The sequence below is a fragment of the Hylobates moloch genome, unplaced genomic scaffold (genome assembly GCF_009828535.3).
Source record: "Hylobates moloch isolate HMO894 unplaced genomic scaffold, HMol_V3 SCAFFOLD_4, whole genome shotgun sequence".
NCBI lineage: Eukaryota > Metazoa > Chordata > Mammalia > Primates > Hylobatidae > Hylobates > Hylobates moloch.
Window position 1 is genome coordinate 65,624,178 of NW_026652279.1, and position 143,217 is coordinate 65,767,394.

Here is a 143,217-nt window from a genome sequence, read left to right on the forward strand (position 1 = left end):
TCTTGGTGGATATGCTTTTTGAAGTTCTGCTGGATTCAGTATGCCAGTATTTTATTGAGGATGTTTGCATCAATGTTCATCAGTGATATTGGTCTAAAATACTCTTTTTTTGTTGTGTCTCTGCCAGGCTTTGGTATCAGGATGATTCTGGGCTCATAAAATAAGTTAGGGAGGATTCTCTCTTGTTCTATTGATTGGAATCATTTCAGAAGGAATGGTACCAGCTCCTCCTTCTACCTCTGGTAGAATTTGGCTGTGAATCCATCTGGTCCTGGACTTTTTTTGGTTGGTAAGCTATTAATTATTGCCTCAATTTCAGAGCCTGTTATTGGTCTATTCAGAGATTCGACTTCTTCCTGGTTTAGTCTTGGGAGGGTGTGTGTGTCCAGGAATTTATCCATTTCTTCTAGATTTTCTAGTTTATTTGCGTAGAGGTGTTTATAGTATTCTCTGATGGTAGTTTGTATTTCTATGGTATCAGTGGTGATATCTCTTTTATCATTTTTTATTGTGACTATTTGATTCTTCTCTCTTTTCTTATTTATTAGTCTTGCTAGTGGTCTATCAATTTTGTTGATCTCTTCAAAAAATCAGCTCCTGGATTCATTGATTTTTTTGAACGGTTTTTGTGTCTCTATTTTCTTCAGTTCTGCTCTGATCTTAGTTATTTCTTGCCTTCTGCTAGCTTTTCAATATGTTTGCTCTTGCTTCTCTAGTTCTTTCAATTGTGGTGTTAGGGTTTCAATTTTAGATCTTCCCTGCTTTCTCTTGTGTGCATTTAGTGCTTTAAATTTCCCTCTACATACTGCTTTAAATGTGTCCCAGAGATTCTAGTATGTTGTGTCTTTGTTCTTGTTGGTTTCAAAGAACATCTTTATCTCTGCCTTCATTTTGTTACGTACCCAGTAGTCATTCAGGAGCAGGTTGTTAAGTTTCCTTAGAGTTGAGTGGTTTTGAGTGAGTTTCTTAATCCTGAGTTCTAGTTTGATTGCACTGTCGTCTGAGAAACAGTTTGTTGTAATTTCTGTTCTTTTACATTTGCTGAGGAGTGCTTTACTTCCAACTATGTGGTCAATTTTGGAATAAGTGTGATGTGGTCCTGAGAAGAATGTATATTCTGTTGATTTGGGGTGGAGAGTTCTGTAGATGTCAATTAGGTCTGCTTGGTGCAGAGCTGAGTGCAATTCCTGGATATCCTTGTTAACCTTCTGTGTCATTGATCTGTAAAATGTTGACAGTGGGGTCTTAAAGTCTCCCATTATTATTGTGTGGGAGCCTAAGTCTCTTTGTAGATCTCTAAGGACTTGCTTTTGAAGCTGGGTGCTCCTGTGTTGGGTGCATATATATTTAGGATAGTTAGCTCTTCTTGTTGAATTGATCCATTTACCATTATATAATGGCATTCTTTGTCTCTTTTGATCTTTGTTGGTTTAAAGTCTGTTTTATCAGAGACTAGGATTGCAATCTCTGCCTTTTTTTCTTTTCCATTTGCTTGGTAGCTCTTCCTCCATTCCTTTATTTTGAGCCTATGTGTGTCTCTGCACATGAGATGGATTTCCTGAATACAGCACACTGATGGGTCTTGACTTTTTATCAAATTTGCCAGTCGTTTGTGGGCATTTTTGCAGCAGTGCCCCACACCTGGTACCAATTTACTGTATTAGTCCATTCTCATGCTGCTCATAAAGGCATACCTGAGACTGGGTAATTTATACAGGAAAGAGGTTTAATGAACTCACAGTTCCACCTGGCTGGGGAGGCCTCACAATCATGGCTGAAAATGAAGGAAGAGCAAAGAGACATCTTACATGGTGACAGGCAAGAGAGCATGTGCAGGAGAATTCCCCTTTATGAAACCATCAGATTTCATGAGACTTATTCACTGTCTTGAGAACAGCACAGGAAAAACCCACCCCCACGATTCAATTGCCTCCCACTTGGTCCCTCCCAAGACATTTGGGGATTATTACAATCCAAGGTGAGATTTGGGTGGGACACAAAACCAAACCATCTCAGTTAGTATCTATTAAAGCTAAACATGTGTATAAGATATGACCCAGTCATTCACTTCTATAGAAATGCATGTACATCACACATCCTCACCAAGGTATATTCGCAGTCATGTTGATAGAATGTTTTATATATTAGACCAAAACTGGAAACTACTTAAATACCTATCTACGGTACAATGAATAAATAAATTTTTGCATATTTACAAATGCATACTGTATAGTGAAAAAGGAAATGTGAAAAAGGAAAACAAATTTTTCTTTCTTCTTTGGTATGAGTAAACTTCCCTCTGGAACCCCTCCCCACTCTGTGTGGTTGTACCATGCTCTGCAAGTTTTATGAGTGCATAGATTCCTATTTTCTGTAACTGGTGGTTGTAAGTTTCTGTTTTTTATGTGAGTAGCACAGTGAAGGTCATGAGACATGCCTCAGAAGGCCTACATTGCAGCCATCTGGGCACATAGCAAAGGATATAAGATAAGCTTGCGAAAGGCTCTTAATCAAGCTAAGATAACAGCCATCTGGGCCGCATAGCAAGAGCCACATGAAAGCCTGAGTTACAAACCTGCCACAGTTTGATTAACTGCCTTTGTTCTGCTTCTGTACAACTTGCTTTCATGCAACTATGCTTCGTGCCACTGTAAGCTTGTTTCAAACTAGCCAACTCTTTTTCAGAAGTATGTATAAAAGTCGAGCCCTGTCTTTGTTCAGGGCCCAGCCTTTGGATGTTAATCTGCTGGGCCTGAGTGCACTCAATAAAATCCTTCGGTTCTACCTATTAGTCTCTCCAGTCACCTGATTCCTGCAAGAATAGCAGTGAATATTAATAAACTACAATTACACACAATATGGATGTCTCACATAAACATAGTTTTGAATATTGAAATTGAACATTGGGTATACTTTGAAATTTACAACTAGAATGGAGTATAATGGGAGAATCTGGAGGTCTGGTAGAGTTCTATTTTTGGTCTGGGTGTAGAGTACATGGTAGTTGTTGAATTTAAAATCTCTATACTATTCTTTAAAAAGAAGTTTTTTATATACATATGGGGAGAAAAGGAACAGCTCAAAAATAATTGTTGGTATAACTATTAGCACATAAAGATGGCCTGACTGAAATATATTAAATCAGATATATTTCAGCATTGCACCACCAAAAGTCTTACTAAATTTAATAAAAATACTGTGATTCTTTAAGACTTAAAATGAAATATGGACACCCATCTACCATGAGCATGAAGCAAACTGAGAAGTCTGAGAAATCTTTCTCTCTTCCAATGACATTTTCAGATGAGGACACCGAAATTAATGATAAAAGATGCACCACCAAGATGGCAGCACAAGAGCCATGGAAGAAAGAAGATTGGGGAGCTTCTCTCAGGGAGCAGAATATGGCCTCATCAAAGACCATTCTTAATCTTCTAAGCAGGAAACTTTTCATTGTCAACAAAGGCCTTAGAAGAATTTTAAAATCACTATGGATGAGTCAATGTTGTGCATTCTTACTTTTCTTATTTTCAAAAAGAATTATTTGCAGTCTTTGATTCTTACAGTGGTATACCTGCTAGGGAGTAAGTGTATTTAGCAAGTAAATGTGAATATTTGCATATTGGGGGACATTTGGTAGATTGCATTATTGTTTTAAATTATTTATAGACAATCTTTGTTCAAGCATAAACATACTTTATTGATGCATGTAATGTAATATTTTATGAAAATTGCTTTGACCAATGAAATGGAAGTAGAAATTAATTACGACACATTTTAAGTTAACTTTTAAACTATTTCTTCAGTTCAACAATGTTTTATTTTTTTGTTTGTGCCATGAGTGTAGAATATCCTCAATATTATCTGCTTCTTCACCTTGGGCCCTAAAATTACATAAAATGGGAAACAGAGCCTCAACCAGCCCACAAACAATATTAAACAGTATTGAGAAATACATTTTGGTTTTGTTTATTTCCATAAAGTCATTTAAAGAAGGCCGAATACTAGAGGAACTTAAAAAAAATTGCATAATAAGTTGAGTCCTCTGTCCAAAGTATACAAAATATGCAGTCATAAAGTAACCATTTTATCAGTTTAACTTTTCCAAAAATCACTTTTATTTGTAGTCTAAGGATTTCATCAGAATAGCAGATTTTTGTGTTTGTGATGAAAAAACTATTCTGAAATTCCTACAGAATTCATGTAGAGCCAAAAAGACCCCCAATAGCTAAGGCAATCCTAAGCAAAATTAAAGTCAGAAGTATCACATTACCTGACTTCAAGCTATACAATAAGGCTAGTGTAACCAAAACAGTATGATACTGGTGCAAAAACAGACACACAGAACAATGGAACAGAATAGAGAGCCCCAAAATAAAACCACACACCAGCAAACAATTGATCTTTGACAAAGGTGACAAAAATAAACAGTAGGGAAAGGATACCCTATTCAATAAATGGTGCTGGAGAAGCTGGGTTGCCCCGTGCAGACGAATGAAACTGGACCTCTACATCACACCATACACAAAAATTAACTCAAGATGGATTAAGGACTTAACTGAATAGACCTCAAACTATAAAAATCCTGGAAGACAACCTAGGAAATACCCCTCTCAACAATGGCCTACGCAAGTAACTTATGACTAAGTCCTCAAAAGCAAATACAAAAAAAAATTGACAATGGAGACCTAATTAAACTAAAGATCTTCTGCATAGCAAAAGAAACTATCAAGAGTAAACAACCTACAGAATGGGAGAACATTTTTGCAAACTATGCATCCAACAAGGACTAATATCCATAATCTATAGGGAACTTAAATCACCAATCAAATAATAAATAACCCCATTTGAAATGGGAAAAGGACATGAATAGACACTTCTCAAAAGAAGAGATGCAAGCAGCCAACAAACTTATGAAAAAATAACCAGATAAATGTAAGTCAAAACCACAATAAGGTACTATGTCACACCAGTCAGAATGGCTATTAGTAAAAAGTCAAAACATAACAGACATTAGCAAGGTTGCAGAGAAAATGGAGCACTTATACACTGTCGGTGGGAATGCAAATTAGTTTAGCACCTGTGCAAAGCAATCTGGAGATTTATCAAATTACTAAAAATACAGTCATCATTTGAGCCAGCAATCCCATTATTGGGTACATATTAAAAGGAAAGTAAATTATTCCACCAAAAAGACAACGACACTTACATGTTTATCACAGCACTATTCGCAATAGTAAAGACATGGCATTAACACAGATGCCAATCAATGTTGGATTGGATAAAGAAAATGTGGTACGTATGCACTATGGAATACTATGCACCCATAAAAAGGATGTAATCATTTCCTTTTCAGCAACATGAATACAGCTGGAAGCCATTATCTGAAGTGAATTAATGCAGAAACAGAAAACCAAATGCTGCATGTTCTCCTTTATAAATGGAGCTAAACATTGGGTACACACAGACACAAAGATAGGAACAATAAACTCTTGGAATCCCGAAAGAGGGGAGGCACAGGCGCAAGGGTTGAAAACCTATCTATTCCTATCTATCAGGCATTATGTTTACTTCTTGGACTATGGGATCATTAGAAGCCCAAACTTCAGTATCACACACATACCCATGTTACAACCCTGCATGTGTACCACATGAATCTAAAATAAAACTTTTTTTTTTTAAAGAAGTAAAAAAAATTCTGAAGAACGGTAAGCCCAGACTGCTAATAAGGACTCCTAGTATGTCTCCTCGCTTGATGAGTAGCACACCTGCAACTTCTTAATGCTTGGCTTTTTTCATTTTGGCTTTTAATTTTTTTTTTTTTTTAAACACAAATAACACGCAACAGTCAAGGGAATTATTGTCAGAACAAAAATGCATTGCTACTCACTATCTGAGTAAACAGTGAATAAAACCAGAGAAAGTAAAATTCTATGAATTGGAACATATTTTTAGTGCAGAACTGGCACACTGAACAAGACTGTCACTTATGTTTCTATTCATTATGTAGAAAAATGTGTTTCATTCTTTTATGTTTTCAATAAGATTTTTATTTTAGTCAGAACTGGGGATTTAAAATCAGAATAATTAAATTCTTTGCTAATAATTAGGTTTATTGTTTTTAAGTTTTTTCGTTTGAAAATTGCCTTACAGGTTTATTCCAAGAATAATCAGAGCCACTGTTTCTCAACTGTCAACATGACAAACCAAAACTCTATGATGTGTTTTATCTCTATAAAATCTTGTAAACAATTTGAGATAATTAAGTTTCCTTTACTGTTCTCTGAGAATAAAGCAATGCACAGAAAAATTTTACAGCATACTTTCTTAAACTAGGGCATCTTAAGAAACACCAGATTTTTTTTACAAAACAACAATAAATTGAAATCTATATACAATTGATGCACAACTTTCTCAGGCTTCTTTAAAATCCAGACACACAGGTACATACATACACACATGTGCACCCATGTGCACGCACACACTCACAAACACACAAAGTTAGAACTAAGAAGATGTCCTCTTGTATGTAATAGAACCTTTGTATTAAATGGGGCAGGAAATAAGTATTATACTCACAGGGATTGACCACAACTAATTTGGAACACTTAGTATTTAATAGTGCATGTGTAGGACCCATTTAGGAAATCATAGAGGGAGAGGGGCTCAAACGTTCATACTGCTCTTACAACAAGGCCATATTGTAAATTCTGTTTGGAGAATCAATCTTTTTTCTTTGGAAAAAGTATTTTTCAATTTTTTTCTCAAAGACATTTTTATAAAAGAACTATTTTCTTGCTTTTTAAAAATGTAATATTGATAGGTGCAGCAAACCATCATGGCACATGTATACCTAAATAACAAACCTGCATATTCTGCACATGTATCCCAGAACTTAAAGTAAAATAAAAAAAAAATTTTTAAAAAGATGGACAAAAGACTACAACACTGTTTACACATTTTCTCACCACATTCTTTTGGATTGACTTCCTTCTTAATAAGAAAAAAATACAAAAGGAATTCAGAATATCATGTAGTAACAAAGGAATGACAAATGTATATATTATTTGGTAGATACTTATCGATGACCCTTATAGAGTCAAACACTATTTCTCAGACTAGCTCTAGACAGAAAATTAGTAACCATATGTATACTTCATATAGATTTTTAAAAACCATACATGACTTTTATTTAGTGTTTCCATGCATTCAACACCGTAGAGGTAAGATCACCTTACAAATATATTTAAGATCTGTTTTGTCTATGTGTGTTTTTAAAATGTGCTCTCTTTCTAGAGAAATTATAATTGCTCAAAACGTTCTAAATTTTCTATTGAATTTGCAATTTTCAGAACTCAACTGTTGATAAAAGGAAATATTTCTAATACACAGATGAGACTACACTGATTCTAAGCCATTGTTTTCACACTTATGCAAGAGGTGTACCTGTAAAAAAAGTATGAACTTAGACTAGAATATGCTCAGAAGCAGAAACACTAGAGTAGCATTTAAGAAAATATATAGACAATAGGGAAAAGTGTACATTAATGTGGTCTCCCTCAAAACTGGCAAAACAAAACAGTATTTAGTTGTCTTCAATATTAATGACCAGAAGGCTCTACCTAGTCAATATTTGAGTTCCATCAAGAAAACTGAGTTTAAATTGCCAAATATTTTCAGATACTTATTGTTTATAAATAAATAATGACTCATCAAATACAAGTTAGAATCTAAAACTTTTTTTAAGGTATTTTGTATTATACTTTAAGTTCTGGGAAACATGTGCAGAACGTGCAAGTTTGTTACATAGGTATACATGTGCCATGGTGGTTTGCTGCACCCATCAACCCCTCATCTACATTAGGTATTTCTCCTAATGCTATCCCTCTCGTTTCCCCTAACCCCCAACACGCCCCTGTGTGTGATGTTCCCCTCCCTGTGCCCATCTGTTCTCATTGCTCAACTCCCACTTATGAGTGAGAACATGTGGTGTTTGGTTTTCTGTTTCTGTGTTAGTTTGCTGAGAATGATGGTTTCCAGCTTCATCCATGTCCCTCCAACATGAACTCATCTTTTTTATGGCAGCATGGTATTCCATCGTGTATATATGCCACATTTTCTTTATCCAGGCTATCATTGATGGGCATTTGGGTTGGTTCCAAGTCTTTGCTATTGTGAATAGTGCTGCAATAAACATATGTGTGCATATGTCTTTATAGTAGAATGATTTATAATCCTTTGGGTATATATCTAGTTATGGGATTGCTTGGTCAAATGGTATTTCTGGTTCTAGATCCTTAAGGAATCTCCACACTTCCACAATGGTTGAAGTAATTTACACTCCCACCAACAGTGTACAAGTGTTCCTTTTTCTCCACATCTTCTCCAGCATCGGTTGTTTCCTGACTTTTAAATGATTGCCATTCTAACTGGCATGAGATGGTATCTCACTGTGGTTTTGATTTACACTTCTCTAATGACCAGTGATGATGAGCTTTTTTTCATATGTTTGTTGGCTGCAAAAATGTCTTCTTTTGAGAAGTTTCTGTTCATATCCTTCACCCACTTTTTGATGGGGTTGTTTGTTTTCTTCTTGTAAATTTGTTTAATTTCTTTGTAGATTCTGAATATTAGCCCTTTGTCAAATGGATAGATTTCAAAAATTTTCTCCCATTCTGTAGGTTGCCTGTTCACTCTGATGATAGTTTCTTTTGCTGTGTAGAAGCTCTTTAGTTTAATTAGATGCCATTTGTCAATTTTGGCTTTTGTTGCCATTGCATTTGGCGTTTTAATCATGAAGTCTTTGCCCATGCCCATGTACTGAATGGTATTGCCTAGGTTTTCCTCTATGGCTTTTATGGTTTTAGGTCTTACGTTTAAATCTTTCATCCATCTTGAGTTAATTTTCATGAGAGGTGTAAGGAAGGGGTCCAGTTTCAGTGTTCTACATATGGCTAGCCTGTTTTCCCACCCATTTATTAAATCCTTTAATAAATCCCTTTAAATTCAATGGAGAATCCTTTCCCCATTTCTTGTTTTTGTCAGGTTTGTGAAAGATCAGATGGTTGTAGGTGTGTAGTCTTATTTCTGAGGCCACTGTTCTGTTCCATTGGTCTATATATCTGTTTTGGTACCAGTACCATGCTGTTTGGTTACTGTAGCCTTGTAGTATGTTTTAAAGTCAGGTAACCTTTAAATAAAACAAAGTAAAGTCAAGTTACAACATGATCTACAAAGGACTATTAAATATAAATTTATCTCCAACTTTTTTAATAATATAGGTAACTGAGAGGAAGAGAAATTCAATGATGTTATGTCAAATTTATGTTTAGTGTAAAATACATGGCCAATAATAATATTTTGCTATTTCCTGTCTTGGACTTACTCCATAAAATCTGATTAACCAAGAAGCAATTCCATAAGCTAAATAAGAACATTTTCATAAAGCGTTTTTAGAAATTAATTAAAACATTGTGATATGTACTATTATGCATATATAAATACCATATTGGAAGCCATACATACAGCCAGGTTAGAAATAATTCATTATTATCCCACTATTATTAGATAGGAAAGCACACAAATGCTATTATGAATGTTCTGTAGCTTATGCCCCTCTTTGTATGTCAAAGAACATAGAATTACTTAAAAGTTTTAGTTATTTTTTACAAAATGTTTTACAGAAGAAAATAAGTTAAAAGTATTTACTATATTTTAATCATAATCTTCACTGCCACGTTATGAAAGTTTTTAAAATTTCCAAAATTTTTTATGACCATATAATTTGTTTCACACCTATAAATGAAGCTGACTTTTAAAAATTAATTAATTATTATTTTTTTTTAGACATTCTTGCTCTGTCACCCAAGTTGGAGTGCTATGGTACTATCTCAGCTCACTGCAACCCTCACCTCTCTGGTTCAAGTGATTCTTGTGACTCAGCCACCCTGTAGCTTACCAGCTACAGTAATACAGGGATGCAACACTATGCCCCACTAATTTTTAGTAGAGATATGGTTTCACCATGTTGGCCAGGTTGGTCTTGAACACCCGACCTCAAGCAATCTGCCTGCCTTGGCCTCCCAAAGTGCTGGGATTACAAGTGTGAGCCACAACCCTCAGCTGCTAAATGTTACTTTTACTGATTTAAAATTTTACTAATAGCTAAATATAATATAGAACAATATAATTTTCTTAAACCTAAGATTCCATTTTTCTTTGTAGGACAGAAATATGTTTTATTTAAAATATGAACTTTTTTGAGCTTTTTGCTTCAGATTACAGTGAAGGTAGTTAAAATCAATTTCATATAAACATTCTCATAACACAAGATTAACCGGTTCATACAAAATAAGTATCAACTGAAGATCCTTTTGGTTTTAATTAAAAAATTGAAATAACTCTTAGATAAAACTTTCAAGTTGAGTTCAATACTTTTAATGTTTCTTTGCAATATCTCCTTTAAAAGAGTCAAAATTTTACAGGAAGTAATTCAATCATCTGACAACTTAGAATTTTCTCATTTTTATATTAGTTTTTGAGTATGACATATTTAAAGTGAGATAGAAACAAGACTTCAGAAATTCATAATACATTGTCTCTTCCTATCCCTTTATCAGCTAAGTAGTGCTGTATGTTTATTCAGGGGATTTCTCCACATCTCAACTTTTCAAAATAAAGATTCTTGCTTCCTAGAATTAAGAGACCAAGTCTACCTTCATTGCAAGAAAAAGAATTCAGAAGAAGAGGAAATTATTCGCGGCTAAGGTTAGGGATAGAATTTGGGATTTTGATAAAGAAGAGCTGCAAAGGAATTGGTACTTTAAAGGGAGTTAATTTTAAATATTACTCCACTGTATAAATTATATATTTTTAATGTTCTCAGAGAAATATAAGATTTGAATAATTTTATTACCTCTTGAAAACTGTGTTCAATCCATTTTACCACTCTGAGACCATATGAATTTTAGGGTTTATAAGTACTATTTAATACATATTTCCATGGCATTTGATATATTATGTATTATTAAATTGAAAATATGTTTATTTGTAGATTAATTAAAAAATTTTCATCACACTTTCCTTTTTCTATTTTTACTTTTATGCCGTTAGTTAATTAAAGAGTAGGTCCTCATTGAATGTCTTATTGTGTACTAATTAGATGAAAGAAACAGGTCCTTAAACTCTATGGAGATGTGTGATGATTTTTGAACAATGAAAGCATGGAAGTAGAAGGAAAAAAAGAGAAAGAAACAGGTCTTTATGGGAGCTATCTATATTTTAAAGCAACAAGTGAGATAAGTACACTTCTGTTTTAAAGGTTGATTCTTTGAATATATTTTCAACTTTTAGTATTGTAAGTTTCATAAACTTGAGACTTTACCAATACTTTTTCTGGTTTAGTAATTGAGAAATCCACCTTTGCTATAGGAGTCTAAAATTAAGAGACTTTTTAATTTTTTTTTTTTTTTTTTGAGATGGACTCTCACTCTGTTGCCCAGGCTGGAGTGCAGTGGCACCATCTCCGCTCACTGCAAGCTCTGCCTCCCGGGTTTACTTACAGCCATTCTCCTGCCTCAGCCTCCCGAGTAGCTGGGACTACAGGTGCCCGCCACCATGCCCAGCTAAATTTTTGTATTTTTAGTGGAGACGGGGTTTCACCGTGTTAGCCAGGATGGTCTCGATCTCCTGACCTCGTGATCCACCCGCCTCGGCATCCCAAAGTGCTGGGATTACAGGTGTGAGCCACCGCGCCCAGCCATTTTAAATTTATAAATTATATTTTTGTAAGAAGCTATAGACAATCACAGAATCTCATAAAATCATTTTAGAAGAACTGTCATTTGTCCTTAAAACTCATTTTGTTGGAGACAATTTTCAAAAAGTGTACTGAGACAGACAATTTTAAAAAAGAACTTTATTGGTAGCAAGCATGTTATTGTTCTAGTGACATCCACATGAGGTGAGTGATCTGGGTTATTAAATTGGTAATGTTATCTGTACTTTACTTATGATTTTTAGGATCAAGTTAAATTTTGTAGGGTGAGACAGAGAAATTAAATGAACTGGCCGGAGTTTAATTTCTCTTCATTATCAGGGACATCCTAGGAATGAAAGAAGATAGATGATCAGATCAAGCTCCTTGTAAGCATAATGATAATGGGCTAGTGTATAGAATATATTTGTTAAAAGAAGATTCCTTATATAAGAAATGTTTTGATATGATAGTCTTGGTATATAATTACTTTTTATGAACAAACCGAGAATATATGGAACCCTAAGAAATATTAGGCAACATATGAAACTACTGGAACCTGGAGATATTTCATACCCTAAAACTCTTGTGTGTTGTAATCTGCCCACTTGTTTTAGAAACCTAGTATTCTTGTCTAAAATGTGAATCTGATGTGGGAAAGAAGATGCTAGCAGCTGTGCTCAGGATGCCTGTCATCTCTTCACTTTGTGTTTCTTCATTTTTTATATTCTTGAATTTATTATAAATACTTGATACTGATTTGTGTGAGTCTGTTTTACCAATCTTATTCAGTGTTTAGCTCATTAGGAAAAATCTTGAACCTAAAAATATATAAAACATTAATAGTATATTTGCTTTCCAAATATTCTTCCATTTTATTTTACTTTATTTTATTTTAGAGATAGGGTCTCACTCTGTCACCCAGGCTAAAGTACAGTGGTGAGATCATAGCTTACTGCAGCCTCGATTTCCCAGGCTCAGGTGATTCTCCCACCTCAGGCTCCCAAGTAGCTGGGACTATAGGTGTGTACCACCATGACTCACTAATTTTTAAATTTTTTGTGGAGATGGGGTTTTGCCATGTTTCCCAGGCTGGCCTGGAACTCCTGGACTCATTAAGTCCACTCACTTCGGCCTCCCGAAGTGCTGGGATTAATGCGTGGAGCACGACACCTGGCCTATTTTTCCATTTTGAGGCACCAAAAGCCTATTTTTTATTTTCCAAAACATAAAATTACCTGTGAAAATATTACTGAATATTTTTAAAAGGTCATTTTGAAAATTCAAAAATGAACTAGAAAATGTGTCACAATATCTGTGCTTTATTTTCAGCATCACTGTTTTTAGATTTTTTTTTCTAAGCTCATTTTCTTGACAAGTAGGGACTTAAGATAATAAAAATAATTATTTTAGAAGATAGAATAAGCACCGGAATTTGTACTTTAAAAACTCATAGCATCAACCTTGATTAAAGTGATCAATTTCTATTTTCTAATGAAAAATATACTGAGAATTTTCCAATTTGCAAAGAAGCATGAGGTGACACTGGAACAAGAGTAATAACTGTGGGCCAGGTGTGGTGGTCACGCCTGTAATCCCAGCAGTTTGGGAGGCCAAGGTGGGTGGATCATGAGGTCAAGAGATCCAGACCATCCTGGCTAACATGGTGAAACCCCGTCTATACTAAAAATACAAAAAATTAGCTGGGCGTGGTGGTGCACGCCTGTATTCCCAGCTACTCAGGAGGCTGAGGCAGGAGAATCACTTGAACCTGGGAGGCAGAGATTGCAGTGAGCCAAGATTGCACCACTGCATGGTCCTAGAGATACCAAAAATTAGAATGACAGAAAAAAAAAAAAAAGATAAGAAAGCCAGTGGAGGAAAAACATATTTGACTCAAAGTGAGAAATTAGAATGTTTATAATATCTGGAGATTCATCAGCCCAACTTACCCATGTAGCAACAGACTAAGGCCTAGACTACCTTAGGACTGGGATCCAGAAGTCCACAAACAGGCAACATAAATGTAGAAGTTTGACACTATTGCTGGGGATATTTTTAGTATGCCCACAGTGTTCTCGTGTACAGGAATCTCTAACACATTATATAATAGAGACATAAAATTGAAAAGTAGATCTCAAATAGGGAGTGTCCCACAGAAATGGATAATCCAGACAGATAACATTTGGACGGTCATAAAGGTACTGTTTTCAGTGTCTGTTCATGGTAAATATCGAACCCAATTATCAATCTTAGGGTTATTAGAGGACTCTAGGTGTCAGAAAACAACCTTTGATTTCCATAATACATCAAGAAAAAAGAGAATTAAATAAGTTATTGAAATTGGAATTGGCTATGAAGGAGAAATCTTTTTAAAAAAAACACAACAGGTATGACTTCAGCATAAACACAGGACAATTTATGCTCAATCCTGTGTTGACTGAGAGTACTGATATTTGAACCTGGGACATGCAGAACAATACAAAATGTTTGCACTTAGCTCTACATGCCAACAAATCCATGATTTGAAGATAAATGATATGCATCCTCCAAGATATATCTTCCATATTTTAAATCATCTCTATCTTTCCAAATTGTGTTATAGGCTATTATTTCATTCTGTTATGACATGCTATTTCCTTTATTGTCTATTTTTGGAAATAAGTCAATTATCTATAAAATTATGGCACCTACAAAAGTAAAACCAGCACTTTAGACATGGCTGCCAAGTGAGTTCAGTAGCAGAAGTGTCCTATTTCTCAACAGAATAATGCCATATCTACTCCCCTAAACTACAGTTCTGTGTCTTTGACTTCAAATATGCCTGTCTCTTTAACTTTGATGAGAATGTTAATGGTTTTTCTAATAAGTATGCTTTTAAACATAAGGCACGTTTCAACCTGTTTGCCCTTCACCGACTTCAATTTTTAATCTTTTAAAATTCTGCCCAGTATTAGATCAATTAAATGTCATGATGGACTAATAAGTGACATTTATCAAGACTCATCATATTTAATTATAATTCTATAAAAATTACTTAGTATTAGCATCTTATTTAATGAAGTCTTAGATTGTCTTTATCAGAATTTCTAATACATGCATACAGCAGGGTATCTAGACAGCATACATGGTTGCCTTCCTACAGATAATCATCAGTAGAAATCACTATGGATGAATCAGTGAAAAAGGAAGACGCTATACAGTTTCTGAACTGCGGATTTAATACTTTAAAATCTGGATTAAAATCTTGCCTTCATTATAGGACACAGAGGAACTTGCACATTCCCTATTCGACTTGTCCCAGTGATTCTTATTAGAGGCCTCTGCTGCCACTTGGAAGCTACAACTATTACTCAAGTGGAGATTTCTAAACTTTGCTAAAATCATGGTACCTGTTCATCTAAATGTAGCTTTTCAATCCACTGTTGCAAAATATATGTTTCTCTTTCACTCTGATCTATGCATGTTCCTCTGATCTCCAAATCAAAATTTTAATCACATATTTTTATCAATGAAATGTAGTGTTAATGAATGGGAAACTTTAGTCCCAAATTATGGGCTAGATCAAAAGTGACATCTCTTTTAGTCATTAATTTGGTTAGGAGATATGAAATATTGCAGAGTTTTGAACTGATTAGGTACATTTACATTGAGTTGCATTGTGTACTGTTATAGTTCTGATACTATTCTTAGATACCCAAAACAGTTACTATGCATGTTAATGATAGTTATATTGATTGGACAGAGCTTTTGAAGTCATAAGCCTAGAATTTTACTACTGGCTTTACATTTGTGACCTTACTTATGTCAGTTTCTTAAATGGAAAGTGGTAGTGATACTTGTTTTTGTAGAGTTGAAATATTAGTGGACGATATACTTGTAAAACAGAAGTAAAATCAAGCATTATTTTACATTTTCCTATAGACTACTTTATAACATCCCTGCATAAGCTGTTAAGATAGCTTATGAAAAAGAGGCTGCTTTATAAGATTTTTTTCTTCTGTTAGATAAAGTTAAGTTTTCTTTCCTGTTTTTTGAAAGATGAGAGAATTAGAAAAAGTTCATTGTCTTACAAAGGCATGACGATTAAAAAAATCACATTCAAGGATATTTCATTGTGCATATTTTCAGTGAAATATAGACAATAGTTTATTTCTTATTATGTTTGTAAGTATAATAGCATACTAGAAAAAAATTGTTCTCTCATCAGATAAAGTTCTATGAACTATTATTCAACAATGTAGCATCTAATTTTGAGTATTATAGATTAATATTGAACATTTAAGATACTATATGTTCATAGCTTTAAAATTAGCTGCTGCTCAAAATTATAAGTATGAATAGTAAAATAAAAGTAAAGAATGCATTAAGATAGACTAGTACATTTTTTGTTTTTTTTTTAGATATTTTATATTTGTGGTACTTCTGAACTCTCTGTAAAATTGTCACCTTAATAAAATTTAGAGGTTTACTGCTTGGGAACATTTTTGTCTCTCACCTTTTGGTTGCTTTTCACAGCACCTCAGTAGAGAAGGTTGGTAAGGTATTATTGTAATTTTTGAGCAAAATGTAGAATCTAAATCCAGACAAACCAAAAAACATAATGCATAAACTGCAAATATGTATCTTGAATTCAGTTTGAATTTAAAGTTGGGGAAATTTAAATTAAATCTACTAATGACCAAATTAGACTGAGAGCAAAATCTGAAAAAATAACTGCTAACAACTAGAATGATGTTGATAATAGAAGTATCTCTGAGAAATTGCTATAGGTCAATAAGAATATCTGTATATCTATCTACGCATAATGCTAATGAGGGGGGAACTATTATTGTTTTCATTCAATAAGTGTATTAATCCATTCTCATGCTGCTATAAAGAACTGCCCAAGACTGGGTAATTTATAAAGGAGAGACGTTTAATTGACTCACAATTCTGCAGGGTTGGGGAGGCCTCAGGAAACTTACAATCATGGCAGAATGGGAAGCAAACATGTCCTTATTCACATTTCAGCAGGAAGGAGAAGAATGGAGTACCCAGCAAAGGGGAAAGTCCCTTATAAAACTATCAGATCTTGTGAGAACTAACTCACTATCATGAGAACAGGATGGGGGATACCCTTCCCATGATTCAATTATCTCCACTTGATCCCTTCCACAACCATGGGGATTATGGGAACTACAATTCAAGATGAGATTTTAGTGGGGACACAGCCAAACCATATCAATAAAAAAATTGTTGTTTAGAAGATTTAAGTAATTTGCTGAGGAACTAAGGTTCAAGTTAGTACTGGCTAACTATAGAGCCAGAGAATAACTATTAAAGCCAAGGATAAAAGTAGCTTCATTTTAACTTCAATTTTCAATGTCAATAGTTTCAATTAAATAATTCATTTAAATGCATCCTAAAAAACACTAATACTCTTGTCCAGGCACAGTGGCTCATGCCTGTACTCCCAGGCTTTTGAGAAGCCGAGGCAGGTGGATCATGAGGTCAGGAGTTTGAGACCAGCCTGGACAATATGGTGAAACCTGTCTCTCCTAAAAATACAAAAATTAGCCAGGTGCAGTTGTGCATGCCTGTAGTCCCAGCTACTAGGGAGGCTGAGGCAGGAGAATTGCTTGAACCTGGGAGGTGGAGGTTGCAGTGATCCAGGATTGTACCACTGCACTCCAGTCTGGGCAACAGAGTGAGACTCTTTCCAAAAAAAACCAAAAAACAAAAAGAAACACTAATACTCTTTAAGTATAATACATATGATATTAAAATATATACTTCTTTGCATTGTTTATGTTCTTATTTACTTACAATGTCAGAATCTTGATTAATTTCATTAATACTTTTAGAAATATGGCAAGAATACAAAAATACAAACATAGTATGTCATAATCATAGTCCCTGAATAAAAACATGTATTTGGAAAATTGTTATATAATAAAAGTACAATAAAATGCCAAGCACATTATTACAAGACAAAGTCACCATAGACATTTAGAACTAATCATGTATCCTCCATAATCTGAGACAAGCTTAAGAAAAATGATAAAACTTTCATTTAAGATGACCTTTATTATTATACAAAATTGAAATTCAAAAAAAATCATGAAGAGATGTTGGATTTTATTGGAAACTTTTTCTGTCTATTGAGATGATCAAAGGATTTTTGCTTTTAATTCTCTTTATATGTCAAGTCACATTTATTGATTTGAATATGTTGAAACAGCCTTGCATCCCAAGGATAATGCCTACTTAATTGTGGTGTGTTAACTTTTTGATGTGCTGCTGGATTTAGTATGCTGATATTTTATTGAGGATTTTTGTGTCTAAGTTCATCAGGGATATTGGCCTGTAATTTTATTTTGTGTGTGTGTGTTTTTGCCAGGTTTTGCTATCAGGCTTATGCTGACTTTACAGAATGAGTTAGGAAGGAGCTCTTCCTGGCATAGAAGGAATATACCTCAAAATAATAACAGCCATCTATGACAAACTCAAAGCCAACATTATACTGATGGCAGTGGCAGCCACCACAAAGAAAAGCAGGCTGCAGCAGGAAAGGCACAGCCAGGGCTGTGTGCTCCTGGAAGCCAGTGGGAGCCAGGGCAGGCAGAGCTCCCCCTGCACCACACACTTCTGACTTGGCAGGGTGGGAGCCCTGCCCTCCTGGGCACAGCTGAAGCCATCTAGGCAGCTGCGGACCCGGGCATCCTTGTGCTCTCAGGAACCTGGGAAGCCCCCCTACCCCACACAAGCTTGGAAGTGCCTATCCCCACTGCCTGGCCTCTCCCAACTACTGGCTTCTGCTCTGGTGCAGAGCAAAGTTGTGGCTAAGCCTAGGTGTTGTGGCAACCCAACCAGGTGTGCATGTGCTCAGGATGGGGTGGTGCTGACATGCCAGCACCCTGACGCCTCAGCTCCCTCCAACTTTGGGCACTGACGAGCATGGGAGGGAGGCCCAATGAGGGGCTAAGGGTGGCTCAGCGCAGGACTGCATGTACCTCTTTGCACAAGTAGGGTGGGTACCTTGAATGAGACATAGATGGTGGCAGGAGGCAGACAGGGTCCTGAGTGAAAAGGGGCAAGCTCCCATTGAAGCCCCACCTTCAAGCCAGGGAAGGCCTGAAGCCTAGGCTCTCAGTTCTGGGAGGAATCCACTGCCCAGAGGGAGTACTTACAGTGCTTTTTCTGGGCCCATCCATGGTCACCCATGGACCAATCAGCATGCATTTTCTCACTTCTGAAGCCCATAAAAACCCCAGTCTCAGACAGACTCACAGAGACACGAGGATAACCTGCCTGCCAGGCCTCCTATCTGCTGAGGGCTGCACTCTCTCGGGATGACCTGCCTGTGGAAAGGAGCTACCGACTTTGGGTCTCCTGAGAGCTGTACTGTGGCTCAGTAAACCACCTCTTTGCTTTGTTCACCCTCTAGTTGTCCGCATACCTCATTCTTCCTGGATATGGTACGAGAATTCAGGCACCACCAATTGGTGGGACTGAAAGAGCTGTAACACAAAAAGGCCTGAAACACCCCCCCGCACACACACACACTCACCATGTTGCAGGCAACAAGAGAAAAGAGCTGCAACCCTTCCAGGATCTCAGACCTAGGGACTTCCAGAGGCAAGGCTGTGACAACTGCTTTGGGGCTCTACAGTTTCTGGTGTCTTCAAGCTTCCAGGAACCAATGCTTTCTGCTCATCCAGATGCAGGTGCCCACAGTGAAAGCTGCTTGCAGTGCATCTGATCCAGCCACAGGCTTCCACAGAGCCAGTGCCTGTGCCAGCACCTGAATTTGCCTGCTTCTCTACAGCAGCTGGCATGCCTGGTTGTGTACAGTGGCCAGATCCCACACTCACTCATTCATGCACCCCTTGACACTCTTTGAGTGGCTCACCCTTGGCAGGCATGGGATCTGAACTGGTAGCACGAGCCAAGTGAAGCCTGCCAGGGTGAGTGGGAGGCATGAGCCCAGCAGGCCCAAGTAAAAACTTAAAAGAGAGTTACCATTTGACCGAGCAATTTCATTACTGGTTGTATACCCAAGGGAAGAGAAATTATCCTACAAAAAGACACATGTACTTGTATGTTTATCACTGCACTATTTACAGTAGCAAAGACATAAAATCAACCCAGGTGCCTATCAATGATGAACAGGATAAAGAAAAGGTAGTATACATACACCACACAATACTATGCAGCCATAAAAACAAATGAAATCATCTCCTTTGCAGCAGCATAGATACAGTTAGAGGCTATAAATCCTAGGCAAACTCATAAATGAACAAAAAACCAAATACTGCATATTCTCACTTATAAGTGGGAGGTAAACATTGAGCACACATGGATATAAACATGGGAACAATGGACATTTCAGATTACTAGAGGGAGAAGGATGGGAGCAGGGCTTGCAATGAAAAACTACCTATAGTGTCCCATTCTCACTACCTATGTGATGAGGTCTGTACCTCAAACATCAGCATCATGCAATATTCCCATGTAACAAATCTGCACATATACCCCTTTTATCTAATATAAAAGTTGAAATTTTAAAATGTATGATATTGTAGAAGTGTGGTATGCTTTCCAAGGGCTCTGTTCTGTTCCATTGGTCTATATCTCTGTTTTGGTAGTAGTATCATGCTGTTTTGCTTACTGTAGCCTTGTAGTATAGTTTGAAGTCAGGTATCACGATGCCTCCAGCTTTGTTCTTTTGGCTTAGGATTGTCTTGACAATTCAGGCTCTTTTTTGGTTCCATATGAACTTTAAAGTAGTTTTTCCAATTCTGTGAAGAAAGTCATTGGTAGCTTGATGGGGATGGCACTGAATCTATAAATCACCTTGGGCAGTATGGCCATTTTCACAATATTGATTCTTCCTATCCATGAGCATGGAATGTTCTTCCATTTGTTTGTAACCTCTTTTATTTCATTGAGCAGTGGTTTGTAGTTCTCCTTGAAGAAGTCCTTCACATCCTGTGTAAGTTGGATTCCTAGGTATTTTATTCTCTTTGAAGCAATTGTGAATGGGAGTTCACTCATGATTTGGCTCTCTGTTTGTCTGTTATTGGTGTATAAGAATGCTTGTGATTTTTGCACATTGATTTTGTATCCTGAGACTTTGCTGAAGTTGTTTATCAGCATAAGGAGATTTTGGGCTGAGACGATGGAGTTTTCTAAATATACAATCAAGTCATCTGCATACCGAGATGATTTGACTTCCTCTTTTCCTAGTTGAATACTTTTTATTTGTTTCTCCTGCCTGATTGCCCTGGCCAGCACTTCCAACACTATGTTGAATAGGAGTGGTGAGAGAGGGCATCCCTGTCTTGTGCCAGTTTTCAAAGGGAATGCTTCCAGTTTTTGCCCATTCAGTATGATATTGGCTGTGGGTTTGTCTTAAATAGCTCTTATTATTTTGAGATACATCCCATCAATACCTAATTTATTGAGCATTTTTAGCATGAAGAGCTGTTGAATTTTGTCAAAGACCTTTTCTGCATCTATTGAGATGATCATGTGGTTTTTGTCTTTGGTTCTGTTTATATGTTGGATTATGTTTATTGATCTGTGTGTGTTGAACCAGCCTTGCATCCCAGGGATGAAGCCCACATGATCATGGTGGATAAGCTTTTTGATGTGCTGCTGGATTTGGTTTGCCATTTCAACCATCTGATCTTTGACAAACCTGACAAAAACAAGAAATGGGGAAAGGATTCCCTATTTGATAAATAGTGCCAGGAAAAATGGCTAGCCATATGTAGAAAGCTGAAACTGGATCCCTTCCTTACACCTTATACAAAAATTAATTCAAGATGGATTAAAAACTTAAATGTTAGACCTAAAACCATAAAAACCCTAGAAGAAAACCTAGGCAATACCATTCAGGACATAGGCATGGGCAAGGACTTCATGTCTAAAACACCAAAAGCAATGGCAACAAAAGCCAAAATTGACAAATGGGATCTAATTAAACTAAAGAGCTTCTGCACAGCAAAAAGAAACTGCCATCAGAGTGAACATTCAACCTACAAAATGGGAGAAAATTTTTGCAATCTACTCATCTGACAAAGTGCTAATATCCAGAATCTACAAAGAACTCAAACAAATTTACAAGAAAAAAAACAAACAACCCCATCAACAAGTGGGCAAAGGATATGAACAGATACTTCTCAAAAGAAGACATTTATGCAGCCACCAGACACATGAAAAAATGCTCATCATCACTGGCCATCAGAGAAATGCAAATCAAAACCACAATGAGATACCATCTCAAACCAGTTAGAATGGCCATCATTAAAAAGTCAGGAAACAACAGGTGCTGGAGAGGATGTGGAGAAATAGGAACACTTTTACACTGTTGGTGGGACTGTAAACTAGTTCAACCATTGTGGAATACAGTGTGGTGATTCCTCAAGGATCTAGAACTAGAAATACCATTTGACCCAGCCATCCCATTACTGGGTATATATCCAAAGGATTATAAATTATGTTGCTATAAAGACGTATGCACATGTATGTTTATTGTGGCACTATTCACAATAGCAAAGACTTGGAACCAACCCAAATGTCCATCAATGATAGACTGGATTAAGAAAATGTGGCACATATACACCATGGAGTACTATGCAGCCATAAAAAAGGATGAGTTCATGTCCTTTGTAGGGACATGGATGAAGCTGGAAACCATCATTCTCAGCAAACTATTGCAAGGACAAAAAACCAAACACTGCATGTTCTCACTCATAGGTGGGAATTGAACAATTAGAACACATGGACACAGGAAGGGGAACATCACACACTGGGGTCTGTTGTGGGATGGGGGAAGTGGGGAGGGATAGCATTAGAAGATATACCTAATGTAAATGATGAGATAATGGGTGCAGCACACCAACATGGCACATGTATACATGTGTAACAAACCTGTAAAAATGTTGTGCACATGTACCCTAGAACTTAAAATATAATAAGAAATATTAAAAAAATTAAAAAAAAAGGTATTTATATAATTTCCAATCAGAAAATAATATCACATCACAGAACTTTTTTTTGTTTTACTTGGTTTAAAATTAAGTTCCCAAATCAAGCATATCTCTTATGTTTCTTTTTTCTTTCAGTGAGACATAAATTGCATAATTTTGAAACTCTCAAGTAAGATGTACTTAGGTTGGCCTGATTTTTAGTGAATACAAAGAAGAGCTCAAGAACCTGTAATTCTTTTGCTCCAGGAGTATAAGCAGCTCAGCTTAGTTTGAAAAACAAACAGTCTTTACAGATATGTAACTACATTTATCATATGCAAAAATTTTTGGTAGGACTGAAGTAGTTTATGTGCATTCTAAGGGAGTAAGAGGGCATAAATTATTTCACAATCTTAATTTACTTAAATCCTGGGAGCTTCTGAAATTAACTATGTATTGTTTCAGATTTTCAAAAGCCCTAATATTTATTATTTTTGTGTTCTTTGATTATATTTTTCAACTATTTACCAATAAAATGAATCCACATAATTATATTTATTTGGGGAAATGCATAGGCTTAGTCAATTCTCATTTCTCTTTAATGTGTCATGAAAGATATTATTTTTATAAAACAATGTGATTATTTAAAAATTTTATTTTACAATCATTAGTTGAAAAAAATATAGCTCTGTATTTTTTACTATGTATATGACCCCGAATCCTGTTTCATGGCGTCTCCTAAACATTATATTGTAAATCAGGGAAAAAAACCCTTACCAGATATATCAAACTTATACATTTAGAAAATACAAACTTTACTTCATACTTAAAACAAATTGTTAAAAATTTTCTCAATTTCAGGTAATCTTTCCAGGGGCACCATTTTAATGGAAGAGCACTGTGAACATAATTAATTTCACTGATTTTTAGTTTGTGCATATAGTCAACTGACCAAATGTCAAATTTCAAAGGATATTGTTCCATGTATTTTTCAAGTCTTTAGTGTTTTAAGTTTGAAATTAGATACCTAAACCTGTGCTAAGCTGCCAGTTTAGTTTGGTTGACATTAGTTGAGAGTGGACACATGTCACCTCTCCAAAACTCAAAGGGGCATTGTTTACTTGAAATGCATGACTTCCTCTCCTCAGGGTCCTATATTGTTCTTAGTTTGCCAGTGTCACTTACCTCTGTTGATTTTTGAGTAGAATGTGTATTCTGCATGTGGTATATGCGATGTTCTGTACATGTCTGTTAGTTCCTTTTGCTCTAGAATGTAGATTAAATTCCATGTTTCTATATTGATTTTCTGTCTGGATGTTTTGTCCACTGCTGAAAAATGGAATATTGAAGTCCCTCACTATTATTGTATTTCAATTTACCTCTCCCTTCAGATCTATTAATACATGCTTTACATATTTAGATACACTTATGTGAGGTGTGTATATTTACAATTACATCCTTTTTCTAAATTGACTCCTTTGTTATTATAACAAATAATTCTCATATGGATCAGTGCCACCAATAGGGAAACTATTCCCATAGCAGGACAGAGACTTTGCTACAGTAGATACTATCCTAGGTTTAAGGCAGAAAAAAGGCACAGACACAAGATAATTAAGATATGACTTATGATTTTGAGGGGACTCTCCCGTGATTATCTTCCCACAGAAATATCAATTTAAACAACTATCCACACCCTAAATTACCTTCATAAGCATTCAGAAAACCAAAAGCTGTTATTATAACAGCTTTTGACTTCAAGTTTATGTAAGTATAGCTATTACTGCTCCCTTTTGTTTTCCATTAGCATGAAGTCGCTTGTTCCATCCCTTCACTTTTAGTCTATATGTATCTTTACAGGTTAAGTGAATCTCTTGTGAGCAGCAAATAGTTTGCAGCTAATTTTTTATCCATTCAGCCACTGTTTTTTGATTGGATAATTTATCCCATTTACATTCAAAGTAATTATTGATAGACAAGGACTTATAACTGTTATTTTGTTAACGTTTTCTAGTTGTTTTATACATTATTTATTTACTTGTTTTTCTTACTGTCTTCCTTGTGGCTAGGTGATTTTTCCTTAGTGATATGTTTCAATTCTTCCTTCTTTTCTTTGTTGTGTATCTATCATAGGTTTTTGCCTTGTGGATAAAATGAGGCTTACAAAAAATGTCCTTGTTATAACAAGTTGTTAAACTGATAACAATTTAATTTTGATCACATAAAAAATGACACTTTTACTTCCCTCTCACCATCATGTTGAATTTATTATTATTATTATTATACTTTAAGTTTTAGGGTACATGTGCACAATGTGCAGGTTTGTTACATATGTATCCATGTGCCATGTTGGTGTGCTGCACCCCATTAACTCGTCATTTAGCATTAGGTATATCTCCTAATGCTATCCCTTCCCCCCTCCCCCCACCCCACAACAGTCCCCGGAATGTGATGTCCCCCTTTCTGTGTCCCTGTGTTCTCATTGTTCAATTCTCACCTATGAGTGAGACATGTTGAATTTTTGATGTCACAATTTGTATCTTTTTACATTGCATATCCCTTAACAAATTATTGTAGCAATTTTTGAATAGTTTTGTATTTAACCTTCAGGTTAAAGTTATAAGTGATTTATATAACAGCATTATAGTGTTAAAGTATTCTGAATTTAACTGTGTACTTACTTTTACCAGTGAGTTTTATACTTTCAGATTTTTTTGGTATGCATTAGCATGTTTTTCTTTCAGCTTGAAGAACTCCTTTCAGCATTTCTTGTAAGACAGGTAATGTTCCCACCTGAGCTTATTTCCCTGGGAAAATCTTTTTTTTTTCTTTGTCTTTTATTTCTGAAGGACAGATTTGCAGAGTATAATATTATTGGTTGTCATATGCTTTTTATTTTTCTTCAGCAAATATCACTTTCCCCTATCCTCTAAGATTTCTGCTGAGAAGTCTGCTGCTAGTCACATTTGAATTCCCTTATATGTTATTTGCATCTTATTTTCTTGCTGCTTTCAGGATCCTCTCTTTGTCTCTGATTTTTAACAGTTTTATTATAAAACATCTTGGCATAGTATTATTTGAATTTAATCTGATTAAAAACATCTAACCTTCCTGTGCATGGATATGTATATCTTTCTCTAAGTTTGAAAAGTTTTCTGCTCCTATTTATTTTAATAAGCTTTTATATCTTTATCTTTGTCTTCCACTTCTTTAACTGCTATTACTCAAACATTTGCTCTTTTGATGCTATACCATTAATTCCATAATCTTTCTTCATTCCTTTTTATTCTCTTCCTTTTTTTCCCTCTGAAGGTATATTTTAAAATCCCCTTTTTGGATTGACAGATTTTTCTGCTCAGTCCATGTTGCTGTTGTTGATGCATTCTGTTGCATTTCTCATTTTGTTCATTGTATTTCTCAGCTCTGATTTCTGTTTCATTTTTTAGAATTATTATTTCAATCTCTCTATTAAATTTTTTGTTCTGTTAGTGTACTGGTTTTCTCATTTTATTGAATTATTTCTCTATATTTTATTGAAGTTCACCAAGCTTCCTTAAAACTTATTTTGAATTATTTGTCAGTCAATTCATAGGTCTCCACTTTTTTGGAGATAGACACTGTCACCTTATTTTGTCCATTTGGTGATGTCATGTTTATCTGATTATTCTTGATCCTTGTGATTATATGCAGATGTCTACACACATAGTGAAGTAGGTGCTATTCCAGTCTTCACAGACAGGCTTTGTCTGGGAAAGCCCTGGAGCAGGTATGGCACTAAGAAGTGCCAGAAGTGTGGGGCAGCTGTGTATGGCCTGATGCTGCAAGAAGCCTGGTATCCATTACAGCAGCCATGCCACTAGGGTGGGCCAGAAACCTGGGGCAGATGCAGCTAATAGAGCACTTGTGCCAGAAGCCTAGGGCTGAGAGCTGCCTACCACTGAGGGTTCTCTGGAGCCCAGGACCACTGAAATCAGCCCACCAGGAATGCAGCCTGGATATTGAGACTATCATACAAGAGTGAAGCCTTGAGCTGTGTGGTTCTGTCTGGTACTGGGGCAGTCTAGAGGTTTTGTCCATAGATACTGTCCTGAAATATGTGGGCATAGGGATCTTTGCAATACTGGATTTTACTGTGTTGATCCAGTGTTGGGTCTAAGGCAAAGTATTGTGTTCATTTCCCTCTTTCCCTCAAGTGGAAGATATTACTCACCAGTTTGTACTGAATGTGCTTGAGGAAGAGGTAATGCAGGTAATATAAGTCTGTCTTTCCTACTCCTTTCAATGTATCTTTTTTTATTACTGTGCTGCAACTAGGTTTTGTGATCTCTCACTTGGTTTTCTGAATGCTTATGAAGGTAATTTAGGGTGTGGATAGTTGTTCAAATTGATATTTCTGTGGGAAGATAATCACGGGAGAGTCCCCTCAAAATCATAAGTCATATCTTAATTATCTTGTGTCTGTGCCTTTTTTCTGCCTTAAACCTAGGATAGTATCTACTGTAGCAAAGTCTCTGTCCTGCTATGGGAATAGTTTCCCTATTGGTGGCACTGATCCATATGAGAATTATGTAAAAGTACAGGGAAATGTGAACAGATGTATCCTATTATCATGACTGAATGTAGAGCCTGCTTTTTATATCTCTTTTTCAACACCAACTATTAGTACTACCAAATTCTAAAACCTAGACTTTGTAACACTTGAGCTTCTGTCTTCACTTTCTAAGTGGAGACATCATGCCTGCCCTCAAGTTCTGGCATTTCTTTGCTTTCTCCAGCTAATGTCTAACGTGTTAATGATTTTAATAATTTTACAATTTAATTTTAAAATGTTAGCATTCAGCATGCCAAGCTTAAATCAATGTTTTATGTGTCTCAAAAAGTCTTGTTTCCTTCTCAATATCCAGATGTATTTTTAAATCCTGACTTCACACAAATTGGATTAATTAAATTAGGGCATGGAACATACAACCCCCAATACGGCAGGTTCACTTAAAAACATACATAAAATATAAAAAGTATATTTTTGTGCTTTTTAAAAAGTATATTTTTATACTTTATAAAAATATAATACTTTTTATGTTTTAAATGTAATAAATTTATGTGTATTATAAATAACAAAGATATATAGTTTTATGTGGTCATCGAAGGGAAATTGCCAAGATTGTAGAATTGACTTGTATTTTGGCCTTTCCCTCCTACATACTGTGAGATTTGAACTGTCATTTTACTATTCTGAAATTCAATATCTTCTGTAATATGGATAAGTAACCTTGCATAAATTATTTTATAAAAATAATTCACGTTTCAAATAAATTAATGAATAGAAAATTCTATGGAAAAATGTAAATTATTAACCAACATTAAATTTTAAGATGAGCAATGGTTCTCTAGTACATTCGGCTTAATTACTATTAATGAAATTTTATTTCATGTCTATAAGATATAAAATGAGTATAATACGGCCAGGCGCGGTGGCTCACGCTTGTAATCCCAGCACTTTGGGAGGCCGAGGCAGGCGAATCACGAGGTCAGGAGATCGTGACCACGGTGAAACCCCGTCTCTACTAAAAATATAAAAAAAAAAATTAGCCAGGCGTGGTGGCGGGTGCCTGTAGTCCCAGCTACTCGGAGAGGCTGAGGCAGGAGAACGGCGTGAACCCGGGAGGCGGAGCTTGCAGTGAGCCGAGATTGCGCCACTGCACTCCAGCCTGGGCGACAGAGCGAGACTCCGTCTCAAAATAAAATCATAAATAAAAAACTATGACCATAGGCCTTGATTAGATTGTGTCTTTTCTAGACAAAGTATTCTAATTCTAACTCTCCACAAATTACAACTCTTTTGTTCTGAACAATGGTATCTAAAATAAAGTCCTCTCAACCCAAGACTCTAAGTTATGGCATAAATGAAAATGTTTTGAACCACGAGTCATGTTTAGAAAAAAAAACACAGTTTTAAAAAATTAAGCAACAACTATATTGATGTGATATGTGGTAAAAAATTGATTATGCCTTCCCACCCCCCAAATCCCCAAAAGGTTTTGCAGTCGTTGCATTTACTGCAGATCAATTCTATTTAACTAGATGGCTAGGTGTCTAGCTACCTATTATCTTACACGTTGATAATTTACACTTTACTCAGTAGAAGTCGGACAAATCCGCTGTGTTTGTGGCTGAGCCTTGCACAGCTGGTGTAACAGAAGATTAAGTTAACCCAACACTAAACTGAATGATTGATGGCCAAGGTTTTCAAATAGCAAAGTGCAGTTTTGTTACATAATTACCAGAATTATATGCAGCACTATATCTATTCCTGACTATAAATTGAAGGGTTGTTCTGTCTGAGTTATGAAAGAAATTATCAACTAATTTGTGGAAACAACATCTGTTGTGAATGGGCAAAAAGCTCTGGTAAGAAAAGAATTTTTTTCCTTCTGTTTTGTAGCTATTTATAAAACCAGGACAAAATAAAAGTTTTTTCTTAGAGTACTTTACAAAAATATTTATGTCTGCACTTCTATATTACATAAAAACACAATGGTACATTTTTGTTATGGCCCCAAAAGAAGGAATAAAGTAAAATATTAACTTTCCTATAAATGCTTTTCCTTTTAACTTGATATACAATAAACCATTAATTTTATTACATTTTGCATGTGATGCAGTCCATTTTTATCTTTTCTAAAATACTCCAGTTCTTAGAACACAAGAAAAATATTACAGATATTTGATCATTTCTTCACAAGAAGGATAATAAATAAATTATTACCCTAAAAACCCATATGCTATTTCTAAATCAGTTCCTTTGAAATCACATTTCCCCTTTCTGAACTACTCCTGCAAATTCTAACAATCCTGCAAGCCTCACTTTAAATAAGATTTCTTCCTGGGATTGGGTGAATTGAGATTGGTGTAAAACGTAAGAGACAGGAGATGGAGGTCTTGGCCAAATTAAGGAATGCGCGTTTTATCTAGAAGTCTTCATATTATCTTATACGCTGTTCAGGCAAAATAACAGATGGCTATGGGTCTCTTGACTGTCCGTTGGCAGTATTTAATTGGTAGGAAATTTTCACAGATGTCTCTGAAATTACTCTTAATCTAGTGATACCTTCCTCTTTATCATAATTAAAACAAGTCTATAGGTGTGGGAATTTGGTTTTCAATCTATATTCTATGTATAAACTATAATCCCAATTAAAATACAGTAATATTGAACATGATGGTTAATGTTACACACCATCTTGGCTAGGCTGTGGACACTCAAGTAGCTGATCGAATGCTATTCTAGATGTCATTGTAATACCTTTTAGAGAAGACCATTTAAATCAATAGACTTTTAGTTAAGCAATAGACTTTTAGTTAAGCAGGTTTCATTCCATAATGTGTGAAGCACTGTCTAATTAATTGAAGACTTTAAGAGAAAAAAAGCCAGTTTTCTAGATGAAGAGAGGATTCTGCCTTCTGATTGATTTTGGTTTCAAAATTCAAGATCACACTTCCCTGGGTCTCCAGCCTGCCAGCATGCTCTTCAAATTTAAGACTTGCCAGTCAATTAAGCCAATTGCTTAAAATCAATCTCTTTCTCTGTCTCTTTGTCTCTGTCTCTCTGTTTCCCTGTCTGTGTGTCAAACATCCTATTAGTTCTAATTCTCTGACTAATATATTGGGCAAATATTTAATTTCTAGCATTTATAAGATTCTGAACTGAGATAAAATTATATGCAGAGTGCAAAAACCAAAAGTGTGTATTTTTTCTATTTTTTCGTTACTATTAATGGCTCAATATTTTTGGACATTGAGATGATCTACCAATTTTATTCTAATCTTCACATTTATACTTATGGAATGTGTATGTATGTGTGTGGGTTTTATATATATAATTCCATGTAATTTATTTGTGTATCCAGTGACATACTCAATGTACCAGTTTAACACAAGAATCCTTTTTTCTTGCCCTTTTACTATCACATTCTCCTCCTTTTGCAACTACTGATATGCTCTTCATTTATAAAAACATAATACAAAATATTATACGAATGTAATCATAGGGTATATAACACTTGGGATTAGCATTTTTCACTGAGAATAATTATTTGGAGATTGATTTAGATGGTTGCATGTATCAATAGTTTGGACCTTTTTATTGATAAGTAGTATTCTATAATATGTTGTACCATAGTTTATCTGTGTGCTGCATACCATAGTGGAGTCATTCATCTGTTGAAGGACACTTAGGTTGTTTCCAGTGTTTGACTGTCCTGAATAAAGCTAGTGTGAATATTCATGTACAGGTTTCACGTCTCTGTAATAAATGCCCAACAGTGTAACTGTTGGGTTACATGATAACTACATGTTTAGTTTTGCAAAATATCACAAGATTATTCCCAAGAGTGATTATGTAATTTTTCATTGCCACCATCAATACATAATTAATTTATCTACATCCTTACCATCGTTTTGTGGCAGCACTATTTTATGTTTTAGCCTTTCTGATACATGTTTAGTAATATTTCATTGTAGTTTTAATTTGCATTTTGCTGAAGGCTAATGATGTTGAAAATCTTTTTATTTTCTTATTTGCCATCCATCTATCTTCTTTATTGAAATGTTTCTTCATATCTTTTACTCTGTTTTTTAACTTTTCAGTTTCAAGAGTTCTTTATGTTTTAGTTACTAGTTCTTTTTAAATATATGGTTTGAAAATATTTTTTCCCATCTTTGCCTTTTTCATTGACATTGCATGGTCTTTTATGGAGAAATGTTTTAAATTGTGTCTATTTATCTATCTAGGCTCTTATGGATTGTGATTTTGTTTTGCAGTCCAAGAACTTCGCCGGGCACCGTGGCTCATACCTGTAATCCCAGGTATTACTTTGGGAAGCCGAGGCGGGTAGATCATTTGAGGTCAGGAGTTCAAGACTAGCCTGGCCAAAATAGTGAAACCCCGTCTGTAATAAAAATACAAAAATTAGCCAGGTGTAGTGGTGCATGCCTGTAATCTCAGCTATTTGGGAGACTGAGGCAGAAGAATCACTTGAACCTAGGTGGCCGATGTTGCAGTGAGCCAAGATCGCGCCACTGCACTCCAGTCTTGGTGACAGAGTGAGATCCTGTCTCAAAAAAAAAAAAAAAAGAACTACAGTCTTGGCCTAAACAGATGACATCCTCCTAGGTTTAAAAAAAATATATCTTTTTATTTAAATCTATGATCTATATAGATATACATATACCCCTCTTTATATATATATATATATATATATATATAGGTATGTGTCCATATATGTATATGTTATACATAACAATTGATTATATATTGACGATGGCAATGAAAGAATATATAGAGCCACTCTGAGGAATGATTTTGAGATATTTAGTAAAACTAAACATATATATATATATATATGTGTATCTCCCAAAATGCTGGGATTACAGGCATGAGCCACAGTGCCTACTCAAAGTCTTTGATTTCCTTCACACCTTCTAAAATTTTCAAGATGCGGATCCTGTAGTTGTTTTATTTTGTTAAATATATACTCAAGTAATTTATTTTTAAATATTTGTTTGTGAATATTATTTTATTTTATTTTATTTTTTGAGACAGAGTCTTGCTCTGTTGCCCAGACTGGAGTGCAATGGTGCAATCTCGGCTCACTGCAAGCTCCACCTCCGGGGTTCACTCCATTCTCCTGCCTCAGCCTCCCAAGTAGCTGGGACTATAGGCTCCCACCACCACTCCCGGCTAATGTTTTGTATTTTTAGTAGAGACGGGGTTTCACCGTGTTAGCCAGGATGGTCTTGATCTCCTGACCTCGTGATCCACCCGCCTCGGCATCCCAAAGCCCTGGGATTACAGGCGTGAGTCACCACGCCCGGCCTGTTTGTGAATATTATTGTATTTTTTTCAGTGTCCACATAATCATTGCATGTGGAAATAGAATTTATGTTTTTTGTTGAATTTGCAGTCTGTGACTATGATAAACTTGTTAGTCCCAGGAAAACTTTTTCTTTTAAAATTCCTGGCTTTTTCTACATAAACAATCATGTCATCTAAAAATACTATAATTTTCTTTCTTCCTTTCTGAAATGTACATCTTTTATTTCCTTTACTTTCCTATTGCACTACCTAGATTTCCAGTACAATGTAGAACAAGAATTGTGAAATAGACATGCCATGAATATCTTTTCCTTAATCTTAGGGAGAAAATATTCTGTCTTTCACCAAAATAACCAGGCAATGTTAACTATAGACTTTTTATAGCTGTTCATTATTAAGTTGAAGAAGTTTAAAATTTTCCCTAGGCTTCTGATAGTTTTTTTTTCTTAATAATGAATGATTGTCAAATTTTGTTACATGTACTTTTGTGTTAATTTACATATAATAATTTTTCTTCTTTAGCTTGTTTATATGATAAATACATAAATATATGATTTATTTATATGATAAATAAAGCAATTGAATTTTGAATGTTCAGCTAACCTGGCACACCTGGAATAAATAACATTGGTCATGGTATATAGTTATTTTTATATTGTTGCATATTTATTAGAAATAGTTGATATTTTATTTAGAATTTTGCATCTAAGTTCATGATAATTTTAGTTTGTCTATTTCCTTTTTTGTACACTCTGTATGATTTTGACATCTGGAATATACTGGTTGCATAAAATGAGGTGGGAAGTTCTTCCTCATCTCTGATTTCTTGGAAATAATTGTAGACAATTTGTGTAATTCTTCTTTATATGTTTAGTAGAATTCTTGAGTGACACCATCTGAATCTGATTATTTTTCTTGGAAGCTTTCTAATATAAATTTAATTCCTTTTAATGGTTATTGGACTATTCACATTATCTATAAAATATGTTGAATCTCAGTTATTTGTGGCTGATATGGTTTAAAATTTGTCCCCACCCAAATCTCATTTAAAATTGTAAACCCCAATGCTAGAGATGGGGCCCAGCGGGAGGTGATTAGATCATAAGAAAAGATTTCCCCCTTGCTGTTCTCATGATACTGAGTGAGTTCTCATGATATCTGGCTGTTTAAAAGTGTGTAGCGCCACTCCATTTGCTCTCTTCTTCCTGCTCCAGCCATGTAGGCTGTGCCTACTTCCTCTTTGCCTTCTACCATGATTGTAAATTTCCTGAGGTCTCCCCAGCCATGTTTCCTGTACAGACTGAGGAACTGAGAGTTAACTAAACCTATTTTCTTTATGGCCCAGTCTCAGGTAGTTCTTTATAGCCATGTGAGAATGGCCAAATATAGAAAATTGGTACCTAGGAATAGAGCATTGCTATAAAGATACCTCACATTTGGAAGCAGCTTTGGAAGTGGGTAATGGGCAGAGGTTAGAACAGTTTGAAAGGCTCAGAAAAAAAACAGGAAGATGAGAGAAATTTTGCAACTTCCTAGAGACTTGTAAAATTGTTGTGACCAAAATGCTGCTAGTGATATGGACAATAAAGTTCAGGCTGAGGTGGTCTCAGATGGAGATGAGGAACTTATTGGGAACTAGAATAAAGGTGTCTCTTGTTGTGTTTTAGCAAAGAGACTGGTGGCATTGTGCCCTTACCCTAGAGATCTGTGGAACTTTGAACTTGAGAGAAATGACTTAAGGTATCTGGTGGAAGAGATTTCTAAGCAGCAAAGCATTCAAGAGGCTTATTCTGAAAGTGTTCGGTTATAAGTGTTCACAAAGAGATGGTTTGACATTTGAACTAATGTTTAAAAGGGAAACAGAGCATAAAGTGTTGGAAAATTTGCAGTCTGGCCATGATCCCAGCTACTCGGGAGGCTGAGGCAGGAGAATCACTTGAAGCCAGTAGGTGGAGGTTGTGGTGAGCCAAGATCGTGCCATTGCACTCCAGCCTGGACAGCAAGAGCAAAACTCCACCTCAAAAAAAAAAAAAAAAAAAAGAAAAAGAAAGAAAACCCATTTTCTGGGGAGGAATTCAAGCCAGCTGCAGATATTTGCGTAAGTAAAGAGGGCCTGAATGTTAATAGCTAAGACAATGGAGAAAATGCCTTGAAGACATTTCAGGGACCTTCACAGCAGCCCCTCCCATCACAGGCCTTGAGGCCTAGAAGGGAAGAATGGTTTTGTAGGCCAGGCCAGCCAGGGACCCTGCTGCCCTCCTCAACCTGAGGATATTACTCCCTGCATCCCAGCTGCTCCAGCTTCAGCCATGGCAAAAAGGTCCCAGATATGTCTCATTCCAGTGCTCCAATGGGTCTAGCTGTAAGCCTTGAGAGCTTTTATGTGGGTGCACAGAGGACAAGAGGACAAGAGTTGAGGCTTGGGAACCACTGACTCGATTTCAGATGATGTATGGAAAAGCCTGGATGTCCAGGCAGAAGTCTGCTGCAGGGGCCAGGTCTTCACTGTGTACCTCTACTAGGGTAGTGCAGAGGGGAAATGTGGGGTTGAAGCCCACACACAGAGTCTTCACTGGACCACTGCCTAGAGGAGCTGTGAGAAGAGGGCCACTATCCTCCAGACCCCAAAATAGTAGACCCACTAACAGCATGCTAGAAAAACCTCTGCGCTAAAACCCAGTCCATAAAAGCAGCTATGGAGCCTGTACCCTGCAGAGCCACAGAGGAGGATATGCCAAAGGCCTTGGGAGCACACCCTTTGCATCAGTGCAGACTGGATGTGAGACATGAAGTCAAAGGAGATGGTTTTGGAGCTTGGAGATTGAATGACTGCCCTGCTGGGTTTTGGACTCACATAGGGCCTATAACCACTTTGTTTTGGTTTACTTCTCCCTTTTGTAACAGGTGTATTTACCCAATGCCTGTACCTGCATTGTATCCTGGAAGTAACTAACTTGTTTTTGGTTTTACAGGCTCATAGACAGAAGGGACTTGACTTGTATCAGATGAAACTTTGAACTGTGGACTTTCAAGTTCATGTTGAAGTGAGTTAAGACTTGGGGGACTGTTGAGAAAGGATGGTTGTATTTTACACTGTGAAAAGGAGATGAGATTTGGGAGGGGCCAGGGCAGAATGGTATGATTTGGATTTGTGTCCCTGCTTAAATCTCCTGTCAAATTGTAACACCCAATGTTGGAAGAGGGGCCAGGTGGGAGGTGATTCGATCATGGGGGTGAATTTCCCCCTTGCTGTTCTCATGATCGTGAGTGAGTAATCATGAGATTTGGTTGTTTAAGTTTGTGTAGCACCTCCCTGTTTGCTCTTCTGCCTGTTCAAGTCAGGTAGGACATGCATTCTTCCACTTCACCTTCTGCTATGATTGTACGTTTCCTGAGGTCTCCCAGCCATGCTTCTGTACAGCCTGAGGAGCTGTGAGTCAATTAAACCTTCTTTTCTTTATTAATTATCCAGTCTCAGGTAGTTCATTATAACAATATGAGAATGGATTAACACAGTGGCTTTCAAGAAATTGATTCATTTCTCCTAAGATGTTGAATCATAAACCATTTCTTATAGTATTCCATTATTTTTATTGACTTCAGAATTTGTCACAGTATTTCCTATTTTAATCTATATATGGATGATTTGTATCTTCTCTCTTTTTCTTTTCAACAGTGTTTCCAGAAGTTTATCAATTTCATTTATTTATTTTTAATAACTAGCTTTATTTTTAGTGATTTTCTTCATTTTCCTATTTTAATTATGTTGATATCTGCTTTTATGTTTGCTATTAATACCCTTTTACTTTTTTGCTTTATTTTTTTCTAGTTTATTGAGATTGCAACTTAACCTACTGATTTGAGGCCCTTTCATGTTTCTAATATAAGCATTTATTGCTATACATTTTCAACACTGTTTTTGCTGCATTCCACATATTATGATGTGCTGAATATCATAAGATACATAATTGCATGTATTCATATTTCTTTTCATTAGTTTTTTTTCCTGATAATCTAAGTTTTCTTTTTATCATGTCATTTTTGTTTGAAGAACCACCTTTAGCCAGTTTTTCAGGGTAAGTCTGTTAGCGACAAATTCTTTTATATTTTCTTTATCTAAGAGTGTTTTTATTTCAACTTCATCCCGAAAATATTACTTTACTAGATAAGAATTCTAGCTTGAAAGTTTTTTCTTTTCTTCTGGCTTCATCGGATTCAAATTAAAAATCCTTTGTTATAAAATTGGTGTCCCCTGTAGTTAATGAATGATTTCTCTCCTGCTTTGGGCATTTTTTATGTCTTCTGTTTTCAGAATTTTGAATTGTGATGTGTCTTGGCATAGAATTCTTCGAATTGTTCCTGTTTGACATTTGCTTAGTTTCTTAAAAATCTCTTCTGTATTTTACCAAATTTGGAAATTATTGGTCATTTTCTTCAAACACTCTTTCAGCCCAATGCTTTTTCATTTCTCTTTCTGAGATCTTTGTGATAAAATGTAGGATCTTTGTTAGGTCTTCACACGTGCTTGAGTCTCTTCATTTTTTGTAAATCTGTTTTCTCTGTTATTAGATCGGGTAAACTCTATTGATTTTTCCTCATCTTTGCTAATTTCATTGTCTGTCATTCTGTGTCTACTATTAAGTCCATGAGGCATGTTTCTTTTTAAATTTCTGTTATTATATTTTTGAAGTTCTATAACTTACTTTTGTTTCTTATTGATCAAAACTTCTATTTATTTGCTAAGGTCTTACACGGTTGGTGGTGAGGTAAGGCTTCTCAGGTGTTTCTGAGGGACTCCAGTTCCATCCTAGAAAGGAATGAACCTACTTAGGATGACTTCCATTGTTAAGTTTTGGATCAGAAAATGTCAGGCCTGGATTGCCTTCTTCCATTGAGTACAGGGACAAAAACAAAATCAAACCAAACCAAACAAACAAAAAACCCCTTGCTTTTATGTTATTCCTCAAGTTCTGGGGTCTCACTTCAGTTTGCATCCCTCTTTCTACCACCTAGAGTTCTCGTTTGGTTTTCTTTTGCATTATTTCTAGGATTTACACTTATTGGGTGAGAAAAAGAAACAAGTCTATGCCATTGTCCAGATTAGAAGTGCTCAAAAATGTTTTAAATTAAAAATTTTATATTTACTTTTGAGAATATCATACTAAAACACACTTTTGATTTTAAATTGTTTACCTTCCATAAATTAAAATTGAAAACAAATAAGCTGGGACCAATTTGTCAAAACATTACAGAAAAAAAATTAGAAAAAATTATTGGAGGAATAACAAGACTTAAATAGAGATATATCATGGGCATGGATACATGACTAAATTTAATGTAGATGTAAATTGTCCCTAAATTAATCTACAAATTAAGGGTGATTTTTAATAAAATTTCTATATAATTTCTACAGGGTTTTTTAAATAAAATATATGCTGACTTTAAAATTCAGAAAGAAGTGTAAGGGTTAAGGACAGCCAGGGGAATATAGAGAATAGAAAGGAAGAAAGAAAATTAGAAAGTAGATGATAAGAAAAAGAAGAATAAAAATATGAAAAAGAAGGGAAGTAGAAACTAAGAAGAAGGAAATACGGCAGAGGATATAAGTATAGGAAGTAAAGACATAATTTTAAAATTTTGTATTGGTACAAGGTACATCATTTGTGAAAAACTGAGAATTTAAAGTGCTATGTTTGTTATATTTCAGATGTTATTACAGCATATTAAGAAAATAATAGCCTACTAAATTAATGTTGCTGGAAAAATTAAATATTTTAAAAATTTATTTAATTATTATGTATTAAACACTTATTTTATGGAAAACATGAATAGTGAGACAAACATATATAACCAACAAAAGTTTCTTTTCAGTATATGTATATGAAAGTCTTATAAATTAATTTTAAAAAGACGAAAGACACTAAAGACCACTGGGCCAAAGACATAAATAGGCACATCTCAAAAGACAGTTTCCAAACAGACAATTAGTATATATATAAAGATGTACTCAACAGGAAAATACAAGCAAAAAAACAATGGTTTATAATTCACATTCTAACTGAAATTTTACATTCCTTTTTTTGGGTGATTTAAGTAATGTACATAAATGTATAAGGGCAATATTCATGCCTTTGTACTGGCATATAATTCTATACTTACTTTCAAACCCAAAGATTTTATATATACTAGGTGTCTAATTTTTATCAAATGTCTGAATTAATATGATTCATAGTGTTCACTAAGTATATATATTTGTTGAACAAATACAATGCTAGTTAACTTTATTACTATTATATGTACATGACAAATTAATAATTCCCAATAATCCTTTTATAACATCATATCAAGAAAAAAACAAAGGAAACCTTCAAATAGTATGTATGCACAATATTTCTGTACTCATTTATATTTAAAAACTAACTTCCATAGGGCAAATATTTGAAAATTTTTACCATGATTTTGCATTCCTCCATTAAGCTACATTTATTTGCATATCACAGATGACTTCGAGATTAGTTATTATTTAAAATATGACTTATATATTCAGGTACTGTGGAGACAAGCTACTTAAAATATGCACACACACGTAAACACACACATGTATAAATAGAGTTAGTGATTTTAAATGATTAGATAAAAATCAATTTGCTCAGTTATCTTTTGCTAACAACAGTATAAACAGAACAACTGCATTAAGTAATAGTTGACTTGTAGAAGTTAAACAAAATTTCTGATTAAGTAAGATGTTGGGCTCTATGGTTTCTAAGCTATTTTACAAGCTACGTAATTCATAATCCTATAATAATAATTGTGGAAAAAAAGATTAAAACATCTTCATATACACACTAAGATCTCCTTACCTGGAGCAGAAGCCACTGAAGCTACAACTGGTAGAAACACTTAAATGATAACTATAAATTGCTGGAGGGTAAGGATGGAACAGCTTTAGAGTAAGGAATTCCTGAGATCACAGTCTTGGGGAGCCCCCATACTTTCATGGGCTTTCTCTCCTGAAACCATATCAGGTTACAATGTTGGAGATCAAAGAAAGATCCCCTATAGGCTATGGCCGGCACAGGGGGAAAGTAACCAATGTAAAATACACATAGAGTCTTCTACATAAAAAAGCCTACTCTCCAGGTTAAAGCACCTTGACAGAGGACAATTGTGAAACTTACTCATAACTGAGGAAGGACATTCTTCCCCCTTCCAGTCACCTTCAAACTTTCTGTCTCATCTGGTGGGGTTGGCAATGATCAACAAGTGTGGGGCTGCAAGGATATAGATTGAGAATGCTTTAGTCAGAAAAAGAAGCAGGCAGAGGGAAGAAATCTACATGAATAAAGATACATTTGTGAATGTCACAGCCCTGGCACACAGACCCACTGTAAGACTGAGATTTAATAGACTTCGTTGGCAGATTATAGAATGCTCCTGTGCTACAACTTATCACCACACAATGTGACTAGTTACATTACGGATAATAACAAATGGATTTCAGCTGAAAGAACTGCAAGACACAAATTCTCTCTGAGTTTATTAGGTAGTATTTTATTATTTATATGTTTTATATATTCTTAATTCTCCCTAGTTTTCTTATTTAAATATGTTAGAACACAGATGGTTATTTACAGCAAGATAACGTATAAAAAGTTCAAGAAAATTAATGCTGGTGCTGAAGGAGGGAACAATCTAATGTCAGGGTTGAATATTTTTAAAGGTTATAATAATCTCCAGGCAAAGAATCAGGATGTTCAGTTTATTACCACCAACATCATCATCATTATGATCAGTAGTACGATTTTCACACACTGAGTGTCTGCCATTATGTATATTATATATTACATGTCATAAGTTATCTATTCTTTATTTCTAAACACATCATATTATCCCTATTGTGACAAGTTTTAAGTTATTAATCTCTCAGCTTCCAACCTTCACCCTTCTATACTCTGCTCTGTGATGCTGCATAGAGTTTTGCAGCTAAATTCTGGATAAACTACTACAATATCAAATGGCTGGATATCTTTCTTTCTAATATTAATCTATGTTCCCTGTCTTTGTAATCATCAGTGTAGTAGTGTATGATGAAGATAACATCAGTTTTAGAGTGTTTCATACTTGTTTGCTGCAAACCATGTTTTGTTTTTCCAGATGGCTCCTTGTTAGTATCTGAAAATAGGGGATCCTCAAGGAAGACTGGAAAGCTACAGAAGAAAAAAGTTTCCATTCCCTTTCCGCTTTGTATGCATTTTCTGTGGGCTTTCTGACTTCATTCTTTGGAGTATCACTCCACCAATGCTTATTCATCCTTCACAGCAGTTCTTTTCTGTGGTGGGAGATGATCCAATTGCAGGTTTTACAACTCTCACAGACACTTATATCCAAGATGTTAGCACTAGCCATTGTGCTTCTTCTTCTAAGGTCTATGTCCCAAGCCAACGAGGCCCCTCAGAGTTGAGATACCTCATGGAAAAAGTAATACCTTCTCCTTGAAGGACAGAGTTTGAGCTCCATAAGGTACCGCTCTTCATTCCTAAATTTTCCACCCTCTTACCAACTTTCTTCAGATCTAGGAGGGTACCTACTCCCTGCATTTGCCACCTCTGTAATACCTTAAGGTTATCTTCTTATCTTTGAAGTCATCTAGTTAATAATTTTATCTAATTGACACATTTTAAAATACTGATTTCTGTCTTTTAGAAGAATTGGTATGGTTTCTTTTATTCTTTACTGAACGCTAAGTGATACACCCATCATCCCAGAGCTTTTTCTCACAACTAGAGACCAGAGTGGAGAATTAGACTTAGATCTGACTCACGCTAATTCAGATGTCCTTTCAACCAAATGTTACTATGCTGATTATTGCAAGGACAGAGGACCGGGACTAATGATGTTCGCAAGAAAAGGCAACCAGCCATTTGACATTGTAATCAAAATGCTATCCATAGATAGACACCAGAATCTTAACTGCCAAACTGGTTCAACAGAAAATAAGAAAAATGAAGAAAAAGAACATGAGAAGTAGATCAACAAAATAGGCTCATGTTAGAATCCCAATTATAAGAATTGTCCTGCTTATGAATCAGTTAATATCCAGCGATTGTTTTTGAAGCTTTGGTGTACAAGTGAAATAAAATCATGTGCTCTAAAATGTGGCATTACAGCGGATTAAACACCTGCCATTTAAATCAATATAATTGTGAAAACCTAGAATTGGAACTGTGAGTGCTAACTGCAAAGGAGGCAGAATCCCAAAGCTGGATTTTTTTTTATTAATAGACGTATTTTTTTTAGGGAGATGGGAAACTCTGAAAATCTAAATAGTAAGTTAAAAATAGCTTATATAAACCAAACCTCTTGTATTCTTAGTTTATTATATCTTTGAGTCAATTCTTATATGTAAAAAATAACAGCCCCATCCCACGGAAAAATAGTTAAATTTAAAAACATCCTTTCATATAATGCACACAGGCAGCATGTTTGGTTAGAATAACTTAATTTAATCAATGTCATTTGCCAGTGTTTTATATAGGCAAGAGAATAAGCAAGCAGCCAATATGAGATGCTGCATCCTTTCACACTGAGAAGAGCTGGACAGCTAATTAAAAAAATGAGAGGTCTTTTGAGGGTCTGTGACCAGTCACAGCCTTACCATTTTATCATGGAGGCAAATCTCCTAATTAGTACTTGTTGAATGAAATTGTTTCGTCTCATTTCTTTACAGACTCTGCTTTGCCGATGGCAAGTTTTATTCATGACATACACTGGAACATGCTTATTTAACTGCTCTTAGCGGTCTATTAGTTTCTCCAATGTTAGAAATTGAATCTATTTTATTTTATTTTATTTTATTTTTTATTGTTTTTGAGACAGAGTCTCACTCTGTTGCCCAGGCTGCAGTGCAGTGGCATGATCTTGGCTCACTGCAAGCTCCACCTCCTGGGTTCACGACATTCTCCTGCCTTAGCCTCCCGAGTAGCTGGGACTACAGGCACCCGCCACCACACCGGGCTAATTTTTTTGTATTTTTAGTAGAGATGGGGTTTCACCATGTTAGCCAGGATGGTCTCGATCTCCTGACCTCGTGATCCACCCGCCTCGGCCTCCCAAAGTGCTGGGATTACAGGCGTGAGCCACAGCGCCCGGCCTAAGTCTATTTTATTTTTGAATGAACTACTGCTTAGCATAAAAATTGGCACATAGATTCCATTCACATTAGTTGAAATGTTGCCTTGTTTTCTTTCTTTGCACTACTACTGAGCAAAAAGGAAGCTGCAAGGTAACATAATTTACTAAACTATTTAATTCTAAAGAATAAAAAGTATATTCTAAAGAAAATATTATGTTACATAGTACCTGGCCTACAATCCATTCTCAGATCATTTTGGCTGACTGACAAGGCAAATCCTTGCCCAAGAATACAGTCATTTGACATGTTAATCATTAGCGTATATACCAAAATGATGTTCACATTCGAGCATATCTTTCCATGTGTAATTCTTCATATTTACATTTGAAAGTATCCCTCTGCCTCAAATTAATTATATAAATTCACAATAATCACAGTTTAGAATTTGAGTTAAAATATTAGTAATTTGTGGCTATTACTCAAAAGAGAAAACATAACGAGCGTTGGTGAGGATGTGAAGAAAAGGGGAGCCACAGCACGGTTTTGGTGAAAATGTAAATTATCGTAGCCATTATAAAAAACAGTAGAGAAGTTTCAAAAAAAAAAAAAAAAACAGAACTACATATGGTTCAGACATCTCATTACTGGGTATATGTTGAAAGGAAATGAAATCAGTATGTTGAAGAAATGCCTGAAGTCCCATATTTATTGTTACACTATTCACAGTAGTCAACACATGAAATTAACCTGTGTTCATCCAATGAACGAATAAAGAAACTGTGATATATAAACATTAAAGTACTATTCAGCCATTAAAAAATGGAATTTTGTCATTTGCAACAACATAGATGAAACTGGAGGACATAGAGTTAAGTGGAATAAGCCAGACATGGAATGACCAGTGCCACGTGTTCTCATTCATATGCGAAATCTAAAAAAATTACTCTCGTAGAAGTAATAAATAGAACAGTAACTACCAAAGACTAGGGAAGGGCAGGTAGAGGAGATGCAAAAGGATGGTTAATGGGTACAAAGTTACAATTAAAAAGAAAGGATGAGTGTTCATTATTAGTGCATAGTAGGGTGATTATAGTAAAAATAGGTATTTTATGTCTCAAACAGGTAAAAGAGTAGACTTTGTATGTTTCTACAAAAAAGAAATGATAAATGTTTTAAGTTATAGATGTGTGAGTTTTAACATTTGATTATTAGAAGATATATATATGTATCCATGTATCAAATTGTAACCCATAAATATGTATAATTATAATGTCAATTAATAAAATAAATGTATCTGCTCTGTTCATTCATTTTCATGCTGTATTTCTATAAAAATGGGATCAGCTATACATTTTATTTTTGCAATTGGATTTTTTAGCTTAAAACTTAACTATTTTCCAGATTAATCACCATAGAACAAAATCATTTTGGAATATTAAGCATCTTTTAATTGTATTTTTCTCTTTGATATAAAACTTACTTCAGTAAACCTACTAGAAACTGCAACTTACTATTAGGACTACATTTCTTTGATAAAATCATAGAATTAAAATTTCTAGGTCAAAGTGTTTTAAAATTTAATAGATACTACCAAACTTCATAACGATTATCAATTTACTTTTTTATATATTTCTATAATATATTTTATATATATAGTTGTATATGCCAGGATGCTCCTATCTTTTCAGATTTTGGGAATGGTGATTTGTTCTATGACCTCGGTTCTTGAATGGATCCAGAAACAGTGAAATTTTTCTTCTAAGAACAGGAAATTGTAAGCTCTTTACATGTTAAAGCTGAAACTAGAAATGAGCCCATTTATTTATAAGGTGAAAATAAAAATAGTTAATGTCAGGAAGGTAACTGTAATAAGGCAGTAAACCATAGAAGCAAAAAGGAATTGTATTTAATTGGTCACTTACCATGCGGACAGATTTCACTAATGATTTATCTGCTGTGTGTTTCATTCTGTTTACTGGCAAAATTAAAAATGCAAACTAGTTAATATCCAGAGTTCAGTGTTCTTTAAAGTGTCATTTTTATGTCCTTAGAAATCTGAAGGAGATTAAATGGAGAGTATTATAAATAATCATATATAAATATACATATATTTTCTAAATTGTGCTTAATACTCATTACTGGAGGGTTTTATTATTAATCTTGATTTAAAATATTTGTTTCCCACTTGATTTATTGACTCAGGAAATGTAATTAAAACATTCAGAAGTGTGTTTAACATACTACATTGTCAGCTCATAAGTCCATTCCTTTATCTTGACATTTATCTTTTTGTGTATGTTTTAAAATAACTTTCTATGTTTGAAAATCTCGTGTTTAAAGTAAGCTCAATGTAAGCAAATAATATTTTAGAGAATTCTGTAAATATGGTGGTTCCAATCACACCTACTATCTATTGTCTTTTACTAACAGATTAAAAGTAATTAGTGAAGTGTTATTTTCTTAAATAGCTAAACATTAAGCATTTAGCTCTAATTGTATCTTTTATGCAATAAGCATATAATGAATTTCTTTTCAAGGACAAGGCTTAGTGAAAATGAAAATTCAATTTCATAAATGTAATTAAAAATTAAAATTAAGCTCAATTCAAATTTGTTTTTTAAAATATAGTGTCATATAAAACAAGTAATTATATTTGATATAGAAACTATCTTCAGAATTACTCTGGATTTGTTATGATGTAATAGGTATCAGGTATAGCTTAATATCAAAGGTTTACTTCTGCAATTCTAACATTCCTTGTCTTTCATTCCCAACATTACATAGTTATTAGAAACAAGGGATTTTTGATAATGAAACACTTACATAAAAATTATGTGTTAAAATTTCTTTATTTTTACTTTGTCTTATTTTTTTGATTTATTATATTTTTTCTAGACCTAATTAGTTCTATAGAATGGAATTTTCTGCTTCTCCATTGTGTTACTGAAGAAAGGATCCATTGTTATGTTTAGCCTTAGTAATTTATACTGTTTTCCTCTTGGGTAAGTTTATAAGTGAGTACAAATATTTTGTGGGCTTCTTTTCTTAGGGAAAGGAAGTTGATTCCCTGCTTCATGATTCCGCTGAGCCTGGGTTGTCTTCCCTAGTAATATGGCACATAGACACGGAAAGAAATAAATCTTAGGGCCTTTCAGTCCAATAAGTGACCACTAAATTATTTAATCAGGCTATTAATGTATTCTTAGAATTTTTGAGTGATGGTGTCTGCCACATGTGATTAAGAGACTATTATATTTTGTTTAAACTACTTTAAATATCATTTAGTTTGTTTACACATATAAGACATAGGCCATTATTTTTGTGTTTATTTTGTTTTATCACTATCCCAACTCTGGAAAATGCTAGCTGCTTTGTTACAGAGACCATGGTCAAACTTTGAGTCTCTTTTGGGGCCAATTACTTTTACACTGTTTATAAACCTATTGAATTTAATCAACAAATTTGTGAAACCATGAATCATCAGAAAACTGGGTGAGTCAGACTGAAATTCTATTTTCAGTAGAAGAATGAGTTTCAGATGATTTCATTCTAGAGAAATGTAGAAGTATCCTGAATTTGTGGTGTCTCATGAAAACTTATACTAGAACAATTCTTTCTGATAAGCTATGTGAGGCACACTGTTGAAATTCAGGAGGGTTATGCAAGATCTACTCTGAACATGATGAGATTAATTTCAAAATCTATGCTGTGATTACCCTATATATAATCTAACAACGATATGTTGTAAAGCAAAGCTTTTTACTTTTGCAGTGCTAGATGTCAAAATGCTTACCCATATTTTATGGCTTCTCTTAGAATAAGAAATCCAGATATAAAAAATATTTTAGATATTTAGATGATGGCATTTGATATGAAGGTAAAGTACTCATTACAATATTAACTTTAAAAATGTAATCATCTCAACAAAATTTTAAAATTATATGTTTTATCTTTTCCTAGTTCAAACATGTAAAGTTAATTTTATGCCTGCTTTGACTATGGGGGTTCTAAATTTAACATGTCTTTTTCTCTTCCTAGAAATTAAGCACAAAATAACAAACCCAAACAAAATTTAAGTGGAATAAAATAAAACACCCAGACAAAATAAAAGTATAAACCAAAATATCAAGAAAATGTGGTGGTAGAATAAGGAACATGAATTCAGTAAATAAATGCAGTTATAAGTGAATTCAGTAAAGTTACAGGATACAAAATCTTGTAGCATACAGAACTCTATATTATTTTATTCACTAACAAGGACCTATGCAAAAAAAAAAAAAAAAGAAATCAAGAAACTAATCATGTTTATCATAGCTACAAAAAAGAATACATACGAATAAATTTAATGATGGAGGTGACAGATCTGTATGCTGAAAACTATAAAACATTTATGAAAAAAATTTAAAAAGACACAAATAAATGCAAACATGTTCATGAACTGGCAGAATAAATATTACTAAAGTATCAATACTGCCCAAAGTGATCTAAGATTCAGGGCAATCCCTATCAAAATTTCAATGACATTTTTCACAGAAGTGGTTAAAAACAATTCTCAAATTTATGAGACTCCAAAAGATCCTGAAATAACCAAAGCAATCTGTAGCAAAAAGAATAAAGCTGGATGTATTACACTATCATAATCGAAACAGCATGGCACTGGCATTAAAACAGACACAGAAAAATGGGACAGAATAGAGAGTCCAAAAATACACCCACATACTAAAGGTCAATTGACTAGGGACAAAGGTTCCAAAACACACAATGGGAAAAGGACACTCTCATCAATAAAAGGTGTTGGGAAAACTGCATAGCCACAAGTAAGAGAATGAAATTAGACCCTTACCTCATACTATACACACAAAAAAACTCAAAATCGGTTAAAGACTTATACATAAAACCTGAAAATGTAAAACTACGACGGAAAACAAAGGAGAAAATTTTCATAACATTGATCTGGGCAATGATTTTTTTTTTAATATGACTCTACAAGCAATGACAACAACAGCAAAAATAAATAAGCAGGATTACATCAAACTACAAAGATTCTGCACTACCAGGGAAACAATCAACAGCATGAAGAAACAACCTAAAAAATGGGAGAAACTATTTGCAAACCATATGTATGATGAAGGGTTAATATCCATAATGTATAAGAAACTCAAATAACTCTAAATTAAGAAAATAAAAACCCAATTGAAAAATTGGCAAAGGACCTGAGTAAACATTTTTCCAAAGAAGGCATACAAATGGCCAACGGACATATATATATATATATATTTTTTTTTTGAGACAGAGTCTTGCTCTGTCACCCAGGCTGGAGTGCAGTGGCACGATCTGGGTTCACTGCAAGCTCCACCTCCTGGGTTAACGCCATTCTCCTGCCTCAGCCTCCTGAGTAACTGGGACTACAGGTGCCCGCCACCATACCCGGCTATTTTTTTTTGTATTTTTAGTAGAGACGGGGTTTCACCATGTTAGCCAGGATGGTCTTGATCTCCTGACCTCGTGATCCACCCACTTGGGCTTCCCAACGGACATATATTTTTTAAATGCTCAACATCACCAATCATAGGGAAATGCAAATTAAAACTATAATGAAGTATCACCTCACATCTGTTAAAATGGCTATTATAAAAAGACAAAGAATAAGAAGTTTTGATGAGCACGTGGAAAAAAGGGAATCCTGATACACTGTTGGTTGGATGTAAATTACTACAACCATTACAGAAAACATTATGGAGGTTCCTCAAAACTAAAAATAGAATTATTATATGATCCAGTAATCCCTTCTGGGTATATATACAAAGGGAATGAAGTCAGTATGTCAAAGAGATACCAGCACCTTCATTTCCATTTCAGCATTATTCATGATAATAAAGACATGTAATCAAGCTATGTCTAGCAGCAGATGGATTTATAAAGAAAAAGTGATATATACATATATATGCACAATGTGATATATACATATATATGCACAATGTGATATATACATATATATGCACAATGGAATTATATTCAGCCTTACCAAAGAAAAAGATTCTGTCATTTGCATCAGAATGGATGAACCAGGAAGATGTTAAGTAAAACAGCCAGGCACAGAAAGAAAAGTAAAACATAAGTTTACTTATATGTGGCATCAAAAAGTACAACTCACAGAAGCAGAGTAGAATCATGGTTATCAGAGACTAAGGGGTAGGAGGTTTGAGGAAATGATGGTCAAAGAATACAAAATTTTAGTTAGATTAAAGGAATAAGTTCAACCAGTCAGAATGGCTATTATTAAAAACTCAAAAAAAAAAATAACAGATGCTGGCAAGGATGCAGAGAGAAGGGAACGCTTATATACTTTTGGTGAAAATGTGAATTAATTCAGCCACTATGGGAAGCTGTTTGGAGATTTCACAGAGAACTAAAACAAAACTACCATTCAACCCAACAATTTCGTTGTATTTATTATGGAAAATAAATTGTTCTACAAGAAGAAGCATGCACTTATATGTTCATCACTGCACTATTCACAATACTAAAGACCTGAAATCAATTTATGTGCCCATCTACATTGGATTGGATTAAAAATAGTGATACATATACATCACAGAATATATGCAGCCTTAAAAAAGAATAAAATCATGTCCTTTGCAGCAACATGGATGAAGGTGGAGGTTATTATCCTAAGTGGATGAATACAGAAACGGAAAACTGAATACTGCAAGTTTTCACTTAAAAGTGGGAGATAAACATTGAGTACACAGTGATATAAAGATGGGAACAGTAGTCACTGGGGACTATTAAATGAAGGAGGGAGAGAGGTAGACGTTGGCTGAAAAACTACCTACTGAGTACTGTGTTAGTCCGTTTTTATGCTGCTGATAAAGACATACTCGAGACTGGGCAATTTACAAAAGAAAGAGGTTTAACGGACTTACAGTACCACATGGCTGGGGAGCCCTCATAATCATGGCAGAAGGCAAGGAGGAGCAAGTCATCTCTTACATGGATGGCACCAGGCAAAGAGCAAGCTTGTGCAGGGAAACTCCCATTTTTAAAACCATCAGATCTTGTGAGAATCATTCACTATCATGAGAACAGCATGGGAAAGACCCTCCCTCATAATTCAATCACCTCCCATTGGGTTCCTTCCATGACATGTGGGAATTGTGGGAGTTACAATTCAAGATGAGATTTGGGTGGGGACAAGCCAAACCGTATCAGCTACTTTGCTCACTACCTGGGTGATGGGATTATCTGTACCCCAATACTCAGCATCACACAATGTACTTATGTAATAAACCTGCACTTATACCCCTGAATTTAGGATAAAAGTTGCAATTGTTTAATATATACATTCAATAATATTAAAGTCTACTGTACTTCTACATATTCTGTTTAAATCCCAAATTTTCTTTCACGATTTGACAGGATCTTTGGTTTTTACTTATAATTATTCATAAAACATAATTTAATACTTACCTAATTACAGAAACATCTTTTCATTTGAAAACCTTTGAAACTGTACAGTAGCATTAGAAAGTAGCTTCATTTTTTTTTATTTCAATAGAGAAAAATATTCAGCATTTGTTAGAAATATAAGTTTCAAATATATTTTTTGTGCAGCTATGTATTCAATAGCATGTTTTCAGTTCTGTCTGTTTGGATATGTAATGTAAATCTATAGGTTTTAGACACATATGTGTAACACATACTTTTGTTGATGTGATATAGGCCAGTATTCTCAATCATATTTTCTACATGTATTTGTTAATTCTGTTTTCACGAGTATACATTTTTAGATAACCAAAGTCTCCAAATAGTCTATTTGTAGTTGTTTTAAGTTGCTCAATGGTTGCTTAATAAATTTGGAAAATTTTTTTGGCTCTAACAAAACAAATAAAATGTAATTTTTACTAAAATTGTTCATAATAAAATGAAATAGGTGAAAATAATGAAATCAGTAGACTCTGTTTTAACATCTTGCATTATTTTATAATATTTAGTTAAAAATATTATTTTTACATAGTAAATATAGGATAAGAGAACAAGAGGTAGTATCTACCACAATTTCTGACACTAATTTTTTAATAGTAAATAAATAGCGTTTTTGTTTGGGGAGAGGGTTTGTCAGCATTTGATTATTAATATATACATACATTTAAGAGTGTCATTTGATCATTGAACTGAAAGACACTACTTGAAACTCTGAAAAATAATTCCCTAAAGCTTCTTAAAATACTATCTTCAAAGTAGAGATATGGAGTTAATTTCACTTTCTAATATGCCTGTAAGTTAAAAGCCATGAGTACTGTGTGCAAATTACCATAAATCAAAGTTGGCTACAACACATTTTAAAGTATAAACTGACATAGTAAATAGCTTTTTTTAAAACTCTATATTCAATGTTATATCTAAGGATTTGAAAATAAGAGTAAATATCTCAGTGAAGAAATTCCTCTTTGATATAAACCTGAAGTTACTTCTTTTCCCTTCACTGCACTGAGACCTTATCTCCTGGGAAGCTCATTCTAAAACTAGAGTCACAATTCCTGTCAACCCTTCGTAATAACTAAGTAGGATCAAACATCTTGGGGAACTATAATCCATTATTTCAATGATTATGAACAGTTTTATTGTCAAGAGAATAGCAGGAAAGTGTTTGCTGATTTTTTTTTTTTTTTTTTAGTATAACAAATTCACTAAGTTACTGTAAGCTTTGGTAGAAAAGAACAAAGTGATATCCTAAATGTATCAGCTGTTAATGTTTTCTAATTCAATCAGAAGACTATTCTGTTAGTTACTAATAGCATTTTTGAAAATATATTTTAATATTAATTTATGCTATGTAAAATTTTAAAATCATAAAAATTACCTCTATAAAGCTTAAGTACCAAATCTTTATGTATTACATCATATTTACTAAATTTTTGAATGCTGTTAAGATAACTTCATGATTTCATCCATGCCATGTAGCTTGGAGGTTTCACGGCAATAGCTACATCATTTGAAATTCATAAAGAAGTTTCACTTAGATTATTCTTTATTTGTTATGTATGATAGCTATTATTAAATCTAAAATGGGAAGATATTTCCTTCTTTTTAAAATTTCAGGTTGACTAAGATTTTCAAAAAGTTTGCAAGTACACTGTTGCCAGAATGTAAATAAGCTGTCAGGCTCAAATAGCTTTTTGGAAAATTTAATTGTTATAACATTTATGGATGATAGTTTGGTCCTATATATCAACATATATATGCATAAATAATTTATACAAGAAATTACCCATTCAGGACTTCATCCTACAAGTGCACTTGCCCATAGGCCAAAATAACTGTGTATAAGAGTATTTATTAAGGCCCTGCTTATGATAGCAAGATTGGAAACACTGCAAATATGCATCAGTTTTAGATACTTAAATGGGTTATACTGTAGTCATACAATGGAATGCTTATGCAGCAATTTTACAGTGAATTTGACATATTTTTATGGGGAAGAAACTCTCCTCAAAGTATATTAAATATTATAAATTTAGGACAGTAAATATAGGCCAGATAGAGAATAAAATAATATGCAGAATAGGAATTTATATATAGAAAGAATTCCTATTATGTGGGTTTTCTAGCAACTATTATTTTCTATTGAGGTGAATGAGGCAGCATAGGAAGGGGATATGCTTTGCAGTCACACCTGATAAGTTAAGTGAAATGTTTCTTCTGTAAGAAAGGTTGGCTGGTGTCCTTCTTTGTAAGATAGGAATAATACTTCATTGAATTTTTAAAATCCAATATGCACATAAAGTTATGAGCACACATGAGGCATTTATATATTAAACTCACCTATATATATATTTACATATAAAATGTGGGTGTATGCATACATATTCTATAAATACCAAAAATATATGCAAAATATTAAGTTTATCATAAATTAATGTAGTTAATATACATGACACTAAAGTAATTGAAAAACAAGGGCATGAAAATATATGGTCAATACACATTTTAATATTCTATAAAACATGTATCATAAGATGATTTTTAGTATAAAAAATTAGCAAATCATCATATTCATCCCTGCTGACACAATTTACTTTTTAAGGAAAATAATCACATGAAATATATCTCTATGAGGCAGTGCATGCATATGTACCATGAAGCAAGCATTAAAAAAATGCCTGGGAATAAGAAAAAGACAATTTTATAAATCTAAAAAAATTGTTATTTGTATAGTCACTTCATGATTCCTTTTTAAAATTTTTCTGTCACAAAAATTTTAATACAAGTATCTTTTCTAATATTTCTAATATATTTACATATATCTATAGATGCCTATCTATCTATATATGATATTTTTTTTCTGATAATTGAATCTCAAATTGCTTAAACAAACCAATAAGGACAGTTTGCTATAATTTAAATTTTTTCCATCTTCACAATCTCTAAATGGGCCTGAACATGCAAATGCCTTATATAAGTTTTAGTTTTAGTTCCAGGGATGTGTGTGTGTGTGTGTATGTGTGTGTGTGTGACAGAGACAGAGAGAGAGACAAAGAGAAACATAGAGACAGGGATTGAAATGACACTCTGGGCTCATAAAGACGAGAATGAAGAAATCAGGATAACCTATGCTAAGTGCCAAGTAAAGATTTAAACTGAAATTCATCCTGTACTAGTAACGGGTGATCCTTCTTTCATGATCCCCAAGAAAATGGGAGAGATGTGGGCTCCATTAGCAGATGGAATATCAATAGAATTTCTTTTAAGGGTCAATATACTTTAGTTAATCTATAGATGAATGCTGTTATTTTTCTATAGTGAATGATTTGAAAAAGAAAAAAATTCCTTTTTTTGCCTGATTATTCTCTTCTGACATCACCCAAATAACCAGAAATGCTCAAAAGAACTACTTGTTGGCATTTAATATCTCTTAAAATGATACTTCTATGGTAAATAGCAGAAGGGATATTTGTGTCATAATATTAATATAAAATTATTTTGAGGTGACACCCACTTTACAAATGAAAAAAGTTGTGCAAAATTGACCAAAAACATTATTTTTACCCATTTTATGAATTAGGGTTTTAGAATACAAAAAAAACCCATAGTGATAAAAATTAAAATAAAAAATGACGGCTCTTAAAATAATTTATTTCACGAGAATATACATATTTAGCATTTCTGCCATACAAAGCATTTTTGGTGATATTTTTCCACCCAAGTTATTTGTATAAAAAAGAATGAGGTTCGTTACATTAAGAGCACTGCAGTGACAAATTGGGAAAAACTGCCTGCTATATTAGCACATTTTTATTAATGTTATCTAACTTGAGAATTTGATTAGCATCACTAGAGAAATTAAATTTGGATGAACATTAACAAAGCAAGGGAAGAGTAGGAGAAAATTAAAAAAATAAAAACCACTTCACAATTGAACTTAAATTTCTGGGATCAATTTCAAGGTTACCTTAAATAATACATTTAGTGTCCACTTTTCTAAGCTAACATGTCAGAAGAATTATTAGCTAATTCATGTTTAATAATAGTATTTTAAAACTCTGATATTATATATTAATTTGTACAGTATATACGGCAGTAACATTGTAATTAATACAAAAGTTAGTGAGGCTAAAAGTAATAAATACATGTCTGTAAAAACAGTATGGATTTTTAAAAAATTCTTGTGATTCAAGAACTATTATTGGTCAAAATATTTTATTTAGGCTTCCTCTGACTTATTTGCACTATAATATTTATATTATTCATGAATGAATATTAACAAAATAAAGTATTTATGTCAGCAACACATTCATATTTAACTTTAATTGAAAGTATTTTTACTTCCCCAGGTTTTAGTGTCATTATTTTTCATAAATATAAATTTCTTTTAAATTATTGAATTTATATATTTATTTTCATTATCCAATTCACATTTTTTTGGGAAAACCTTTTGAATCATTTTAGAATATTTGGAAAGAAAATTGTGTCTGAAAGAACAAAACAAAATAAATACATTAAAAACTACGTAAACAAAACAAAGGAACTATTTCATCCTATTGAACAACTTCAATCTGTTTTTGGAGCACAGAATTTCAACAATTTTACAATACTTAGCATATTTACTATTGTAAAATTTTATTCCTGTGCTAAAATTTCAGCAGTTATAGCTACTCTGATATTTCTCCCTGATCTTTCCTTAGCTTTTCAACTACATTATTGAAAATTTATTAAATACCCATGATTTCCAGCATTACGTTGCTTATTTTTGAAACAGTGAAAACTGTACAATAGCAAAACCTGCTTTTTCCTATTGTACATTTATGGTCTTGTTTATTAAAAGTGTCCTCTTCGTAGAAACCCAAATAAAACTAAGGGGCTCTCAAGCAAGATGCTTTTAAGTCAGACTGTCTTGGTCTATCAATTTCTTTAGTGAGTATTACGTAAAACGGAATTTCAAAACCATTAAGTGTAGTCAAATTTTGAAGAATTCTTAATTGAGATTCATGGCATATATAAAAAAGTTCATGAATTTCAGTACTGACAGATTTGTTATATTATTTTAAATATTGCTTATCAGGTGATCAGGTGCTAATGACCTATGATGGTTATGATCATTTTCATGCTGAAGAAAAAACACACAATGGATAATTCATAGTGAAATATTCATCATGAGATAAAACCATATTTCTTTTGAAAAATCAGTAAAATTAGAAGGCAAAATTTTTAAAAAATAATATTCTATTTTAAAGGCTTACATTATGGAGTATAAATGAAATCATTCTTGTAATATAAAGTGGATCTATAATCAACAAGTGTTATTTATAAAGTAAATAATTTACATTATGGAGTATAAATGAAATCATTCTTGTAATATAAAGTGGATCTATAATCAACAAGTGTTACTTATTTATCAAGTAAATAATTACAGATATACCTTTATTTTTCACTTCTTTGTTTTAATTAAAGCATCCTTTAGGTAATGCTATGAGAAGAGATATCTTACCTTCTTGACATAAGTACTATTTCAAAGAATCTTTGAGTATGGCATTGTTTCTTAAGATTTACAAGGATTGACAGTGTAAAACATTTTAACATCATGGTACAAAAATCCCTTACTTGAGGCCATCTCAGATGGACTTTCCCTGTTCTGAACTTTTTTTTTTTTCATCTAACTGAAACTGAAAGAAGAGCGTGGGTTGGTAGCCTCTGGGAAGTATTACATAATTTTACTACCAGTCTCAGGTCATGATTCAGTACCAATAGCAGGTCATTTCTTCAGAAAATCATTTGGACGGGGAGTTCCCTAGCAACAAAGGCCATAGCAACACCAAAGAAGACATCAGTAAGGTGAGCCTTCTCAGGGAACTTTGATTGATATTACAGAATCTGTATTGCCTGTGGGAATAAGACTCCTAACAGTGGCTATGACCTTTATCATCTTCTTTCTTGATTTTTCTTTGAGTCATTACAGATGCTTTTCCACGGAGAGGAAACCTATGTCAGTAGGATATTGAGATGAGATGTTTGCCCTGAGATATAGAAAACAGAAAAAAAAATGTACAGCAAAATGCAGAAATAAGGCTTTGTTAGTTCTTATAAGCAAAGGGCTTGATTTGGGAATATATACATACTTGCTTCCCAGGGACTTTCTGAATTTTCTGTTTGTTGGTTTTAAAACAAGAAAATAAACTAGGTAATACATTCACATTGGTAACTACCAATTAGTTATTAATAACAATCATTTGATTAAGTTTAATTTAAAAATAATTGATTTTGAATAGCTTATAAGAGAAAAATACAAACATTACTTGAGAGATGAGTTGACTAAGTTAATTCCCAAACTCATTTTACAGTAAATATGTGGCATTTCAACATATATTTTCACACTTTCCTTTTTGCTTTAGATTAAGAACAAAGCCATAAATATTCTCCATGATTGCAAATTTGCCAGGCTTTGGGTCTGCAATTCTTATATGGGAAATTAGTTAACTTTTCTCAATTATGCCACCCCTTTTAGATAAACATTTAAATACAATTCAGATCCACATTCTTTTTCAATTGAAAGCAGCATTCTCAGTTTCTTTTGTAAACTATGGAACGAATATAGCTATTTGTAGTAGAAACTTCTTGGTGACCAATTTAATAGAGTTTCAACTATTTTCCTCACCGTTTCTGCACTATTGTGGTTGAAAATCTAACTAATTGCTTCCCCATGCTCCCTATGCATTGCACTTCTGACCACTAAAATGTAACCAGAGGTAGAGTAGATGCTTCTGGTAAAAATTTATGTTTTTCTTGATAAAAGAGAATGGTTACTACTGGCACAAACACCACCACACTGCCTTTTTACCCTCTGCTATCGTTCTTTTTGTTTTTTTGAGACAGTCTCGCTCTGTCGCCCAGGCTGGAGTGCCGAGACGCCATCTCTGCTCACTGCAAGCTCCGCCTCCCGGGTTCACGCCATTTTCCTGCCTCAGCGTCTCCGAGTAACTGGGACCACAGGCGCCCGCCACCACGCCTGGCTAATTTTTTGTATTTTTACTAGAGACGGGGTTTCACCGTGGTCTGGGTCTGCTGACCTCGTGATCCGCTCGCCTCCGCCTCGCAAAGTGCTGGGATTCCAAGCGTGAGCCATCGCGGCCGGCCAATCTTCTTGCATGAAGGTGCAGCAAGGGTCTTGAGTCCCTGAGGCAAAGACATAGGCGCTGCGTAATGCTGGCAGTGCTGAGAAGCTAACTCAGTATCAACAGTAATTTCTTCTTAACAAGGGAAACAATGTGCAATTTAAGTTTCTCAATACTTGATGTTCCTCACTTGAAGGCTAAGTTTGCTTTACCAATTCAACATAACTATTTGGTTTATAAAGAATTATTGTCTTATTTTTTCCTGAATATTCGTTTATTCTTCTTGCATAAATGGTCATTTGAGAAAAGAATTTTAGTTTCCTTTGTTTTTTCTAAAGAGCCATGTACAGGATTAGACGTTTGGCAAATGTAGTAAATAGCTTCATATTAGTTACTCTGTGGCAGGGTTTCTTCATCTCAGCATTATTAACATTTGTTGGTGGAGAAGTCTTTATTAAGATGGGGTAGAGGAGCTGTCCTGTGCACTGTAGAATCTTCTTAGGAGCGTTCTTGGTATTTACTCGCCATGTACCAGTAGCATTCCCCTCCCAGTTGTAACAATCGCAATGTCTCCAGACACTGCCAGATATCCTCTGGGGGCAAAATTAGTCATGTTGAGAACCACTATTCTAAAGCATTTAAGTGAGACAAATTTAAAGTGTGGAAATTCACCGTCGTGTTTTTAATATTTACTTGTGTTTTACATACTGTCTGTATAGGAGTTGCAGTGCATATATTTCATTTTTATTTATGAAAATGCTTTTCAAGAAATGACATCAAGTAAACTTTAAATAAAACTTGCGAAGATTGATATTGGAAATACTGTAGAGTAAGACTTTGTTTATGTAATGTGAAAATCACAGGTTAAGTTAGTTAAAAGGAAACAGTGAAAAAACATAACAAATAGTTGTTTAGCATTACATAACATTCAGAGGTCACAAACTTATAAACTCCAAAGGCGTTGATGACCTAACAGGAAAAGGAAGTCTATGAAGCAACTTTAGAATTTCCAAAATGAGAAATTAGCTGTGGTCGGTTGTGTTAAAGGTGAATATAAACACTTTCTTACAGCTGCAGGCATTTAAATTCGAAGAGCTGTAAACATTTGACAAGTAAAAGAAAGGATAGGTTTAGGTATATCAGCTGCTGTTTTGCAACCCCTAAATAATTTTGTCTACAGGGGAACAAATCATTTCATGTTCCACCACTAGATGCATCAGCATAAAACGTCAACCTTCCATATTGTCTTTGAGTTGGCTCACCTGCACGTTCAATATATTTAAATTGTGTTTTAAACTTGGTACCAGGACAAGGACTTTTTTTTAGATACTCGGCTGTGTTTTGGTCAGAGACAGGCAAAAATTCTTAAACCAACCCCACTATTATTCTATTCCACTTCAAAGAAAATTAAGATACTTATCTGGCAGATGATTTAAAGTAGCTGATAGAGATGATTGCTTGAGGCCAGAAGTTTGAGACCAGCCTGGGAAACAAGGATAATGAGACCCTTTCTCTAAAAATAACTTGAAAAATAGCTGAGCATGGTGGTGTGGGCCTGTAATCCTAGCTACTCAGGAGGTGGAGGTGGGAAAATTGCCCTAGCTCAGAATTTGAAGCTGCAGTGAGGTATGGTGATGCCACTGCACGCCAGCCTCAGTGACAGAGCAAGACCCTGTTTCTAAAAACAAATAAATAAAGTGGCTGTTGGTTATTCATTTTTTCTTCTAACATTTAAAAATTATCCATTATCTCTTTGGAACCTGTAACTACATCAGATTCTGAGGTTACAAAGGATAATGATAAATATTTTTGGCCTTAAGGCTCCCATTATCAAGTAAAAATGATCAATAGAGAGAACTGTATTATGTGATATTATATGATAATAGGGAAATATTCCTAAAAATGATAAGAATTGGGTAAAAACTAGCTCATTCGTTCATTAATTTTTGTTTATTTGTTCAAATGCACATAGCGTTGTTAGTTGTAAGAAGCTCATTCAGAGGTCAGACAAAAAATATACAAAATGATTTGGAGATAAATTCTGAAATAAAACCATTTTGAAAATCAGCAAGATTTTGTGAAAAATAAAGTCCTTTTAATAAATCACTTAACCAAATAATATTAACCATAAACACCTCAAATTGAACAATATAAACATATTTCAATTGTATTATTATGCAAAGTCATGGTTTTAACACAACTAAAATTAATATAACTCAGTGATGTGGTTAGCTTCCTTGTCTATCTTCATCCATTATCGGGGAAACTTATGAAGATAAGTTAATGACTTTAACATTAAATTAAATTAATGATATTAATAATTAATATTAAATTAATTAAATTCTATTAAAATTTGACTTCAAACAGGAATAGGCAAATATGAAACTGCACAGGACAGAAGTGCGTTTTATACATTTAAGCTTCTATTTTACTATTAACCCCTTAAATTGAATGTTTATTTTTGCAAATCAGCCAGATTGGCTCCTCTGCTATGGACTTTTAAGATCCTTACTGTTGAAAGATCATCGGAGTCACAGCTTTTCTTTCCTTATATTTTTCTAAATTAGTATAGCTTCTGTTGACTCCAAGAAAATAAGTAGTGTCCCCGTAAACTTTTGATGCCATAATTGCAGACACTCTTGGTGCCCACTGGAATTCACTATTCCAGTGCCTGCCTGTATTTGGGGGATATATATCCCAGCTTTTTCCTTTTTTAGGTAGAATAATGTTGAAGCATCTTACACATGTCTGCCAAATGTTCACATTAAGGTAAAGCTTCAGTTTCATACAGTGGTGATCTGTTAATAACATATCCTTCATTGGCTTTGTTCCCTTCCCTGGCACCTTCCCAAAGTCTGTTTAGTGCTTCCTGAAGTCTCCATTCACATAAATTATTTGATTCAGGAATTTGATATAAGTAAAGATATTTTATTATTCTGTAAGAAAGTATGAGCATTTCATTAAACCTACATTCTATTTTTCTACATGAGAATCATAGCTTATAAATTATGATTTATAAAGTGATTCTGAGTGATGATTACTTATAAATCTTGCATTCTGAGATGGGAATAATGTAATAATAATAATAGTAAAATATCCAGCTAACATGAGCACAAAGCAACACACTAAAGTGTTGTAAGTGGTAAACAATAATTTAAGCATTCATAAAAGAAGAAGAAACTTCTGAATGGAGTGTCCAGAAAATCAGGGAAAATATTAATTCATTACTTTATTCAACATTTGTTTAATATTTCATATGAGTCAGGCACAAAGGAGGTGGAAATAAAAAGATGATATATAATGAAGTCATTTTCCTCTTTTATGTGTGTCACAAACTGGCAACTTTGTTTTAGGATGCACATGCATATATTTAAATATATTTTTATGATTCATTTAACAGAAATCACTCATTTGACAAGTTAAAGAGAAAGGGACAGGGCAGAGCAGAGACACAGGAATAAGAAAGGGACCATTGTCCCTTTATATTTTATCAAGTAACTTTATAATTTATCAAGATAAGAAATTCAGCAGCTCATTTTTGAACTACAGCCAAAGCACTAAGATAACTTTTTAACTTATAAGTCAAAAGACCTGCTAGCATTTTCAAAGTCATGGGACTGCAGAGAAGATAAATTTGTTGCTGTTTGTTTGTTTTTTTTTCAAAATAAAGAGTAATATGGATCTTAAGATATTTTACCATCACTAATCACATAAACCTGCAAAAACTAAAGGTAAGGAAAAGAACCTTCTCTAGTGAATTTCACAGCAGGATTGGCTAATTTATATCTCCTCTAACAAAGTTAAAATTTGAAAGAAAAGGAGGTAGCTGAATACAAAGCAAAGCTGAGATCAGTAGTTAGGAAAACACCAGTGTGGTAAGTGAATCCTATAATTTTCAGTGATTTAATTAAACATGAATACAATCCCTTTTAGAATAAGTTGTATGAACCAGGTCAAATTATTTGAAACCTGAAAGTTCAGGTTTCAAATAATTAATTAATCTTAGATGTATTTCATGAAGACTGGCAACAGTATTTCTGGATCCCCAAAGTTCTCAGACCTATCAAAATGGAACACATTAAATCAGAACTATTAAATCTTTTAGTGACATTTAATTTCTCTTCATGATTTGGGCAGTTCTTATTTTACACCTCTGAACAGATACCATCAAATGTAGTAATTCCAGCTATTCTTTTGTTTTAAACTTTGGCTTATTTATTTTTAAAATGCTAATAACGGGATCATTCAAAGTTGTTTTCTTGGATATTAGATATCCTTTAAAATTAGATAAAGTTCTCAGCCAAAAATAGTAATAATAATGATTATTATTATAACAATGCATATTTGCTAGGATTTAATACCTCCAAAGTACTCCATGACATAATTAGAAACTGTACACTTTATGATATTTCAGTAGAACATTTCTTGGTATAATTTAAGATATTACAATTTTTAAAAGTTTTCCATCTTTTACACTGACTTCCTCTCTAATTTTCTTATTTTCTTTGGTAGTTCCTGTTTATTTATTCATAGATATCATCTAGTCAGAATGTGTATCTCATAATAAAAAGAAATTACATGCAGTAGGGAATATGAAAGCACCTAAAATATTCATAACATCCTTCGGTTGCTTTGCAATATTCTTAAATGTCGTATGTTTTTAGATTTTAGGTATTGTGACATATGTTAACACAATGAGATATCTAAAATGGTGTGTTTTTCCATAATGATGCCATCACATAAACTCCAAAAAGGGCAAAGTGGATTAGAGGTGCAACAATGAGTGCTGTGTATTAAAATTCATCAAAAATTATTTGCTTTAAACCAATTTTAATAGAGAAGTCAACTCTCAGAAGACTTCTGAGGCTTTTGCATTTAAATGTCAAGTCAGGCTGCTAACTGCAACTTCGAGTGGGCATTTGGGAATGTAAATGAACAAATCAAGTGAGTAAACACTTAGCCTCAGCATTGACTGATAATGAATATAACCAAAAAAAAAAAGTAAGAGAAGGGAACCCTGCATAGCTTTTGTCTTTAATGGCATGATTGAGTGACAGGATTGCACATTGTCACGATAACACGAATGCTGCCCTGTAGTCATTGACCTCAATCCAAACACACCATAATGAACCGCATTTTCAGAGAAGTTGTTGATTATACCATTAGTTATTTTCAAGGCTTGTTAGTTCAAACACTGTTGATTGCCTTTAGATGGGCTGCTTGGGTTCCTAACAGTATACTTAAAAAGAATTTTTTTTACTAGATAGGCATTCTTTATTAAGGTGAAAAATCCATTCAGGTTTTACTTCTCTAATCAGGATCAGTCAATATTCCTTAAAACTGAGAGAGTAAAATGATATTACAGTACTGCATGTTTCAAGTTGTATTATGGGGTGTATGTGTGTGTGTGTATAGAGGGAGAGAGAGAGAGAGAGGAAATATGTCCAATTAAATCTATAATTTATACCACAACTTTGGCTCTAAGAAATATTGTGTGTTTGAGAAACGTATTTTAATATAGTGTGAAAACATGATATCAATAGTTGAAGTTTTTATTTTAGAGTTTTTTTGTTTTGAGAATTTTTACACCTACAAAAATATTAAACACTTGCATATCCTTCTCACAGATTCACAAATTATTAACAATTTACCAGATTTTTCTACATTTTGTCTCTATCCACATATTATTTATTCTTCTTGCTGAAAAATTTGAGAGTAAGTTTCATACTTTATTATACTTCACTGTTAAATTCTTTAGAATGCATTCCTCCATTACCCTACTACTATGATCATTCCCAAGAAATGTACCACTATAAATATATATATAATTGTTCACTATATAGTAAAAAAAGTATGTATTTATACATACACACGTATATTTATTTATTTTAATTTTTAAGTTCCACGGTACGGTACACGTGCAGCATGTGTAGGTTTGTTACATGGTAAACGTGTGCCATGGATATTTTTCTTTTTTAATGTTATTTATGACAATGACAATATTTTAGAGTCTGGGACAATTACCTTATTGGTGATATACGTAACCTTCTTTTTTTGTTTTGGCATTAGAGTCAGGATACACATAGACACATAGACACACAGACACACACACATACACACACACACACGTTTTTTAAAAAAATACCTTATACAAAGTGTGGATTTTCCATTGCATCACATCAGAGGGGACATGAATATCAGAAAGTTCCTAGTATTGGCATGCTAATTTTGATCACTTTTTTAAGGTGATATCCACTGATCTGTCAATTTGAAGCTATCATTTTACTCTTATAATTAATATGTGATTTATAGATGGCGATATTATTGAGTCATTTTATCTAAGTTTTCACATTTATGTGCACAGAGCTGCTTAAACTAAACTTTTTATTCCATTTGTAAATTTTCATCGTTAAAAAGTATTAACATTATGAGTTTTCCTCAGACCACTCCCTTAAATGCTTCTAATAAATTCTGAAATGTAGTTTTTGATTTTCATTTTTTGTTAGAAATTCTGCAATTTCAGTTGATATTTACATTTCTTCTAGGAGTAACTTAGTAAAGATATCACAAATTTCAAAGAGAAAGATTGTTTTTCTTTTGTTACTAATACAGAGTTTATGGCCTTGTGATCAGATAATGTTATTTTTAATGTTTATAGTTGTAAAACTTGCTTAGGATTTTCTTAGGTGACAGAATGTATATTGAGTTTTCAGGACTGATTCAGATGAAATTGATTGAAATACAAGAAATGAAAGTATTTAAAATAAGATGAGGAGAAAATGAGCAAGATGATGTATATACACATGAAAGATTTACCATTTTCCCTCCAGGAAGAGGGATGCTTATGGAGATGGTATTATAGGGTTATAAGAATATGACCGTCTCCTGGTTATGAAGTTCTTTTGGAGTTTTGACAAAAGGTTTTTATCTGTTATCATGGCATTGTTTGTCTATAACATATGGAAAACACATATTTACAATTTATGTGACAAAATTTTGTCCTCACCTTGTATAAGCCCATATCTAGAACAGGAGGAGTGACCTAACCAAAGAATATGGTTAATGTCTCTGTTACGCCAGAATATGTAGATGCCAGATTTTTGTCATGTAAATGTCATAATACTAAGTTCATACCTAAATATTGAATTGATGGTATTGACCACATTTTTCTGTAGTTCTCAAACACTTTGACTTGAATGCATTTGATTGTTTTTGTAGTGAAAAACAGAATAGTTGAAAAACGATTTCAGAGACTGAAAGAAAAGCAGGGGATAATAATATACATTTTAATCAATATAATACATTCTTAGCAACCAGGTATTTTGGTAATCTATTTCTGAAATGGTAAGCTTCACTATGGCATTGTCAAATAATCTGGCCTCTCAAATCTGAATATATGACAGTTTAAAAAAATAACAATTTTTGATAAAGTCATTGATATTAAAAATGAGCAACAATAGAGTTTTTGGTGTCATGTGGCCATTCAAGTTAATTATTCATGAAAAATGTTCTTTGCCAAGTGATATAAATGATTCAAGCCATGTGGCTGCCCAGGAAACTTTAGTATATCTGACTAGCCAATTTTCATGAAAAGCACATGTTTAATTATTAGTTTTACTGATTTTGTAAATTCAGTTTAAATAATAACAGTGTCTCGTGCTTATAATATTTTCTTCAAATCTACATAGGTTATTGCTTCTGAGAAATCAAATGGCACTGTACCATCTGTAATGCAAATATAGTAGCATGACCATACTAACAAATTAAAATAAATTGCATATTAATAAATTAATTTAAATATAAACATAATTCATTTAAAAGTTTATAAATTGATAACTGTTTATTCAGGATCTTTACTTGCATTTAACAGATTTCAGGGAGTTTTCCAAGAGACACATGTTTCTACTATCCAACAATTATTAATGGGTTGAAATTAGAATGCTGTTTAATGATAAAAAATTAAAATCATACTGTATCTTTATATATAATATACTGATTTAATAATAATATAAACAAAGTCTTCAAATTTACCATTACTGGTAACACCACATTATTAGTCACAGAAAGATAATTTAAATATGATCAATATAAATTATTCAAGAAAAAAGTACAATGGGAAAGACCAGCTCCTCCTTTGGAGCTGGGTAGATAAATCCCTCACTTTAGCATTTCCCAGATGATATCCCAGGCTCCATAAGTCTGAAATCAATTTTACAACATGGCAATATTCTTGACAACACAATTGTTTGGGGAATACCCTTACTGAAACTTTGGTCACAGTTATTCAATATGGTTCATCTCTGCCAGTGAATCTTGACCTTTCTGGGGAAATTCCTTTTAATTATTTCCCCAAAGCCATGAGATTACAAGTGTAAGGATGAGAGTTATATTCTTCTAAGTAAGAAGAGAGTGAAAGGACCTGTGGGTGGTAGTCTGCTTAATCTACCAACTAATTGCATAGAGGATTTTAGATAAAGTGAGACGTTTATGTAACCAATAACTTAGAGATTTGTATGGATGATTTGAACATTGGGAGATCAGTTTATGTTGGGGAACTTTACATGAAGTAAAAAAGACAGTAGGAAATACAAAGTATTATTAACACTCTTCAGTTGTGGAGGGTAAAAAGGAGCTTTAAAATTCAAGTATATGTAACAATATATATGTAACTGTTTAACACATACATAAAAACAAGAGAAAATACAGGATGTGATGTTCTGATGTCAGCTTGGTCTCTGCCTGGGCAACGTCATAATAACTCTGTGTTCTATGTGCAAGTAGGGATTACATTATAAAATTTTCAATATTAAAATATGAGTGTATAAGACCATGTTTGCTGGCATGTATTAGGTCTTCAGCAAATAGCAGCTTTGGTTACTAAAATACTAGTTTGATTAACACATTCACCCTTCAGCCCACAGACTTTCATTCATTCATCAAGAGAGACCTTCCAACTGTCACATACTCATTAGGCATTGGAGATGCAGCAGTGTATAAGACAGGTTACCCCTGCTCTACGAATTTAGAATTAACAAAAGAGGGACATTTTAAAAAATACTAACACAAAATCGTATGTCTACAACTAAAAAAAGTCTTATGAGAAAACTCTGAGGGAAGAGAGGGATCAACTTGGAAAAGTCTTCAGAATCTCCAAGACCAAATTCATTTCATTTGAACTTAATTGTTAATTAAGATATTTTCTTGTTGTTAAAATCTCTGAGCCTTGATAAATACATTTTTGTAAGTCATTTTTAGATTAGCTATGCCCCCAGTAATATATATGATATTCAAGAACAGGTTTTATACAATGCATACTGTATTGGGGGTGTTATTTTAAAAATTGACTGTTTCTGTTAGCTGTTTATGATCCCAAGACTGGATAGATAAATCTTTATGAAAACATCTTGATTTTTGTTTCTGTCCCTGTTTTGGTATGCAGTCGGTAGTCGTATCATTGGTAATGAGTTTACATGGCTAAGTTCTTTGAGGAAAGCTTTTAGACAAAAATAAATAAATAAATAAATAAATAAATAAATAAATAAATAAATAAATAAAAGATTTCACTTGATCTACATAATAAAGTGAAAAAAAACATTGTGTTTCCAATACAGGCTAACTAGAGAAGAGGAGTTGAAGGACTAGAATTTGAAGAAATGGACAATAAGGGAGCTAACACTTTATGGAGGTGAAAAGGAGAAATTCTGGGGGTGCGTTGTGGTGAGAGATGAGCAGTCAATTTTGAAAAGCGTTGACATCTGCTTTACAGCCCAAAGATATTTCAGATTATGTGTGGTATTTATCCCTAAGTCTCACCAAACCTTCTATTAAGACTATGATGATGTTCTGTGGCTCTTGTTCAGGTTAATAAAAAGGAAACAGTATGCCACTCAGGGTAGAGTACGGGTTAGACCACAACCATAAGAGATGAAATAGTGACCAAGGATCAAACTAGTAGAGGTGGGATTGTGGTGAGCAAAGTGACTAGAGCAATGTAACTCCCTTCTACCCACCTTCAAAGTCCCAGGAACATTATGAAGTGAAGAAATGAGAATGGGTTCTCAAATCATTTATTAATATATTAGAGGTAAAGATAGCCTATGGAAGATTTGAGCACATGGAGATGTTTGGGATATAAGTGACTTTACAAGCATTTACTTGTGCTAAAAATAATTTTTAATATGAAAATATTTATTGAACGAGCATTGTATCATATAAGTCATCATGTGAGATACATATTTGTGTTAAGGACCAAAACAAACTGCATTGTCCAATGAGGCAGAAGTATTCTCTCTTTCTCTCTCTCTCTCACACACACACACACATTCACACACACATACACAACACAGATTTTCTCAAAAAAAAACTTGTAAAATTAAGAAAACATGAGAAGATTTCCTTTTGACTTTTTAATAGGCTTTAGTTTTTAGAGCAATTTTAATTTTATGGTAATATGGAACAAAAGGTGTAGAGATTTCCCGTATAACCCCTAGCCCCCATATGCACAGCCTCCCCACTTATCAACATTTCTCAGTAGAGTGCAACATTTGTTACAATGTATATTATTATCACCCTACAATGATATATTATTATCACCCAGAGTCCATAGTTTACAGTAGGGTTTTCACCTGTGCATTTTATAAGCTTGGATAAATGTATGATAACATGTATTCACCATTACAGTTTTATACAGAGTAGTTTCACCACTCTATAAATTCTGTGCTTTGTCTATTCATCCCTCCCTCCCAACAGTCCCTAGCAACCACTGAACTCTTTATTGTTGCCATAGTTTTGCCTTTTCCAGAATGTTATACAGTTGAAATCAAACAGTATGTAGCCTTTTCAAATTAGCTTCGTTTACTCAGTAATATGCACATATGTTTTCTTCATGTCTTTACATGGTTTCATACTGATAAAGTAGTTAAGAAGAAATTACTTAGGCAGATAGTAAGGGCGTGGGAGACCTCGGTAAGGCTGTTCTTTTTAATAAGATTATTTTTCTTTCTAAGAAAGAGCAGCCTGTAAAATCGACCTGCAGACATAGATACCAGCAGTTGTGCCAATCATGTTCAAGATGGTGGCTCCATCTTCCCTTCTCTTTGTCAGCCATGTTTACAGTAAGAAGTAAACAAGATGGTGCCAATCAACTCTAATGTCCATTGGCATTATAAGGTTAGGTTGGGGTGACCAGCCTTCTGCAGGCACTATGTAGATGCCATAAATAATCATGAGCCCTATGTAAATCAGACACCACCTCTTCAAACTGGAGTATAAAACTTGGCACATTCATGCCAGCTGGTCCTTTATTCTGCTCGGAGACCCTCTTTTGGGCTTTCTCAACGTGAGAAAGTTTTTCCCTCTCTTTTCTTCTTTTTCTACTAAACTTGCCACTCCAAAACCTACTCCTCATGTGTGTCTGTGTCCTGAATTTCTTCTCAATCAAGACCAACAGCCAGGGTATATACCCCAGACAATGGAGCCATTTCAATAGCTCACTTTCTTTTAGTGCTGATTAATATACCATCATCGTCTAGATATAACTACAGTATAGTCATCCATCCATTATTAAAGAATATCTGGTTATTCTTTGATGTCTTTTTATAAATAAATTATACATACCATTTGTACATTTTCATGGTGTGCACGTGATATTTTGTTACATGCAAAGAATGTATAATGATCACATCAGAGTATTCAGGGTATTTATCACATCAAGTACTTATCATTTCTATGTTTTGGGAACATTTCAACTCCTATCTTCTAATTATTTTGAAATATAGTTCATTGTTAAATTCACTCTACTCTGCTATTGAACATTAGAACTTACCTTTTCTATTTAACTGTAGGTTTGTGTCCATTAACCAACTTCTCTTGTTCCCCCTTTACCTCCACACTCCCATCTCAGTTTCTAGTAACTATCATTCCATACCGTACTTTCATGAGATCAACATTTATTAGCTCCTGCATATGAGTAAGAGCATGCCATATTTGTCTTTCTGTGTCTAGGATATTTCACTTAATGTAATAATCTCTAGTTCCATCCATGTTGCTTCACATGAGCTTAAATAACCGAAGCCATCATGAGCAAAAAGAACAAAGCTGGAGACAGACATCATATTGCCTCACTTCAAAATACATTACAAAGCCAGCATAACCAAAATAGCATGCCACTGGTATAAAAACAGACACATAGACCCATGAAACAAAATAGAAAACTGAGAAATAAATCCGCATATTTACAAGCAAATGATTTTCAACAAAGGCTCTGAAAATATGCATTGGGAAAAGGACACCTTCTCCAATAAATAGTGGTGAGAAAAACTGCGTATTGATATGGAGAAGAATGAATCTAGACCCCTTATCTCTCACCACGTACAAAAATCACTTCCAAATAGATTAAAGACCTAAAGATAAGACCCAAAACTATAAAACTAGTAGAAGAAACCGTAGGAGAAATAGTATAGGATATTGGTCCGGACAAAGATTTTATGACTAAGATCTCAAGGCACAGACAACGAAAACAAAAATAGACAAATAGAACTATATAAAATGAAAAGCTTCTATGTAGTAAAGAAAACTATCAACAGAGTGAAGAGACAACCAATTGAATGGTGGAAAATATCTGCAAAGTATTCCTCTGACAAGGGACAAATATCCAGTATATACAAGAAACTCAACAGAAGACAAAAACATAAACAAAAACCCCTAATAATCCCATTTAAAAGTTTTATAAGTGAGCAAAGAACACGAATAGACATTTCCCAAAAGAGAATATACAAGTAGCCAACAGATATATGAAAAATGGTCAACATCACCAATCATCAGAAAAATTAAAATCAAAACCACAACAAGACACCATCTTCCCCAGTTAGAATGGCTATTATTAAAAAGAAAAAAACATTTCTGTTAAGAAACAACTTCAAGAATAATTTTAATATTTTATTTTCAAACTGAAAGTCAGATATTTTTCAGCCTCAAAGAGTGTGTTTATGTAAAATTTTAAAAGTGCTGGCTGGGCGCGGTGGCTCACGACAGTAATCCCAACACTTTGGGAGGCCGAGACGGGCAGATCACAAGGTCAGGAAATGGAGACTATTCTGGCTAACATGGTGAAATCCCGTCTCCACTAACGTATCAAAGAAACTGGGAAAAGGGATTAACCCTTTTCTTGTTTTGAAACAAAAAGCTCAGCTCACTGCCAGTACCTTGTTGATTGATTGATTGATTTGAGACAGTCTCGCTCTGTCGCCCAGGCTGGAGTGCAGTGGCGCGATCTCAGCTCACTGCAAGCTCTGCCTCCTGGGTTCATGCCGTTCTCCTGCCTCAGCTTCCAGAGTAGCTGGGACTACAGGCTCCCGCCACCACGCCCAACTAACTTTTTTTTGTTTTTTTTAGTGGAGCTTTTATGATCTGGGAGGGATCCTGGTTAGCTATAGCATATGACAATCCTGTGAGTATGTCTTCACATGCAAATGAATGAATCAAGAGTTCATACCTTCCAACCTCCTCGTATATTGAGATCTTACACTCTCAATCATATTCCCTTGCCCTAATTTCTCCCCTACTGGATTCCATGTCAGATGACTAGGAACAGTCCCTCTACTTGAAAACCTGCTGAATTTATTTGAAGTAACCAACTGTAAGCGTGCTTAGACGGCTTACTCTGCCTCAGCTATTTCTTCCCACAGGAAAATATAATAAAGGCAATCTCACATCTCCCCACTCTCTCTCTGCCTGGGACTAACCTCAGTGTTCCGTTGTGTGGCCCTGGATGGTGTGATGTGGCATGATGCCCTCTTTATGGAAACTATGAATAATAAACTTGTCAGTGGCAATTATCTCCTGCTCTGTTTACATCACCATACCTGAATAATAATAAATTCTGCATTTTAAAACGAACCTAATTTATGTAGATTAATAAAGAAAAAAAAACCATCTAACTACATCATTTAATTATTTCAGACCGGCCAGGCGTGGTGGCTCACGCTTGTAATCCCAGCACTTTGGGAGGCCGAGGCGGGCGGATCATGAGGTCAGGAGATTGAGACGACGACGGTGAAACTCCATCTCTACTAAAAATACAAAAAATTAGCCGGGCGTGGTGGCGGGCGCCTGTAGTCCCAGCTACTCGGAGAGGCTGAGGCAGGAGAATGGCGTGAACCCGGGAGGCGGAGCTTGCAGTGAGCCGAGATCGCGCCACTGCACTGCAGCCTGGGTGACAGAGCGAGACTCTGTCTCCAAAAAAAAAAAGAAAGAAACATTATTTCAGACCAATCAACTGATCCTCATTGCTCTTAGAAGCAATACAAAAGAGCATATATAAATAAGGTGTAAAATTATACACTGGGTATCAGTTAAAAGAAAGATAGCTGAGAAATGGAAAATAAAGGGCAATTTCTTTCATTTGAATCAAAGTGACACCTTAGCATGATTTTTTAAATAACAGTCATTTTTGTCTAATAAGCATTTCGGTGAAAAGTATAAAAAATGCGCAAGTGTTGGTCTATATGGGTTTAGAGGTTGAATGTGAAAGATTTATTTCTCATGTTAATTACAGCATAGACTGGAGGCGTGCTATGGGGAAATGCTGATGCAGAAATTTGATTCTGGATGCTGAGGAGAGCAAGATATTTAGAAAACGGGAACAGTTAATTAAAATTAAAACTATTATTTGAACAAAGGCACTATGACATGAAGAAGTAAGGCTACTAACAATGAATGCTTAAAAATATCTTAGGTTAAAATTATTTTTTGTTATGAAGCAAAATTATTGCTAAAATGTTTATATTATGCATTTGTCATTTTTAAAACTTTTTTAGTGAATGAATTAATATTGAATTAATGACCAATAGTAAGTGAAGTTCTAAATAAAGATATAACATAGACAGTTTTTAAGATCAAGATCATCAGAATCAGAGAAAAAGAATTCTTATTCAATTCATCCATTTATGATGCCTAAAAATATTGCTAATTCATGACTAAGAATGCCTAAGTTGCGGCAGAATTACTGATTTTCTTTCAAATGTAGTTTTAATGAGATATGAAATGTTTCCTTCAAAACTATCTTTCCATAAAGATTATTGTGAAAATAAAGAAATTTCTGTGGGTGAAATATTTTAAATACTCCAATATTGCCATAGAGATTTATCTAAAAATAAAGAGAATTGTCTCTGTTTCATAGCAATGCATGCATTGTATATCTTGGTTGCCTATTATTTTTTGAAGAATTCTCAAATAACACTAAAGGAAGCAAACGAAATCATTAATATTGGTCTTAAGTATTAAATTAATGCATTATTCAAAAGCTAACTCTGATCACATTAGTGAGAGTGCACTTCAACATTTACTCTTGGCACTCTTAAAAAAAAAAAACAACAAAAAAACTGGGGACATAAAATTTTCCATCATAAGAATCTATAGAAATCACATGAACTATAGAGTTTAAATGCAGTAATATGTCCTGAAGTTTCTCACTATTAATCCCACCTCTCAAAATTTATTAATTAATTTTGAGAGAGTTATTTTGACACGAGAAGTCTTCTTCCAATCAAAGATTTTTCTCAATCGAAGGGTTCGTGGTCTCACAGGCTTCAAGGAGTGAAGCCGTGGACCGCAGCGGTGAGTGTTACAACTCGATTAGAGAAACATGCAGACCCAAAGAGTGTACCCAGCAAAATTTACTTAAGTGAAAGCAAAAGTAACGCAAAAGCAAAAGTAAAGCTTCCACGCGGTAGAAGGGGACCCAGAAGAGTTGCCGTTTCTGGCTTGGGTGTCTTACGCTTATATCCTCTTATGGCTCCTCCCCTTTTCCTTTTTCTGCCCTACAGGATTAGCTTATTTTCTATTTGCTTGTGGTTTGGCGGGCCTGATTGGTTAAAAACATCAGACTGCAGCTAGAGCTTAAACTCCCTATATGATTGGTTGAAGTTTCAATCCCTTGGCTTGCAGCTACTACTCATTTTGGCTTAGGGGAAAGTCCCCTTAGGGAAGTCCCTATTAACCCAGGAAGTCCAGCCAACTTAGCCACTTAGTCCCTCAATTTAGCCTATTTTAATTTTCTCCTCTTCTAAATAAAGATCATAGAGGTATCTTTCTCCTAAGTTTCTTGTTAAGTTTAAAGGGAAAATAAAATGTAAAATACCAAATAGCTAATTCTGTTTGAGCTCTGTATTAGACTGTTTTGTCATTGCTATAGAAAAAATACCTGCTCTGGCAGCAGCTTCTGGGGAGACATTAGGAAGCTTACAATAATGGCAGAAGGCAAAGTGGAAGCAGGCACTTCACAAGGCAAAAGCAGGAGAAAGAAAGAGACTCGGAGGTGTCATTCTCTTTTAAATGACTAGATCTTGTGAGAATTCACTCACTATTGCAAGGACAGAACAAAGGGGATGGTGCTAAACAATTCAAAATAAATCTGTCCCTATGATCCGATCACCTCCCTCCAGGACCCACCTCTAACATTGAGGAATACATTTCAACATTAGATTTGGGTGGGGACAAATATCCAAACTATATCATTTTTCCCCTGGATCCCCAACCTCATGTTCTTTTTACATTGCAAAAAACAATCATACCTTCCCAATAGTCCTCCAAAGTCTTAACTCATTCAAGCATTAACTCAAAAGTCCAAAGTTCAAAGTTTCTTCTAAGACAAGGCACGTCCTTTCCACTTTTGAGCCTGTACAATCAAACACAAGTTAATTCCACCCAGATACAATGGGGATACTGCCATTGGGTAAACATTTCCATTCTAGAAGGGAGAAATTCACCAAAAGAAACAGGCTACATGCCCCATGCAAGTTTGAAACCAAACAAGGCAGTCATTAAATCTTAAGGCTCCAAAAGAGTCTCATTTGACTCCATATCTTGAATCCAGGTCAAACTGGTGCAAGGAGGGGGATCCCAAAGCCTTGGGCAGCTTTGCCCCTGTGGCATTTCAAGCTGAGGTTGTAAGCTTTTAAGTTGCTGGTGGCTCTGCCATTCTGGGGTCTAGAGGACAGTGGTCCCCTTCTCACAGCTCTACTAGGCAATGCCCCAGTGGGGACTCTCTATGGAGGCTCCAATCCATTTTGCCTTTACACTGCCCTAGTAGAGGTTCTCTTTGGGGGCTGCACTGCTGTAAGAGGCTCTCTCTGGGCACCCAGGCTTTTCAGTAGATCTTCTGCAATCTAGGAGGCTCCCAAGACTCAACTCTTGCACTGTGTGCACCTGTAGACTTAACATCACATGGAAGCCACCAATACCTATGGCTTGCACCCTCTAGAGCTGTGGCCCAATCTGTACCTAGCTGCTTTTGAGTCAAGGCTGAAACCAGAGCAGCCAGGATATAGGGTGCAGTGTTCCAAGGCTGTGCAGGGCAGTGAAGCCCTGAGACTGGCCCCAAATCATTCTTCTTTATTAGGCTTTGGATATGTGATAGAAGAGGCTACGAAAAGTTCTCTGAAATTTCTTTGAGTCCTTTTTCCCATTGTCTTGGCTCTCTGCCCTTGTCTCCTTTTTTCGTTATGCAAATTTTTCTAGCAAGTGGTTGCTCAGCAAATTGCTTGAATTCTTCTCCTGAAAATGGGCTTTTCTTTTCTATCACATGACCAGGTTGCAAATTTTCCAACCTTTTATATCCCACTTCCCCTTTAAATATAAGTTCTGACTTTAGGTCATTTCTTTGCTCACATATCTAAGCATAGGCTGTGAGAAGCAGTTTTGCTAAATCTTGAACACTTCGCTGCTTAGAAGTTTATTCTGCCAGATACCATAGGTGATCACTCTCAAGTTCAAACTTCCACATATCCCTAGGGCATGAACAGAATGTTACCAAGTTCTTTGCTAAGGCATACAAGAGCTGTATTCTAGTTCCCAACAAGCTCTTCATTTTCATCTGAGACCTCCTCAGCCTGGACTTCACTGTCCATTTTACTATCAGCATTTGGGTTACAACAATGTAACCAGTCTCTAAATAGTTCCTAACTTCCCTTTGCTTCCTGCCTTCTTCCAAGTCCTCCAAACTTTTCCAACCTCTGTCTGTAATATGGTTTGGCTCTGTGTCCCCACTCAAGTCTCATGTCAAATCATAATCACCAGTGTCAGGGGAGGGACCTGGCGGGAGGCAATTGGATCATGGAGGCAGATTTTCCCCATGTTTTTCTGATGATAGTGAGTTCTCTTGAGATCTGATGGTTTAAAAATGTGGCACTTCCACCCTCACTCACCCTCACTCTCTCTTTCTCTGCCACGTAACATGTACCTTGCTTCTCCTTTGCCTTCTGCCATGATTATAAGTCTCCTGAGACCTCCCCAACCATGTGGAACTGTGGGTCATTAAACCTCTTTTCTTTATAAATTATCCAGTCTCAGTTAGCTTTTTATAGCAGTGTGAAAATAAAGTAATACAGCCTGTTATTCGGTTCCAAAGTTGCCTCCACATTTTCAGTTATCTTTTTAACAATACCCAACTCCCGGTACCAATTTTCTGTATTAGGCTTTTCTTACATTTCTGCTATAAAGTAATATCTGAGACCGGGCAATTTATAAAGAAAGGAGGTTTATTTGGCTCAAGACTCTGCAGGATTTACAGGAAGCATAGCTTCAGCATCAGATTCTGGGGTAGCCTCAGGAAGCTTACAATCATGGTGGAAAGCAAAGAGGGAGCTGGCATATCACATAGCAAAAGCAGATGCAAAAGATAGAGTCAGAGGGGAGGTACCACACACTCTTTAATGACTAGATCTCTTGAGAATTTATTCACTATCACGGAATAACACCAAGAGGATGGTGCTAAACCATTCATGAAAATTCTGCCCCCATGATCTAGTCACCTCCCACCAGGCCCCACCTCTAACATTGGGAATTACCTTCAACATGAGATTAAGGTCCCCCTGTGCCACCATGTTTCTTATTTAAAATGAGAGTATGCCAAAACCAGGTAGTAAAAGGAATCCTAGCTGAAGTCAGTCTAACAGTAGGTACAAAGGGTTCCCACAGAATTATACAGTATTTATTTCTCTAGTCTCTGAGTAGCTATTGTATAAGGATAATTTAGCTGCTAATATAAACATCACATTGCTTTGCTAACCTATGGAAGAAAAGTCATAATAGCTGGAAAGTCAAGTGTATTCTCTACCCCTTGCAAATTGCAAATCAGAAGCAATATGGTATCTCAGGTGGAAGGGTGGAGATAAGTGATGCTATCCATGAGACTTAAATCATGTAGAATTGGTTGTCTCAATCTTACCGTCATTTAATTCATCATTCTGGCTCCAAATAAAGACAGATGGATACTGGCAAATTATGGTGGTCTAGAATCAAATTAATAAAGAGATATTACCAAATGTAATTGTTGACTGGATTTGGTGACTTACCAAAATAGAGCAATTCAAAGATGCTGTACCAGGAAATGCAAGTCAAAACCACAATGAGATACAACCTCATACCTGTTAGGAAGGTTATTATAAAAGAGAGGGAGAGAGAAAGAGAGAGGGGGGATCACGAGAGGGAGACACAGAGAGGGAGAGTGCAAGAAGGAGAGAGAGAAGGGCACAGAGAAGTGTTGGCAAATACGTAGAAAAATTGGAAGACTTGTATACTGCTGATGAAATGAGAAATAGTGCAGACACTATGGAAAACAATATGGAACCTTCTCAAAAGGTAAAAATGAGACTATCATATGATCCAGCAATCTAAATTCTAAGTATTTATCCCAAAGAATTAAAATCAGGGGTCTTCGTCTTCTTCCTGTAAGTCATCAGTACAACACAGTACAAACATTGATTTTCACTGTCCTTATATATCATTTTCTCTGTACGTTCCAAACCCGTACATTATCAAAGGTGCCAGTGTTTTTTCCTCTGCTTTAGGAATGGGTCTTTCATACTGATAAGGCAATTAGTGACCCATACCCCCAAAATTGATTTACCCCCTGCTTTTCAGACCATTCCTAGACAACTATTAGACCATTATTGGACAACTCAAACATATGACTGTTTAACTTGTCTATTATTCAATGCTGAGATGTAATTAGGAGTTCAAAATCATTATTGGGGAAGAATATGAAGCAAATCACGATTGTGTAGGGGAGCAATCTTGCTTCATTGTAGATATGACAAAAATCTCTAACAACTAATGCAGAGCTCTAGAGAAAATGTTGCCTGTTTAGAGGAGTCCTTCACTGGGGCTTGCTTAGTTATGGCTAATTGGCTATTGTCAGTGAGAAGAGTGAGCCATCGACTATTTTTTTTTTAATTTTTAGTTTTTGTGGGTGCAGGATGGGTGTATGTATTTATAGAGTAAATGAGATATTTTGATACAGGCAAGTACTACATAATAATTACATCATGGAAAATGAGGTATTCATCCTCTTAAGCATTTACCCATTGTGTTACAAACAATCCAATTACACTCTTTTAGTTATTGTAAATGTGCGATTTGGTTATTTTGATTGTAGTCACTCTGTTGTGCTAGCAAATACTAGGTCTTATTAATCGTTTCTAATTTTTTTTAATCCATTAACCATCCCCAACCCCTCACCCCCAGCCTCTGGTAACCATTCCTCTGCTCTCTGTGTCCGTAAGTTTAATCGTTTTGATTTTTAGCTCCCTCAAATAAGTGAGAACATGTGACGTTAGTCTTTCTGTGCCTGGCTTATTTTACTTAATGTAATGACCTCCAGTTCCATCCATGTTGTTGCAAATGACAAGATATATGCTTTTTTTGACAGCTAAATAGTACTCCATTGGGTGTAAGTATAGCACTCCATTGGGTGTAAGTATAGCTTTTTAAAATCCATTCATCTGCTGATGGACACTTAGGATGCTTCCAAATCTTCGCTATTATGAACAGTGCTACGACAAACATGGAAGTGCAGATATCTCTTTAGTACAATTTCCTTTCTTTGGAGTATATACGTAGCAGTGGGATGGCTGGATCATATGGTAGTTCAATTTTTAGTTTTCAGAGGAACCTGCAAACCATTCTCTATAGTGGTTTTACTAGTGTACATTCTCACTAACAGTGTATGAATATTCCCTTTCTACACATTGTCTCTAGTATTTGTTATTGCCTGTCTTTTGGATATAAGCCATTTTAACTGGGGTGAGATATCACATTGTAGTTTTGATTTGCATTTCTCTGATGATCAATGATGTCAAGCACTATTTCACATGCTGTTTATCACCCGTATGTCTCCTTTTTGAGAAGTATCTATTCAAATATTTTGCTCACCTTTTAATCAAGTTATTAAATATTTTTCTATAAAGTTATTTGAGCCCCTTATATATTCTTGCATTAACCCCTTGTCAGATAAGTAACTTGCAAATATTTTCTCACATTCTGGGGGTTGTCTCTCTCTTTACTTTATTGATTGTTTCCTTTGCTGTGAAAGAGTTTTTTTTTTTTTTTTTTTTTTTTCCTGAGACAGTTTCACTCCATCACCCAGGCTGGAATTCAGTGATGCAATCTAGGCATTCTTGTGCCTCAGCCTCTGAAGTAGCTGGAGTTACAGGTGTGTGCCTGGTAAATTTTTGTATTTTTAGTAGAGACAGAGTTTTGCCACGTTGGCTAGGCTGATCTCAAACTCTTGACCTCATATGATCCACCTATCTTAGCCTCCCAAAGTGCTGGGATTAAAAATGTGAGCACTGTGCCTGGCCATGTGAAGAAACTTTTTAACTTGATGTGATCCTATTTCTCCATTTTTTTTTTTTTTTTTTTGGACTGCCTGTGCTCGTTGGGTACTACCCAAAAAAATTTGCCCAGAACAATGTGCAGAGTACCTCCAAAGTTTTCTGGTAGTAGTTTCATGGTGTGAGGTCTTAAATTTAAGTCTTTAATCCATTTTGATTTGATTTTTCTATATGGTAAGAGATAGGGGTCTAGTTTTATTCTTCTGCATGTGGATATACAGTTTTCCCAGCACCACTTATTGAAGACTTTCCTTTACCCAGCGTGTGTTCTTGGCTCCTGTGGCAAAAATGAGTTCACACTAGGTGTGTGTATTTTTTTCTGTGTTCTCTATTCTGTTCCATTGGTCTTTGTGTTTGTTTTTATGCCACTACCATGCTGTTTTGGTTACTGTAGCTCTGTAGTCTAATTTGAAGTCAGATAATGTAACTGCTGGTGGGCATGTAAATCAATATGACCTAATATTTTCCATATGGAAAATAGTATGGAGATTTCTTGAAGAGCTAAAAGTAGATCTGTTAGTTCTAGCAATCCCATTACTTGCTATCTACCCAAAAGAAAATAAATCATTATATTAAAAAGACATCTGCATACGTATGTTCATCACAGAGCAATTCACAATTGCCAAGATATGGAATATATCTAAGTGCCCATCAACTGATGTGTGGATAAAGAAAATGTGGTATATATACACCATAGAATAATACTCAGCCACAAAAATTAATAAAATAATATAATTTACAGCCATTTTATAGAACTGCAGGCCACTATCTAAGTGAATAATTCAAGAATGGAAAACCAAATGCTACATGATCTCACTTGTAAGTAGGAGCTAAGCTATGGGTACACAAAGGCATACAGAGTGATATAACGGACATTGGAGTGGGAGGTTGGGATGGGAGTGAGGGCTAAAAAACTACCTATTGTGGAACAATGTGTACACCACTGTGGTAATGGCTATACTAATAGACTTCCCAGTGGGATATATTTTATCCCACTATACAATTCATCCATGTAACCAAAAACTGCTTGAACCCCTAAAGCTATTGAAAAATAAAAAATAGCTGATATGTGACAAAAAAAGTTTTTAGACATTTCTTTGAAAATTTGACCTTGAGCATCCAGCATGTTATAATTAAATAACTTTAATAAAGTAGTAATTCTTATTCTTGTACTAAGTAATACCATTTGGAAGGCATTAAGAAATTAATACAATAAAATGGTGCATGAAATTATATTTGGCTTTACAAAGTTCACATTTAAATTTATGGAGATGGTGGGAGGGCAGAAAAATTTGCATACACAGATAAGAAAAGTCACCAATAATGGTTTATAGTCAAGATGGGACCTAAAGGAGAGAGAAGATCATATTTGGTATTTATTCTTGGAAATAGAATTAGAATAACAAAAAAGGAAGCCCAAGAGGATGAGACAATTGAGAGTTACTCATGTGACACTCCACAAATTTGCCTTCCAAACTGAGTAACAGTGAACTATAATTATACAAGTTAAAATTATGAAATATTCTTCAACTCCAGTCTAACCTTAACATAAAAATGTAGTAATTTACAAAAGCTTGACTATTTTACACATTAATATTTTCACCACACCCTTAAATCAAATAATAGTGTTGTTTGAACCATTACTATTATCTACTTGATTTCCTTTTTTTTGTTTCTCTCTGTCTCAAAATATCATTCACCCTGTCACGTTTTTTTCTTTTTTCACTCTTGTAGCCCAGGCTGGAGTGCAAGGGCTTGATCTCAGCTCACTGCAGCCTCCGCCTCTCGGATTCAAGCTACTCTCCTGCCTCAGCCTCCTGAGTAGCTGGGTTTATGGGTGCCTGCCACCATGCCTAGCTAATTTTTTGTATTTTGAGTGGAGACAGGGTTTTGCCATGTAGGCCAGGCTGGTGTCCAACTCCTGCCTTCAAGTGATTCACCTGCCTCGGTCTCCTAAGGTTCTGGGATTACAGGCGTGAGCAACCGCGCCCTGGCTCCCTGTCACTTTTAATCATCTTCCTAAAACACAGTAAAAAGCCTCATAAGTAACTAAGTGCCAAATATTACTTTTCCTCTGAAGTTTTTCTAATCTAATAATAGTGTGTTGAATAATTTTGTAAAATGATTAATTTTAATTCATACCAGATTCCCATAGTTATTTTTCTAAAAGGTATATTTGGCAATGTGATTCTGTATGCAGAATCCATTAATACTTCCTTATAGCCAACAGTCTGGATCCTATATAAACATCCAGCTCAGTCTTCATACTTCTCCAGTACTCACCTCACATTGCTTTCATCTTAGTTGGTTTCCTGAAGCATTTTATCTTGTTTCAGAACTTCATGTTATTACACTTTCTATTTCCAGTGTTTTCTTATTTCAGAGAGACATACAACTCTCTCTGTTTAAATTTCTGTTAAATTTTATTACTCCGTGAAACTGTATTGTTTCCTTTAGAGCAGTATGCTATTTTTTCTTTAGTACCACTCAAGAGTTTTGAATATGCTTCTTATTACTTATTATGTAACTTAACTTGATATAATTCTCTCCCCATAAAGTATCCAAACTCTTAGAAAATGACTTTATATTTCTAATCATTTTGCTTCAAACCTGTGGCAAAATTAATGCCTCATGATTCATGTTAAAGAAATGTTAAATAATTCATATAAACAGCTAATTTGGTAAGCCACATATTAAACCCTTCTATGTAGAATTGTTTATTTTATTCTAGAGTTTTTATTCTGTTTACCCTGATAAGAAGTCATCCTTCCACCATTTTGTCTGGTTAATTCTGTTTGTCCTTCAGGGCTTGGACAAAGTTGCTCAGCCACTTTGATGCTTTTGCTTAAAACAAAGTGTGATTTGAGATGCCTAGCTCTCATAACACGCATGTATATCTTCATCAGAATTGTAACATAGAACTATGTCATTCTTTATTCCTACTGTAAGATTTTGTGGGATATGGGATTTTGTCTTATTCATGTTTATGTCTCCAAGGTCAAGCTTTGCACCTATTACATAGTAAGAGCTCTGCATATTCATTATATGGATGAAATCCATATACCTATAATGTGCCTTCCCCATAGTTCCATGTGTAAAAATGTATCTGAGATAAACACTTGTTTAGATGACCTTCTTTGACTCCTTAAATAACACTAATCTCTAGCTTCTCAGTACATTTTATATAGGTACAGGGGTAGATTCTATATTTGTGGGGCCTAGAGGTTATATAATTGAGAAGTCAACTTAAATAATACAAACATAAAACTACCTAAAAATACTGAAAAGGGTAATGAAAGTATGAAACCACGAGAGTTTCATGGGAAATTTCATCTTTCTGACATAAGTGATAAAAAGTTCTAGATTTTTTTCCATTTTGATACTTAAATGTCACCATAACAGTTCCTTTGTTTTTCTTTTCCTGAAAGTAAGGTTTACAAAAATCTTCTCTGTTCTCTATTATTAGTAATAAGTGTGCTGAACATTTTTTTTCAAGTGGTCTCTTTTTCTAACCTGCAGTTCCAAAGAGTCCATCAATAGATATAATAGATGTTTCCTTATCAAATAAGCATATTGTATCAGTAGGTATCTCCAACCTCAGCTATCCCTCATGCCACAAATATTTTCTTCCTATGACCCATAGGCTCATTAAGAATAGACACAAAGTTGACTTTTGTGTTCCTAACTATCATTATGGCATACAACTTCATGACTCTTCATCTTTATCACCCAAACTGCCTCCTATCAAATGAACACACGCTACCATTTTTTGTAGTTGACTTGTTTTAGTTTGTATCTCCATCAAACACGGAACCCCTTTTTTGTAACATTGACTTTGATGCCATTTCTGACATTCATAGCTGGTCCTACCAATTTTGAGAATTAACGTATTAGAGAAACCTGAGAGCTGCCTGGTGGGAAATATATTCTCAATCTCATGCATGTAAATCTACTTACCAAGATCCAGTTTAATAGGTATCCCTAATATCCTAAGCATTGTGCTAGGCCTTATGGATTAAAAGAAGCTTAAAGAACTGCCTAAACCATAAAGGAGTTCTCACAGTAGAAGAAATATTTATGCAAAATAATTTCAATAAACTGTTATAAATGTATGTGTAAAAGGTTTCAGAGAATGTAGTGATAGCAAAAAAAAAGTGATATATAACATAATGTGAGAATACTGGAAATGTTCAAAGGAAGGCTAAATAATTCATATTTAAATTGAGTTCAGTAAGTCCATGCCCTTTAATGCATGTGAATATATTTAGACAAAAAAAAAGGAAACATCTAACAGCATGACTTGTTAGGAAGCTATATAGAACTCATAATTGCTGGTCTATAGGAAGTGAAAGATTAGTGGTGGAAATGAACCTGAGCAGGGAGGTAATGACAAAACTGCCTGGGCCTACTATGCATGATAAGGAGTTTGGACTTCATAAATGGAAGAGGATACTAAATAACAAAACATATGTTTTATTGCCTAAATTGTGTTAAACAGTATGCTACCCACTTAATAATTTCATTACATTTAATCTTTTTTTTAACTTTTATTTTAAGTTTATGGGCACATGTACAGGTTTGTTATATTGGTAAACTTGTGTCACGAGGGTTTGTTTTACAGATTATCGCATCACTCAGGTCTTAAGCCTAGTATCCATTAGTTATTTTTCCTGATTCTCTCCCTCTTTCCCCCTTCCACCTTCAGCCAGGCCCCAATATCTGTTGCTGCCCTTTGTTTCTGTGTGTTCTCATCATTTCGCTCCCACTTGTAAGTGAAAACATGCAGTATTGGGCTTTCTGTTGCTACATTAATTTGCTAAGGATAATGGCCTCCAGCTCCAACCATGTCCCTGAAAAGGACTTGATCTCATTTTTTTTTTGTTCCTACGTAGTATTCCATGGTACATATGTACCACATTTCTTATCCATTCTACCATTAATGAGCATTTATTGATTCCATCTTTGTTATTGTGAATAGCTCTGTAATGAACATACATGTGCATGCATATACCTTTATGATTGAACAGTTTACAAAGGTCAACTCAAGATGAATTAAATACTTAAACGTAAAACCAAAAACTATGAAAACCCTGGAAGACAACCTAGGCAATACCATTCTGGACGTAGGAATGGGCAAAGATTCCACGACAAAGATGCCAAAAGCAATTGCAACCGAAGAAAAAAATTGACAAATGATAGCTAATTAAACTGAAAAGCTTCTGCACAGCCAAAGAAACTATGAATAAACAACCTAAAGAATGGTAGAAAAATTTTGGAAACTATTCATCTGAGAAAGGTCTAATATCCAGCAGTTAAAAGAAACTGAAAAACAAATTTAATAGAATAAAACAAACAGCCCCATTAAAAAGTGGAAAAGGACTTGAACAGGCACTCTTCAACAGAAGATATATATGCATCCACCAAGCATATGAAATAAAAGCTCAACATTTAATCTTTACAAAGATCATGCAAGGTAAATATCTCCATTTGGAGATTTGTTCAAAAAAGAATGTTTAGGGGAAAAAAAGCTTGAAACTACTAAATGCAGACAAAATAATTTAATCTAATTCTGATTGTTTTAGAGGTCTTCTTACCTCCAAATTAAGAACTTTAAACTAGCATACTGTTCAGGTACTGATATAAATATATTTGTGTTATATACATTGATCTGGCTATATGGAAAAAGAAAAGAACTTGAGATATTTCAAGCAAGAGATGCTGATCATGTGAACCAACGCTGGACAGCATATAGGGCAATGAGAAGACACTGATATTTAATGATACACAATCTATAAGAATTGCTAGAATGGAACTATTTACAAATTTCAATGGAAATATACGAAAAAGAAAAGCAGAACAATACTCCAAAGCCATTGGAAGGTGAGGACAGCAAAGAAAAAGATGATCCAGCTAAACATAAGAGACAGGAACAGAGCCAGGAAATCTCATAGAAAATCTCCGTAATTTTTCAAACTATGGATAACAATGGAAGATCTGTGAAATCACAAAATTATCTTGAAATGAAACTTCTAAATTTTTAGGGAACCAGATTTTATATAAAAGCGAGCTACCAAAAATAATCAAGATCAAGTTCCATACAACATTTTTTTTGTTGTTATTGTTGCCCAGGCTGGAGTGCAGTGGCGCCATCTCGGCTCACTGCAACCTCCACCTCCCGGGTTCACACCGTTCTCCTGCCTCAGCCTCCCAAGTAGCTGAGACTACAGGCACCCACCACCACGCCCAGCTAATTTTTTGTATTTTTAGTAGAGACGGGGTTTCACCATGTTAGCCAGGATTGTCTCCATCTCCTGACCTCGTGACCTGCCCGCCTCAGGCTCCCAAAGTGCTGGGATTACAGACGTAAGCCACCGCACCCGGCCCATACAGCATTTTTATTAGGAAACAGAATAACAGAGTTGCAAGATAAACAATAGCAGAATGGCATTTCCACAGACAATAAAAACAAACTTAACAGTGAGATAAGCATACAAAAGCGATCAGATTATGAAACTATAATCTACTATTCAAATGAGCTGAAAAAACAAATTGTATGAAAAAATACCATAATTAGAAAACTCAGAAATTAGATTACAGATCTTTGGAAAATAAAAGAACAAAATAAAGTGAGATTTAAAGATTAAACTGCAACTAACACAAGACTGTTTATATGCAACAGATAATTTCATATCAGAAATGGAAGAAAAAGCAGGAACATTTTTTAAATTTTCAAAATATAAGAGAAAACAAAAGGATTTAAGTAAAATGAACAATGAAGATTATTAAAGAATATGCAACATTTCAACCTAAAGAAACACTGAAGATGAAAATATTAGGGAACAGAATAAATACTAAAAACTATATTTGAAGCAAATTTTCCAGGATTTAAAAGATATGAAATTACTTATTAAAGTAGCTCATAATATTCTTGAAAAGAATGGCTAATAACATATATTATCATAAAATTATTGATATTTAATCACAAAGAAAATAAAGTTTCTTGGGAATCTAGACCAGGAGTTGCCAAACTTTCTTCATGCAGGGCCAGATAGTGAATATTTTAGGCAGTCTGCCTAAACAGACAGTGAGCTGGATTCCAGTTGGGACCATTGTTTGTCAATTCAGATCTTGTTACCCAGCAGTTAGCAAAATACCTGATAGGTAGTTTTTTTTTTTTTTTTTTTTTTTTTTTTTTTAACCAAACACCTCCTCCTCTCTCCAGTAATTCACAGTGTCTATTCTCAAAATGATAAAGTGCATAGACAGTCTGTTATTATCAATACAGAATAAACAGAGAATATTGCTTTCCTTAGGTCTTTAGAAATCTACTAGAGGCCGGGCGCGGTGGCTCACGCTTGTAATCCCAGCACTTTGGGAGGCCGAGGTAGGCGGATCACGGGGTCAGGAGATCGAGACCACAGTGAAACCCCATCTCTACTAAAAATACAAAAAAAAAAAAAAAAAATTAGCCGGGCGTGGTGGCAGGCGCCTGTAGTCCCAGCTACTCGGAGAGGCTGAGGCAGGAGAATGGCGTGAACCTGGGAGGCGGAGCTTGCAGTGAGCCGAGATTGCGCCACTGCACTCCAGCCTGGGCGACAGAGCCAGACTCCATCTCAAAAAAAAAAAAAAAATCTACTAGAGGATGTGCTTCCCAAAACCGAAGTGACTAGAGACCTAAGGAACACTGATAACTCTTAAAGATACAGTCATTTGCAAACTGAAGCAAAGTAGGAGATAGATAGACATATAAAGAGAGAATATGTAAGTGCTGTATGCTCTGACAATGTGGTTTTGCTGGTTTTGCTGTTGTTGTTTGTTTTTTGAGACGGAGCCTTGCACTATCTACCGGGCTGGAGTGCAGTGGCGCGATCTCGGCTCACTGCAACCTCCGCCTCCCGGGTTCAGGCGATTCTCCTGCCTCAGTCTCCCAAATAGCTGGGATTACAGGTGCCCGCCACCAGGCCCGGCTAATTTTTTGTATTTTTAGTAAAGACGGGGTTTCACTATGTTGGCCAGTCTGGTCTAAAACTCCTGACCTGGAGATTGGCCCACCTCCGCCTCCCAAAGTGCTGGGATTACAGGCGTGAGCCACCGCCCCCAGCCATGGTTTTGCTGTTTCATAATAGTGATTATTCTCTATAAACATAATCCATAAAAATAAAAATATGAATATATATATAAACTAAATATAAATAAATATTAGAAGCATCTTTATGAACCAAGATACACACACACACACACACACACACACACACACACACACACACACACATATGGACCTGGACCTGTGCAGGTGGTGATAGTCATGAAGAGCTTCTTTGATGAGGAGCGGAATGTAGAGCAGGTGAGTCTATTCTTAGCATGCTGCTGCCACGATGCATGCCAGTCTTCAAAGCTTAGATTAGGCTGAAAGGTCAGCATGATCAATAATGTGAGAAAAATGTGGGTCTTTCTGTTGTTCTCTTCAAATCACAATAATAATTGTTATGGGCAAAATACACTATATTCCTATGAGGCTAAATAAAGCAGACAAGAGGCTACCATCATGGATGCAGTTAAAAAATTATTTTCAATGACCATTACCTTTATGGAACCTCTGTGGTATTTATTGACATAAAACAAACAAAACACAAAAGGTGCCAGAAATTTAATGTAGCAGTAGTTGAAGAGAATATAGACCATTTCACACCTGAGGAAGAAGTAAGTCTGCTGGAGAATGGAAAAGTTCAAAACACTAGTGTGCTCAGTATTCCTCATGGTTGGCAGAAAGGCTGGTCATTTGAACGCATTTGAAGAAAGGAGCCCGGAAACTCAGAAGGTATATATTGTAAAATGCTGATAAAAACCAATAAGTCTTACCAAATGGCATAGCAAGTGGTTTTTTTTTTAGCCAAAATCTATGAAGCAATATGCTAGTCTATCTGTGTATACATTGTGTGAAGACCAAAGGTCTGTGATCTGGGTATTTTTCTTACTCCTTTTTCATTATTACTTTAGAGACTAGGTCTTGTTATATTTCTCAGATTGGTCTCAAACTGCTGGGTTCAAGCAATCCTCCCACCTCAGCCTCTGGAGTAGCTGGAACTACGGGTGTGTGCCACCATGCCTTACTGAACTGGATAATTTGAAGTACCAGAGGATGTAGTAATCGATGGTTCTATACATTCAAAAGTGTAATGTTCTATTCTCAGTTATAAGAAGAGAATGAAAAAAATTCTATTAATGTAATAATAAAATATGTATATTTGATTGAAAAACATTGTTGACATGCACAGTGTATGGAATATCATTATGTCATAAGTAATGACATCTAGTTAATTGTGATTATTTTAAAAGAGTAAGGTTCCAATTAAATCAGAAAAAAATCTTGCTGGAGATGAAAAAGCATCCAGATCATATAAGAGATTTCTGTCTGAAAGAAACATTCAAAAGCAAGTGTTTAGTGAATAATTTATGAATAATGAAAAAGCTGACACTGAAATCTCAAAAAATCTTCCTTTTCTCTTGAAGAATAGGGTAAAGATTCTTAAGAGTAGTGTCTCTGTCACCCCTGCTGTTGAAAAAATCTCCATGATCTTCTTTGAGGAAAAGGACCTTCACCTAACTCAATGTGGTCTACAGTGCCTGCAAAAACTTTAATTCCAGCTTGTTTTTTTTTTCATCATTTAAATCTTGAATGGGAACACACACGGAAATGAACATAATTGTGACTTGACACTTTTAATTTTAATTGGAATGCTAGATGAAAAACTAATCAAGGAAATCCAGGCAGCTTCTCCCATTTCTGAAGAACTATCTAGAGATGTTTGGAACCACAGTTGCTTTTGATCTGTGCCATTTTGAGGCTTCTTTGATGAATGATGTCAAATGTCTTTTTTGTTTCACTTCCTTTGAAGAACCATGCCATTATTCATCAAAGCCCAATTCAACCCTGATATTTTATTCCAATATATGTGCCAAGAAGAGATCTGGATGTTGGATAAGTGCCTCCCTTTATTCTAAGTGTGGGAGGGGATTTAAAATATCTTGAAAAAGAGCTCCGCAACTTTTCTACATTTGGGGAAGCCTCAGCAATGAAAAATTACCAGTAATTTTTTTGTTATATATCCTAAAACATTCACTTTCATAGCATTAATGCAACTGACTGTAAGGTGCAATTTTATTCGTAATTTAAGAAAAATGCCAAGGAGTGACAGAGTTATTTCGTAAGAACTCTCCTCCCATTCATGTGGGGGTACTCCATTTGTTTGGAAAAAAACATATATCTTTGATATAAGCCATGATAGTACATCTTTAGTAACAATTTTCATGATGATGCTTTTGGCTCAACCCATAGACTAATCCAGCGATAAAAGTTACAGCTATCATGTTTCTGTCTTCTGCTTTTAATGAGACTCATACGTCCAGAAATGCTATCTCTGAAATATTCATTGGGTCTTAGGAAACATTTGGAAATATTTCATTGAGGAACAGCAGTCTTGCTGTCCTCTTTTATTTACCTCATCTGATGTTACTGTTAGAGTATCTCACCTTTCAATAATTATGGTCAGATGTGTCATGTTTCTCATTTCCTCTGAGTTCAATAGCCATGTTTTACCATGGATTGGTCTCTACGTTTTATAGTCTTGGAACCTGGAAAACCATATCAGTTAGCTTTTTGTGACATTCAAGAAAAGTATTTATTCTAATCTATTCTCAAACTACAAATAGGCTTTTCCCTCTCCCCTTACCCAATCGTGGATGAAGCAAGCTCACTTGGATGGAATTGCTTGCTCTCTTCCTTCTCATCCAAGAAACCTTCTGAAATTTCATTTCTTCATTGTGGTGGAACAGCTCCAATTTCCTGGATATTATGTAAGTACATAGGTGAATACCTGTTTGTCATCACTACCCTAATAGAGTTTTTCTTACAGGTACCTGCTGATGCATAAAGCCTGAATAAATATCAAGCCCTTTGAAGAATTTCATTTTTATAAAAAATTGCGTATACTTCCAGATTTTAAATATATTTTACTTTGATTAGTCATACTGTCGTTTGTTTTCAACTTACTTTTCCTTTTCCCCCCCAAATTGTGCATTTTTGAGCCAAATAAACTATAAAGTTTGGAAAACAAAAGTAAATTTTTTGGTTACAATGCAGAATACCTTTTAAACAGTAGATGTCTGTATTTACTGTAGCATCTAAAAATATCTTTTAGTTTTATTTTCAGTTAATTTACCAATTATGGAGATTAAATTGTTCACATTGTCATAAAAAGTGTAATTTTTTTTTCTAATTCATAAATTAAAAAGTTATGCCAGATAAGAAAAAGGAGGAGGAGAAAGAGGAAATAATATTGAGTAACAGGATTTTTACAAAAACTATCCAAATATTGATATCAGTCTTTCCTACTTTATATTTCAATTTTGATTTCTCATAATTACCTTAAAGAAGCTCCTGTATGTTATCAGATTTATTTTTTCAATCCCTGTGAAAGCAAGAAATTACTTTGCGTCTAGATTCCCTGGACATACGAAATATATGAACACAGCAAATGTCTTAGAATATAAATTATTTAAGAATGAATATTCATGGTTAATTTTTATTTTAAATCTTTAAGTATTTAATGTTTTATTTAATATATTGCTTTAGATGTGGAATTTTGTTCAAAATGTAACTTCGTAAAACTATTATAAGAAAGTTTATGCAATGAATGTTTAATTCCCACATTTTCTTAAATTTATCTGAAATAATATTTCTTCAAATATTTCATCAAAAAATCATTTGTAACAAATTGAATCTCATAAACCCTATAGCACTTATAATCTGATAAATCTATAGCACTTATAGAATTCTTATATTTAATTCTGGAGATAATAGATAAAACTTCTTGTGATTCACAGAATACTGTAAAATATAGACTCTCAACTTTTTTTAATTTATTTTTTCTTTTTGTCCTGTTTCAGTAAATAGCCTTTTCTTCTTATAGAGTAAGTATAAGTTTGTATTATATTGAAATATTTTATTGCAATTTTACATACAAATCAAGGGTCACTAAATTAAAAGTCCAAGAGCCTATGGGAATAAATATTTTTATTTATTTTTATTTACAGAGGTAAATTTTTTTTTTTTTTTTTTTTTTTTTTTTTTTTGAGATGGAGCTTCGCTCTGTCCCCCAGGCTGGAGTGCAGTGGTGCAATCTCGGCTCACTGCAAGCTCTGCCTCCTGGGTTCCGGCCATTCTCTTGCCACAGCCTCCCAAGTAGCTGGGACTACACGCGCCCGCCACCACGCTGGGTTAATTTTTTTTTTTTTTTGTATTTTTAGTAGAGACGGGTTTTCACCGTGTTAGCCAGGATGGTCTTGATTTCTTGACTTCATGATCCACCTGCCTCGGCCTCCCACAGTGCTGGGATTACAGGTGTGAGCCACTGTGCCCGGCCTTACAGAGGTAAATTTTTGTAATTTGCTAAATTAGTTCCTTCCTTGGAAACTTTTTTGCAGTATGAGAAAAAGAAAAAAAAAAAGAAAACCAAACGAAAAAAAAAAAAGAAAACCAAACAAAAAAAACCCTGTTTGGTTTGATGACTTCTTATGAAGGCAGAAGAGGTAGAGACAGAATTTCTTGTGGTATATTTTTGGAAAACACTTCACTTTAACATTTTTCAGATCCCCAGCTAGTAACATATTCTTCTTTTTCGTAAAGTGTATGGTGACATTTTAGATGATTGATGATCTGCAGGCCTTTACCTCTCCATTTGAGCCGCACAGAATGACTGTGATATTGTACTGGAGAAAAAAGACTTGGTATTACCCACTCATCACGCTTTTATTTTAAGACAACTTGGCACAACAATTATATACATTGTGTATTATCTCATGCATATAAATTACCTATAAATTAGGAAGTTTTTTATGATTGATTTTAAAACTTAGAAACATAAGTTGTTTTAATTTATTGGCTTCAACGTTTGGAATTCTTAGACTCAAACATAGCAAGATTTTCTACTGAAATTAAACTGTAAGTTAAGAATATAATTATGAACTTTACCTTAGAGGCAAAAGATTATTTCTGATAAATATGGATATTTTGAAAAAGTTATTTTTTCTTCATAAAATTTATAAACTTTTAGTAAATAAATATCTGAATGTTCTCAGAATTGGAACATATACCTTCAATAAAGTATCTGTCACTTTGTTACTGCATATCACTTCAATATAATTTAAGGTCACTTAGTTTTGATAGCTTAGAGCAAAGATTGATAACCCTTAATCTTTATTAAGCTGTTTTATTGAAGGCCATCAAGATTTAATTTTTAAAAATCTTACCACTTGGTAGATAAATGGCTTATGAGTCCCATTCTTTTCTAACTTTTCTAATTAATCTGAATGTCATTTGAGAGGGCAGGGAATAGAAGAGTTGGGAAAAAAAAGTCTTGCAGGCTAACCCTTACAAATATGATTTTTATCAATGTCAACTCTCAGATAATGCCATCTGTGCTAATCCCTAACCCTCTCTACTGTAGTGCTTTAACTTGTCTTTCACTTTGATTTATCAGACAGCTGACCCTAGCCTGTCAGCTTTAGTTCAGAGGAACTCTCACAAAAGATAGTCCTCTGATCTGACAAATTGATTGGCTACAAGGAAGTTTAACTGGAAAGGAATTTCCCTGGCAAGTGATAAAGTCCTCTTTTTATTCCCAGCTTACAGCTTTGGGTATGTGGATAGAATTTATAAAAAGTCCAGCAGAAGATAAAAAGCATTATGAGTAATTTGGAAAGCTAAATATAGGGGATGCAATAAAAGGCCCACAGGTTTCTGTTTAATGATAGGTCTGAGGGTTTCAGCAACTATATTTTATTTAAGAGCTTTAAGTAGAGGCTAATTGAAAATGTTCATCCTAATTAGAAAACAAATATTAAAATTCTCTTAGTGTTTCCCGGCTGGCTTCAACTGGAGCATAATGATTAGGTGTGAGGATAATGAATTACAATCTATAGAAAAGCTATTAATCAGATTAAGAAACAGGTTGACACAATATCCTTTCTCTGATGAAGCTGATGAGTAACTTCTGCCTATGACACTTTGATTCTCGTCACATAATCTTACTATTCTCAATCAATACTCTAGTACATTTTTATCCAAAAGGTGTATGGCATTTATAGTTGAATTTCCCTCAGGTTTTAAGAAGAAAAATGGAGTTTAAATTTAAAAAAAATTGAAAAAGTGTTAAAAAGCCAATTTCAAATCTAAAAGATCCATTCTCTAAACTATTTCGCTATTTTAATTATACCAAGCTGCAAAAATTAGGGCTCGCCCTTCCTTCCTTCCTTCCTTCCTTCCTTCCTTCCTTCCTTCTTCTCCTCCTCTTCCCTCTTTCCTCCCTCCTCTTTTCTCTTTCTTTTTTGATATTACAGGCGTGAGCCACCACTCTCGGCCATATTATTGATATTTCCTTCCTGCCTTCCTTCTACTTTATCTATTTTCCCCTTATCCATTGTACCCTTTCATTTTTTTTTCTGTATTTTCAATCCATGAAAGATATGTGCTAAATGAACATCAGCCTATATAACTTATTCTTAGGGATATTTACGATGACTCATCTCCTTCTCATGATGTATTCCTAAAACAGACCAAAATCAAGGATAGAGAAATTGATTTCATGTTTTGATGGAAAGAGCTTACATCACTGATTCAACACTGGGAGGCAATAGAATATATATCTTCAGTCCTCATTTATGCCAGGAATGGAGATGTGGAGCCCAGAGGAAACAATGAAACATCCTGACATGAAACAATTAAAAATTATCCATGATGATAATATCAAAATTGAGAGTCCAGCTGTGCAGCAGCAAGGATTACACCAAAGCAGTGCTAACCCTACTCCCAGTAAAATCCTGTGGCCATCTTAATAGCCATTCTAGGAATGACATGACTTTGTAGGTTTCCTCAGTACCTACCCTGTTTTTATTCTAACTTGATCCTCTCACTTTCCATTATTGCTTTTAATGGAAAATTGAATTGAATCACCCATTTTTTAAAAGTGTCTATTAACCACTATAAAAGCACAGGCATCAAAAGCACAGACTAGACACCAGTATTAAAGGTAAATTTTTAAACATCTTTGGTATCCAACTGATGATTACAAGAACTGGCATTTTTGCATACTTTAAAATAATGTTTGCATTTTATAAGCTACACATTTTTGTTTCAATCTGCTTTTAGTACTATGATGTATCATGTTGAATCATTCAGTCATGCTGGTTTTGATCCACATGGTTTTCAAGCCAGTTGAGTTATTTTAAGCACAGCCTGAAAGAAGAATTTTCTCTTTAATCTAAACCATTTGCTTCACATAATGTCAGTGTATACATGACAGAACTAGCAGAGATTTTGCCAAGTATGCTACGATATACAATAAACAAAAGGCAAAGTACAAAATTATTCCGTTTTTCAGTTAAAATTATTCCACCTTAGAAAGTGTTTTGAAGTAATAATTCCTGAAAAAATTTTAACTATAGTTGCATATAATAATTTCACACAGGTTTAATATTTGCTTGTAATGCTACAAATAGAAGAGTATTTAAACAGAAATGGCATTTATTTCTGTAGTTCTTGATGATCTCTCCGGTACACAAAATAATATATCCTGTTCTCTAACAATTATGAAACTAATTTTTCATAATACTGTTATTAAATTCATACATTTTTTTTCCTCTATCTAAAATCAGTCTTGGGCTATTTAATGTCACTCATTTCACATTTCACTGGAGGGGAAAACACAAATAGTTCTGCTATCCTGTTTTACCTATGAAATATTTCCTAATAAGCGTTGCCATGTCAAATATAAGTGGATTGGCTTTAGAAGATTAGTCAAACTGTTCTACTATTTACCTGTGAAAATTGAGGTCATGAGTTCACATAATGAAATGAATTCCCTTACACAGTATTTCTGCTAGTTGCTAAGTCATAGCTAAATGGATCCTTTTAGAAACAAAAGAGCATGTTCTTGACTCAACACATTTATATGGTTTAAATGTGTCCCTCAAAGCTCAGGTGTTAGAAATGTATGCCCAATGCATGTTTAAGGGATGATTAGGTCATGAGAGTTCTCCCCTCATGAATGGATTAATACCATTATTGCAAGTGCAATTTAGGTATTGTGAGAGTGGACTCCTGATAAAAAGCATAAGTTCAGCCCCTTTTGTCTCTCTCTTTCTTGCCCTCTCTCACACTCTCACCTTCCACCATAGGATAAAGCAGCAAGAAGGCCTCAACAGATGCTAGTAGTGTGACATTAGACTGCCGAGCCTCCAGAATTGTGAGAAATAATTTTTTCTATAAATTACCCAGTCTATGGTATTCTGTTTTAGCAACACAAAATGGACCAAAGCAGAAAATTAGTACCAGAAGTGGGTTTATTGCTACAACAAATACCCAAAAAATGTGGAAGTACCTTTGGAACTGGGTATTGGGTACAGACTGAAAGAATTTGGATGAGCAGCCTTAAAAAACTTAAATTGCTGCGAATTGAGTGTTAACAGCATTTCTGGTGAGGGCCCAGAAGAAAAGAGCTGCAGGGAAACTGAAATTTCCTAGAGGTTACTTAAATGGTTGAAATGAGAATGTTGGTAGAAATACGGACACTAAAGGCCAGTCTGATGAGGTCTCAAATGAAATTGAGAAACAAGATACTGGAAGCTAGAGTAGAGGCCACTCTTGTTACACAGTTGCAAAGAACTTGTCGGAATTGTGTTTCTGACTTAGGGCCTTATGCAAGGCAGAACTTAAGAGTGATGAGCTAAATTATCTTGTAGAAGAAGAAATATCTAAGCAGCAAAGGGTAGAAGGTGCTACATGGCTTCTTTAGGCCATTTACCGTAAAAGGAGAGAACAGAGGAATGATCTAAAGATGGAATTTATAATTAAAAGGGAAGCAGAAAGTAAAAGTTTTGAAAATATTTAGGCTAGTCATGTAAAGAATGAAAAGGCATGTTTAGGAGAGGAAACCAAGGGTGTGGCCAAGTGACTGCCCTTTGCTAAAGAGATTACGATTGGATAGAAGGGAGCCAGGTAATATCCATCAGGACAATGAGGTAAAACTCTCAAGACATTTCAGAGATATTAGGCTGCCCCTTCCATGGCCGGTCCAGAGCAGAACCTTGAAGACAGTTTTCAGAGAGGAGCCTGTGGGGCCTCAGTATTCACCATCCTGTGCTGCTTCAAACATCGGCTCACTGCAACGTGCTGGAGCACTTCTCAGCCCCCGCCAAGACCCATAGCTCAGTGGGCCTAGTTGCAGCTTGGCTTACCACGTTGGAGGGCACAAACAGTAAGCCTTGGCAGCATCCATATGGTGCTGACTCTGTGGACACACAGAGTGCACAAGCTGTAGGGCTGTGGTGGCCTCCACCTGGATTTCAAAGGATGTATTGGACAGCCTTGGGGCCCAGGCAGGGCAGAAACTTGATGCAGGATCAGAGCCACCACAGACAGCCCTCACTAGGGCAATGCCCAGCAGAACTGTGGTGTCTGGGATATTAAATAAACTCTAGAACTGTAGAGTTATCAGCATAAAACTCCAGCCTGGGAGAGTTGCAAGCTGTTGAGATTCCAACCTGGGAGAGTTGTGGTGTAGCCTATATCCAACAAAGACATCCAAGTGTGGCTGCCTGAGACTTTGAAGGGCCACCCCCAGTCCAGCATGTCCGGCTATATGTCCAGGAGGAGGAACATGGAGTCAAGAAATATTATTCTGGAATTTTACAATTTAATGTTGTGCGCATTGTTGGGTTTCGTACTTACTTGGGACCTGTTACTCCTTTCTTCTGAATTATTTCTCCTTTTTGGAATAGGAATGTCTATCCTATGCTTGCTACACCGTTGTATTTTGGGAGTAGATAATTTGCTTTGATTTCACAGGCTCACCTCTGGAGGAAAATTTGCCTCAGGATGAATTGTGCTTTGAGCCTCACTCATATCTGATTTAGATCAGACTCTGGACTTGGACTTTTTTGAGTTAATGCTTTAATAAATTAAGAATTTGGGGGTATTGGACTGGAATGAATGTATTTTGCATGTGAGAAGGACATAAATTTTCAGGGCCAAGGGTGGAATGCTGTGGTTTGAATATGTCCCTGAAAGTTTATGTGGTGGAAACTTAATCTACAGTGCAAGAATGTTAACAGGTGAGACCTTTTAAGAAGTAATTTAGTCATGAGGGCTCTGCCGTTATGAATGTAACAATGCCATTGTTGTGGCAATGTGGTCTTGATTTTTAAAAATGAGTTTGGTTCCCCTTTTGTCTGTTTCTCTCCTTCTTTTACCCTCTTAACGTCTTAACATGGGATGATGCAGCATAAAGATTCTTGCCAGATCCTGGCACCTGGATACTGGGCTGCCTATCTTTTAGAACCATAAGCAATAAATTTCCTTTCTTAATAAATTACCCAGTCTGTGGTATTCTGTTCAGAAATGCCACAAAAAGTGTTCACAGAACAAACTCATTAACCCAGGTATTTTGTGGACTCCTAATAGCATTGCCTTAAAATGTATAAATTTATATAAAAATAGACCCATAATAATACTTTGCTAAACATTTTGTTATCTGTTATCTATAGGTCAGAAAGTGTTTTATATTTAGTCTTCTCTGAATATTTGTAACATGGAGAAATGAATGCAATTATTATTCTTTACAAATGGAAAAACTTGAAGTTGGTTTTCAGATGTTTAGTAATTTTTAAGGTTATTTTTGACAGATGACTTTTAGAAGAGCAGCAACTAAACTAAGAGTAAATATCACTTAAATGTCAATTAGTGACAGATAATTAACCAGATGCTCCATGGGGAAAGCACATACAAATTACAATAATTTTTATAGGTTGCCCAACATACTTTAGAGATAAAACTTCAATGAATTATATATGTTCTCAAAATTCTGTTAGGGTAACAAAATGAAATGGAAAGATATTAAAAATGTATTGAAAATTCTTAGTGCAAGTTTTCTTAAAATATAACTGATAACTTTAAATTTGTAATTAACTTACTGACATGTACAAAAATTATTGTTAGTTGTGCTTGAACATTATGGCTATGATGCTTTTGTATGTTCTGGTATCTCATGGAAACAGTCTAATTAATTAATTTATTTTACTTATTCTGATAGATCTTGCTTTCTAGTAAAATGTTACCAAATAGTTGATATTGGCTTTTTGAAATCATATTGTTAGGTACCTGCCTCCTATAAAAAGCAAATAGAAACCTCTTCTATTCTTAAAAGTCTTCATGATATGAGAATCATATATTACTCTTCTAAATAATAGATAACGTATTTCTGAAGAATTTTGTCTTTAATTAAATTACATAAAGACGGGACTTACTACATCTAATGTGATATCTCAGTCACAAGTTAAACGTCACATAAATTATTTCTTAATAAATTAAGCAGCTTTAAATCTTCTGTCATCACAATTCAAGGAGACTTACCTTCTAAGAAAAGCACACATTCAATCTGAAGTCATTGCGTGACTAGTTCTCCCTTGGGTGATGCAATGCCCAACGAAATGTTAAATACACTAACGTGTCATGGTAACAAGTAGGACTAGAAAAAAAAATCATAGTTAAAAGGCAGTAACAGTGTTGTAAAGATCAACATCTTTAGGTTTCTCAAAGGTAAAGGACTTGCTGTCATAATCAATAATAACTGTGAGCACATATGGCTCCACTAAAATGGCATCAATAGGAATAAAATTAACACAGCAACAACAGTAAAAGAAATAAAATTGGCCTTTTCACCAATTATACAAAGTCCACAGATTCTGCATAAATAATCACAAGCAATTTTTCGGCATACTCTTACTACAGAATACATCACTCAGCTATGACCTTTTAATGAAATTGAGATAAAATTGCAAAGCAGACATTTAACTTATTTCAAAGACAGAACTGCATTTTCTTTAAGAAAAAAATAAAACTCCTATTCAGTATTGTTGTAAAGTCATTTTGCCCTTAGCATTTACCAAGTTATGCTATATTTTGAAATATTAATACATTGGGAAGGCAGTAGACTATAGTAGACTGCTTTCGTGTAATTTTCAGTCCCACCACTTACTAGCTGTGTGAGCTTGGACAAAGGAAGGGAGTGTTCTAACCTTCATGTCCTCATTTGCCAAATGAGGATAATAATGGTATGACTCTGGTAGAACATGGGTGAAGACTGAATGGAATTTGGTAGCATAATACCAGGAAATGATAAAAATTTATAAAGAGTGTCTGTCATAAAGGGCTTATTTTATGTGGAAAAACATGTATGTATTACATAAGCACAAACTTTCTTCTTTAGCTCATTATTTTTGCTTTTATTTTGTGTATTTCCTTCTGGCCACTCTGCTTCCCTGTTTCCCCAGGCAGTATAGAATAACAGTGGAATCCACCATAATCTCTTATTGACACATATATGTAGAGTTTTATGTTCATGTACACCCATATATACATTACGTTTTTAAGTTTTACAAAAACAAACTGTTATTTGCAATATGCTATTTTTTCAAAGATAATTTCTGTAAATTATTCCAAGTCCTCTGAGGTAGCTCTTATATCTTTTTTAATGACTGCATAATATTTTCTAGAATATACATAATTAGTCCTTTATTGAAGGCTGAGCATTCGCTTGGTTTTAAGGTGATTTCCCTATTACAAAATCATATGCTAAAATGTTTAAATGTCAGTAAGTTATGGCTTTATTTTTATGGGTTATAATATCAGGTTTGGAATTTCTGTGTTGAAATGCACATGCTTATTTGAGTTTAGAGACTGTACTAGAATACAAGTTCTGCAAAGAGCTTTGTTGCCATCCAATAATATGTCCCAAGTATCTAGAAGAGTGCGTAGAATTTTTTATTGTTCAACAATGTGTCCAAAATGCCTAGATGCGTGACTACAATTTATTAAGCTCAATTTGTATTTCTTGAATAAATGAACAAAAGGATATAATACTTTATATTTTTAAGACCAATGTGTCATTTTCTCTACATCCCAATCACCAGTAGATTCTGTAACTAAATATTCTGTAATTAAATATTTTAATTTTTTAATGAATCTGAAAGGAAGAGAACCTACCTTATTGTATGTAATTTAGATTTTCATAATGTATTTTATCATCTCATTTCTTTGATAATTTGGGTTGTTCTTTTGTGAGTTATCAATTAAAATCCTATCTGTTGTTTTATTTTTTCTCAGTTTGTAAGAGATCTCTGTATTACTACAGAAATTGACTCTTTAATCTTTCTTCTGCTTTATAAATATATTTCAGATCGATCATATATTTACTTTGTTTATCATATATTTTCTTTGCTATTCTTTGCTAAGTAAATGTTTTGTTAATATTATAAATTCGGAAGCACACTGAGTGGAAATGTTACATATAGAGTTCATATTTTTCTACAGGATGTTTTATTATTTTAATATTAAGTCTTTTGTCTATTTGTTTTATAAGATATAAAATGATATAAACTTCTTTATTTTCTTACAGATAAATAGCTGCTTATATAAAATACTCTTTAGTAACTAATCTTGACTTTTCTCATAGAAGGTAACTACTTTAGTCATAGCTGTAGTCTGATAAATATAAACTGGGATCTAAGTACAAACTCTTTATTTGGTTCCATGGATTTTTTTTTTCTATATCTGTACCAATATGACATTCATTAAATTAGTATGGCATTATAGATTTTTCTGATACCAGGAAATCTCATCACCCATTATTATTTATCTTTACAAAAGGTTCCTTATCTATCTAGTATTCATTTATTCATATGAAATTTAAGATAATTTCATCCTACTTCATGTTTCACTTCCCAAGCAATCCTATGCTGGCATCCTAGTAATAATTACATTACATTTTTACAGCTCCTGGAACATAAGGAATATTCTACAATGAATGTATTTACATTTTTTCCTAAACTTAAGAATTTTTCAGCGGTGAACATTTCTATTAGCTAACTAACTTAAACCACTAAACCCTTATAAAAAATCCATACTTATCTAAGTGCTCTTTAAATTATTTACCTTAGAAATTTAACTCCAGGCCTGGCTCAGTAGCTCACGCCTGTAATCGTAGCACTTTGGGAGGCCAAGGCAGGTAGATCATGAGGCCAAGAGATCGAAATAATCCTGGCCAACATGGTGAAACCATATCCCTGCTAAAAATACAAAAATTAGCTGGGCTTGGTGGTGTGAGCCTGTAGTCACAGCTACTCGGGAGGCTGAGGCAGGAGAATTGCTTGAACCCAGGAGGCAGAGGTTGCAGTGAGCTGAGATCACGCCATTGCACTCCAGCCTGGCGACCGAGCGAGACTCTGTCTCAAAAGAAAAACAAAAAAAAAGAAAGAAATGTAACTCCAGCCTCTGATGAAAAGTGTAAGTTCTTACTAGAATAAAATTAACAATTTCAATTAGTTTTCTTCACTGGATTCAACATCTCTAGCTAGCAATATAAGTATACATCTTTAACTAATTTAATCGGCCATTGTTAAATATTAATATACTTAAATCTTTATGCAACTCTTATTTGCTCCTCACAATAAAATGACTTTTGTGTGTGTGTTATATCTTTGGTTTTGATTTTCTGGATTTTCTTAAGCAAATAGATTTGTCAGCTTCATTTTATTGGCTGAAAAACTACTTGAACAGATTGTACACAAAGTTAAGAGTTCTATGGAAATAATTTATATTTTAATTGTATAATTTAATACAATAACAAATAAAGGTTGAGAAGAAGATGTAGCATGATCTTGTACTATTCTTTTAATTTTATTCTAAATTTACATTTTTGGAATTAATAGTTTCCAGTTGAACTATAGTTAAATTATCATCTAAAATTTTATTTTTACACATTGAAATTTTTAAGAGCCAATGGACCTACAACCCACATAAATGTAAACCTATTAATTGATCTAGCTATCTATCTATACTTTCGCTTTTGAAGACACTCAATAATGGTGGTAACATAGAATTAGAATTAATAAAGAAATATTAGCCTGCTCTGTCTCAAATGGTCTCTTTTCATATTATTAGCTTTGTTTCAAATATACTGCATTTACTAGTTTACGTATCTTCTCCTTTTTTGGTATTTCTTTAGATACCCTCTGCTACAATTGCACATAAAAAGAAATAAAAGATGTCAGCAGAATAAAAACACACAGTAAAGTTCATGTGTTCAAAAGTGAGTGGTATCATCACTGGAAACACATAAGATTCATAGACTACAAAGATGTTACTGTTGTCACTAAAACAATGTGGTTTTATCTATCTAAACTCATTTCCTTAACTCTCAAAATATCTAGCTGTGCTTTATTTTACTCACCCATAGTTTGATAGTAAAACCCCAGAATTGAATAGACATTACTGAGACTTCCAGGATTGTGATTTGTTTTTTTAATTCATTATTTGTTATCTAAGCATTTATTGAAAATAAGCAGCGTGCTTCTTTTGGAAATATAATGGTGATCAAATCATAGAAAACCATAAAGCATGAAATCTAGAGGATTAAGCAGAAAAATGTATTTAATGGAACAAGTAATCATTGTTACCATCCCATATGGAAGAGAAACCACATCTGGGGCGGTGATCAGGAACCTCCCTACAGGGAAATAAGAAGTAGAACAAGTTTAGGTATTGATCAGGAATGTTGAAGGATGGGAGAGACAATGGCTTTACCTTCTCTCTCTTTCAAGAGGAAAGAGCTAGTAAATGCCGATGATAAGGAGAAAATATCAGATAAACTGAAACAGTATGACAAATATAAACAGCATAACTGAAGTAATAAGTGTAAAGTGAAAAATAATCCATTTAGCCTAAAATGATAAACTGAGCAAACGGTATGGAGGCATTTTGATTCTATCATAAAAGCAGTGTGATATCATTGGTAGAACAGATATGGTCAGGCTTGTACGAGTCATACCTCTCAGTTAACAGTGTGGAAAAGGGATTAGAAATAGTAAGAGTGGGATATCTGCTGTGAAAAATAGAGAAAGCATAAAAGCGTATCTTTTTTTATAAGCTCCCCCATATGTATGTATGTATGTATGTACGTGCATTTGTGTATATGTATCATATATATAATATATTTCTTATTGTAGTCTACCTATGCAATGGTATATTGCTTATTGTAATCTACAGAAAAATGATACCAAATATACAACCTCTTCAAATTGTGCAACACAATTGTTTCATTGATAAGTTCCACTTTGTTTTTTTCAAAGCATGCAGTTTTGGGATTTAAACACCCAGGAAAGTCATCTTGCCAATTAAACTTGATTTTGTCCTAAATTCCGGTTATAATTAATCCATTAGCCATCACTCATGCCAAGCAGCAGTCAATGGATAGAAAGCAGAAAAATTATGTCAAATACATTAATTTCTAAATTCCATGAAGCTTTTTAATGCTACAGTTACTTTCTCAAAAACACTTTGACATTTTGACAAATTTGTGGAATGATCTCTATTTCTCTTGCAAACAAAATGCATTTTACTCCAATAATTGATCATTTCACTCTAAATGATTATCAGTTCTGGTTGAATAAATGCAGCTATTTGACATCTGCCAACACTAATATTTTTCTTCCAATTTTATCTTTACGTCTTCTAGTCCAGCTATGGAATTTTTAATCTTCTTAAAAATAATGCCTTATAAAATAAGTTTAGTTGCCATATATAGTTTGCTATATATTCTTTTAATGGTCTTTAAATGCATTGTCTCTTTTAGGCAATTCATTTCTAGAAACTTGAATTGAAGCCTTACACATTCTTTTTTTCATTTACATAACTGAATAGCTTAGTAAGGGTTCTTGTTTTTACATTTTGTCTCATTCCTTCCTATTGTATCTGGGTTGCTTATCTACCTAGTGCCATCCTTGACTTCCGAAATTCATCTGTTTTATACTATTGCAGATTTTGAAAATAATGTATTCTTGTTAACACCTATCCACAGTTTGTGAGACATATAAAAGTTAAGCTCTCCTTTTAAAAGTTAATTTTATACAAAAGTATGTGACGCTGTAGTCCTGCTGTACTTTCATACTTATTTGGATATTTTTATATCCAAGTCCTTTCATGAGCTCTTATATACATAACTTACCACTACCACAAAGTCATTTATTTCAAATTTTCCAGGCAATTTTTAAACAATTTGTTTTATAAAGAAAAGACTGAAACTCCAGGAATGGAAAGGAGTGTAGACTGAGAGAATGGTTGCAGGGTGGCCGTGGTGGAATAGGTTTGGAACATCGTTAGATTGGAAATTATGTGTTGTAAATGCAAAATTACCCCCGATACATAGCACATAAGATCTTTAGTCGAATGGATACTTTTCATAAATGTTAATTTTCCCTTAAAGAGTGCAATATATTTCCTAAATATAGCCTTATCAGGTAATCATTGTGTGACTAGAAGTGAAAATATGCAAACTAGATGAAGTTGAAGGCTACCATTCAAGTATTTACTAAGAGAGGACTTTGCTTATTGCAACTATCCAAACTACTTGACTTTTATTAGTTTAAACAAGTAAACTTTATGAACTGGTTTTATCATAAAGTTGGGCAAGCAGAACACCTTTCTCAACCTCTCTGCCATCAGTCTACTATTTAAAATCTGCAAATACAGAGAAGCAATTCAATGGGTAGGCACCTAACTGTTCCGTTAAATCCTGTTTGTGTCTTAAAATTTGAACTAATATTTAGTATTGAGAACACATAGACTATATAAAATAATTAAGATGTTCACATATTATTTGTATTGAAATATGAAGTTTCTCAATATTTCACTTCTACAAAAATGATCAGGGAACTGTTTTTACATTTTCAGTCTTTGTTAATGACTTATTCTCTTGGAAAGCGCTTAAGGTTTTAATAATATAATTGTCACCTTATTAAGTTGATTTCCTAGAATGAGCCACCTCTCTTTAGCAACTACATTTGTATTTTCTAGATACTAACTCTCAATATTTACATTTGGTTTTGTATATAAAATATTACATTTTGGAAAGAAAAGAATGTGATCCCTTCAGCCAGTATAATGACTATAGTGTCATCTTACATAACTCACATATCTAGCTTTGGATTTACTTTCCAAATCAATTCCAAATCCAAGCTTTGACTGGATTTTCCAAAATAATAAACCCATCTTATGGCATAGGTCTCCAAAGAATTTTTTTGTGCATTTTGATGTGTTTGTGTCAATGGATTTTTAGAACGTATGCCAGCATATATACTTTATCATCTCCGCAAGTGACTAAGCAAAGCAAAGACTGAGTCTGATATCAAACATGTGAAAATAACTGTATTTGATTATAAAACAAATGAAAAAGAATTTAAAAAGTGACTCTAATGAGTAAGGCAACATAACTTGGCAATCATCTTTATTTAATTTATAAAATGATATCTTGCATGTCTACTTATGTGTATCCATTACTCTAAAGCTGTGTTGTTCAATACAGTAGTCACTAGGTGTAAGTTGATAATGAGCACATGAAATGTAGCCAGTTCAATGGAAAAATGGAATTTTCAATTTATATTATTTGAATTGACTATTTAAATTTGAAAACAAGTTGTGTAAAATAAGTTTTTGATTAAACACAAGTTTATTGGTTTGGTATAGCTACATTTCACTTTGATCATTGCATTCTGCCAGATTTTGTAGTTGTAGTTCATGTGGCAGATGCATAAGTATTTTCTGGTATTACACATAAATACATCCCTCTTCTAGAAAATGTCATTGTGTTGTTTCAGTTTAAATGAATCTTTTCAACACAATGATTTAATGTTGTAATGTGCTTATTTGAACATTTAACATAGCAGATTAGAGTGATACCTATGTAAACTTTCAGATTTTGATAATGTAATTGTTAAGTACTAATTATTTTAAAGTGTTGCTTATACTTATTTTCCTTCCAATTAAATTATTTTTCTCATTGAAGTAAAACAGTATGGTCATCTTTATAAATTTAAAACAAACTTTACTTCTGCTACAGAATGGAGTGGGGATACAGAAGCTAGTAAAGACTGAGCATCCCTAATCTAAAAATGTGAAATCTAAAATTCTCCAAAATCTGAAATTTTTGAATGCCAACATAACACCACGAGTGGAAAATTCCACACCTGACACGTTATTTTTTCACTGTATTAATGGCATGTCATGTTTCTTACTGTTAAGTACTTATGTCTGAATATGTATAAGAAAATAATTGCTTATCTATAGCATAAAAATTCAGTCAGGAATGATGGGGATGTCAAATAATCACAGGTGATACAGATTGGTAGCTGAGATAGACACTTCTACTTTCTGATGTTTTAATGTATGCAACATTGTTTCATGCACAAAATTATTTTTAAATTATTTTTAAATACTGTTTAAATAAAATTATATTCAGGCTCTGTGTGTGTTTTAGGTGAAGTGGTGGTTAAATAAATTATTATTTTGAAATTTTTTCAAAAATTATTATATTTGAAAACTTTTCAAACTTTTCAAAAACTTATCAGGAAAAGACCAGAAAAGAATATTTTACAAAGCAAAAGATCTCAAAAAGCTATCAAACAATTATCTATAGTATACAAGATCTTTCTACTAATATCAAAAATCAATTGATTCAAATATTGAAATAATATAAGTATTTTTCTTTAGCCTAAAATGAAACATGAAATAAAAAGCACTCTTCAATTAATACATTGGTTATGTTTTATTTCCATTTTTGCAAAGAAATACTGTCAATTTATGGCTTAAATTATTCAATTTTTGTGATAAATTATGTCATTAACATATGTCAAAGAAGATAATCTGCTAGATATAAAGATGTTATTTTCTATCACAATGGGTGGTGCCTCAGCTCCAACTAGACAAAATTTTGGATTAATTAGAATTCTAAACCAGACTGCATTCCTCTTCACATTTTGTTCTACTATTAGAAACACATTGAAAATATCTATACATTTTCTGATCAAACTTAATGAAAAGTTTCATGGATGTTTAGTTGTTAAAACCATTTAATATGTGTATGTAAGTGTATAAATCATCACCAGGTTATGCAAATTTTGAAAGAAAAAGAAGGCAGTCAATTAACATTTTTGGGGTTCTTTTTGGGACAGAGTCTTACTCTGTCACCCAGGCTGGAGTGCAGTGGGATGATCTCAGCTTGCTGTAAACTCTGCCTCCTAGTTTAAGCGATTCTCTTGCCTCAGCCACCCTAGTAGTTAGGATTACAGGCATGTGCCACCATGCCCGGCTAATTTTTGTATTTTTGGTAAAGTTGGGGTTTCGCCAAATTGGCCAGGCTGGCCTCGAACTCCTGGCCTCAAGTGATCTGCCCTTGGCCTCTCAAAGTGCTGGGATTACAGGCCTGAGCCATAGTGCCCAGCCAATTAACTTAATGATACTGTGTTCTTTACCAATGATTGTTGTTTGAATGGCAAAAAAGTTTCACACAGATTTTCTGTACTGTAATTTCCAATTAAATATTTTCTTGAAACAAGAGAAATGCATGCCAATATTCGATAGTTAAGACCCCCCGAAATTCAAGTGATTTACGCTTTCTTACCGATATCACAATATATGTTAACTAATATGTAGCTAAATTTAGTAGAAATTGAAAATTTTCACAGTACAAGTCTATGATAATAACATATTTCTCTAACAGGATAAATATGCAGAAGGTGTTTATTGTAATTGACAGTGTCGTGTAAATTGGCTGCAAAACTACTTTTTTTCTAAGAAAATTTTGAGGAATGCTTTGCTGATATTAATAAACAGTTGATTTTAATTTATCAAATGCCTATTTAAATTTAATGTTAATGCTACTGAGTTGACACAGTTAGTAGATTGATTTAACTTAGGAAGCGGTATTTTTGGAACTGTTGGACATTGGCCTCTAAGTTAAATTTCCTCCTTCCAGGCGCAGGCTATGGCTGTGGCTTCCCTCATGTCTGCGTTGGCTGCCCAACTGCTCTGGCCCCCCGCAGAGCTGCCACCTGCGCTCTCGCACCTTCCACAGCGCGGCATTTTGGAATCACCAGTGAGGCAATTGTGAAACCAGCTTCAATTTCTGAGGAAGAATTGTTGAAGTTAATAAATAAACTGAGTAATATTGATAATTAGATGGCCACCTTGTTCAGCTACCTCTTCCAGAGCACACTGATGAGAGAAAGATCTGCAATGCTCTTTCTCCAGACAAGGATGATGATGACTTCTCCGTAATGAATGTAGGACGAAAGTGTTTGGACCAGTATTCCATGTTACCGGCTACCCCATGGGGTGTGTGGGAAATAATTAAGCGAACTGACATTTCAGCCCTAGGAAAGAATGTGGTTGTGACTGGAAGGTCAAAAATTGTTGGAATGCCCATTGTGATGTCACTGCACATAGACGGGGCTCATGAACGTCCCAGAGATGATGCCACTGTTATAATATCTCATGGATATACTCCCAAAGAGCAGATATATTTCCCAAAGAAACAAAATTTTTGCAGATATTTTAACATCTGCTGCAGGAATTCCAAACCTGTTCACAATAGATATAATCAAGGAAAGAGCAGCAGTTACTGATGTGGGAATAACTAGAGTTCAAGATCCCGTAACTGCTAAACCCAAATTGGTTGGAGACGTGGATTTTGAAGGAGTCAGATAAAAAGCCGGTTACATCATGCCACTTCCTGGAGGCGTTGGCCCCATGACGGTGGCGATGCTAATGAAGAATACCATTATTGCTGCAAAAAAGTGCTGAGGCTTGAAGAACAGTAAGTGCTGACGTCTAAAGAGCTTGAAGTAGCCACTAATGAACTGTTGTGTCTTCTGTGTCACAAACAGCACTCCAAGCCAGCTCAAGAAGCAAAGCAGGCCAATAAAAAGACAGTATTTTTTATTTATTCTACTGAAATGGTTTAAAATGATGCTTTGTATTTATTGAAAGCTTAAATTGGAGGGTGTTTGTGCACAATAGCTCTGCAGTACCTCACCAGGGAGCCTTCCAGTATGCAGGGGCGTGTGTCTAGCCAAGAGCAGCCATTAACCCAGTGATGAACTTGGGAGACATTTGTCATATTGAGATGGATATTTAACTCTGTCAAACCACCTCGGTTGAATATTTGCCTTCATTAGGACTGCGTTTCCCAAATGCTATTCCAATAAGAGTTGATACTCATTTTAGGTACCAAAACTTTTGGGTTCAACTGATCAAACCAAAGGAAAAGTGCTGCTAGACAAAATTAGGGAAAAGGTGAAAAAGGAAAATATGGTAGTAATTGAGTAGAAAAAAGTTCCTCTAATTTATATGTGCAATGATTAGTAACTAGATTTATCTAAGTAGAACTGAATTGACTACGATAAAAAGAAAAAGTACATATTAATCCTTTTCCTAAGCTGTCTTTTTGAGGCTTAGTCAGTCATTAGGAAAATGTTTAAGACCGTTCCTTGATATTTGTCCTGATTTTATGAATGCTACCCTTCAGTACATTCTCCCCATTTTAGATTTCTAGGATTGAAAGGCTTACTTTATAAATTAGTCGTGTGTATTGTCATATTTGGTTTTTCTATATACTTTAACTTCATTGTTAAAGTTTTGTACTGTTAGGGAATATCTGTATAGTTTATTTAATATATCTTAGAACCTATTTTTGAAAAACAAACTTGCCTTGATAATCATTTGGGCAGCTTGGATAAGTATGCAACTTACTTTCCACCAAAGAATTGCCAGCTTTTCTGAGTTGTATCTTGTTGATTTTTTCAGAATTTTTTTTTTCTTTTTTGAGAAGGAGTCTTGCTCTGTTGCCAGGTTGGAGTGCAGTGGCATGATCCTGGCCCACTGCAACCTCCACCTCCTGGGTTCAAGCAATTCTCCTGCCTCAGCCTCCCGAGTAGCTGGGACTACAGGCGTGCACCACCAAGCCCAGCTAATTTTTGTATTTTTAGTAGAGATGAGTTTTCACCACGTTGGCCAGGATAGTCTCTATCTCTTGACCTCATGATCTGCCCGCCTTGGCCTCCCAAAGTGCTGGGATTACAGGCTTACAGGTGTGAGCCACTGCACCCAGCCCAGAAGATTTTTGAGAGTCTGAGTTAATATTAAATTTAATCACACTCTCTGAATGTTATCTTTTTCTTTTTTAATAAAACAAACAAAGAAAAAACAAACTTAAATTTCATTTTAAAACAGGAACTCGTTTTGTCCACGTGGATACAAATACTAAAGCAAAATCTTTTTCTTCATATTGATTCATTTATTGGAAAACTTTTAAGTATGTTTGCAACAACTGGTGTATGTGAAATTACTTTTTCAAATGTAAATTCATAAAATCTAAATACACACAAAATGCTTTCGATGAAAATTTAGTATCTGAATTAAAATGAGCTGTACATATAAAATATAAAGCAGATTTCAAAGAATTAGTATTTTAGAAATCATCTTGTTTTATGTCTTGAGATTAAAACCTAACATATTAGGCTAAACACAAAATAGTATTAAAGTTGATTTTAAAAATTATATATATGGCTCAGGTTACACTTCTACTGGAAAATGCTCTGAACAAGCATGATTATCAGGGTGAGATCAATGCCTGCATTAAATATTCCAATGATTTTCTTAGACTTTTTGACTTGGACATGATTCCCAGGACACTAGGAATCCAGAAATATGCTATGACACAGGGTTTGGTTTTTATTTTATAATTGCTTGGCTCCATAATCATGTGTATGTGAAGACTACATAGAATTTAAACTAAAAGCCTCTAAAAATCTATACGAATATAAAAGATGAAATTGTTTAGTTTAGTCAAAAGAAAGGCAAATGGTGAGTTATGCTCCTTTACTCATTTTCCTCACTATTTTAATGAAGAAGATTGGTTATCAATATGTTACCATAACCATATTTCTAAGCCAAGAATAGAAGAAGTAATGTTTGGTACAGTAATCTTTGTCTTTTTCCTTTTTGAAGAACTTTACAATGACCATAGATCATAGGTTAATTACTGAAAGCATTTCTCGGTAAATTTCAGTGATGATTCCATTCAAATAGTAAATATGTACGTACATTTTTCCCTTTTTTGTTTTATTTGAAGAATATTTTATTAGTTCTTTTGAAATTATGTGTTTTCTAAATAAAATTTCTTCATAACAATTTATATGTTTTAATTTTTATTCTGTTATTTTTAATGTTTACTAGATGGAAACATGCAAAAAAAGAAAAAGAAAAAAAAACCTCATAGTTTACTACATGTGAGAAGAAATAGGGAATTAGGGCTGCAGAAAAAAAAGCAATAAACTTTAACCTATGAAAGAATAATAAATCAGGTAGCTCACTTATTTGCTATTTCTACATGAAATCTTAATAGAAAATGTTACCGCCTAAATGAAATTCACCAAGCCTCGATAGAATTGTTCCTTCTGACTTCTAGTATTTCTAGGAGTCGCTATACTCCCACCATGGTCAGCATAACACATAAATTCCTTTTAGGGAATATAGATGCTCATTAAAAACAGTCTGAATGTCTCTCTAAAATTTTAATCTATGAGTCTTACGTCAAATAATTATATTTTTTAAAAAGTAACATATAAAATAAGTTTTAAGACAATAGCATCTTTTTATATCAAAGCAAAATAATAATTAAATAAAATGTAAAACTCTAAACCTAGGATACAACAAATTGTACTTGGATAATTTTTTAAAGGACCGAAGATTAATTTGACATAAAAATTAACATTAAAATTGATAAAGCCCGAAGCATTGCTTAAAAGGGTTTTAAGATTTCAGTTTAGATTAACACCTTCAAAGTGAGAATCAATTTAAGTTTTCTTACATCCTTTGTTAACATTTTTGTAAAGGGAAGAATATAAATTTTTATAACCTTTTAAAACTTTGCTTATCAAAAGCATTAAACTGTACTTATTTTCATCTGTGGTGATATTTTTAAATGACTGAAAATGAATATTTTGACTTCAAAAGCCATATAACTCCTTGGCGGTATTACTGAATGTGAAAGTCTATCTCAAGGAGTCTAAAAGAAATACAATATTAAAAACTCTAAATTTAGTTATTTATTATATCTTCTTCAGGGTGGTATCAGTAGTAATAATATGAAGTTAAGTTATTTCTGTACTAGATGTAATTTATTTCATTCTGTTCATAATAATAATTTAACATTTTTTGTAATAGCAAGGAAATAGACCATGATCAATTTTAGTTACACATTAATGTCAATATTTACTTTATTAACCATAAGAAGAGCTTTTGAAAATAGGTTTATCAATTGAGGTACAAGGAGAGATACATGCTCGCTCCTTCACCCACAAGGCTTGTGAGCACATATGTATATATGAACATGTATGTCCCCATATCACTTTGTAATATGAAAACTGGTAGGCAGAACATAATAATTTGACAAATACAGAATCTCAGCAACATGGAACTAGAAATACAAGTGACTTAGAATCACACATATCCCTTGCCTTAAGCTAAACTAAGAGCCGAAATTATGCTCCAAAAACTTAGAAGAATAGTATAAGACACAGAACTCAATATTTGTAGAAAGATCAACAGATTCTTATTTTTATTATTATTATACTTTAAGTTCTACGGTACATGTGCACAACATGCAGGTTTGTTACATATGTATACATGTCCCATGTTGGTTTGTTGCACCCATTAATTTGTCATTTGCATTAGGTAGTTTTCATAATGTTATCCCACACCCATCCCCTCACCCCATGACAGGCCCCAGTGTATGGTGTTCCCTGCCCTGTGTCCAAGTTTTCTCATTGTTCAATTCCCACCTATGAGTGAGAACATGTGGTGTTTAGTTTTCTGTCCTTGTGATAGTCTGCTCAGACTAATGGTTTCCAGATTCATCCATGTCCCTACAAAGGACATGAACTCATCCTTTTTTATGGCTGCATAGTATTCCATGGTGTATATGTGCCACATTTTCTTAATCCATTCTATTATTGATGGACATTTGGGTTGGTTCTAAGTCTTTGCTATTGTGAATAGTGCCACAACAAACATACGTGTACATGTGTCTTTATAGCAGCATGATTTATAATCCTTTGGGTATATACCCAGTAATGGGATGGCTGGGTCAAATGGTATTTCTAGTTCTAGATCCCTGAGGAATCACCACACTGTCTTCCACAATGGTTGAACTAGTTTACAGTCCCACTAACATTTCTCCATAGCCTCTCCAGCACCTGTTGTTTCCTGACTTTTTAATGATGGCCATTCTAACTGGTGTGAGAGGGTATCTCATTGTGGTTTTGATTTTCATTTCTCTCATGACCAGTGATGATGAGCATTTTTTCGTGTGTCTATTGGCTGCATACATGTCTTCTTTTGAGAAGTGTATGTTCATATCCTTCACCCACTTTTTGATGGGGTTGTTTGTTTTTATCTTGTAAATTTGTTTGAGTTCTTTGTAGATTCTGGATATTAGCCCTTTGTCAGATGAGTAGGTTGCAAAAATTTTCTCCCATTCTGTAGGTTGCCTGTTCACTCTGATGGTAGTTTATTTTGCTGTACAGAAGCTCTTTAGTTTAATGAGATCCCATTTGTCAATTTTGGCTTTTGTTGCCACTGCTTTAGGTGTTTTAGACATGAAGTCCTTGCCCATGCCTATGTCCTGAATGGTATTGCCTAGGTTTTCTTCTAGGCTTGGTATTGCCTAGGTTTTCGTCTAGGGTTTTTATGGTTTTAGGTCTAACATTTAAGTCTTTAGTCCATCTTGAATTAATTTTTGTATAAGGTGTAAGGAAGTGATCCAGTTTCAGCTTTCTACATATGGCTCACCAGTTTTCCCAGCATCATTTATTAAATAGGGAATCCTTTCCCCATTTCTCATTTTCGTCAGGTTCATCAAAGATCAGATGGTTGTAGACATGTGGTGTTAATCCTGAGGCCTCTGTTCTGTTCCTTTGGTCTATATCTCTGTTTTGGTACCAGTACCATGCTGTTTTGGTTACTGTAGCCTTACAGTATAGTTTGAAGTCAGGTAGCATGATGCCTCCAGCTTTGTTCTTTTTGCTTAGGATTGTCTTGGCAATGCAGGCTCTTTTTTGGTTTCATATGAGCTTTAAAGTAGTTTTTACCCAATTCTGTGAAGAAAGTCATTGGTAGCTTGATGGGGATGGCATTGAATCTATAAATTACCTTAGGCAGTATGGCCATTTTCACAATATTGATTCTCCCTATCCATGAGCATGGAAGGTTCTTCCTTTTGTTTGTGCCTTCTTTTATTTCGTTGAGCAGTGTTTTGTAGTTCTCCTTGAAGAAGTCATTCACATCCCTTGAAAGTTAGATTCCTAGGCATTTTTTTCTCTTTGTAGCAATTGCGAATGGGAGTTCACTCATGATTTGTCTCTCTGTTGGTCTGTTATTGGTGTATAAGAATGCTTGTGATCTTTGCACATTGATTTTGTATCCTGGGACTTTGCTGAAGTTGCTTATCAGCTTAAGGAGATTTTAGGCTGAGACAATGGGGTTTTCTAAATATACAATCATGTCATCTGCAAACAGGTACAATTTGACTTCCTCTTTTCCTAATTGAACTCCCTTTTTTTCTTTCTCTTTCCTGATTGCCCTGTCCAGACCTTCCAACGCTATGTTGAATAGGAGTGGTGAGAGAGGGCATCCCTGTCTTGTGCCAGTTTTCAAAGGGAATGCTTCCAGTTTTTTGCCCATTCAGTATTATATTGGCTGTGGGTTTGTCATAAATAGCTCTTATTATTCTGAGATATGTTCCATCAATACCTAGTTTATTGAGAATTGTTAGCATGAAGGGCTGTCGAATTTTGTTGAAGGTCTTTTCTGCATCTATTAAGATAATCATGTGGTTTTTGTCTTTGGTTATGTTTATGTGATGGATTACATTTATTGATTTGTGTATGTTGAACAAGCTTTGCATCCCAGGAATGAAGCCAACTTGATCTTGGTGGATAAGCTTTTTGATGTGCTGCTGGATTTGGTTTGCCAGTATTTTATTGAGGATGTTTGCATTAATGTTCATCAGTGATATTGGTCTAAAATACTCTTTTTTTGTTGTGTCTCTGCCAGGCTTTGGTATCAGGATGATTCTGGCCTCATAAAATAAGTTAGGGAGGATTCTCTCTTGTTCTATTGATTGGAATAGTTTCAGAAGCAGTGGGACCACCTCCTCTTTGTACCTCTGGTAGAATTCAGCTGTGAATCCATCTGGTCCTGGACTTTTTTTTGGTTGGTAGGCTATTAATTATTGTCTCAATTTCAGAGCCTGTTATTGGTCTGTTCAGGGATTCAATGTCTTCCTTGTTTAGTCTTGGGAGGGTTTACGTGTCCAGGAATTTATCCATTTCTCCTAGATTTTCTAGTTTATTTGCATAGAGGTGTTTATAGTATTCTCTGATGGTAGTTTGTATTTCTGTGGGATTGGTGGTGATATCCCCTTTATCATTTTATATTGAATCTATTTGATTCTTCTTTCTTTCCTTCTTTGTTAGTCTTGCTAGTGATCTATCTATTTGGTCAATCTTTTCAAAAAAACAGCTCCTCGATTCATTGATTTTTGAAGGATTTTTTTGTGTCTCTATCTCCTTCAGTTCTGGTCTAATCTAAGTTTTTTCTTGCCTTCTGCTAGCTTTTGAATTTATTTGCTCTTGCTTCTCTAGTTCTTTTAATTGTGATTTTAGGGTGTCCATTTTAGATCTTTCCTGCTTTCTCTTGTGGGCATTTAGTGCTATAAATTTCCCTCTACACACTGCTTTAAATGTGTCCCAGAGATTCTGGTATGTTGTGTCTTTGTTCTCATTGGTTTCAAAGAACATCTTTATCTCTGCCTTCATTTCGTTATGTACCCCATAGTCATTCAGGAGCAGGTTGTTCAATTTCCCTCTAGTTGTGCAGTTTTGAGTGAGTTTCTTAACCTGAGTTCTAGTTTGATTGTACTGTGGTCTGAGAGACAGTTTATTGTGATTTCTGTTCTTTTACATTTGCTGAGGAGAGCTTTACTTCCAACTATGTGGTCAATTTTGGAATAAGTGCGATGTGGGGTTGAGAAGAATGTATATTCTGTTGATTTGGGGTGGAGAGTTCTGTAGATGTCTATTAGGTCCACTTGGTGCAGAGCTGAGTTCAAGTCCTGGATATCCTTGTTAACTTTCTGTCTTGTTCATCTGTCTAATATTGACAGTGGGATGTTAAAGTCTCCCATTATTATTGTGTGGGAGTCTAAGTCTCTTTGTAGGTCTTAAGGACTTGCTTTACAAATCTGGGTGCTCCTGTATTGGGTGCATATACATTTAGGATAGTTAGCACTGCTTGTTGAATTGATCCCTTTACCATTATGTAATGGCCTTCTTTGTCTCTTTTGATCTTTGGTGGTTTAAAGTCTGTTTTATCAGAGACTAGGATTGTAACCCCTGCTTTTTTTTTTTTGCTTTTCATTTGCTTGGTAGATCTTCCTCCATCCCTTTATTTTGAGTCTATGTGTGTCTTTGCACCTGAGATGGGTCTCCTGAATACAGCACACTAATGGGTCTTGACTCTTTATCCAATTTGCCAGTCTGTGTCTTTTAATTGGGGCATTTAGCCCATTTACATTTAAGGTTAATATTGTTATGTGTGAATTCGATCACATCATTATGATGTTAGCTGGTTATTTTGCTGGTTAGTTGATGCAGTTTCTTCCTAGCATTGATGGTCTTTACAGTTTGGCAAGTTTTTGCAGTGGCTGGTACCAGTTGTACGTTTCCATGTTTAGTGCTTCCTTCAGGCGCTCTTGTACAGCAGGCCTGGTAGTGACAAAATCTGTCAGCATTTGCTTGTCTGTAAAGGATTTTATTTCTCCTTAACTTATGAAGCTTAATTTGGCTGGATATGAAATTCTAGGTTGAAAATTCTTTTCTTTAAGAATGTTGAATATTGGCCCCCACTCTCTTCTGGCTTGTAGAGTTTCTGCCAAGCGATCCACTGTTAGTCTGATGGGCTTCCCTTTGTGGGTAACACGACCTTTCTCTCTGGTCACCCCTTAACATATTTTCCTTCATTTCAAACTTGGTGAATCTGACAATTATGTGTCTGGGGTTGCTCTTCTTGAGGAGTATCTTTGTGGTGTTCTCTGTATTTACTGAATTTGAATGTTGGCCTGCCTTGCTAGGTTGGGGAAGTTCTCCTGGATAATACCCTGCAGAGTGTTTTCCAACTTGGTTCCATTCTCCTTGTCACTTTCAGATACACCAATCACATGTCGATTTGATCTTTTCACATAGTCCTGTATTTCTCGGAGGCTTTCTTCATTTCTTTTTACTCCTTTTTCTGTAAACTTCTCTTCTCACTTCATTTCATTCATTTGATCTTCAATCACTGATACTCTTTCTTCCACCCTATCAAATTGGCTACTGAAGCTTGCGCATGCGTCACATAGTTCTTGTGCCATGCTTTTCAGCTCCATCAGGTCATTTAAGGTCTTCTCTACACTGTTTATTCTAGTTAGCCATTCGTCTAATCTTTTTTCAAGGCTTTTAGTTTCCTTGAGATGGATTAGAACACCCTCCTTCAGCTCGGAGAAGTTTGTTATTACTGACCTTCTGAAGCCTACTTCTGTCAACTTGTCAAAGTCATTCTCCATCTAGCTTTGCTCCGTTACTGGCGAGGAGCTGCAATACTTTGGAGGAGAAGAGGCACCCTGGTTTTTAAAATTTTCAGCTTTTCTGCTCCGGTTTCTCCCAATTTTTTCTACCTTTGGTCTTTGATGATGGTGACCTACAGATGGTGTTTTTGTGTGGATGTCCTTTTTGTTGATGTTGATGCTATTCCTTTCTGTTCATTAGTTTTCCTTCTAACAGTCAGGACCCTCAGTTGCAGGTCTGTTGGAGTTTGCTGGAGGTCCACTCCAGACCCTGTTTGCCTGGGTATCACCAGCAGAGGCTGCAGAACAGCAAATATTGCAGAACAGCAAAGGTTACTGCCTGATCCTTCCTCTAGAAGCTTCATCTCAGAGGGGCACCAGCTGTATGAGGTGTCAGCCCCTACTGGAAGGTGTCTCCCAGTTAGGCTACACAGGTGTCAGTGACTCACTTGAGGAGGCTGTCTGTCCATTCTCAGAGCTCAAACACCGTACTGGGAGAACCACTGCTCTCTTCAGAGCTGTCAGACAGGGAAGTTTAAGTCTGCAGAAGTTTCAGCTGCCTTTTGTCCAGCTATGCCCTGCCCCCAGAGGTGGAGTCTACAGAGGCAGGCAGGCCTCACTGAGCTCTGGTGGACTCCACTGAGTTCAAGCTTCCTGGCCACTTTGTTTGCCTACTCAAGCCTCAGCAATTGTGGACATCCCTCCCCCAGCCAGGCTGCTGCTTTGCAGTTTGATCTCAGACAGCTGCACTAGCAGTGAGCAAGACTCTGTGGGTGTGAGACCCACTGAGCTAGGCACGGGATACAATATCCTGGTGTGCTGTTTGCTAAGACCATTGGAAAAGCACAGTATTAAGGCGGGAGTGTCCCGATTTTCCTGGTACATTCTGTCACAACTTCCTTTAGCTAGGAACAGGAAATCCCCCAACCCCTTGTGCTTCCTGGGTGAGGCAATTCCCTGCCCTGCTTCAGCTTGCCCTCCATGGGCTGCACCCACTGTCCAACCAGTCCCAATGAGATGAACCAGGTACCTAAGTTCGAAATGCAGAAATCACCTGTTTTATGTGTCGATCATGCTGGGAGCTGCAGACCAGAGCTGCTCCTATTTGGCTGTCTTGGAAGGGAAGACAAGATCAACAAATTCTAAAATTGAGGACAACAAGTGAATTATTGGGTAGACATCCATGTTTGAGAAGGACTAGAATATGAGGTAGGGAATTAATGGGGTTTTAGGGACACAGCCTAATTCTGCAGATTGTATTAATGAAGTAGGATTGTAATCAAATCCAATCAAAGATTACATAAGCAGCTCCCCAAAATGTAACTGGAGTGCAAATTAAATGTATGCAGGCATACGAACAAACAAACATACATATACAAACTTATGTAAATATATAATGATATGGTTTGGCACTGTGTCCCCACCCAAATCTCATCTTGTAGCGCCTATAATCCTGATATGTTGGGGAAGGAACCTGGTGGGAGATAATTGATTTGTGGGGGTGGTTCTTTCCCATGCTGTTCTCATGCTAGTGAATAAGTCTCACAAGATCTGATGGTTTTAAAATGGGAGTTTCCCTGCTCAAGCGCTCTCTCTTTGCCTGCTGCCACCCGTGTAAGATGTGACTTGCTCCTTCTTAATTTCCACCATGATTTTCAGGTCTCTGCAGCCATGTGGAACCATAAGTATAGTAAGGCTTTTTTTTTTTTTTTTTTTTGGCCACGTTTCAACTCTCAATTGCCCAGTCTCACGTTTGCCTTTATCATTGTGTGAAAATGGACTAATACAGTAAATTGGTACCAGGAGAGTTGGGTGCCGCTGAAGATACCCAAAAATGTGCAGGTGACATTGAAACTGGATAACAGGAAGAGTTTGGAGGGCTCAGAAGAAGAGAGAAAAATGTGGGAAAGTTTGGAATTCCCTGGAGATTTGTTGAATGGCTATAACTAAAATGTTGATAATGATATGCAGAATGAAATCTAGGCTGAGGTGGTCTCAGATGCAGATCAAGGACTTATTGGGAACTGGAGCAAAGGTTACTCTTGCTATGTATTAGCAAAGAGACTGGCAGAATTTTACCCCTGCCCAGGATATTTGTGGAACTTTGAACTTGAGAGAGACGATTTAGGTTACCTGACAGAATAAATCTCTAAGCAGCAAAGCATTCAAAAAATGACTTGGGTGCTCTTAAAGGCATTCTATTCCATAAGGGAAGCAGAGCATAAAAGTTTGGAAAATTTGCAGCCTGACAATGTGATAGAAAAGAAAATCCCATTTTCTGAAGAGAAATTCAAGCTGGCTGCAGAAATTTGCAAAATAACAAAGAACTGAAAGTTAATCCCCAAGACAGTGGGGAAAATATCTCCAGGGCACGTCAGAGGTCTTCATGTAACAGGCCCAGAGGCCTAGGAAAAAATGGTTTCATGGGCCGAGCCCAGAGTGCCTCTGATGTGTGCAGACTAGAGACTTGGTGCTGTGTGTCCCAGCCATTCCAGCCATGACTAAAAGAGGGCAATGTACTGCTTAGGCTGTTTCTTCAGAGGGTGGAAGTCCAAAGCCTTGGCATCTTCCACATGGTGTTGAGCCTTTAGGTACACAGCAGTCAAGAATTGAGGTTTGGGAACCTCCACCTTGGTTTCAGAAGGTGTATGGAAATGCCTGGATACCCAGGCAGAAGTTTGCTACAGGGGCAGGGCCCTCATGGAGAACCTCTGCCAGGACAGAGTGGAAGGGAAATGTGGGGTCAGAACTCCCACACAGAGTTCCTACTGGGGCACTTCCTTGGGGAGCTGTGAGAAGACAGCCACCATCCTCCAGACCTCAGAATGGTAGAGCCACTGACAGCTTGCCCTGTGCATCTGGAGAAGCCACAGACACTGAATGCTAGCCCATGAAGGCAGCCAGGAGGGAGGCTGTACGCTGCAAAGCCACAGGGGCAGAGCTGCCCAAGACCATGGGAACCCACCTCTTGCATCAGCATGACCTGGATGTGAGACATGGATTCAAAGGTAGTCTGCCATTGCTTTATTTTAATAAGTTATTGTTGACCCCTGATTTTCCCGATAAATTTATATGTTTTTAATCCTTTTTCTTAAAACCTTGCAAAGGGATTCCAATGAATCATAGATTCAATATTCTCCTTTGGAAATTGGAATGTTAAGTACTTTGGGTGAAATCCTGTCCCAAAGATTCTTCAAAGTTTTCTGTATTTAGTTACCTAATTTATAAATGTATCTTTCGTCTTGTAATATTATTTGATGAACCAACATACCTGAACTAATTTGGCCTCTATACGAGACTTGTTAAATATCTTTACCTATTAAGGGTTTCGCTAAAGGAAGTTGGTGCATATACATAATGAGAATGTTGACAAGAATATACAGATTTTGGGGTAGTTTTGTAAGTTTTCATTTGAAGATTTTATTTTAAGCATCATTTGCTGACAAGTTTTGCTATTTTCTATGGGTTTAAGGAAGAAATTATCATCTTTAGTACAGAATTTTCTCTTCCTTCCTTAGAAGATCTGTCAGTGAAATTAATCAAGTTCTGATACAAGGGAAAAATGTTCCCAGTTACACCATTCCAAATGAAATTAGAAATGATGTATACTAGACTGACACTTTAAATGTGGATTCTTAGCAAGGCCAAGTTTATTCTTAGAATCACTGTGGAACTCAAGCCAAACTATCTTATTGTGCAGTAATATAGGCATCAGTCTCCAAATCTAGTTACAACTCAGCCGACAGGTAGTTATTTAGGGAAACCATCCACAGGGAGTGATTGGAGTCCCATCTGTTTAAGCACTGGCTGCCAGTGAAAGCAAAAGATAGGGAAGATCCATCATTCTAAATGGGGGATCAATGGCTGAGAGCATACTGTGAGAATGAAAGTCAGGAGAGTGTGATTTTGTATTGGGGAAAAGTCAGAATGATATTGACTCTCTCTAAGTCATGTAGAATTGGATTTAGAGATACAGTCCTTACTGCGAGTGCTCCATGTAACGTGTTAAAGTCATTCAAACAGTAGTTAGACAAGGCACTTCAAGTCAGTACCTATCATTAAAAAGAATGAAAGTATATCCATTTAAACCACCCTCAGAGAAAAAGTAAAATGTCAATGTTGTGTGACTCCCAAATCTCTCCTCTAATATCTTTTGAGGTGAAACATGCAAGTGAGCATTTAATACTAAAACACAATTTTCTCCCAGCAAGCAGATGGGTTGTCTACTTGAACAGGATATAGTTCAATCAATCATGAAATAATAGACTATCAGGAGGGGACCAAGACGTTACCTAGTAAAATATTCTCAAATTAAATGTGACCAAAAGAAACTAAGTGACTATTTCCACGATTAAACAAATAAACAAAAGCCTGTTGGAGGACTAGGATATAAACGTATTAAATCTTGTGTAATTTAGTATTTTGTTTTCCTTCTACAATATGACAGCATCTCAGTTAGCTATTTATCAAGTAATTATATATTGTGGAAGACATAATCATTATGCATCAAACAAAAACAAAGTAATAAAATATAATAATCCACTTGTGGAGAATACATTGAGTCCATACCTGATATTCATCCATCCTTTAGCTATATTACATAAACTAAAGACTAAAAATTCAATTCCTCAGACTCTTTAGCATCTCTTGTTCCATATGTTGTTAAAGCTCAGCCCACTAAATGAACTCCTGTGTTTTGGAAGTTGAAAGTAAAGAAAATACTGCACTTTTGCAAGCAGTATTATGGAAGTATTCGATTTTTCTTTGATCCCATTGCCAATGTCTTTGAATCCATCCCTGGGTACTGGGAGGCAGGCTTCAATTTTGTGTGAATCCAACAGGTACAGTACAATTTGCAGTCAATAGATGTGGTAGGTTCTTTATCATGCCCAGTTTACGGCTAAAGTATTCTTGTGGTTAGCAACAATGCTATAGCTTCTGGATTCCCCTTGATTGTAGTAAAGTTAGCAGCTTCTCCAGCCTTACAATTTAGTGGTATCTTTTTATATCATTTGCAGAAGCCCAGTCAATGGAAAGTCTGTTCTTCTTATCTTCTTTCAATGTAGTAAGCACTTTTCCTTTACTAAATCCTTTTTTCTCTTTCTACTTGAAATGATGTGTTTTTTAAAACCTATAATGAACCATGACTAACGTACACTTGTTTGGTATAAGCTATGTTTCCTAAATATTCAAACAAAGGGAGTATGAATTAAGACTTGAATATTGAAAGGTTTCATAAAGGAAATGGACCTAAAGTTAGATTTAAAACCATCTAAGATTCTGATAGCCCAAGATATAAGAAAATGAGAATTCAGATGTGAGAGACAATCTGAATTTATGACATTAAGAATGAACTTGCATACATCTAATTTTCCACTATGTCCTGAATGCCCACCATAGGCCAAGTAGCAAGAATATGATGGACTTGAATCACTGTAGATACTGGCTTGAATATAGTGAAGATTATGTTTGGGGAAAATATTGAATAGATTATTGAATTAAAAGGGGGGAATTCAAATAGTGGAAGCCTTTAAAAAGTGGACGCTATTGAAAGAAATTATCTTTGAAGGATTTGGAAAAGGGAGTGACATGATAAAAATGATGTTTAAAGCATAACATGGGCAGTAATATATAAGACAGTAGAGGAGCTGGACTAGAGGAATATTAAGATTAATGATGCTGGAAAGGACGGCATAAATACAACAGCAAGGTCTTTAGGGAGGGATAAAGTCTATAAGCATAGGGATTCATTTTAGTGAGCAGTTAACTCTAGAAGATAGACATTAATAAAGATTTTCATATAAGACTATAAAGATGAGACCATTGGTATAAATAAAAACTGCATGGAGCTAGAAAGAGGGAAAATGTGTCTTATATGATAGAGGACTTCTCAGAAATGAGAGACATTCTCCTCTGCAGTCTGTGGGCTGTAGCGGGGTGGAAAGGTATAGTAATTGGAATCCAATGAAATAGAAGTAGGTTTAAGAGGGTTATCTGGGGAGTCCACTAAGAAAATGATAAAGGACAGAATAAAGCTAGACTGTAAATTTAATATAGATCAAGTCTACTTGTGGGGTTCTATAGTCCAGAGTATAATTGAGAAAAAAATGTAGATACTGTTTAAACAATGTGTGTAAATATGATAACACCAGATAAATTGGAAAATAAATAAATTATAATAAGTGATAATGTCAAGATTTCTAAACTAACTTCAGGTTTAATATAAACGCAAATAACCCCCAAGAAGGGCACATACATGACTCTCTGGTTTGTTTCCTTTTTCCTCTAAAGTTTCAAGGTGCAAGACAATTTGCTCTAAGACGGCAGCCCAGACATTCTGAAGACACAGTTGCTCCCATATGAGAGGGGACAGAGTACACTCCCTAATGGGAAAATAGTTCTCTCCCCGCTGCATCTAGTTAGCCTTCCGGTAGAGACATCTTTATTGGGCAGACATTTATTTCACAGGCTCAAGAGTTATCTTGCCCTCATCCTCCCTCTGCCCACATGAGATATGGGGCCTGAATGAATAGGCCTGAAGAGTGCTTTTCTGGACAAGGGAGTAGGCTATTCCTTCTCAAAGTTCTCAAACCCTGACTGGATACATCTTTTTTTTTTTTTGAGATGGAGTCTCGCTCTATCGCACAGGCTGGAGTGCAGTGGCGTGATCTGGGCTCACTGCAAGCTCCGCCTCCCAAGTTCACACCATTCTCCTGCCTCAACCTCCCGAGTAACTGGGACTACAGGGGCCCACCCCCACACCCGGCTAATTTTTTTTGTATTTTTAGTAGAGACGGGGTTTCACCGTGTTAGCCAGGATGGTCTCGATCTCCTGACCTTGTGATCCACCCACCTCAGCCTCCCAAAGTGCTGGGATTACAGGCGTGAGCCACAGTTCCTTGCCCTGGCTGGATAAATCTTAAAGGAAAGTTGTCAAGAGTGGTCATTCATGCCAGTATCATAGAATTAATAGAGGAAACTGTAGTAGTACATCTGGGGTACGAAAGGGAGCAGGAATTGAATTAGGAGAAGAGAACAATAAAAAAATAGAGACTTTTACAGGCAACAGTATCAGGCTTCCCACTAGGAGGAGGGGGAATTAAGCTAATCTTGGTCCTATCTCCCCGATAAGCAGAAAGTAGCCCTTTCAGTATTTTCTTCACAAAGGAGGAAAGATCTGCTTTCCATCTTCATAAACCCCAGTTTGTTTGGAGCATAGAAACTGCTCTATCGCCTCCCTTCCCTTCAACATCCTTCATTTTGGTAGTGACTAAATTTTTCCTGTTTCTTACAGAGACATTTGCAGACACATAAGAAGCTATCAAGAAGCTAGAAATCTATGCTAGGCAGAAGACAGAAGCCTGAAAGTTGGGAATCTTGCCTTAATGGAGTCTTAAGAGAGAAGTATGAGCTGAGCCTGAGAACATTTGGCCCAGAAAGTAACTAATGCTGTATTGGGTTCCCATTTCTACAGAAGGAAGGAGATGCATCTAGCTGTTGCTACCAATTGCTAACTATTCCCCTACTGCCCACTACCCACACAAACACTCCACACGAACACTCCACTGTGAGAAATTCTTTTGAGGGCTTGAGGGACAGACCAGGGCTTGAGGGAGGAGGGAGTTTCTTAAGCAGAAGAAGAGCTTAGATAGCAGGTTATGGTGCAAATGTCTTCTAATACTGAATTTGACTTGTCATTGGCTTAGGAATGGCAGGGGAAATGAATGATTCAGAATTTCCCCCACTCACATCTATCCCTAGGGCTATGGAAGTTGTGTCCCAGGAAAAGTTACGCTTGAAATGGGGCTGGAGCCATAAGCCCTCTCTGGTGTCTCAGGATCAGGAGTACCTGAGCAGTGACAACCTGAGTGTGACAAAGAAGACATAATTGACATATGTTTTGCCAAACCTCATCTTGGACAGAGGCCCTTGGCAGCATAGGCTAGTTGTGGGCATTATACACTCCGGAAGCTCTTGCTTGCCCCATGCCAAGAATTTTAGGACTTCTACATAACACAAGCTGCCTGATGTGGGAGAAAAACAGAGGGCTGGGTGCTATTCATGTCTAGTTATTAGCCTGATTTTCAGATAAGTCAATGAAGCAACATAGATTGAGAAGATTTTATATTTCTTTTACAAATTAGTAAATGAGCTGAGACTTGAACCTATTTAGAAATGAGGTCTGATACATCTGATTAATTTTCTCAACGAAAACATACTGTGGATCTCTGCAGGTCAGGCACTAAAGTAATAGTAAACAAAACTGGCTCATATTGTCAGAAGTTTATAATCTAATGGAGCAGACAGATAATACAAAAGAAAATAAACCAGCAAGAGGTCTATTGTATATAGAGGCAAGGAAGTAAAATTGTGGTAAGAAAAGTACAGTCTTATAATGTAAAAAGAGGCTATTGTGGGTATTGTGTTTGGCATTTGGCATCTATTTCAGCCTTTCTCTGGTGTACTTTTTGTTCTACAGAGGCTAGAAAACTTGCAGTCAGGGACTTAGACACAAATTAAATTAAGTTAGAAGATCCAAAATGAGATATTAAAGGCAGAAGTGAGACGTTTCGAGCTTATTGCTGCTTTTAAGCATGGTTGTAGGGTTGATTTTTTTTTCTTAATTATAATTTCAGCCCAGTCACTTGCTTTGTGGAAGTTCAGGGGCTGTGGCAGTTAGGAAGTGCAGGCCAGTGTTGCCGTAATTGTAAGTTCTTGATGTTAGCCATTCCAGTAATGGCCTCCTGATTCTCCCTCTTCCTGATTATGACAAAGGCAGACACTGTCTCAGTTGGCAGCCACTTGTGCCTGTTCTTGGAGCCATTACAGGTTGTCTACCTGAGTGCCTACTCTTTGTAACTGAGACCTAATTGATAAAAAAGTACTAATTTAAATTGCATTTTATTAGGAAAGACATTTCTCAAGAAATAACTCACGTCGATAACTGAAGGATGAATGGGAGTTAACCAGCTAATGACTGGGTAATAGAACCTTTCAGGCAGAAGAAATAGCATGGGCAAAACCCTGACACTGGAAAGGATTGATATCTATCCTGACATCAACCCTGAAAAGAAAAATAAACTTATTTTTTAAATATTATCAACCTTAATTAAATCTAGGATCTGTTACTAAGGACTTCATTGCAAAAATGGTTCTAGTGGTAAATTTTCTCTAAAGTACTAAGGTAATCCAGGCTGACTGGTCTGTGGAAGGAATGAGGAAGGTAATGGGGACTCCTGGTAGATGATGCTATAGAAGTAATCAAGTGTTTATCATGTAGGGTTGAACAATTTGAAATTTCTCTAAACGTAAGAGAAAGTGATTGTAGACAGCAGAGAAGAAGAGTAATGAACATATTTGCCTGGAAAAGAAATTCTCAAGCTGATTTTAAGGACAATATTAAGAAGGAGTGAAAACAAGTACAGGGAATGCAAGCAGAATACTATTGTGATAGTCTAGGCAAATGTTGATGACAATATGTAAATATAAAAAATGAGATAAATTGGCAGATATAAGATATTGCTAAGCCGTGGAACTTAGTCGATACGTAGTGGAACAAGAAGGTAGAAGGATTTTAAACATTTCTTATTTCCTGGAAATAAGACATATTTTCAAACCTGAATCCGAATCTTCAAAAATTTGATGTGTATGTGTCAAAAACAGATGAAGCACATAAAAAAATTCCTGGAATTAAATTTTTAGCTTTTAATTCTATTTTTAGAATTGAAGCATTATCGTCTATCCTGAGAATAAAAATAAACTTTTTTTTGTATTATCACCCTTAGTTAAATCTAGGATTCATTAGTAAGGTCTTCATTTCAAACATGGTTCTAGCGGTAATTATTTTCTGTTGCCCAAAGTACTATTCTTTTGTCACAGATTATCTTTGGTGCAATTAGCACATTATGAGCCTTTCTCATCATGTTTACTGGGTCACACACAAGCATACAATTACAAAGGCACGGGTGTATGGAGAATGCAATGTGAACTGCCTCATGAGACCAGGTCTTCAGTGAATAAATGTTGGGGTCTAAATTAAATAGTTGCTATAAAATTATAACTGAGAGAATAGAATGTTTGTGCTTCCTCTTTCTTTTCAGTGCAAAAATGACTATAACTGCAGACATTGTAAAATAATGCCAAGAGCTTTGAATCAGAAGTCAAGACTAATCTCTAGCTCTTACACTAATGTTATCCAAGCAGTTCTCCTTTAATATCTATTAACCTGAATTACTTCATTTGTAAAATGATGTGCTTGAGCCAAATATATTAAAGACTGATATATTTAACTATCAATAAAAGATTTAGTTCCTGTGCACTAAAAGAGTTCATATGCAATCATTATAAAATCTTATTATGGAGGGTGTTCCAATTGCATGATATTCACAGGAAAAATAATTTGCATCAACTAAAGTCATTGTCATCAATATTTTTAATTGTTTTGTGTAAACTTGTTTTTATATATTTTGAAAGTTTATTATATTAACTGCCTACACACATAAAATAAATACTTCATTCTAGAAAACTGAAATCACTGTTCAATTGCCTTCTTTTTATCTGAAAATGTCTGGGCTAAAAGACCAACCAGCCTTATATTAATATATGTATGTTTCTTTTTGACAATCATATTTTCCAAGAAAAATGCATCTTTTCCAATTTCTTTTCAACATTTCTGTAACTACATGTTTTAGATATAGCTCATGTACAAAACACATTGTTGGATTTTAAAAAAATCTAATCGTAAAACAATTGTCTTTTGACTGGATCATTTTATCTATTTATGTTTACTATAATTAGTGATATACAGGTCAGGTACCCCTTATCTGAAATACTTGGGACCAGAAGTATTTCAGGTTCGGGATTCTTTAGAATTTTAGAATATTTACATTATAGTTACCAGTTGAGCATCCTAAATCTGAAACCCTGTCTCTACTAAAAATACAAAAAAAATATGAGCCAGGTGTGGTGGTGCATGCCTGTAATTTCAGCTACTTGGGAGGCTGAGGCAGGAGAATTGCTGGAACCCAGGAGGTGGAGGTTGCAGTAAGCCGAGATCATGCCACTGCACTCCAGCCAGGGTGACAGAGCAAGACTCTGTCTCAAAAAAAAAAAAAAAAAAGAAAGAAAAGAAAAGAAAGAAAATACAAAATCTGAACTGTGTCATGTTGACACTCATAAAAGTTTCAGATTTTAGTGCACGTTGAATTTTGAATTTCTGAAGTTTGGAAGCTCAATCTGTATTGAATGTGTATCTATCATCCATTTCTGTTCATTTGATTTACTTCTAAGATTTCTGTTTCTTTTCTTCTTTTATTTTGTGTTTGTTAATTAAGTTTATCATTCCATATTTTCATCAATTTGTTGTAGTCAATCCTCTTTTTTTGGTATATCCAAACTTTTTATTATTCTTTTCTTGGTTAATTGAGAAATTAAAATTTGCATTCTTAATTTTTTAAAGTCTAAAGTTAATTATTGTATTTTTCTTCTCCCTAATAAAAAATTTTAAACACATTAACTATATTTAGACCATTTGGTATTGTATTATATGATATTTAATTTAATTATTTGTTTGTAAGTCTGTATTATTGGTTTAGAAAGCTAATGTTGCTTTCTGCTGGTTGCTTCTTTGATATTTTTCCTTTTTCCATCTCATGTCTTCCTTCTTGGATTACCTTCCACATCGTTCATATTTTCTTTAATAAAAATCTGCTGGTAGGAAACTCCCATAGATGTCTGTTAATATATTTATTTTACTCTTTATTAGGTTTGTAGATCTTCTGTAACAAAGTACCATAAGCTGGGCAGCTTAAACAAGAGATTTGTCTCACAGATCTGGGAGCTAGAAGTCTGAAATCAAAGTGTCTGTAATGTTGTTTCCTTATGAGGGCTCTGAGGGAAGGATCTGTTCCAGGCCTCTCTCCTTAGTTTGTAGACGACTGTCTTCTTTTTGAATCTCTTCACATTGTATTCCTTCTATGTGTGTCTGATTCTGTTCTCAAATTTCCCCTTTTTTAAATTGGATTAGGACCCATCCTAATGACCTAATTTTAATTTGTTTATCTCTCTCTGTAAAGACTCTATCTCCAAATAAGAGCACATTCTGAGTTACTGGGGTTTGGAACTCCAATAAATATTTTTCTGGGGGATACAATTCAATACTCACCCCCTTGTTTAAAAACTGGTATAAAATTCTAAGTGAACATTTACTTTTCTTTATATTAGTGGTGACCATTGGGTTGTGGCTTTTAATGTTCTATTTAGAAGTCAGCTTAAGGAAACTGGGAGCCTTCCTTTTGAAATGTAATCATCAAGAAAGGTAGCATCTGTATCTTCCAGTTTCCACTGGACTATGAATCTAACTTCAGCTGGCACCTGGCTCCAAGTTGCAAAGACATGAGTACTTCATTTTTTATTTGAATTAAGACAACTAACAAATACAGATGGCTACTACAATTACTACACAAGTTTAAGGTGATCTATGTATGACAAATGGTGCTGTCAAGTCCTCTTAATTAAAGACTCTTTGTTGTTTATCTTCCGAGTCTGTATGAGATGGGTTGCACCTGGTTGGCTATATAAAAGGGTAAAATTCTGACTTTGTAATGTCCGAAAGATTGCCTGTTATGCACATCCAATTTTGGTTTCATGCTATTTACTAATAAAACTTTTCTTGCCCTCCTTTTAAGTTTTTTTTTTTAATAGCAAGTATAGCCCCTTTCCCTACCTCTATATTCTGTTTCTGTTAATTCCAGTATGTAAGATTATTATAGCTTTATTAGTATAATTTTTATATGCATTTTAATTCAGTGTATTATTTCCTGTGGCTTAGAAATATTTTGTATTACATTCATTATTTTCTTTCGAAAATAATACTTATGAAAATTCTTTGAGAATCCTGTGAAAATGAGGTATATTTTTCCAGAGAGAATTTCTTTCTCTTATTTCCACTAGGAAATAAGTGTCTATTGGGAAGAGACATTAGATTTATGAGTTTTCTCAACTTACGTAAGAGGAATTTGGGCTGAGAAATAGACATTTTTGTTGTGTGACATATAACGATAAAGTGTAGCACGTCACAGTGTTTTTGAAAGTCAAGAATCTAGGGACGGTTTATCTGAGTGGTACCAGTTTACAGTCTCTCATGATGTGGCAGTCAAGATGTTGTCTGGGCAACGATGATCTGAAGGTTTGACCGGGGCTAGGGAATTGCCTTACAAGATATCTCACTTACTTGACTGTTGTCTGGAAGCTGCATTTCTTTGATAAATGTACCTCTGCATAGACCTGATCTCAAGATAGGATCCAATGTCCCCCAGAGTGAGCAATGTAAGAAAGAGACAGAGGAAGAATCTTTGATTACACAGAATTTAAAGTCACAAACCGTCATTTCCACTCGTGTTTTCTATTGATTACAAGGCACTAATTTCAGTCCACATTCAAGAAAAAGGAAATTAGTCTCCACCCCTTAAAGGGAAACATATCAAATAGTTTGGTGACATATTTAAAACTACTCCAGGCTGTGAATTCAGTTGAGAGCTGGCTAGTCATTTAACTTCTCAGGCACACTTGTTTTTCTTGCTGTGCTCTGTACCAAGGCAGGTTTTCTTGCAGTGGTTTAAAAGTGGTGAGTAGTTGTGGTGGGTTTAATTCTTATTTACATTTACACTGAGAGTATAAGTGTAATCACTTGGGATCACTTATTAGATTCTCCCTTTGGTCATACCCTGGGCTTATATTCACATTTTGTTAAACTAGTAAAACTATAGATCATTCCTAATAGTTTGAGAAATATTCTCAGGCAAAAGCCATGTTCCACTTATCTCTGATTCTCTGCCTTTCTTCCCTTTATCTAACTTGCTTTATCTCAGTAGCTCTTCCGTGCTCCCAGAGTGTGGGATTTTGTGATTTGGATCATCTCATATTTTATTGTAGCTTTTTATTTTTCATTAATTATAGACACATCAGAAGCTGCAAAAATAGTGTAAAGATGCAGAGCTTCCAGGATGGGAGTAAGAAAGTCTGTAAATCCATTTGTCCATAATAGCAATTTAAAAAAAAACGGGAAAAATTAAAAAAAATCAACTTTTACAGAACTCTGGAAACTAACCAAAGCTTACAGTAATCTGAGAACCACTTATTCAAGAAGAAAATGACTGAGCCTCAGTAAGAACAGCAGGACTTATGGTATGTTAATTTGACTTACACCTCCTCTCTGCATACAGCTTTGTGGTAGCCTTGAAAATGAGCGGCTTTGCCACCACGCTGTAGCCGTAAAATCCAGTAGCCTTGTAGCCACAGTAGGAAACACCCTATTTGGAGCTTCTCATATATTGCCGTCTCTAGAGTATTGTCTTTATTTGACCTGCTTCACAGGTCCCTGGAAATACCCTATTCACTTGTACATGTCCTATTTTCTTATAATTATTTTGCTTTTTAAAGATCAACTGCAAATTGTATTGAATTCTAGATTTCAATTGCCCTATGTTTGTTGCTAGTATACAGAAATATGATTGGCTTTTTTGTACTGATCTTTTATTCTGCAAACTTGAGAACTTACTTATTAGCTCTGGGAGTTTTTGTTGATCCTTAGGTATGCAATTATAATCTCTTCAAATAAGGATAATTTTACTTCTTTCTTCCCAATGTGTGTGCCTCTCATTTTCTTTTCTTGCCTTTTTGTATTGGTTAAGGCTTATAGATCCATGAACAAGAATAGAAACTAGAAATGTATCCGTATGTCCATGGTTATCTGAATTTCTACAAATTCCCTGAGAAAATTTTTGAAAAATAAAACTTTTTATTAAGATGTTGAGACATTGGAAAACAACATAGAAACAATAAGCTTTTATCCATGCCTTATCCTCCGCGAAAATTACATTGAGCCATGATCATAATTCTAAACATAATAATTGAAAGTATAAATTATCTGGGAAAAAACTAAGATAATATTTTGCCCACTGTAAGTTAAAAAAATATTATCAGAGGACACAGCAAGCACTGACTGTAATAAAAATGAAACAATTTGATAAATTAGATCTCATCGAATATTTTAAACCATATACAAACATAGCAATAAGAAAATGGATATGTAAATATCAATATGAGAGAAAATATTCACAATACATATGTCTGAGAAAGAACTTGAATATATAAAAACACTAAAAGCTCATTAATAAGAATACATATATATTTTAAAATGGCAAACATTTAGAAAAAATGGCTACAAAGGACATACACATATGGAAAAGAATCACAGAAAAAGATGCTCATTATTTTTAGTTATTAGGAAATTGAATATTTAGACCACAATCAAATAACATTTTGTACACCCTAAAATTGCTAAATTTAAGAATACTTATTTTACCAAATATTGCTGATACTACATGAATAAACAAATTTATGATGACAGAAATCAAAACAGCATTTACTTCAGAAGTGGTAGAGTGTATTTTAAAAAGGAGGCAGAAATAACTTCCTGAGATAAGGAAAATACTTTCAATTGAAAATTTGTTTTTCATCGATTCATAGTAGTTGTACACATTTCTAAAGTACCTGTGATATTTTGATACGTACATACAATGTGTCATCATCAATTGGTATTTCTAGGTAATTGGGATATACGTCACCTTGAACATTTTTCATGTCTTTGTGTTAGAAACATTCTAAGTCTTCTAGGTGTTTTGAAATATTCTATAAATTTTTTGTTAGCTATAGTCATCCATCTTAATTAGAGTTTGGATTTTGTGTCGGCTTGGCAAAAAATCATCAAATGTTACACTTAAAATGTCTGTATTTCTCTGCATGTAAATTTTAACAAAATATTAATAATGACAAAATTAAAATTAATAGTTACAAGTAATTACAAAATTAAAAAATAATTAACAAAATTTTGTTAATAATAAAAATATGATCTACCCACATATAGCACAGATATCACATATGCCAGTGTGGAGTAACATAAGTTTCCATTAAGTTTCTCCTAAAACTAAATTATAGGTATGTAAGTCTAGGCAAAGATAACCATGGCAATGTTGAGATGGTGACGGAGAATAAAAGCAGCTGTTGCAGGGTTCTAAATCACAGACAAGAGGGCTAAAACATGTGCTTACAGTTTCACTGGAGAAAGGTTTCTGGTTCAGAATATTATTTGGAAAGGCTGCACATTTTCTATGGAAGTATCTCTGACCCCTAGTTAAACTAGATATGATTTATGAGCAAAGTAATAATAGTTTTTGAGGATTAGGCAAGAGATTTAAAAGACTAAGAATCCAGGCCAACTGTAATTATTAACTAACTTCTTAACTTGAAAATCCCCTTGCATAAAGCCACTTCTTTCTGTTGTTTTTCCTAGTTCAACGTCTCTGCTCATATTCAGACAGAGACATGTTTCTTAAAATCGTCTCTAATACCACGGGGCACTATGTTCTCTGCATCAAATGTAACAGTTGATTGAATTTCCTGTATTCTATTGGGTTATATATTTCTCCGAACCAATTTTGGTTTGTCAAGACAAGATTAATCTCATTAGCATTAGGAAGGAAAATAGCTAGTATAAGTCACATGAGCATTGGTTTTCCTACTGATTATATGACTTCACTCAAAAGCTTCTAGCTCTCACCTTAGGTTTCCTCCTCTATAGCTGGAGTTTCAAAGATGCATAGTTTAGAGATAAAAGGAGCTGGCTAAGTTAGCTTATTGCTTCCTGAGACAGGGTGGGCCTCACTTTAGGCACTCAGAATGTTGTTTCTTTTTTTTTTTTCTTTTTTAGTGTTTTATTTTAATGGCTTTATTTTTTTTAATTTTATTATTATTATACTTTAAGTTCTAGAGTACATGTGCACAACGTGCAGGTTTGATACATATGTATACACGTGCCATGTTGGTGTGCTGCACCCATTAACTCATTTAGCATTAGGTATATCTCCTAATGCTATCCCTCTTCCCTCCCGCCACCCCACAACAGTCCCCAGTGTGTGATGTTCCCCTTCCTGTGTCCAAGAGTTCTCATTGTTCAATTCCCACCTATGAGTGAGAACATATGGTGTTTGGTTTTTTGTCCTTGCAATAGTTTGCTGAGAATGATGGTTTCCAGCTTCATCCATGTCCCTACAAAGGACATGAACTCATCCGTTTTTATGGCTGCATAGTATTCCATGGTGTATATGTGCCACATTTTCTTAATCCAGTCTATCATTGTTGGACATTTGGGTTGGTTCCAAGTCTTTGCTATTGGGAATAGTGCCACAATAAACATACGTGTGCATGTGTCTTTATAGCAGCATGATTTATAGTCCTTTGGGTATATACCCAGTAATGGGATGGCTGGGTCAAATGGTATTTCTAGTTCTAGATCCTTGAGGAATTGCTACACTGACTTCACAATGGTTGAACTAGTTTACAGTCCCACCAACAGTGTAAAAGTGTTCCTATTTCTCCACATCCTCTCCAGCACCTGTTGTTTCCTGACTTTTTAATGATGGCCATTCTAACTGGTGTGAGATGGTATCTCATTGTGGTTTTGATTTGCATTTCTCTGATGGCCAGTGATGATGAGTATTTTCTCATGTGTTTTTTGGCTGCATAAATGTCTTCTTTTGAGAAGTGTTTGTTCATATCCTCTGCCCACTTTTTGATGGGGTTGTTTTTTTCTTGTAAATTTGTGTGAGTTTGTTGTAGATTCTGGATATTAGCCCTTTGTCAGATGAGTAGGTTGCAAAAATTTTCTCCCATTCTGTAGGTTGCCTGTTCACTCTGATGGTAGTTTCTTTTGCTGTGCAGAAGATCTTGAGTTTAATTAGATCGCATTTTTCAATTTTGGTTTTTGTTGCCATTGCTTTAGGTGTTTTAGACATGAAGTCCTTGCCTATGCCTATGTCCTGAATGGTATTGCCTAGGTTTTCTTCTAGGGTTTTTATGGTTTTAGGTCTAAAATGTAAGTCTTTAGTCCATCTTGAATTAATTTTTGTATAAGGTGTAAGGAAGGGATCCAGTTTCAGCTTTCTAAATATGGCTAGCCAGTTTTCCCAGCACCATTTATTGAATAGGGAATCCTTTCCCCATTGCTTGTTTTTGTCAGGTTTGTCAAATATCAGATGGTTGTAAATGTATGGTGTTATTTCTGAGGCATCTGTTCTGTTCCATTGTTCTATATCTCTGTTTTGGTACCAGTACCATGCTGTTTTGGCTACTGTAGGCTTGTAGTATAGTTTGAAGTCAAGTAGTGTCATGCTTCCAGCTTTGTTCTTTTGGCTTAGGACTGACTTGGCAATGCGGGCTCTTTATTGGTTCCATATGAACTTTAATGTAGTTTTATCCAATTCTGTGAAGAAAGTCATTGGTAGCTTGATGGGGATGGCATTGAATCTATAAATTACCTTGGGCAGTATGGCCATTTTCACAATATTGATTCTTCCTACCCATGAGCATGGAATTTTCTTCCATTTGTTTGTATCCTCTTTTATTTCATTGAGCAGTGGTTTGTAGTTCTCCTTGAAGAGGTCCTTCACATCCCTTGTAAGCTGGATTTTATTCTCTTTGAAGCAATTGTGAATGGGAGTTCACTCATGATTTGGCTCTCTGTTTGTCTGTTATTGGTGTATAAGAATGCTTGTGATTTTTGCACATTGATTTTGTATCCTGAGACTTTGCTGAAGTTGCTTATCAGCTTAAGGAGATTTTGGCCTGAGACAATGGGGTTTTCTAGATATACAATCATGTCTTCTGCAAACAGGGACAATTTGACTTCCTCTTTTCCTAATTGAATGCCCTTTATTTCCTTTTCCTGCCTGATTGCCCTGGCCAGAACTTCCAACATTATGTTGAATAGGAGTAGTGAAAGAGGGCATCCCTCTCTTGTGCCAGTTTTCAAAGAGAATGCTTCCAGTTTTTGTCCATTCGGTATGATATTAGCTATGGGTTTGTCATAGATAGCTCTTATTATTTTGAGATACATCCCATCAATACCTAATTTATTGAGAGTTTTGAGCATGAAGGGTCATTGCAGAATGCTGTTTCCAACACTGGCACGACTCGAGTTTCTCTTACTAAGCTCTACTAAGAATGGATGTCTTGAGACCTTTGCAGTAAATTGTTAAACTCTAGATTTTCTTACCACCATGCTCACTTTATTCAAATTTTGAATGCTTCTTTATAGAACTACACTAAATTTTAAAGAAAAAAAAGATATTGAATCTGACATTAAACTAAAAAATTTTAAGCCATAAGCCCCATTTAACATTATATTAACTAAAATGTTAAGTATTACTTCATTTGTTGGAGATAGAAAATAATATTGCCTGAAAGTAATTTTTTTGTTGTTGTTTTGGTTTGTTTCTCTCACTTGAACCATTATCATTGAAAGTTTCCATTTAAGAAAATGCTAACAAACTGATTTAACAAGGCTGAGTTTTTTTTTTTTTTTTGTCTTAAGATCTGTTTTAAACTTTTGAAACAAGTTATTTAGGACGGACTAACACTTTCCTTCTAACTAGAATGCTGCAAGCATAAGGGTATGTTTTATGCAAATTGGTATCTATTGGTGAAATAGATATACCACGGAGATACCAGTGACATTTATAATATCACAGCATTGTTTCAAATATGTCTAATATAATACAACTTTATGATACCTCTGCAATTACATTTTAGATATCATGAGAAACTTCCACTATATGTATACATATTCTCATCTACTTGGTCTAACATTGTTTTAAATACAAATTGTAGTGATTTGGAAAGGGTCATATTACAAGTTCCTACGTAATTATCAAACTAATTAGTTCTACCACCACTAGCATCTTACTATGTGCATCATAAGAGCATCTTTTAAAAAAGCTCTTTTCACTTAATAAAGGAGTTTACGGTTTTAAAAATTGCGTAATAACATTTAATCCGTAACATACCTAGTTAAATGAGTAAGTCATGGAGTATCACCTGTGAGTCCTTCTTCTAAGAAGCACAAATCAACTGTCACATCCTTAATTATAAGTTCAGAAGTAATCCACTCAATTTTTTCCACACACAGTTTAAAGATTTCAGCGATTTCCTGTGAAGAACACCACAGCCTATGGAACATTGTCTGATGTCTAGGTTAATCATAATGGCATCCTTTTCTGAGTGGGAAAAATTACAGTGTCATCTGGTTATGACTGAGAACATTAATGTGCTGATTCAGATAAAATGCAAGTCCAGTGATACCTCCCACAACTCAATAATCATATGGACACCAGTGATGTGTAAAAATAACAAGAAATAAAATTAACCATAAAATACATTATCATGTTCAGGTTCAAATGCTCTTTAATAAATATGTTGTTAGGTTTTCTTATCAAAGAAGGACTTTGGTAATAAAAGGAAGTGGGTGTTGGGGTGTTAGTTGGGTGCTGAAGCAAGTAGCACTATGGGACAATGCTGGGTGGTATGTAGTTCTCCCAGACTTTGGAACTAGAATTAAAAGAGGAAACAAAGGAAAATGTGTTTGATTATATAAAATTGGGGATAGCTATGCATAGTAATTAAAGGATTTCTGGAGATCTGAAAACCTGTTACTTCCGCTGATGTGTTATACTTCTCCCACTGACTCTCTAGTTTCTGGGTAGTTATTAAATCTTTTAGGTCTATTCTCATTGCTGTGCTCATTGTTCAAATTAGTTGGTAGGGCTGTTTGAGAAAACTCTGGGATAGGAAAGTGTCTCCTGACATGCTGGATGAATTCACCTGAGATCAGAACAATCCAAGTAGAAAGTTACATCTTCACCTTTATTGTCATGGGGAATTGGGTATGCCAGACAACACGTAAGAGTCAATAAATATGTCTTGTTTCTAAGGGAATAATAATCCTTTCTCATAATATTGCTATTCTACTATATTTTATTTAAAATACTAATTGCAATTTCAAACTCTAATAAGCACTTAAAATTATATAGCTTGATTTGAAATATGTGAGTCTTTTCTTTTGATTATTTTCCAAAGAGAGGGTGAGTTTTCTACAGTGTCAATTTTATTGGAAATGAAAATTTTTCCTTTTTTTTTCTAACTTTAGAAGTGTAGGACTACCACTCTGCAACATATATAAGTCATTTATATTATTATGCAAACACTTCAGAATATTAAAGCAATAAACTGAAGATATATAATTTAAGAATAATCTTGTATCGACTCCATATCATTCTAATTGTAACTCAGTGTGCCAAGACATTGAGCATTTCTATGTGGGTTTTGTGAAGATCTGCAGAAAGGTCTCATTAAGTTGCATTTATTTAATTCAAAATTTTTAGCACTTCAGCCTGGTTTAGGCTGACAATTATCTCTATAAGCTCTATAAGAAAAGAATTTGTTAATCAAATTAAGAGTATACACAAAGTGAAAGATCATTTCAAACTACTTAAGATAGTAAGTGTTTTAGAGCTCTTAAAACACTTTTTAAGATCACATTTGCTGTCAAATAATTGAAATGTTAATCTTAAATAGGTCTTAGCTAAGCAGTAAAACAGTTCCCCCAAGGGATTCTACTAAGTAAGGATTCTTCCCAAGATATACAATATAAATTTGGTGGCATTAGACTAAAACTATATATTTAAAAAAACTATAATTCAGGATTTATACCAATTTGGAAAGAAATTTTCTCCAATTTTTAATTAGCTCTTTATTATACTGTCAAAATAAAAATATTATCGACATACATAATTTTTAAAAATATTTCTATATTTATTTGATCTGGTTTATTGATCTTGGTGTTTTATATTATGTTATAGGACATGATACTTATGACATGAACCACATTTTAAACAAACAGAATAATATAGTCAAAGATATTTTATTTTCAAAACTGCAGAATATTACTGTTCTCTACATTTTACCATGTGAAGTTGCAGATTAGCTAAAATCTGCAAGTATTCATTAAAAAGCAGTAATAACACAGCAGCCGCAACATATCATATATAACGCAAACCAGGAATAATAAAAATACATTAATAATAAATTATAATATGAATTAATTGCAGTTCCATTTAGATTGTAAAGAACCTAATATGAACCATTCAGCCAGGCATTGTCCTGTGTTTTCAGAGGCCAAAGAAGAACACACATTATCTTTTCTGTGAAAATAGCTGACTGATTTATTGATGATTTCAATATAATATAGTGATAAATATTATTAAATAATGCTCAGGAAGATATAAGAGCCAAGAGGAGTAGCACAACTTGAGAATTCCAAGACAGCCTTCCACTAGGAGATTTTACCCACAAGGTTTTGGAAAGAAAGAAGTCAAGTCAGATTAGCAAGATAGAGGGAGCAACAGATACTAATCTTAGAAATGTTGAACACCGGAGATGCTGGAAGGGTCCTGTGGAGGCCTTCCACGATGCATCATCCACTTCTTGTCAGGATAGCAGAGCCCCTTTTAAATATCTTTTGCAGTCATGAATCTCATGCCTTAAGTTGTATGCTCTATACTTCCTTTTTTATTGGTTCCTTATCCATAAAATCTCTATAATATTTTTTTTCTCACCAACTCTTTTCTGTTGTTCTTTTCCCCAGTATAACATCCTCCTCAAAGTTCTATGCATCTCCACTTCCTGGTTATAGTCTGAAGGTTATTTGCCTGACCCAAATTAACAGTGCTGCATTCATTGTAGTGGGATTTACAGTAACTGCAATGATTTACAGTAGATATTTTGAAAGAAATTTCTAACACAGGAATCTATTTACCTCAGAAGAAAAAAAAGTATTATGGTGACCATTTTATCAATGAATAAACAGAAAGGCAAAATGTCTAAGCACATGCAGCTGGTAAAAGATGGTACTATAGCAGAAGAGTAGTGTAACATAGACTTCCTCTCTTGATTTCTGTATATCTAAGCCCCTGCAAGGAAGAAATGTGCTGGGTTATCCAAGAAAGACCCTATTCCCATCACTGCAGGCTCAGCAGATGAATCAGGCTATTGATGTGACAACATCTTCAAATACCAGTGAAAATTGGCAGGCATTTCTTATTTCTGAAAGCATGTTATTTTACTCTTTTAGAGGGAAAGGGAGTATCTCAAAGAAAAAGTGAGGGTTCAGGGACCATGAATATGTTTGAAATATGAATGATAGGAATACAATAAGCTTGAAATGAAAAAAAATTTGACCGATCTAGGTAAATAAACTGCTAAACAGAGTAATCCAAATCAGAAGTGGGAAGGAAAATTGAGTTAAATGATCTCTGGTTTATTCACTTGAATTATACGAAGGATTATCAGAACTAAAAAAAAAAAAAAAAATGGTGCAGGGTAAAGCTGACAAATCCAATGGGAAGTGGTAGGGCAGCCATTGAGGTCTACGGGAAGAAATACTGCACAGGGAGAAAGAGCATATCAATAGCACAGAAGCCACTCAGACACCCTAAAAGAGCAGCCACAAAGATCAGCAGGGCAAGAATCAGCAGGATTGTGCTCCTTCCTAAATTAATGACACCATGACCCAATCCTTTCTAATCTGAAGTGAGGTCAGTCCCTGCCTCCATTCATCCTCATGTCACATGACATATGTCAGAGTAGGAGTTAGCCTGAGGATATGGTTAGGCATTGTGTCCCCACCCAAATATCATCTCGAATTGTAATTCCCAGATGTTAAGGGAGAGACCTGGCGAGACGTGATTGGATCATGGGGCTGGTTCCCACATGCAGTTCTCGTGATAGTGAGTGAGTTCTCACAAGATCTGATGGTTTTATAAGGCAGTTTTCCCTGTTCTTGCTAGAACATCTCTCTCCTGCCACCATGTTAGAAGGTCCAAGCCTGCTTCCTCTTTACCTTCTACCATGACTGTAAGTTGCCTGAGGCCTCCCCAGCCAAGGAGGACTGTGAGTTAATTAAACCTCTTTCCTTTATAAACTATCCGGTCTCAGGTAATATCTTCATAACAATGTGAGAATAGTCTAACACCTGTAATCCAGGATCCCCGTGTCTATCCGTTACTAGCTCTAACCCACTGGAAACAAAACCTGAATGCAGAAATTATAGGGGAGATGTGGGAAGACTCCTTATCTCCAACATATGAGAATTATTAACTCAAAATTTCATCAAATTACCGTTTATTTGGGCTACAAGATAGAGTCAATGTGTCATGCATTTCTTAGTAGAAATCACAGGTTACCTAGGGAAACTGTTCGTCTTCATTTTTTACCACTCTGCCTTTCACTTGCTATGCTCTCACTACTAGGCAATTTTCTTCTTTTAAAATCATCTTTCCGTAAATTTTCTGTCAGATATTTTTTCTCTCTGCTTATTTACCTGGCAAGGTTCTTGTTATTCATTAGAGTTAGATGAGCAATGTCTCCGGTGAATTCTTCCCAGTTGCCTTGGGGAATATCTGGTCATCCATCTCCCTGTGACACCCTCACTTCATGATTTGCTTCATTATTTAATTTATTATGTTTTATTTTACCAGAATAATTAAGATGCAAAATTTGCCCATTTTTACTATTTTACAGATATCTGAATATTTCTCACAATATGTCTAGATTTGAAATCATTTGAACTTTTCTACTACGCTATCAGTAATAATTAATCTATTGAAAAAAATATATCCAAATGCCTTGGGGTGGGTAACATCTCAATAAATATCTGATAATTTAAGCAGTGATCCCTATATTTAATAAAATTTGATTTTGACACTTTTGTGTTAGATGTACGTATGTAGATAATGCTACAAAATTGAATACAAATGTTCAACTCACTCCTCTTATTTTTTATTAGTATAATAGATCAAGAAGATGTATATATATACACACACATATATATATATATATATAGTTTCTTTAATCATAAGCAAGCTGGTTAAAAAATTAAATTGGTCCTATATCAGTAAAATTATTTTCAAAATGCAATGTTACCTATTTAGTACATTTATTTACTCTCTTTGTACCATAATTACCCGAAACATAAATTATTGCTATTTCTGCTGAATAAATTAATATCACATGAAATATCTATAAGGAATACAGGACAAAGTGAATGCTCAGTAAATGATAGCCACTGACACTGTTCTACTCTGTGCATTACATACACATTTATTATTCAAAAAAATAAACTCTTAAAATAATTGAATAATATCTCTTCACTCCTGGATTCCCTGTAACCAACACAGTGTTCCCAGGTAGTATGTCAATTTAATCCATTTGGAGAGGTAAAATCAAAACTAATATAAGCAACTAGGATCATTCCCCTAGATAACAAATGAAGAAAATAGTTTTAAGGGGCCCAGGACTTTTTTTGTTCTTTATTTTTGGTACACATTTGTTTTCTGTTTGGTTAGGGCAACATCCAATTTCGGAATCACCATTTCACAAATATTAATATGCATTTTGATTATACCATGTAACCGTGGAACACACGCACAAAGGGTTTTAGGAGAAAGATACAAGAAGACTGTTAGGCAATATAAATGTAGAATTTTCTATAAAATAAACTTCATTTCATAAAACAGTTTTATTTTGTATGGGATTAAGTGGTGTTGTGCCTTTATATTATTATTATTATAAATAAGTAGTCATTTCTCTTTGAGCAACTTTGTGGAGAGACATGGAGCTAAGGTGGAGAATCCAGCAGAGAGGACATATATATATATATATA

At 34.9% G+C, this 143,217-nt stretch overlaps 1 pseudogene; it reads left to right on the forward strand.

Moving 5' to 3' along the window:
- Positions 1 to 5,244: 5,244 nt before the first annotated feature.
- LOC116467436 (bifunctional protein FolD-like) lies at positions 5,245 to 108,906 on the forward strand (annotated as a pseudogene).
- The last annotated feature ends 34,311 nt before the right edge of the window (positions 108,907 to 143,217 follow it).